The sequence below is a fragment of the Leptosomus discolor genome, chromosome 2, assembly GCF_034619465.1.
Source record: "Leptosomus discolor isolate bLepDis1 chromosome 2, bLepDis1.hap2, whole genome shotgun sequence".
Lineage (NCBI taxonomy): Eukaryota > Metazoa > Chordata > Aves > Leptosomiformes > Leptosomidae > Leptosomus > Leptosomus discolor.
In genome coordinates this window covers 127258636-127396055 of record NC_141392.1, presented here as the reverse complement: position 1 = coordinate 127396055, position 137420 = coordinate 127258636, and the positions used below count along the sequence as shown (strand labels likewise).

At 59.7% G+C, this 137420-nt stretch overlaps 5 protein-coding genes across 7 annotated transcripts in view; 1 reads left to right on the top strand and 4 right to left on the bottom strand.

Moving 5' to 3' along the window:
• Nucleotides 1–7178, bottom strand: part of SELENOI (selenoprotein I) — a 10209-nt gene extending 3031 nt beyond the window's left edge. The window contains exons 1-7 of the mRNA XM_086461760.1: nt 7116–7178; nt 6681–6789; nt 4868–4942; nt 4146–4408; nt 2567–2675; nt 693–741; nt 90–270 (exon numbers count right to left, since the gene is read on the bottom strand). Of these exons, the coding sequence (XP_086317886.1) occupies nt 90–270; nt 693–741; nt 2567–2675; nt 4146–4408; nt 4868–4942; nt 6681–6789; nt 7116–7145 (816 nt within the window). The 5' untranslated portion in view covers nt 7146–7178. The remainder of the gene's footprint in view (nt 1–89; nt 271–692; nt 742–2566; nt 2676–4145; nt 4409–4867; nt 4943–6680; nt 6790–7115) is intronic.
• Nucleotides 7179–27497: 20319 nt separating this feature from the next.
• Nucleotides 27498–34808, bottom strand: LOC104349856 (interferon-induced very large GTPase 1-like). The gene has a single exon (XM_009955518.2). It carries the CDS (start codon nt 34806–34808, stop codon nt 27498–27500), a length of 7311 nt encoding a protein of 2436 aa, XP_009953820.2.
• Nucleotides 34809–48199: 13391 nt separating this feature from the next.
• On the bottom strand, nt 48200–61410 carry HADHB (hydroxyacyl-CoA dehydrogenase trifunctional multienzyme complex subunit beta). 2 transcript variants are annotated; one of them, XM_086461758.1, is made up of 15 exons: nt 61307–61410; nt 60869–60910; nt 58517–58613; nt 57805–57849; nt 56483–56582; nt 55305–55392; nt 54562–54749; nt 53160–53340; nt 51945–52066; nt 50751–50830; nt 50612–50659; nt 50160–50247; nt 49595–49669; nt 49013–49177; nt 48200–48265 (listed from the first exon to the last, which is right to left on the bottom strand). In XM_086461758.1, the coding sequence occupies exons 1-15, from the start codon at nt 61371–61373 to the stop codon at nt 48230–48232; spliced, it is 1422 nt and encodes a 473-aa protein (XP_086317884.1). In that variant the 5' UTR covers nt 61374–61410; the 3' UTR covers nt 48200–48229. The 2 variants fall into 2 exon arrangements, with proteins under 2 accessions (XP_086317884.1, XP_086317885.1); XM_086461759.1 differs by lacking the exon at nt 61307–61410 and having other exon boundaries at nt 58517–58668; nt 60869–60897.
• A 2076-nt stretch (nt 61411–63486) lies between these two features.
• On the top strand, nt 63487–92263 carry HADHA (hydroxyacyl-CoA dehydrogenase trifunctional multienzyme complex subunit alpha). The gene is made up of 20 exons (XM_086461757.1): nt 63487–63574; nt 68136–68177; nt 68266–68336; nt 70447–70580; nt 71774–71912; nt 73041–73160; nt 73246–73348; nt 76781–76903; nt 77555–77673; nt 78496–78552; nt 82682–82791; nt 83064–83198; nt 83825–83996; nt 84705–84791; nt 87176–87316; nt 88514–88582; nt 89004–89199; nt 90041–90155; nt 90714–90859; nt 91985–92263. Exons 1-20 carry the CDS (start codon nt 63487–63489, stop codon nt 92128–92130), a joined length of 2313 nt encoding a protein of 770 aa, XP_086317883.1. The 3' UTR covers nt 92131–92263.
• A 1640-nt stretch (nt 92264–93903) lies between these two features.
• GAREM2 (GRB2 associated regulator of MAPK1 subtype 2) lies at nt 93904–101342 on the bottom strand. Of its 2 annotated transcripts, none has more exons than XM_086461755.1 (6): nt 101231–101342; nt 99372–99527; nt 97501–97631; nt 95841–96956; nt 94941–95104; nt 93904–94783 (listed from the first exon to the last, which is right to left on the bottom strand). In XM_086461755.1, exons 1-6 carry the CDS (start codon nt 101340–101342, stop codon nt 93904–93906), a joined length of 2559 nt encoding a protein of 852 aa, XP_086317881.1. The 2 variants fall into 2 exon arrangements, with proteins under 2 accessions (XP_086317881.1, XP_086317882.1); XM_086461756.1 differs by having other exon boundaries at nt 99372–99512.
• Between the last annotated feature and the right edge of the window lie 36078 nt (nt 101343–137420).

Sequence of the window (137420 nt, the reverse complement as noted above, 5' to 3'; positions counted from 1 at the left end):
TGAGCGGGTCGTTTTCTTCCTGCCCCCTAAGCGCCCTCGCAGGCTCCGCACCCCCCAGGGGGTGAGCTGGAGCCTGAAGAGCAGCTTACGGAAATGTTAGCGAAGGCTGTTCCAACCATGAAGTAGAAGAGCCTGGGGTGGACCTCCAGGATGTCTGTCGGGGACACAAAGATCCACGTGGTGCAGAGCAGGAAGAGCAGCACTGGGGACACCAGGGGCAGCAGGATTTCGTACACCGAGCGGTGCTTCAAGGTGTTGTTTTTATAGGCCCTGAAAGGCAAAGACATGAGAACCCCCGGAGCCACAGCTCGGACACCCCTGGCCCTGCCTCCCGGGGAGGCCTGCGGGACCCCCGGGGCCATTCCGCCGCCCGCAGCCGCTGGGGTCAGGCAAGGCAGACTCACACCTTCGGCCTTAACCCAGCCCCCCCCCCGAAGCCCCGAAGCACCCACCGGCCTGGCTCCGCGGGTTGTGAGCGCCAGGACCAGCCCAGAGAAGCCGGGGCCCCTGCTGAGCGGGGCTGCCTGCCCACTCCTCCCAGCGCACCCGCAAACTGGGACGCTCTGGCGCGTCAGAGCCGCTTTGTCACGTTGACACCGGTCGTGTGAAGGCTGCTAGGGAAACCGAGTCCCGAGGGGCTCTGGGGGCTCTGGCGAAGGGAGGGAGGGAGACGCGAGGGCAGAGGAACTCACTTGTGGAAGTTGTAGAGGCTCATGGGCAGCGTCACAGTGAGGGCGCAGGCTGGAAGAGAAAGAGCCGCGTCACCGCCCCGCCACGGAGGGAGACCGCCGCGAAGGGGCAGGGGGCTGTGCTCCGGCTCGGGCTGCTCCACCGAACCCGCTCGGAGGCAGCGAGAGCAGCTCGGCACGCTTCAACGTAGCTGCTCGTCATCCGCTCCGAGAGCTGTAATTGCAGCCTAAGGTCTGCTCTAAATTAAAGACGTTTCCATTTTCAAAAGGTGCATTAGTGAGCCCAGTATTATGCTTTAAACAAAATTTAATTACAATACTGTCTTTAATGAGACACAAGGTAAGCTCAAACCCCCCAAGTGACATGGCTGTGCACTACGAGAGTTTTCAGTCTTCCCAAAAAAGCCAATTTGCTGTTTCTCCCACTGCAAGCAAACATTTCGAGTTCCCATTGTGCAAAAAAGTTCTTGTCATTTAACCTGACACACGACACGAAGAGTCTAAATAACTTTGAAAGAACGTAGACCTCAATACATCACCCACCCCACTCAAACCCCTGAGAGTCTATCACGGCTCTTTCCGTGTTCATCCGGCAGTAGGTATTGTAACAGAGCTGTGAACGTTCCTGCTTTTAGTCACCCAACTCCTATCCCAGCGCACAAGTCCAGCCCAGGTAGGCACCGCGCTCTGCTTTTCCCGCAGGAAAGGTGCTTTCCTCATTCTCATGCTAAGTCACACGGCTGGCAAAGGAAAGCTCAGAATATCCCCCCGGTTAAGAAAAGCGCAAGCACTGGATTCAACACAACAATTCAAGACATACTGGCGTGAAATTAAGCAGCTGAAATTAACACCTAAAGAAAGACTAAGAAGAGTTAAACTAAGAAAGAACTTCCAAACTTCACTCAGCACAGACAGCTCTCCCCTGCTCAGCTGCACCCGCGTTGCTGCCCCCTTCGCAGCAGCTTGTTCCCACTGACCACCGGAGAGAAAGGCTGGGCTTTTCGTTAATTTTGTATGACTACCGATTTAATTTTCAGGTGGGTGGAGGGAGGGCAGGATCCCCAAAGAGCAGAGGGCTTTTCCCCACCTCTGTGGCTGTGACCTCCCTCCTGCAGCAGTCCCAGGCTCCCACACAGCGTTGGGGCTCTGGGTCCTGCCCCGGGTCCGCGCTGCGAGACGCAGCCCCTGGCAGCAGAACGAGCGGGCTCTGCAGACAGCCCCAGCACCGTTTGCTGGTGTTTACCCCCAAAAACCCCACGGCTCCCACCAAAAACCACCTGTGCTTCCCCTGGGCAAGGTGGAGCCCGCAGCCCCAGCGCTCGGGCAGTGCAGCGATGGGGAGGAGATGCATTTCCAGGCGCCCACAGCTCCCAGGCACTGGGAGTCTCCTATTCAGCACCCAGGGGCCGGTGCTCGGCTCCGGCTGCCTCCCCGCACCCCGGCACACCCCACAACCCTCAGCCGCTCTCCTCTGCCCACGGCACCGCTGCCAGCCAGGAACCATTCCGTGCCCGTCGGCACGAAGCCTCAGCCCCGGCCGGGCCGATCCCCCGAGCAGCGGCGTGTGCCGGTGCCCCCGGGATGGGCACACAACCCGCCCGAGGCGCAAGCGCGGCGCTCCCCTTCCCCGGGATTCTGGTCAGCGTGGAGCCGGGCACGCTGGAGTTAACGTCTCCAAAGAAACTACGCAGAAGGCAGCACCGCTGTGAAATCCTGGGAAAGGGCAGGCTGCGAGAACACCCTCAATTAGTCACTTCAATAACAGCCTACGGGAGCTTTCATTAAGCAAACAGAGCAGCGTTATCATGTAATTAAGACATTGGGTTTCATTAAGAAGGTGGAGTTTAAAAGACAGGCTTCAACATGGAGTTTCTTACCAATAATCATTGCAGTGAATAGGTCTCTATATAAGAAATTAAACAGGAAAGGTGCATACCAGGCCTCAACTCCCACAATGGCTGTCACTATGTAGACAATTGAAATGGTCTGAAAGAAAGCACAGGACAGGCAGCCGTGAGCGACCGGGCAGGCGAGTCCGGCAGCACCCGGCCCGGCAGCGCGGCGTGTGCCAGGCAGCCTGGGGAAAGGCGGCTCGAGGAGGACGCCCTGAGCTGCACCACGTTCGGTTCTCCCCACCGGCAGGGAGGAGAAAAATAAATTTAAAAAAAAAAAATAAAAAAATCCACAAACATCCCGTGTGACGAGACCAGGCGTGAGAAGGGTGGGAGCTGAGCTCCGACCACCATCACAGCCAGGAGCTGCTCCTGGCAGCCCGAGCGAAGGGGCCCTCGCGCAGCCCGAGCTCACGAGGCGCTCTGAGCGTGAGACAGGTTTTGTTCTACGAGCAGCAGCGACCTTGGAGCGTTTGCTCAAGGAGTCTTTCTTAGCCACCTGCTGAAGCAATTCCAGGGAAAACGCTTGTAAGGGATATTTCAGTTCGAACAGTAACCCCGAGGCTGGGTGAAGCACGCTGCAGGGCAGCTTAGCCCTCCACCCCCTGCCTTTCTGCAACTGGCAGAGCTCCGAAAACCTTAGGGTTAAGCAAGGCTTTCGGAGAAGGGGGCGAGGGCACGGTCAGAGGGCACCTGCTGCAGCCTCCCCTTCTAGCAGAGGTGATTACTGCAATCAAGGCGGCCGCGCTAATTGCACTCTCCTTCCAGCTCGCTGCGTTTCCCACCCAGCGTCTGACGAGGCAGAAGATAGAGGAGCGCTGCGCCCCGGCGGGGAAGGACAGCCGGCCGCAGGAAGGGCGAGGTCTGTCACCCGCAGCTCGCGCCCGGCTCCTGCAGAGAAGCCCTCGCTGAGGGGGGGACGTGCCAACACACCGAAGGGGCCACCGCCGCCCAGCTCAACACCCGCTGCCCCGTTACCACGGCACGGAGGGGCACCTCCCCAGGCACCCTCGCTGCAGGCACCGGGATTAACACGCCAATTAGTTCCTCTGCCACGTTTTGGCGCACGCCCTGCTAGTGCCAAAAGGCACCCCGAGCTTCTAGACCCACACTGGTGGAACGCGGGAAACTAACGAGCGCAACGACTTAGGCGGCCAAAACACGGATCTCAGGACAGCAGAAACCAGGGGTTGGAAGGCAGTATCCACCCCCCAAGCCTCGTTTTTTGGTGGAGAGCCCGTCTACAAAAGCCACTCGGAACCACACAAAAACGACACCACACAAACCTCTCGGGTTTAACGGCTCTGAGCCGTTCAGCTCCCGCGCCGCACGGCCCCGGCTCGTTAAAGCGGTTACAGGGCAAAGCTGTGGCAGCAGCCTGGAGAAGTCCTCCTCCTCCTCCTCCTCCTCCTCGATGCCTGGGGACACCCACCTCCAGCGAGCGCAGCAGCAACCCACTGACAAGGCCCTGGCCGCGTCGCAGAGCTGCAGGCCCCCCCCGCTGCACCCCAGCGGGTTCCTGAGCTGCTGCTGAAGCCGAGCGGCGGCTGCGGCGCAGACTTACCACCTGGCTGATGTCATATCCCCAGGGCAGGAAGAGAATCCCCGTGTTATACTTCTCCCAGTGGGAGAGGATGAATGAGAACAAGACCACCCATAAGAGGAGGTAGAGGACGAAGACACTGACACCCGTGGAGCCCCGTCCAAAGGTGGAGTAGACCGTCACGACAAAGTACACGCAGGCCCAGCTGTCCAGGCCGTGATCAAAGAGCTCTCCCAGGGGCGTGCTGGAGTTGGTCCGGCGAGCCTGCTTCCCATCCACACCATCTGGGGAGGGAAAAAGGAGAAACGGGGAGTTCTGCTGGACGTGCCCAGGCAGAGCAACGGGCCGGGCCGCAGCTGGCAAAGGGCGTGCGGCAGCTTCGGCTACCTCCATCCTCTAAGGGGAGTGTGCTCCCCACCCCCCGGCTCTGTGTGAGGCCGAAAAATGCAACAGCCTGACAAGCTGACATTTATTTACAGCAGACCAAAGGCAGCATTTCACAAGGTGTCTCAGAAGTCACTTCCAGCATCCTCCTTTCACAGCAGCTGCTCTGGGACAACTTCCTTCTACCTGCTTTGCGCAGCAGCTCCCACCAACTGCTCTGCAGACCCAGGGGCAGCTGGGTTAGCGCGTGGCAGAAGCCCAGAAGCAAACATTTCTCAGAAGGCTCGGAGATAAGACACGCAGGCACAGCGTGAAGAGACAGACACAACCCCCCCCCCGACAACTAGATAAAGTCTTACCTAACGTGTAGGCAATGAAGTTGAGGAGACCCACAACGACCCACACGCCGTTCGGGACGTGCTGGTGATCGGGAGCTGCAGAGATCACAAAGACCCACGTCAGGACAGCTCAGCACGTACTTCCAACGGGTTTATTTTGGCACAGGAGGCGCAGCCACAAGGACCGGCAGCTCACCGAGGCAGCACCTGAGCAACTCCAACAGTGAAACCAAGAAGTGAGCCTTCCAGGACGGGATGGCAGAGCTGTTCCACAACAGCACGGGAAACCAGGTCACCGAGGACTTGGCTTTCCGGGGCTTACTTGTCCTCTGTCCCCAGCTCCCCAAGGCCACGGGACCCAAGAACCGGGGCCGGCAGGCAGCGACCGTAGCCAAATGCGTGACATGGCAGCGTGCGCAGACCAGCGCCTCCTCGACCCCTGGCTCAGAGCATCAAGCAGAGCCTCTCCGAGACGGGGTGACACCTTGCCAGGACTCCCTGCCCAGTCTCCAGTCCCCACCCTGCCCCTTGGAACAGCCTTCCTCCTTAACAGCACCTCCGCCTCCTCCCGCACCGGCTCGGCAGAGGCCGGCTGAGCCGCCTGCAGCTCTGGGAGCTTCGGAAAAAAGTGGGAAGGGGCACGGCTTCTCGGCAGCAGCCTCGCAGGAGGGCGCGTGGAGGTCTCCTGGAGGGAACAACTGCTCCTTCGGGCAGCGTGACGGTGCCTTTCCCGCAGCAAGCGGAGGGCGTCACGCCCACAAAGCCATCAAACCAGGAGGGAAGGCACGAGCCTCCGGAGGCCTCGCAGGCAAAACGGGAAGGTGCCTTTCCAAGCAGGACGTGGATAACGTGTAGGTATAAAAGGGTCCCAAAAGCATGAGCTTCACCATCCTTTTGGCAGAGCCCGAGTTTCTGGACGTCTGATGTCCTGAGGATTCTCACATGGAGCTTCCTTCCCTAGTGTCAGCTTTTCTTCCCACAGCTCATGGACCAAAACACGGTCCAAACCTCAGCTAACAGCCACTGATGCCACCCGAGCTTTGGAGAGCCTGGCGTATCGAGAACAGTACTTGTCTACCTACCGAGAAACCAGTATTTTTCCCCACTTAACTGTGTTTTGATGACTGGCCCAGTTCTAGAAGAACTGGACGAGCTCCACTGAGCAACCTCAACCAAACCTGGCAGGGGCAAAGGGAGAGACAAACACAGAGGGGAAGCTGCTGGTAAGTGACTGGGAGTTACCGTGCTGGAGTCACCTTTTCCCTGGGACACCCTCGTCAGGAACGGGACACAACTGGACCCTGGGTCCATGAACAGACAAACACGGGCACTGTTAAAAAGCTTAAAGCTGCGCGTGCCCTGGCCTCGTGCAGAAGGGCGCAACTGAGAAAGAGGGTTTTGCCTTTGTTAGTCTGAACGGGGAGCTGGCGTGTCGGCAAGGGGGCAATTAGCTGGGGTGTAAAGAGCAAGGCTCTGCCTGCGGACTTCAGGGAAGCAGTTTCCCACGTTACCCCGTTAGATTTTAAAATAAAGGCACCTCTTGCTCTGTAGGAGAGACAATTCCCATTCCAGATTTTGGCTGCTTCCTCCTCCCTCGCCCGCACACTGCCAGCCAGGCTCACCTCCACCCAGCAGCCGGAGGGAGGGTCTCGTATTGAGACAAGTCCTCGTCACGAAGCCCAGCGAGTTCAACCCCTCTACTCCGTCCCTCCTCTGGCACAGCCAGCTGCCTCTGGGGAGGCCCAGACTAAGAGGCGTCACCCAGGAGCGCCAGGAGCCACGGCAGAGGAGGTGACAGATCTCACCGCTCCCCAACGGGAACACGCAGCCTTACCAGAAGCATAAAAGTCAGGGTCGAAGTATGCCATGAGGAAGAAGTTGAAGACAAGCAGCAGGAAGCCAGAAAACGTTATCAAATTTGGGGCCAGCCAGGTAGGGAAGATCTATGGGAAAGCAGCAAAAGAACACGTGAACTCACAAAACACGTAAAAAGGACCACGTGCTGCTCCCAGCCACGGAGCAGACCTGGTCCCAGTCGCCTGGGCGTTAGGGCAGCACCGCTCAGCCGCGTCTGGCGGACCGCGGGGCAGCGGGAAGCTTTAGGCTGCGACGCAGGGAGCTGGGGGCAGGCTGCAGGCGGGAAGGCAGCGCCCTTTGTCATTAGCGGCAGCACAAACGAAGCAGGGCTTTTCAGCTGGCAGCTTTACAGAGAAGGCTTCGGGGTGACGGGAGTTTTCGCTGTCCCAGCCGGGGCAGGACGAGGTCTCACCTTCACTATCGTGTTCCAGAAGGGATGCATGACGTACAGAGACAGGGGGTTGCTGTCCACGGCACTATACTGCGAACGACAAGGGGAAAATGGAAAACAACAGTGAGGGCTCCAACTGCAAAAAGCCAGAGATCCCGAACATCGGGCTTGCCGTGCGGTCACCCGCTACACGAGCCTTGGCACTGCAAGGACACGCGGCTCAGGGATGGGGTCTCACCAGGGACGGTGCTAAACCACCCAAAAAAGCACCCACCAGCTCCAGCGACGCTGGCCACGGACCCGCAGAGGCAGCTCTCGGGTGCCCATCTCCTGCCTGGCCCCCACCCCTCCCCTCCCCAGGGAGCAGCCCCACGAGAAGAGCGGGTACCAAGCCCCCTGCGGCAGTTTTTTGGGAGGTGGGGAGAGACCCGAGGACAACCCCCCCCCCCTCTTTTGTGGTCCTGCCAGAGCCCTGCGCCCCAATGGCCACACTGCGGGCCTGGTGGCACCCTTCACAAGCCAGGGAAGGGACAGTCCCACGGCCCCCAGCGCCCACACCACTGGGGACAGCTTGGTGTGGGCTTGTTCGAGCAACCCCGCAGAGGCCTGCCCCACAGGGCGAGCAGGACCCCTTTGGCCAAAGGCTGCAGGAGGACAGCGATGAGCACCCTTGGTGGGGTCCCCAAAACGGGAGACGGTTCTCTGACAGACTGGATATGACAGGGAGCTTCAAGGGACACGCTCCTGTGATGGCAGCTCCGAGCGACCCAGACACAACCAGTGCCTGACCCCAGAGGTCTGGCACCAGCGCTGGCATGCTTCAGTTGAGGACTAAGCCCATTGAGATGGCAGCCACCACCATCTCACCCATCTCCAGTCACCTGGAAGAGACCTTCTCCTCCACGAAAGAGAGCAGATATTCATAAGCAAGGCCTTCAGCGCCCTCCCTTGTCCTGCAGATACTCCAAAACACCACGTGCACCACCCAACCACCACCCATCCACAACTATCCCCAAATCCGGCACATCCCATCATGGTTTCAGGCACAGAGGGGCGTGTGGCCCTAGAGAGAGGCACAGAGGCACCGGCTTCCCAGTGCAGCCACGCTGGTTCGCGGGCACCACGGGACACGGCGCTCCCGGCCCCACGGCAAGCGGTGGGGACAGAGACTGCGGCCAGCAAGGGAGCAAAGCGATCGCAGCAGAGCGACAGGTTTCACTATTCAGAGGCAGGACCCACTTTTCCTCACTCAGCGAGGGCAGAGCAGTCCGAAGCAGCTGCCCACCGCCCCGGTGAAGGATCAGCATCGTGCTCCCCGCCCGCGTCCAGCTCGGTGAGCTGGAGTTGGTGTTGCCAACGGGGGAGCATTGGCGGCTGAACACGAGGAGGCCCGTGGGTGCCCCACGCAGGACGGGTCTCAGAGGGCTCCTCTCCGTTAAGGAGCCGAGATTTCTGCAGAGGCAGCCGCTGCCCCTGGGAAATGGGGAGGAAGAGCTCTTACCCCTCATCCCACTGCTTTTAGACCGTTTGAGGTGGTCAGGGTATGTATGTGGTGAGGAAAATAGAAATAAAAATCAAAGACCTAGACAAGCCACGAAACAGTTCCCGGTCAGACAGTTAAAATGTGACATCGCTTGGCTCTCAAGAGCACCACGAGCTGTTATCTGCTCTCCCAGCCCCTTCCCAGCAAAGGTTACCCCGTCTAAAGTCCTCTTCCCCACGTAACACTCTGATAAGGATTCCAAGAAAAATTTCACGGGCTACGAAACTCCCTGGCTCAGGTGCTCGGGGCCGAGCAGGGCAGCTCCTGGCACCCACCCGCCCCGGGTGCCCACGGCTGGGGCAACACCCCTGCAGCTCCCCAGCTTCGGTGCCTGCCGCCGGCCCACACGAGCCCAACCTCAAGGTCACAAGCAGCGTTAGGGGAAGCAAATCAAAGCCTCCACCCTCCCGCACCGCTGCAGACACAACCCGCGCTCCCCTCGAGATAAGGGGGGCTCGGTTGGCAGGAGGAGACCCGCCAGCAGAGAGCAGCTCCAGGTCCTCACCCTCCCCACGGCCTTGCACTAGCCACTCTCTCTGCACCCACGGCTCGTTCCTCCCTCTGTGCTCCTCTGCTGGAAAGCCCATTTCCCCTGGAAGCAGCCCGTCCGTTTCAAAAGCTGGGAGGAAAGCGGTGGGAAAGGGCGAAGTAACACCCCCCACAAGACAGATGCCAGCAGGAGGAAGGGGCACCAGGTCTCGCCGGGCTCTGAGCACGCAGGCGAGGAGCTCACAGTGTTTGCTCCCACCTGAGCCGCAGAGCAAACGGCAGCAGAACCCCGAGCCGGCACGGCACAGAGGCGAGGTTTAAGCCGCAAGGAATTTCCATCCCAGCTTAACGCCATTTCAGCGGACAGAATTCCAAACGCTTTACAAGGTAATAGGATTTGCACCGCTGGTTAGGGAAGGAGGAGGGCTGGAGACGGATTAGACCTCATTATCTCCAAAACAGCCTGGAACAAGAAAACAGATGCAACGCCTGGAGCAAGGGAGGGGAAGCGGCTCTGGAGCCTCTGTAAGGCACCTCAGGGCAGCTTCCCCCGGGAAGCTTTCCCCTCTGCCCCCAGACACGCGGGATAATGGTCAACAAGCAGCTTTTCCCCATGGTCACACACATTCCCGCCTCGCTTGCAGAACTCAAAGACCTGGAACAACCTGTTTCTCGGGGGAGAGGGCAGCAGACCAACAGACCCACGGGGCCCCGACAGACCCACGGGGCCGAGCTAGGGCTGGTTCTGGCACCAGCCTGCCTGCCACCCTCAGGGACAGTGCTCCCGGGCAGCCAGGACAGCCGCCTGCCAGAATACCAGGGTCCTGCCAGGCGCCTTCGGCCACAAAACTCAAAACCACCCGCCGTACCCAGCCTCCACCTTCTTATTTTTCCACACCAGCAAGCGGGGGTTCCCGACCCGCACGGCACACGAGCTCTCCGCTCCACAGCGGCCAGCCAGCCAGCCGCTGGGGACACCGGCAGCGGGCAAAGGAGGAGGGACCGACAAGGACCGGCAAAGCCGGCACGGCCATCGCCGCCTCTGGGCGCGGGACCTCGGCGCGGTCAGAGCTGGAAGCAGAGGCAGCCGCGGAGATGCTTCACTGGCAGCTCGCGCCCCTGTCCGCTCACCTCCCGGCCCGCGCCGTGGGGAGAGAGTGGGTCACGCCGTGCTGGTGACGGAGGCAGCAGCCTGCCAGGAAGGGAGCCCTCGGCCAGGCTCCTCGTCCCTGCGGCGGCCCTGCAGGGCCGGGGCCTTTAGAGACCGACGTTCCCTCTCTGGGAACACAGGCTCAGGGCATGTCCCTCCACCATACGCACTCGTGCCCTGGAGCGAAGCTGAGGAAGGGCCCGACAGCCCCCGGGAGCACCAGGCTGGGGCTCGTGCTGCCCCAGAGCTCATCTCCTGCCCTCGGCTGCTGCAGCTGCTCTGAGGAAACGCTCTGGCGTTCAAACACGGCGGTGTTTCAGCTCACCACGCACGGCACCGGCTCTGCCATTCACCCACCTCATCCTCACTGCCAATTAGCATCACCTCTTCCATTTGCAATCTGTACACACTGGTCTAGTGACTCACATGTGTGACGACTTCTCCAAGTCGTTTTTCCGCCACCGGCTAGGACTCTGCCACCGGCTAGGACTCCTATTTCTCCCTCCTTTTCAGGGAGAGAAAGTCAAGGGAAAAGCACAAGGGCACAGACGGAACGTCGTATGCCCCAGAGCCTCCTTCCCAGAGCAGGCAGCCATTGGGAACGGGCCCTGCTTTGAAAGCGCACCCCGCTGCAGACACCGCTGCTCCTTCGCCTGCGGGAAGGAGCCAACTCAGCCGCTCCCTCGGGTTTCGGTTTGAAACTCCTGAAGAAAAGGCAGAGCCAACTTTGCAGCGACGATCCCATCGCTTGCGCCGCGCAGCAGCGGCCTCCCCTGCGCCAGGACGGCCACGGGGTCGCTCGGCCCCCGCTTGCTCCGTCCAGCCACCCCGCAGGGTGCCACAGGGCTCCCCAACAGCCGGCAGATGGTCCCGGCTGCCACGGTGCCATCACGGGCGCAGCAGTGAGCTGCCTGGCGTCATTATGGGAGTGAGAGACACGAATGGCTCATACAGTCTAAAAACAACATTAATCATGCAACCAGGACATTTCTGGAAGATCCAATTATGCGTCCAAGGAGGAAAAAACATACAGATTTATAGCCCAGATTCTACTAATAGCCTTCCTGTCCAGAAAAACAATTCCACTTTTAAGTAATCTGGTTACCCAGAGCCAGCAGCAGAGCGAAGGCTGTCGCACGGGTGCCCTGGGTGCACCGGTGTCAGACACCCAACAGGTGCAGGGTGGGCTGGGGGAGGACAGCACCGGTGGCACGGGAACCTGTGCTGGGGACAGCAAGTAAAGATGGATTTGTACACCCCCCTCTGCTCACAGGAGCTCCAGCAAGGTCCACAGCAGCCTGCGCTGCCGGCCAGGAGCCCGCGTTTCACCGGCAGCAGGAGCAGGGCAGAGGGAGCCTTGGCAGAGCCGCTCCAGCAAGTCCACAGGGCCGTTTCCTACAAATCTCCTGAAGGGCAAAGGGAGCCCAAGGCTAAGGACCTTCTCCCATCAGGCTCGAGATAAGTTGGGAGGCAGCGAACTCGACAGCCCTGGGTGACCATAACCAAGCAGAGCCGTGACAGCGCAAACAGGTCACGGCCGCCCTACGCCCATAACCCGCTGAGGCAGGAGAAGCCACCTCGTGCTTCAATGGTACTTATTAACTCGAGTCCTGCTTATCTTTTCTAAGGTCGTTTCGCAGCTGGCAGAGGAGCGGAGCACGTTGGCAGCGGTGACCCCGCAACCGCCGCTCGGCAGGCCAAAGGCAGCGCGAAGGGCGCCCCGTGCGCCCGCGCCGCGGCGGGGAGGATAGCCCGAGCAGCCAGCCGCGGTGCCAGCATCGCCTCTGTAATAAAGAATGGCTGACTGGCTTCTAGAAAACTGGCTTTTAGAAAAGAACCGCTGCCCAGCCTTTAGAGATAGGGAGGGAGGCCGATTTGTACCAGCCCCCAGGCACAGACCCACGGCTGACTGACACACACCGCAAAGATCAGGAGGCAGCAGGACCCGCCCAGCGCAGGACACCCGGGGGGATCCTCCCGTCACACGGGGGGGCTCAAGGGACACCAAGGCCTGAGCAGGAGAGACAGGGAGGGCAGCGAGCCAGAGCTGGTTCTGGGAGCTGGGGAAGGCCCCGGGTGGGGCAGGGCAGGCGCCACAGGGCAAGTTCAACAGTTCCACCCCGAGGAAGACTCGGACCTTCATCCCCAACGACCACCAAGGACCCCCAACGGGGGGCGTAACTTGGGCAGACTGAGGCAGGACTATGGGAGGAACTTATGTTCATGAATTCCTGGAAACAATTAGAATAACCCAACCTTTTCTCGGAAATGTAGTGAATAAACATGAAAGCTGTAAATACAAGGCCAGAACCCTAACGCTTGGGCGCGCAGGGAGGGAAGGAGCCATCCCCTGTGCTGCCTGGCACCGCAATAAAGAATCCCTGCTGGATAACACTGAGCTGTTGTTGAGTTTTCTCGGCTTCACCTCCCTCCTCCCGCCTGCCCTTCGCCACGCAGGTTTCAGACCCCCAGCAGTCAAAGCTGCGAGCAGAGGCACTGCAGAGGGACGGGACAAGCACGCTGGGACGCAAAGCACCGGCAAGCGGCCCGGGCAGGGCTGACACACAGCACGCCTCCACCCGGCCTAACCCAGCCCCGGCCCTGCCACAGGCCAGACTCGCTCTCCAGCCCAGCAGCTCACTAAGGGACCTGCCTGGGGTCACCCCAGGAGCTCCCCTTGGAGCCCACACCCGAGTTGATCCTTGGCTCCGCGAGCTCCAGCCAGCTCATCCAGAGGGCTGCGGCTCCGTGCTGGCCCCGGGGTCGGATGGGATGGAGCAGGCAGCCAGCCCCACCACCCTGCTGCCAAGTGCTGACCCCCTCCCATCACCGTGCTGGGGCGGGGGTGAATGGTTTCCCCATGGGTACGTCACATGGAGCAACTCCCGATGTGGATGGCAGGCTGCAGCAAACAGCCTGCCCACTTCCACTGCATCCGGGAGCACTGAACACCCACGAACCTGGGTCACCACCGCTGCCCCTGCAGTGGGAGGTGAGCAGCTGCAGAAAGGAGGCACCGAGGGTGAGCACAGGAGTGGGGAAGACGAACCTTCAGGGGGCCGAGGCAGGGATGCGCTTAGAGGAGGATCAGCCAGCGACAAACCTCTGGAGTGGGAATTGAGGGATCAGAGCAGTGACTCTGGGGAGGAAAAACGGGGGGCGAGGGAGGAAGAAGAGGCAGAAGCAAAAATGCACCAACAGGAGACTCGTTACGGTAACACCGCAACAAGTACAAGAGACTTTTGTACTGCTGCCAGAGCTGGTTTGGACTTTGAAAGAGGGCCGAAGTACCCGAGACGGGGATCAGACTCGTTTTGCAAGCCTGCTCCTGGTGCCCAAGGAGAACAGACGGGACCAGGGCGAGCATGGCAGCGCAACCCAGGCAAGGGGGCAGGGGAGAAGGCAGCAGCCACTCTCCATCCCCAGGCACACTTCGACATCCACCCTGCGCCCTCCCGAGGGCATTCAGGCCCAGCAGAGCACCCCAAACCCTGTCTCCCGCTGGGTCAGTGAGGTGAATTGGCCCCTCCAGGCTGGGCTGCCCCTCGCAGAGGCCGTGGGCAAGCGGGGAGGGGCGGATGCTTGCAAGATCACAGCTTCAGTCTCCTCTCCAGAGGACCACCAGGCCACGGCAGAACTGGGACAAGCCCGGGAAAGAGCTGGGTTTGCTGCCAACCCACCAACGGGAGAATACACGAGCCAGCGCAAGGATAGAGGAGTCATTACAACCCCTAGAAAAGAAATCAAGTTGAACTTTTAAGTATACCTATCAAAGGAAAACGCAAGCCCACGCACATCAGGAGATGATTAGAGATGACACAAGGCACTGCATGGAAGGAGGGGGAAGACGACCTTCAAGTTCCAGCAGAGCCTATGGGAAAGGCACAAACAAACCATTTTTTTTTTTCCATAGCACATAACCCTCTGCTCTCCATATCCCTTCTCCCACCTCTCTGCAAAGAGAAAGTCTCCCCTAACAGACAAAAAGGAGGCGTTACTTCGCCAGCCCTGCCATCCCGCTTTGGGCAAGACCTGGAGCGCAGCAAGTCCGGCCAACCACGCAGGCCCCAGCATCGCGGCCGTTTTCCGAGCCAGCTATGGGAAGCGACACTTTAATTTCCACAAAGCACTCCGGTTCTCTTCCAAACAGTCCCAACAGCCACGGGCTGGCTGCTAATGAGCAGAGAGTGACTTTGGCGATGGGAGTTCACCGTCGCCAAGATTCCCCACGCACCAACAGACGCTGCAGTAACCTTTCGGCGCAAGCAGGGAGACCTGAGCTGGACTGACAAGCAGCCCACGCTATTCTCAAGCGCCGGCTGTGCACACCCTGCACCACGGGGCGAGCACTCCAGGCCAAGAGCCGCGGCTTGGCTCTCCTCTGCACACCCCCCACCCCCCCCGCCTCTCCAGCAGGGCCAGGGAGGGTCCTCCCGCGCGCGGGAAGGGGTCAAACAGCCAAACGCCCCAGCGCGCCCATCGCTGTCGCCCACCTCAACTCCTCCTTCCCTTCCACACGCCCTCGGAGGTTGATTTTGGGAGCAGCCCTGTGCTCACACCGACCCCAGGGGCGGGGGAGCGCAGCAGAGCTGGAGACGGAAGGGCACGGGGGATGCACACAACCGCCACGGCGACCCCAAGCAGGACAGCGAAGGAGAAAGGTGTGTGCAAAGAGCTATCAGACACCCAAAGTGAAAATGCAGAGAAATGCAGAGTAAATAACTGGGGGGTTCCTTTGGTTTTGGGTTTTTTTTTGTTGTTTTTTTTTGTTTTTTTTAAAAGGGGAACCTGAAGAGCAAGAGGCTGCTGTGCTCTGCTTCCTGCTCCTGCCCTGCACTCGCGGCCATGAGAAAGGCACCTGGTTTTAGCAGATGTCCCCAGCCGCCAGCTGAGGACAGCAATTCTCCGTTTCGGGGGGTGCACAGGATGCAGAGGGAGGCGGGCAGCCGTCAGCTGGGCAGAGCAGGAGTTTCACCCCTCACCTCCACGGCAAGAGAAGAGCTGGGAGGGCTCCCGCCGTGGGAGAGGACAAGGCATCCCCTACCTGCACCCATCGCACACACAGGCCGCCCAAATCACGCCTTTAAGGGGCAGGGACTGCAGCAAAGACCCCCCCCGCCAGACAGCAGTGCGGAGCCACAGACCGCTCCCCTCCCCAGGGGGAAAGGGCAGAGAAGCGGTTTGCGGCAGCACAAGCCTCACCCCACGAGCATCAACCAAACCACCCAGGGAAGAGCAGCCCTGGCCCGACGGTCCTGCCGATGCCCCAGCTGTCTGGCAGCCAAGGCAGCCAAGCTGCCTGTCCCTGGGCGAGGCGTCTTCCCACGCAAAAACCCACACAGGTTGGAAGTTCCTCCTGGGAAACCCTGCAGACCCACTGCGGACTGAAGCAGCAGGAGGTCCCCGACCACAAAGGGCTTCATCGCCGCCGCTGTGTCACTAAAACCAGAGAGCCGGGGAACCCCCTCCACCGAAACGTGGTTCAGCATCTTCGATACCCCGTGGAGCAAAGAAACCAGACCCGCGGCAGCAGCAAACAGCACCCCGAGCTGCCGGCAGCAGCTTCAGGACTGTTCAAGAGGGTGAGACGTAAACACATGCAGACCAGGCCCTGGGAGCGGAACTAGCTCATCCCTCACCGCCACCTTACAAGGCACGTCAGGAGTGTCTCTAGAAGGCAAGATAAATCCCTTACCCTCATCTCATTGCCTAGCTCGGAGCCAAAGCTCAGCCAAGGCTCACGAGCCAGGTCGTTTCCAGCCAGCCCCTAAGTGCTACTGCCATCTCCTCCAACCACAGCAGCTGGGGAGTCTTCAGACCACAAGAGCTGCAAGGGACACACTAAGCTGGGTGGAAGCTGAAAAGCCTGAATTTAACTGCAGAACAGGAAAAGAAAGAAGAAAACCACCTCTAACAGCTGCTCACGTTAGAAGTCACGCAGTCTAGGAGGACTTCTGGGCTTCCCTGCAGCATCCTCCGCACCACAGTGCGGCCGAGCAGCACTGTGGGAAGCTGCGTGCTGGTTAAAGGCACACACAGACAGAGCAATTCAAGGAGCCCTCGGGGAAGGAGTTAAGTGATTCAAGACCAGGGCTCAGAGGCTTCCCCTCCTTCATGCCCTTCCTGCTAAGGACCCTGCAGGAGGCAGCAAGCTGTCTGGCCTTTTAACCGCCACAGCCCCGAGCCTCACGTCCCCACCGCTGCCACCAAAAAGCTTTCCTCCCTGCTGCTCTCGATACCAGTCTTGTTGTTGTTCCACTGGCCTGAACCGCCACCAGCATGCACTGGTGCCTCTGCTTGGCAGAGGAAACCCTGCAGAGATCTCCTTAGGGCTCCTATTTCCAGAGCAGCCTGCAAAAGCCTGCCAGGGACAGCTTCCAGCCATCTGCTTCCTGCGGCGCAACACCTGCGGCCCCGCTCTGCCTGGCACTTGAAGCCTGAAGGCAAGAGGATTCCTCAAGGCTGGTTGAGGGAAGAGCACCCTCTTCTTCAGGGCAGAGAGGACACCACGTGCGACCGGCTTAAGGGACCTGCAGAAACTGTTCCATCAACAGCCAAAGCGCGATACACACACGACTCGTGGATCGGCAACGCCTGGCAGGTCCACTGCTGGTGCTGGCTCAGGCTGGTGAGATCAGGGATTCCCACCTGGAAGAAGGGTGCAGAGAAGGGAGAAGTGCACCCAGGAGGAGGGTACTTTTCACCACAAGAAGATCCTTTCAGCTAGCTGCCTAGCCCTTCAGTGCCTTTAGCACACCAGGTCTCTCTCCCAAGCTCAGCTCTCACCCGACGCCGCAGGACAACCACGCTCGGTACGCTGCGGCCCACCCTGCCGTGCCCCTCACCAGGAGGCCGTCGCATGCGAAGAAGCCGGCGACCCACGTCGCCGTCACCCTGCATGTGCCCAGGCCCGGGCTGTGCTGCACAGCTCCCTCGGCCAGGATAAACTCAGCCAGCGGAGGAGCCCGCGGACAGCTCCCGCTCGGCATCAGTGACTGGGCCACTTGCGCGTCCTCGCCTTTACGTAGGAGTGCAGCAAGGAGTTCTCATGTGAACATTCCCTCCATCTGACACTGGAAAGGAGGAATAGAGTCGTTTTCCTCTAAGAAAATCCTGTAATAGCTCAAGTGATCAAAATGTGGGAAATACCTTCTATGGAGGGGGTGTGCCCAGCACGCTGCACGTGGGTCAGAGGCCCATTCGATGCCAGACCGCCTGGGGCTCCCACCATCCAAGGGGGTGTTAGACCACCTACACTAGTCTCTCCTTAGCGTGAGCCCTAACAAACGGCATTTTAAATGGCACCTCACAGAGTCCGAGGGCCTTTCCTGTAGGGTCAACAGGCCAGCACCTCCTGGTGCAACACCTCTGCTACGCACGGACCCACCCCCGGGCTTCGGGTGCCTCCTCCACCCTCGGGAACAAGCAGTCGGAGCAGAGCCCTCCCTTCCCCAGGCAAAGGACGTCTCCCCTCGCTGCTGCGGCTGCCCTGGGCAGCTCTATGCCGAGCAAGGCTGGGAGCTGCCGAGGTCCTGCCCTCTGCACTGGGAGAACGGAGCCAGCTCCCAGCAGTCTGATGGCCGCAGCGAGGTGCAGGTCACTGCAGAGAGAAGCTGGGACGAGCAGCGAGTCTGGAAGCTTTTCCTTAGTGTCTGAGCGCTGCCGGCTGCTCCCGGGCCCCAGCCCAGCAGGCACGCGGCAGCAGACACCAAGAGGGCTTCATTTTACTGCCCACGCAGGTAACGAGACGCAGGACCTCTTCACAAGAGCCGCCAGCGAGCGGGCTGCCCCTGCCAGCCTCCCCCGTGCTGCCGCTGACTGCGTGCGCTGCCGCCACCAGCTCCTGCTCGGGAGGGAGGGCACAGCAGCGGAAGGGTTTTCGGGTGCGGGAGTTTTGCTCTAAAAGGCACTGGCCAAGCCCCAGTTCACTTTCCCGCTGGCTCCCAAAGCTCCTGGGGCGAGACACCAGCCTGTCCCACCTTTGGACCCAAACTCGACACGTGTCAGTGCCTTCCCGCTCGCGTCCCTCCCGTGACCAGGCGTCAGGAGCGGCACTGCCACGTCCCCCTTCGCTGGCGTTTCCCCCAGACCACAACTGCTGAGGACGGCACGTACCCTCCAGGAAAGCCCGAGGTCCAGGCAGCATCGCCGCAGGGGCTCGTGCCTGCGCTTCCACCCAGCGCGCACGGGGAGGAAAACACACCCACAGAGACCACTTCCACACACACAACACCCATCACTCGGGCCTTCCCCTGCTCCTGTGCCAGCGGGATGGAAGAGCCGTACAGCGACCACACATCTGCCTGCAAGACGTGCCCCTTCAGCGACTCCATCACACCAGAAGACAGCGGTACCGCACAGGACCCCACAGGGCAGGGCTGAATAAAGCAGAATCACAAGCAGCTCAGACAACAGCAGGCAAGGAAAGGCTCCAGGAAACGCAGGGCACACGACTGGAATACAGACAGACAGGGACAAACCACCGGAGCTGCCTGTAACTAACAGGACACGTGAAGTGGCAGCGCTCTGCCCTCGCTTCCAGTCGGTCTCACTTTCCGCAGCTGCTTTTTGGCACCGTGGCAGCCGCGAGCGCGGCCTCCCCAACCCACTGAAACGGGCCACAGGAGCCAAACACCGCAGAAAGCAACGGGCAGCTCACGGAGATGCGCGAGCACAAGTAACAGGAGGGCTGTATGCCACGCACGGAGCCGTCCTTCCCCTCTCCGCTGCGCTGGCGAGGCTCCAGCTCCGGGCACCACGCTCGGGAAAGGCAGAGACAACCTGCACGAGGGAGAGTTGTTCGGGTTGCTCTGGGAAAACAGGACTCGGAGGCAGCCTGGAGGGAAGAACGGGGTAGGTGTGTCTCCTGGAGAAAGCAAGTGGGAGCAGACACCTTTCTGAGCGTTCCACGTGGTCCCATTTTCCCCCTCTCACCAAAGGTTTATAGAAGGAGGTTGCCCAGAAGCCTGCCAGAAAGCGATCGCAGACAGGTTTTTAAGCAACAGATCATGACCTCTGGCATCCAGCTGCAAGGTTCACACCCCAAAACAGCAGTGCCCGGCTGCATCTTTCTTGGTAGAGGATGTTCAACACTCAACAGTCACCGAGCATCTGGTGTTGGCAGAGGATGTTCAGTCCTCGCCAACAGCAGAGCGTCTGGTTTGCTTCTCTTCGGAAGGTCAACACACGCCCCCTGCTCTAGAGCCCCAAAACAGGAGTTTTACTTTGGATATGAAGACCCCCGCCCTGCCAGAGGCACCGACCGCCTGCCCCAGGCCGCCAAGCGGGAGGAAGCGCTGGAGCAGACGCGCTCGGGGTTTGTGCGGCTCCCTGACCGCCGCGTACGGCGTCTCCTCGGGGGAAGCCCCGGCACGCTGCTGCCAGCCGGGCTGCCAGGCGCTGGCTACAAAGGACGGGGTTGTTCTGGCAGAGCAGCCTTTCCTTCCCATTTCAGGTTAGCTCAGCTTAAGCTGCCTCCAAAGGTACGCACGCTACGCCCAAACCACACAGCCTCCTCCTGAAGGAGGGTCAGGGGCACGAGTAAAAACCCTCCAACAATGCCGCGCTTTTTGCTGCACCACTTCCTCGGGCGGAGGAGCTCCTCGGTGCCCCTTCACGAGCAGCTAAAGGACGGTTCCCTCTACGCCCCTCGCACGCCCGGCACCGAGCCAGCCCGTGACAGAAGGAGCGTACACCTACCTCTCCCCCAGCCAGGAGAAATGTGCCCGCTGCAAAGCTCAAACCATCTGGGCTCCTGACTCGCCGCTTCCCATATGTGCTCCTGGCAGCGACGGGAGGAGAAAACCAGCCAGGGCTGCAGAATGCTGCGGATCATCTCGCAAGAAGCTCTCCTGCTCCTGCTGTATCAGCTCTGGCGACACGAGCTCCACTCCGAGGACACGTTCCCCCCCGCCTTGGACACATGTTGCCTCCTCCACATCCCCCCAGCCCTGCTTGCTCTTCGCCGAACCCCCCGCATGCAGGCTGAGAGCTGCTGCCAGGCACAGCTGAAAGGCTGCGGCAGAGCCAAAGGCTGCAGAGCCGTTTGCAGCAGGAGCTGGAGGTGCCTTCCTGCACAGGGCTCGGTTCTGACCACGCACCACCTTTTTTGGCCGGTCCCACCTAGGAGCCATCGCCTGTCCCAGCCGCCTGCCAGCCACGCTGGCTCCGGCTACACCAAGTTCAGGCTACACCACGCCAGCCACCCTCCCGGGTGACCTGCTGTGCTGCTGCCACGCACCCACCTCTCCCACCCAGGTTAAACCACAGGCCCACTTCGGGGACGAGGCAGAGAAAGCCACTCAGCCACAGATAAATCACTCTTCCGCTACGCCACGCTGCCATCCACACGCACCCCACGCTGCTCCTTCCTCGCTCCAGCTGCTTGGGACGGCAGCGGCAGAAGTTTTACGGGCAAGAACAGAGGGACCGGCGGGGGCTTCGTTACCCCCTACGGCAGCCCGGCATGCCGGCACCGACCGCTCTCCCCCGCACGGGCCGCTGTGACCTCCGGCACCTGCAGGGGCTGGCGCTGCCAAGCGCCCCGCGAGGCGGCATTGGCGTCAGGCAGAAATGATGCTCTTTGGGCGAAGCGTGAACCCGCCCGCTCTTCTCAAAGCCCCTGCTGGCTCAGTAAAACCACAAGCTCTCCGGCAAAGCTACTTCTGCCAGGAAGGCCACGCTCCAGCGTTACCGGCCTCTGCCTGCTGGCTCAGCCCTGCCAGGCTGGGAGCAACACCTCCGTCAGAGACCTGCTCACACGCTGCAGCCCGAGAACAGCCAAAACCGAGGCCAGTAAGCACGAGGCCAGCGCCTAACTGGTGACAGCAAGCGGCCGACACTGCCCACGCCGTGCTTGATGGGACTTTCCAGCCCGCCCCGCTCTGCAGTCAGGGTCCTGCTCACAGACTGAACCACAAGAGCATTCCCACCAGAGGCGTCTCCAGAAAGACCATGACCCGGGAGCAGGTCTTTGGTGCCTGCTACACAAAAGGTGGCTGCAGTCGTCTGGACGCTCCCAAGTTCACTGCCAGCACCACCTGCAGAGGGTGGAGACCCCCCTCCTCACCGCACAGGTACTGGGAGGGAAGGCAGCAGCACCACAAACCCCTCAGGCACTGCTGGAAACAGGCTGAACACAACGACAGTCTCCCTCTTTAAGCAAAAGCATTGTCTTCACAGGAGGAAAATGAAGTCGCTTTGGGAGGCCTGGCTCAAAGCTGAGTGCATTTTGCTTACCTGCTTCCAGCACCCACACAAACCCGCTATCTTCCACTGCCTTTGTCAACACGCTTCAAGTTTACTCACGAATCCCCACACAATCTGTCTTCCACAGGGAACCTCATGCAACCCGTGACGTTGGGCAAACTCGCTCTACCAAGTCCGTTTATCTCCACCTCATCAGCTCCAAGGGTGCAAAAGGAGAGCGTGAGCGAGCCCTGACCACTCCCGCCCCCGCAGGTTGCTGCGGGAGGAGGCCAGGCCCACAGAGCCAGCCTCACCCAGCTGTACGAGACAGCGCGGCACCCGCTTCGCTCCCTGAACGCACCAGGCCTGTCCTAACCACCCCGCATGCTTACACGGCACCCCACAAACCACCCTGGGAGGGTGACTGCAGCACGGCCCAATGCAATGGATCCTAGAACAAGAGCAAAGCAAAGGAGAAGGTGAGGTGAAACCTTTCAGCTTCGTTGCTGGTGTGGGAGGAAAAAAAAAAAAAAAGTCAAAACGTCCTCCCCTCCTTATAAACACACAATCCAGCGTTCCCTCGTGTTAAGGATGCCACATACTTTGTCCCAAAATCAGCCTCTAGGGATTTAAACTGCCACAGCAGAGCCTGTGAGCTCTTACAGAGGCTTCCTTCAAAGGTTTCCAGGGCTTTGAAGAGGACACGGGCTGGCACGCTCGCAGGAGGGGACGGGGATGATGGCTGGCACGTTCCCGTGGGTCTGACTGCGCAGGGAGCAGCCACCGGGCAGGAGCAATGTGGTCCTGAGCTAAACGCGTGGGGAGCCCCTGGGCTGGCTGTGCTCCTGCGGAGAGGCAGTCCTGCCCGCACCCAGAGCTCCCTCCTCCTCCTCCTCCTCCGCCCCGTCAGGGCTGACAAGGCGCCGTCCTCACTGCGTGCGGCGACACGCCACAGCCACCTCTCTTGACCACACCGCTGCCAGCCCACGAAGGGATGGGGGGGGGACAGGCGAGCTGCCAGAGAACCCCTCCCAATCACACCCACACGGTGCCCAGCAATGCCCCCCACTCCCAGGGACAGCCTGGTGGGGGGGGTGGGGGGGTGGGGTGGGCACACACTTCGAATGCGATCACACCGCACTCAGTAACGTCAGACTGAGCTGCGCCGTAGGACGCGAAGGTGTGTGTGTGCCTCCCCCCAGAAGCGTGGCTGGGGGAGCACAGCTGATGGGCGAACAAGCTGCCACCGCCCCCCGCCAGACCCCACCACAGGGCACGCAGCCTGACCTGCCCCGGGGCGGGGGGAAAACAGCCTGGGGGTGCCGGGGGGGGGGGGCACGCAGACCTGGTCGTTGCGCTGGACGTTGTACCCCGCAGCATCGCACAGAGCGATGTCCTTGTCCCCGCTGCATAACAGGGTGTGGGGGGGGGCGTGGGGGCACACCTTGACTGGCTGCGGGGCACACGACGGTCCCCCCCTCCCCTCCCGCAAGGAGGGGGGGGGGGGTCCCACCTCTCACACGGTCACGCCTTCGCTGCACCGGTCCTCACTGCATCCAGCGCCCCCCCCCCCCCCCCCGAAACAGCCGTGGAGTGCGGGGGAAGAAGGGAAAAGCGTGTCATACACCGCATCACGCTGCCCCCCCCGGGGGAACTCCGCGTGGGGTGGGGAGGGGGCCCTGCACCCACCGCGCTGCCCCCCGGACCTCACCGCACTCGCAGTGGGGCACAGAGCGGGGGGACCCGACGCACCCATTCACGTCACCACCCTGCCACCGCACGGCACCCCCCCGCCCGCCCTCCTCCGCGGCACCGGGCCCCACTGCGGCCGCCCCACGGCTCCGGGCCCCACCGGCTCCCCCTCCACGGGGCCAGGACCTACGGCAGCCCCCCCGCCCCCCCCCCCCGGCACCGGCCTCCACTGCAGCTCCCCCCCAAACCCCGGGTCCCACAGCATCCCCCCCCCAGCACCGGGTAACCCTCACACCCCCGGCACCGGGCCCCCCCGCAGCCCCCCCCCTCCCAAACGAAGAGCCCCCGCCCAGGCGCGGCGGCCCCCTCAGGCGCCAGGCCCCGAGGCGGCCCCCGAGCCCCCAGCCCCGCCGCCGCCCCCCGCGCCGGTACCTTGTACTTGCCGAAGCCGGCCAGCTGCTCGGCCGTCACGTACTCCATGGCGGCCCCGCCGCCCGCTCCGGCTCCCGGTGACCGGTCCCCGCGTCCCGCTCCGCGCCCGCCCGCCCAGGCCCCCGCCGGCCGCCGTAGCCCGCCTCCCGCCGCCGCATCGGCCCACCCGGCGTGGCCGTGACGTCACGGCGCCCCGCCCGCCGCACGGCCAGGCGGGGAAGGGGGGCGGGGGGGGGCTGGGGCGGCCGCGGGAGGGCGCCGCCTGCAGGGCGGGAGGGCCGTGCCGGCGGGCTGCGGGGGGACATCGGCCCTGAAAAGCGATTTTGGGGGGTGAAATAGAGAGGGGGGGAGGGGTGAGCCCCGCAGGCCTGCTTGGGGCACCCCCCCCTGGCGCGGAGGCGAGGAAGGCCGCGTCTCCCCGGGGAGGCCGCCTCCCCCCGGGGTGATGGCGGGCTGGCAGCCGGAACCCCGAGGGCTGGGGACCCCTCTGCCCAGGGGACCCCTCTGCCCAGGCGGCCCCTCTGCCCAGGGGACCCCTCTGCCCAGGGGACCCCTCTGCCCAGGGGACCCCTCTGCCCAGGCCTGCGGGCCTGGAGAAGGTGTTCGGCTCCAGAAAAACCGGTCCTCAGGGGACGGAGGAGGAGCAGGGGCTGCCAGAGGGAGCCGGGGCTCTGCTGCGGGGCCGGGCGGTGGCGGTGGGCTCAGCTGTGCCGTTGGGCATCTTAAAGGTCTTTCCCAACCCAAAACGGTTCTGCGTATCTTCCCCCACGCACCTCGTCATCCCGCATCACTGCTCGATGGGCAATTCCGGCATTTTGTGACTTGGTGCCCAAGGGAAAGAAAACCGAACATTTTCAGCTTCCTGTCTCACAGGAACGTCAGCCCAGGCCCAGCCCTGCTTATCCCACTTGGGCATTTTGCTGCAGCTTTATCATTTTTCCAGGAAAGGGAAAGGGAAAGGTGGCCCAAAGGGGCCAGAACAGGGGGACCTTCCCAGTGCAGCTTGGACTTGGAGCACCGCAGGCTCCACACACACCGAGGCCGGGACCAGCCAGAGCACGTAGGGCAGGGCTGGGGTTAAGGGAACCTGTGGGCTCCACGGGGAGCCTGTCCGTGTCCCACTGGCTCCAGGGAGGGATTTAGATTTGGGGTCCTCACAGGACGAATGAGGCGGGGTACACACAGGGAGAAGAGATGGGAAGGATAGAGCAAGGAGGGGGAGAAGGAGATAAAGCAAGGAAGGGGAGAAGAGAAAGGGAAAGCAAAGTTGGTACACTTGGATTTCCCCTTCTCCACTGCCAGCACCATCCCAGCCTCCTCCCAGCCCATCACCCCAGCCTCAGCCCTGACATCTACCTGCTCCAGCCCCCATCCTGCCCACCCTGTGCATCAGACAGACGCCCACCAGACAGTTCCTGGACAGCTTGACATCCACACCCCACCATCATCAGGTCTTTTGCCTTCCCTGACGACTTCTTTTGAGCGCGTCAGTGCCACTGAGAACCTCAGTTACAAGCCTGGCAGCCAGGGAGAGCTGCTGCATCCCCGTGTCACTGAAGGCACGTTTGCATTCCTTCCCACAGCTGTGTCTGCCAGGAAGGGCGCGCGAGACGTGGGACAAGGCGGACTGGCAGAGCCATGGAATGGTGTGGGCGTGGAGTGCTGGAGCAGGAGCTGGGAGTTCCTGGCACACAGGCCTTGAGGCATCCAAAAGATGAAGCTCACCTCAAGCTTGCAAGCAACGCACAGCGCACGTGGGAGAAAAAAGCCCCGAAGGAGTCTTCAGGCCCATGGCAAGGCGGCAGTACCAGCAGGGACCCTCCGCCCGCTGGTGCCCCAGCCCGGGCCCGAGGCCGCCCCGCTTGCCGGCTGGTCCAGCTTGAAGATTGCTGGTGAATTCACCCGCACGCCCCACGCACACCCGCTTTGGGGGGTACAGACACTCCCTCCCCGCCTCGCAGCCAGCGCTAGGCACGGGGCTGGGACCCACGGTCCTGCTCCAGCTGCTGGTGCCCGGCCCTTCACTCACCTCATTCACACCGGTGCCCCCAGGTAGTTCGTTTTCAGGACGCACACCCTTCCCACCCCGCTGGCTGTAGGTTAAAAACCCCCACTTGCTCCAGTAGTTGGCACTGAGAACCCCCTGTTCACTCCAATAGCTGCACTGGGACCCCACTCACTCTGGTATCAGACACACTATGGGCCGGAGGCACCTACACGCCCAGTTTGACTCCAGTAGCTGGCCCCAAACCCATTCATACACACAGAGGTCTCCCCAGTAACTGCACTTAGTCCTTGCAGCACGCTCACACTGGTGAGGTTTGTTTCCTGCCATTGTCTCCATCTCTATTTTGTCAGGTCTGTGTCTTGGTATATTTTGGGGTTGGTTCCCCTTTTTCCCTTAGTTGCTGACCAGCTCAGATAACCTCACTGGAATAAACCTCCTCACCCTCTCACTGATCAGTCAGTGTGACTGACCAGGCTTGGTTCTCACCGCTGCCTCCCTTATCATTTGTGGGTCAGATTTGTTTAACTGGATGTTTTTACGGCTTCCTCCCCTTCTTATTACCCCTCGAGATGCTGAAGAAGGTCCTTGACCAGCCCTCCTGAAGAGGCAGACACTCTCCTTCCACACACCCTTCCACGGACCATCACCCGGTTGCCTGAAGTCGCCCACAGCTGTGGCTCACCTGAAAATAGCGGATACAGAGACCAGCCCAGTCCAGCTCGATGAGTTTATTAGCAAAGACTACAAGCGAATACACGGAATCACCACTTTAGCCAGCTTGCCGGGAGGAGAGTGCTTGGCTTTCCAGCGGCGTGGCAGGAACCGTGCACCAAAACCCATCAACCACCTCGCTGGGGCAGCCCCAGCTGGTTCCACGTTCTCCAGACCATGGCTCCGTGGCCACCAGCCCTCCTTGATGGCGCCGACAGTAACGACGCGCGCACGCGCGCGCTGCCGACGGCTGCTGAGGGAGCTGCAAAGACACTTCTCTCTCCACGCTGGTGCTCCAAAGGCTTTTGCTCGACAGCTGAGCGAGCGGCAAGAGCAGTTGTGCCGGCGGCTGGGGGAGGGTCCTCCGGGCCCAGGCGCTGGTCGGAGTGGGAACACACGAGGCATCCCTAAGGAGCGCTGCGTGAAACCACGCCCCAAATGCATGGAGGCTGTTGTGTTAACTGCCTCAATGACGTTGGAGGCAGGAGAGCTGCCGACCCGAGCACAAGCTTGGTTTGTCGGTAAGGGATCGGTAAGGGAGCGACAATCCCCAGAAGCAAAATGGCACAGCTTGCGGCTGGTGCTGAGCTGCTCCCAGGTCCCGCAGCCCTCTCGTTAAGCGTGACAGGTACTTGCTGCAGGGACATTATTTTTTTTGCCAGTGTCACTTGTTTTCTCACAGCAGCTGGTGAAACTGGTGCTTTCTAACGCTGCCTTTGCTCTTGCTCTGGCACTTGGTCTTAATCTTGGCCACACGACTGCTCGCTGCCGAAGTGTTTTTCTTTTTTGCTCTAAGATGAGGCGGAGGTAAATGGATGCTCCATCCCTGGCAGTGTTCAAGGCCAGGTTGGACGCGGCTTGGAGCAACCTGGTCTAGTGGGAGGTGTCCCTGCCATGGCAGGGGGTTGGAACCAGATGATCTTTAAGGTCCCTTCCAACCCAAACCGTTCTGTGATTCCATGTTTAGGGCAAGAAGGGATGAGGATTCCAACTTTATCATGGAGCGAGGGAATTTCTGAGTGACGGCAGGAGCAGCACGCCTTATTTCACCCAACTTTGTGAGCAATTAGATACCTATTTCTTCACATGGCTTGAGGTCGTGGTCATTCTAACAATATTTTGCGGATAGATTTGTACTATGTTCTTCTAAAATGCAAAGCAGTTGCGGTTCTTCCTTCATATCGACTTGGCCTAAAACTTCTCCAGTTGGTCCAGTGCTTCCTGCTTTGTTATTTTCTGCCACTCAGCAGGGATTTCTCCTTTGCCATGAAATTTCCCGTTGTACAATCTTTCCAGATCTGTCCTGAAATGAGACACGAACCATTTCCAGTACGCTTGCATGGATGGATCAGGACGAATGTTCCACTTGGAATAAGGTGGTCCTGCAGACCGGTATTGCCTGTAGTAGATCCATGTGTCTGCCCCAATCCGGAATAAACAGTCACTTGCAACACTGCTAGAACAAATATCAATGACCAGATTGTCTGTTTTATGCCACCTCCTTCCCGTGAAACATTCCGGACGATGGAAGACGAGCTGGTGATCTCCGTCGTGATTCGGCATGGTGCTTGTGCAAATAGCCCCACAAAAGGGACACTGCTCCCAACACCCGGCAAACTGTTCCGCGAGGATCAGGTAGGGCTGCCTTTCAAACGAGCTCATATCAGCACTCGCAAGCTCTTCCTTGAGCTGATCCTTCAGGGGAGCCAGCGCTTCTGTCATGGCGTTGTTCAGGAACTCTATGTCGGTTATCTCCTGATGCTCAATGCCCTTCAGGTCCCTTCTGGGCAAGTTTATCACCTCTCCAAGCGTGCTGCAAAATTCATCCAGCCAAAGAGAGATTTTGTCGTTCCTGTCTTTCCTGTCTTTGACAGTTTGGGTTGACAGAGAAACGGCTCTCTGGATGCATTCGTAGAGGTGAGTAAGGGAGCAATCTAGAAACATCTCCAGCCGCCTGTTCTTGTCTAAACAGTACTCATCCACACGTGTCTTAATGTAATTCTCAAAAAAGCCTCGTGGGTTTTTAAGGTATTCCTTGAAATTCGCGAACTTTTCTTCTTGCGCCATGTATCTCAGTATGCAAACCTCCAGAGAGGATCTAGCGCCACGGAAATCTGTGGCTTTACCCTTCATGTCTCCAGCGATGTTAAGAGCTGTCTTCTCATAGACTGCGTGGCGGAGAGCTGGGGCAATCTTGTCACACAGGAAAACAGCAAATGTTGTAATAGAAGTGGCTCCTTGGCAGGAAATCTGGAAACATTTGAAGAAATCTTCTCGCTTGCTCTCCAGGTAGATGGCTGGATCATTTGCTTTTCTGAATGCTTCTTGCATGGCTTTAAACCTTTCTGCTGCCATTCTGCACAGATACAGTGATAAATCTATTCTGTAATCTTTATTAAAATTATATTTTGCAGTGCTAGGGACGGAGTTCGCACCTTTCTCTACTTCGTTTAGTATTTCATGAATAAAACTGCGACTGTAATCCCTTTTCTCCTTTTCCTTCTTATCGATGTTTGCCGTCACGCACTCTATGATGCTGTCTGTAATGCGGTGCATGGTCCTCACATCATCATCATCAAAATCGAAAAGGAAGCCCAAACGGGATTTCTTAGAGACATGTTTCTTCAAGTCAACAGAAAATCTTCTGTGTCTGGGAAACGTACTGATTCGTGTGTGTAACTTAGGCTCCCTAAAGTGCTCTAGAAGGACATCCTCTATTTCCACATCGATATCAGCCTGTTCCGGCGGGGGAGCAGCAGAGGAGACTTCAGTGATCCAGCCTGTCCAGAGCTCAATAAATCGGTCTCGCAGTTCTCTGTCACTTAGACTGCAGCCTTTTAGAGACAGAGCCAACTGCCTGCTGCGTGCCAGGAGCTTGTTCTCATAGTCTGACTTCCTTTCATCCAGTTTACGCTGGCTCTTCTGTAGTTCGATGAGATTCTCACACTTCTTTCTAGTTTCAAAGAGAAGAGACTCTTTTAGTTCTTTCAGCTTCAGTTCTGTGTTGCCTTTCCACTGGATCAGGATCTCACAGTCTCTGTCTTCACTGAAATACTTTTCCATGTCTTTCGTGATGGCATCACTCGTCCCTTGCACCAGTTTTTCAAGGTATCCTGTGGTGACACCCTGCAAGTCCCCGTTCCGGATTTTATTGTCCAGTTTCATTTGCAAGTCTAAGATGTGACTCCTCAGCTGCCAGGTCCACTGACCAAATGCGGTTTCCAGTTTCTTGAAGGCAGCAACCTCCACTGAATTCTTGAAGCTGAAAATGAAGTTTTCATTCAGCAAAGCATTCCAGAGGTCACAAATACGAACTTTCAAGCTCGAGAGTCTCAAAATTCTGCCCTGCGACTCCTTCTTGGCAGCCTGGAGAATTTTGCTCTTTAATTCCTGGACATTCTGGCTGTAGGTGGGGTTGGGTGGTGCCATTGGGGGGTTTCCTTCCCACAGGTGAGCAAAATAGTGAATGTGGGTGTTCACATCAAAGCGGATGACGTCACTGAAGCAGGAGACGTCACAGAATTCCTGCTGGGCAGCTGTCACGGTCATTTCATCCAGCTTTTCCTGCAGACGTCTTTGTCCTTCCATGTTCTGTTCCTTGGCAGTTATTTCTCCCACATTTTGGTGCACAAAGAGGCAGCTTGGGGAAAGATTGACTTGCTTCATCCTCAGAAAAGCCTGCACAGAAATCTGAAGGACATCTTGCATTTCTGAAGGGTTTTCTCCAAAGATATTGATCAGAGTCATGTTGCCGATGCCAATGACAAAGGTGGCCAGCTCGTTGTCATGATTAAGGGACTGTTTGTTGGCCATCTCTATGGCACGAAGTCCCTCTGTGTCAACAACTAGCATGTAGTCAAAGTCCAGATCTTGTTGCAGCTTCTCATCCACTTTAATTAGCTGCATAAACGCTCCCCGGGTGCATCTCCCTGCACTGACATTAAACTGAAGGCCAAACATGGCGTTCAAGAGGGTTGACTTCCCTGTGCTCTGGATGCCAAGCACTGACAGCACAAATACCCGCTTGTCCCCTAGCTTCTCAATTAATTTGTCAAAGATTGCGCCGACCCATTGCAACGGTACGTAAGAAGCATCGCCATCCATCAGCTCGACAGGATACCCTGAAACCATCAGATCAGCTGCAATTTCAGGTAGTTTGACAAAACAGTCATCCCTGGAGTTCATTGATTCCAGCGCCTCATAAATCTGCCCTACCTCTCTCAAAATGTGCTCAAGGCCAATGGACGAATCATTGATTTCGTTGGAGAGGGCATCTAAATTTTTCAGCAGATTGGGTTTCAGATTGTTTTTTTCATTGCTTTTCTTTATGGCCAGGATTTGAGACCATAGCTGGTGGTATTGCTTCTTCAGTTCGTCAAGGCGGTCAGAGGACAGGTCATCCATGAAGATCTTCATCCACTGCAGGAAGTACTTCTTGGTATCTGCTGGCTGTGACCGGAGAAAGCCAAGGACTGATTTCATCAGCTGATTGAGGGGGAACGCTTGCTGTAGTTGCTTCCTTCTTATTGCTGACTTCTCTGACTCAATTTGGCTCCGATGATGCTCTATGCTCTTGTTCCTCTTCTCCTGCAAGCGCGTGAGTTCTTTGTCCTTTTTGCACCACATGTACCACAGTTTGCCTTGAAGTGGCAGCAGCTGGGATTTGATCTCAGACAACTTCTCTTTCTTCAGAAGCTTCACCAGTGCTTTTGCCTTTTCCTTGGCCATCACACACACATCCGTATCTTCATCGACTAAGAAGCCGTGCTTGCGAGCTTTGTCCAGGCAGGCGTCAAGGCTGAAAAGTGTGTTAGACCCTTCCAGGAGATCCCTGATTGTTTTTGTCAGCTTGCCCATCAATTCTGCTTCGTTTCTGTTCTTGATACCTATTTTTATGTTTTGGCTAGACCGGCCAGCTGCAACATTCTCTTTTTCAGTGAAAAGACAAACCAAAGGCCTTTGCGACTGCCACAGGTCACGTAAAATTTTCATCCCTTTCTTGTCGCTCTGATCAGACTCAGACACGAGAACCACGTTCACAGCAGATATCTCCTGTAAAAACTGCAGCTGTTCTTCGTGGTGCTTCGCATCTCCGTGCAGGTTACAGAAAGCAATGCAGCGGTCGAAGCTGTCATCGTCGCTGCCCCGGGGACAGTACCAGGAGATCTCCACAACACCTTTCATCAGCAAGCAGTCTTTGCTGCTGCCTTTGCAATGTCGGTGGAAAAAAGTGTCATGCTTTTGTTTGCTCAGCAGAGCATTCATGATCTGAGACTTGGAAGAGGAGGGAGAGCTGCCAATCCGTATGAAGGACACGATGGGTGTCTCTGCCTGATAAATGAGTTTGTTTTTGTAACTGGTAATTCTGGTCTGCCCCCCGAGCTTCTCAGCCCCTTTCCAGCTCTTTTTTATTTGGCTGAGGGACCAGAGGGGGAACTCTATCCGTGAAGTGCATGGGTTTGGTACCAGGAGGGGTAGCGCAAATTGGCAGAAAGCAAGCTTTGTGGAAATGTACTGTCTCATGAAGTCATCAGCGCAATGAAAAATGGCCATCTGGAGGTCCATGGGGTGCACACAATGGGCCCTGGCTGCAGATTCAGGAGCTTCTTCCTCCAAATCGGTGAAAAAGTCATCAAAGGAATCTGAGGGTTCATGCTCTTGCTCTGTGGTTTTTAGCACGTGTGCGAGTCCTGGGTTGCTCTCGTCCTTGCAAGTCAGGTACCTCACCCGGTAATCCACAGTTAGTAGCTTTTGCAAGAAGTAAAATGGTAGTTCAGCGTCCTTGCTGGGCTGGCTGTCCTGTACAGATGTCTTGTATATGATGTGGAAAGCTTCTGTCCCCATTTTTCTTGGATAGTGATTTTCTAGTCCAAGGCGTTTAAGTAAGTGGAGGAACTCTTGGTTTGCAATGGCTTGATTTGCTTTGGATTCGCTGCCGTCTGGTTTGGATTTGGGCTGACTGGAAGGCTCTGTTCTTTGAAAAGTGTCTTCCATGTCTTTGATGATAGTGTGTTTCCTCAGATCGTCACACATGTCATCCAAGTGCCCGTTGATGAAGGATTGCAAGTCGGTTTCCAGCATCTCCCAGTCTTTCGATGCACTGTGCTTTTTGAGGAGAGTTTCTACCTCTGTGGACCATAGGTTTTTCATTTGATCTTCCATGAAAACTAAACGCTCACTCTTCTGCTCAGGGGACACCTCTTTACGTTTGGGTGTCACAGTTAGACCAGTCAGCAGCAGGAAGGCCTGGGCTCTGTAAACATCTTGCTCCTTCAGGCTCAGATACTCCTTATGTCCCGTTTGCATTTCATTTATCATGTAGTTAATTTCTGGACATCCGAGGAGGTACTGAAAAGTGCTGCTTTCCACCTGGTATCCCGTGCTGGTCGTAATTAAGAGCACCAGCAGTTCTATGTCTTTCTGTGCCCTTTCCTGGAGAAACTGGAGCAAGGAATAAACAGCTAGGCTTGCAGTCAAGGTGGCTTTTATCTTTGCTTCGTGAACGGCAGATGCAGAGGTTTTTGGTGCATAGGTGACGTCCTGGATGTGCTCCTTCATTTGCAGCAGTGTCTTGGTGAGATCTTCAAGCTCAGAAACATTGGGAGTTTCGGGAAGCATGTGCTCAGTATGGAAGACCCATTCCATAATGAAGGAAGACCTAGGGAAGTCCTTGACAGAGTAGACATAAGGATCCAGGAGGCACCTCAACAGAGACTTGATATAGATGGTGTTTTCTGGAGGTGACTTCTTGTAAAACAGAACGGTATTCACCAGGAACTCCTGCAGTGCTTTGTCCGACAGGCATACGTTGATCCAGACACTGTGGTTTTTGGTTTTTTCGTTCAGCTTCTGCTTGAAATCTATCAGCATGAGCAGTTTCTTTTCATCAACCGTCACCTCCCAGTCCTTCATGTGCTCCAGGAAAGCTCTGGCCTCTTCCACTGCGCTGACCAGTTCGTCTCCAAACATGGTGCCAACGTTGTGATTTGTTAGCGCTTCGTACACAGCCCTGAGGCCGCTGCTGATTTGATAGGTGGACTTAAAATCACTGCTGTGATTGGACAGGATTATATCCCACACTGGGATCAGCTGAAAGCCTCGGTCAATAACGCACCAGGTGGTGTTATTCGTTACAAGCCCCGATTTCCACTGAGGAAGAGAATCCGTCTCTGATGGGCCCCCCGTTTTGGTCACGTACAGCTGAACCGCTGTCTGGTCACTCTTTCCGTCTCTTCTCTGAAAAGAAGCCTGTGAGCTGGACTTCGAAACCTCCACGTTCGCTGCTACGCTGACGCCAAAGCCGCTGTAGCTGGCCCCGATGTAGCAGCTCAGCGCTTCGGATACTTGTCGCTTCATCTCTTCCCACTGCTCAGCTCTGAATCCTTCCGTAGATGCCTTCCACCAGAATATCCCCCCAAAATGGAGGGGACCCTGGTTTACATGGGACCCAAACCTGCCGAAGAAGCCCGTACACCTGCTCTTCAGCAAGTTGGGCCTGTCTGCTTCCTCAGTGACGCTCAGAAGCTCCTCGATGTCTTTCAGCTCCTGCAGGGCCGCATCCGAGAGGTAAAGCTGATGCTTTTGGAAGTAGCAGGAGGCCAGAGGGATGTACTGGTACTTGGTGGTGCAAAGGTAGCTCTGCTCAGAGCGGGACTGGTAGGTGTCCTCCGACTGTGAGGAGCTGCTGTAATCCACACCAGTTTCAACGTTAAACCCCCAGAACCCGGCTTTGGCAGAAACGCTGATGCTGAACCCCAGCTGCTCCATGGACTTGGTGAAAGTGGCTTCCGCTGCAGAGCAGGAGAACTCCTTCCTCTCAAGCAGTGACCCTTGCTCTGGACCAGTGAGCTTGAATCCGTCAGGAACCCTGATGAGCTGGTCTCGCTTTGCCAGCACATCCGCGAGGCTGCTAGTTCTGTAAATGCCCTGCAGGGCCAGTCCCCCCGACGCCCGCCTCAGGACCTCCACGTCGGAGACGTTCTCACCCCTGCCCACTGACGACTCCTGCTGCTCCAGACGCTTCTGGATGCTCTCCAGCACATCCACCAGTGACTCTCCCGGTGATGCCCAGTACTCTTTGGGAATCTCCAGTGCTTGCCACAGAGCCTCCTCTTTCTGCTTTACAGCGTCCCTGCTGTGGCTGCGGCTGTTTTGCGTTTCCTTCAGCTCCTTCAGGGCTAGCTTGGCTGCTTCTTGTCTCTGCTTTGCCATCTCCAAGCGCTGCTTCTGCAGCTGCTCGAGAGTTGCTTTGTTTTCTCTTAGTCCCAGGAGTTTTTGGAGCGCCTTTATTTCCCAGGGGTACCGTACTTCGCACTCCAGCTTAAGATAATCTTCATATTGCAGATGTTTCAGGGCTTCTCTAGACTTGACTCCCAGTATCACTGACAGTTTGGGGAGCCAGTATCCATCATCCAGTCCTTCTTTCTCACATGCTTCTGCCAGGAGTTTTTTAGCAAGATGCACCTTTTTGTCATCCTCTAGGTTGTCCTCCTGTGAACCCATGGCTGTAGAAGAAGAATAAAGACTTTCTTTAAGGTACATTGTAAGAGGCCCCGACCTCTTATAAGAGGCTCTCCAGCAGCTCCAGCCCTGGGGATTCCTCCTACCCAGCTGCTGGAGCCCAGCCTGGGATGCCCCAAGACCCAGGGGTCTCCAACCCAGGATGATCACAGCATCACAGGATTCTGTGATTCACGTTCAGTGGATATGCCTGCTGCTTCCCCATGTGCAAGTTCAACCCTGAAGCTGAGTGTGGATCCTGGAGACAACACACACACACTCTGACTTGGCCACACAACCTGCCACAGACAAGATGCTGCTTTCAACAGCGCCCACGTACACCCAACAGGACTCATAAATACCCAAGTACGGAGAGCCATGGGCATTCCTGGATCCCCCGAGCACCAGCACAGCCCCTCTGTCCATCCAACACCCCTGCCTGCATCCTGCACGCTCTTACCAGCCTCATGGGTCTCCTGCTCGCTGACTGGTCCCACTTGGTGCTCACCAGCAAACAGAGGTACGCACTCACACGCTCGTCTCATGGGCACCCCACGCTCGCAGGACACACTCACCCCAAATACCCAGTGCCGTGACCTGCGGTCCCGCTCCAGCTGCTGGTGCAGAGCCCCTCTCTCGTGCCCATTCACCCCAGGAGCTGGTTCTCAGGACACATAGAATCCCAGAATCCCAGAATGTGAGGGGTTGGAAGAGACCTCTGGAGATATCTAGTCCAACCCCCCTGCCAGAGCAGGACCACTCAGAGCAGGTCACCCAGGAACGCGTCCAGGCGGGGTTTGGATGTCTCCAGAGAAGGAGACTCCACAGCCTCCCTGGGCAGCCTGTTCCAGGGCTCTGTCACCCTCCCAGGGAAACAGTTTTTCCTTATGTTCATGTGGAACCTCCTGTGCTCCAGCTTGCACGCGTTGCCCCTTGTCCTGTCACTGGCCATCACCGAGAAGAGCCCGGCTCCACCCTCCTGACACTCGCTCGTTACTTATTTATCCCCACTGATGAGGTCATCCCTCAGCCTCCTCTGCCCCAAGCGGAACAGACCCAGCTCCCTCAGCCTTTCATCCCAAGGGAGATGTTCCACCCCCTCCATCCCCTCTGGGGCTCTGCGCTGGACTCTTCCCAGCAGTTCCCCGTCCTTCTGGACCCAAGGGGCCCAGCCCTGGACACACTGTTCCCGATGGGGTCTCACCAGGGCAGAGCAGAGGGGGAGGAGAACCTCTTTCAACCTACTAACCACCCCCTTCTCATACCCCCCCAGGATGCCATTGGCCTTGGCCACAAGGGCCCGTTGCTGGCTCATGGTCATCCTGCTGCCCACCAGGACCCCCAGGTCCCTTTCCCCTACGCTGCTCTCCAACAGCTCAGTCCCCAACCTGTACTGGGAAATGGGGTTGGTCTTTCCCAGACTCAAGACTCTACACTCACCCTCGCTGTTGTTCATCCAATGTCTCCCCCCCAGCTCTCCAGCCTGCCCAGGTCTCGCTGGATGGCAGCACAGCCCTCTGGGGTGTCAGCCACTCCTCCCAGTTGTGTGTCAGCAGCAAACTTGCTGACAGAGCTGTACCTGGAGCATCGCGTTGGCCCGACATAAGTGACTGGAGACTTTGGGTCTTTGGTGTTGTCTCCAGGACCCCCCGTCTATCCAGTTTGTGTCCCTGTGTGGTTTTATCATTCCCCCCTTCACTTATTATCCCATATGCGTTGGAAAGGTCCTTGACTGCTAACTTTAATGGAGCTGATGCTCCCACGTGTCTTTACACCTTTTTTTTTTCTAGACTGTCGTACAAACCTGATAAATGCCTTTGTCTCATTTCAGTTGGACACCACAGAGGTTTATTCAGCACACAAAACCTTCCCGTGCTTTCAGCTTTCGTCCCACCAACGACACAAGACTCTTACCAACATAGGTATTGATCTGAGGTGCTTGTGACTGGGCTCTTGGACCCTTTCATAGCCTTTAGTGCCAGCTTTTCCTTGAAAGTCGGTGAAGATTTAGGCAACATGCTTAATGGATGTGGGGTCTGATTCCTCTCACCTCACAGCAGATGCTCCTCTTGGTCAGACGCTTGACTTTCCAGAGGACACAGGCAGCCAAGGTGCCTAGCTCAGCTGAGACAGCACGCCATCACACGGCAGGCCTGGCAGACGAGGCCGGCGTGTTAAGGAGAAGATGGGGACCGCCTCAAGAATCCAGGAGGAAGAACACCAGGAAGGAAAGGCCCAGAATCCTAAAGGAGAACACCAAACAGTCAGGAGATGGCAGCCCATCAGCGCGGAGGATTCATTCCAGGGAGCAGTGGAGGCCATCCCTTCCTCACCAGTGGTGACTGCCCAGGCAGCAAAGACTCATCAGGGTCGTTTTGGGGTGGAGACCAGACTTGGGTTTCACCGAGGACCTAACCCCACATACCCATGGTGTACGTTAGCCCAGCGACAGTTTGCAGAGGACGTCTCTACTGCTCTACAAGCCCCTTCTGCACACAGCAGAAGGTGCCCGGGAGGTGCCTCTGGACAGGACCGTAGTGCCTGTCACCGTAACAACATCACAGGGAGGAGAATCCAAGCCTGGCTCAATCTGACTGTCGTTTTAAAAGGATCCCCCAGCAGAGGGATCCTCCCCGGTACCCAACCACCTGCTGACCTCTCAGGTGCTGGTCCTCCTGCCACCACCGTGCAGCCACCAGCAGGTGCCTGCTCTCTCGAGGGGAGAAGACATGGACGAATGGAGAGCGGGCTGAAGGATGGAGAGTAGGCTGGTCTGTGAGAGCAAGGCCTGGAGACCTGCGGAAAAGTCCCAGCTCCAGATACACCCGCTGTCCAGTTCCCGTCTGTGCTCTCCGGGCAGGCTCACCCAGCCCCAAGACAAAGTCTGGAGGCGGCAGAGCCTGGAGGAACAGCGCTGATAACGTGGCAGCACGTGCCCCGTTCCACCACTGGCCAGATCACGCGTCTGCTGCTGTGGATGAAGCTCAAGCCCCCGAAGACAGGGAGAGAAACACCACGAGGGCTGGCCCCCACCACCAACTACGCACCCACCAGCAGCTCGTGCGCTCCCGCCAGCGGGACGGGGGAGAGAAGTAGAAAAAAAAAAAAGCAATAAAAGCTCCTGGGTCGAAATGAGGAGAGTTTCTCAAGCGGAGGCAAGCTGTATGGGCCCGCAAAATGAAGTTGGGCATTTATTCGCGGCTTCCCGGCGGCGGGCAGAGGTCCAGCTGCTCCCTGGGAGGCAGAGCCTCAGTGTGCCTGACGGCTGCTGGGGAAGGCAAACGCCGCAGCCGCTAACACCTCCCCTTCCTCCTCCTTCCCCCCAGCCCTGAGTGCTGAGCACAACGCCGTGCAGCACAGTCTGCTCGGGCCACCAGTCCCGGCTCTGTCGCCTCCCGACTTCTCGCCTGCTGGCCCGTTAGCAAAGCTGTTCTGGTCTCAGATGCCCGAAACGGCACCACACGGCTGCGATGAAGAATCACAGAATCACACACAGAATCACAGACTGGTCGGGGTGGGAAAGGACCTCTGGAGATCATCTGGTCCAACTCCCTGCCAGTGCAGGTTCACCCAGAGCAGGTCACACAGGACTGCACCCAGGCAGGTTTTGAATGTCTCCAGAGAAGGAGACTCCACAACCTCCCTGGGCAGCCTGTGCCAGGGCTCTGCCACCCTCAGAGTAAAGAAGCTCCTCCTCATGTTCAGGCAGAACTGCCTGTGCCCCAGTTTGTGCCCGTTACCCCTTGTCCTGTCGCTGGGCACCGCTGAGAAGAGCCTGGCCCCATCCTCTTGACACCCACCCTTTAGATATTTATAAGCGTTGATAAGGCCCCCTCTCAGCCTTCTCTTCTCCAGGCTAAAGAGCCCCAGGTCCCTCAGCCTCTCCTCGTAACAGAGATGCTCCAGCCCCCTCATCATCCTCGTAGCCCTCATAGCTGACTGGCCTGTAGTTTCCCAGATCCTCCTTCTCACCCTTTCTGAAGACTGGAGTGACACTGGCTTTCCTCCAGTCCTCGGGAACCTCTCCTGTTCACCGTGACCTTTCAAAAGTGATGGAGAGCGGCTTGGCAATAGCACCTGCCAGCTCCCTCAGCACTCGTGGGAGCATCCCATGGATTTGTGGGTGTCCAGTTTGCCTAGATGATCTCTAACCCAATCCCCCCCCCCCCAGGAGGGACCCAGGCACACTTTGAATAATTCTTCAGGAATAAGGAAAAAGCCACATGCAGCTGGGCTGGTGCACGCAGAGGACCACTAAGCATCATTATGGAATACCTCGGGATCGCTTTCTTCCTTGGAAGCGAACAGGGGGAGCAGTAAGGCGGGCAGCACGGCCTGCCATGGCACTGCCTGCACCCCGTTTCAAGGGGAACAGCCCCCTCAAGGGTGTTTACCTGGGTCCTGCCCCGGGGGAACCGGGCTCTGGAAGTGCTGAGGGGCTGCCCAGGGACCAGAGCACTTCGGGTGGAGAAGCTTAGACTGCAGGAGAGGCTGGGAGAGGAGAATCCCACCACCGCTGCATAGAAAGGAGAAGGAAAAACTCTCCCCTGCAGGCTTGGGGACAGAGCAGGTTGTCCCACGAATGCCGCTCGCCACCCCAGTGCTGGCACGCTCTCTCCACGAGCGGCACGGGAGGCCGTCACCACCCCCCAAGCTGCCTGCGCCGCCAGCCTGAGGACCGTGCCCCAGCCCCCGTTGCTTCCGCACCCCCCTTGATGCCGACGGAGAGCACGCCACGGGAAAGGTTATTGTCAGTAACGGTCCCCAAACATTTCGGCTCCCGAGGCCGCGGGAGCGCCCGCAGGGCCGCCCCCCACCTCCCCTCTGACACGTCCCAGCCCCGTCCCCTGTCCCCTGTCCCCCGAGCAGGAAGCAAATGGCAGCAGGGCGCAGGAGCCCGCACAGCTCCGCAGCCGCCCCGGCTCCTGGCTGGGCTTCAGGCGAGCGCACCCATCCTGACCCACCGTGGGGCTGGGTCGTGCCGGCGGTGGGCAGGATCGGTGCTGGCCGGGGGAGCATCTGCCAGCCCGGGCAGGGGCTCTGCAAGGGGTCTGTCCCTAGAGCAGGCAGGGGGTCCCTCCCCATCCCACCCTGCTGCCAGCTCTTGAAGCCAGGCTTTGCACCCCTGCAGGCGTCCGTCTGCCCCGAATCCCCCCAGTGGTCCCCTCCTCCTCTGCCTGCTTCCGCTTTGACTCCCACTGCCTCCTTCCCACCCTCCCAGTTCAACCCCGGCAGCACACACACGTCCCCCGAGCTTCCTCAAACAGGCTGGAGAGCAAAGGCTGCTTCCTCCATCCCCCACTCCGAGCAGAGACCGTTCGCCCACCGCCCGAAAATGCCCTTTTCACCTTCCCTGGCATCTCCCGAGGGATGGGGAAATGCCCCAAGTACGGAGCAGCAGGCGAACGAGATCCCTGCTCCGTGCCCGTCCCTGGCTCCCAGCCCCAGAGCTCACCAGCAAGGTCCTACCGTCTCCCTCGGGTGCTCAGCACCTCCAGGCTGGTGCCAGCCCAGCCCAGCTCCTCTCTTTATAGAGCCCCAGTCCCTTGGTGGGGTGGCCGCCTCCTGCTCACGAAGGCAGCGGGGAGGGCTTTGCCTTCTGGGAAATGAAGCCGCTGCTGACAACAGACTGTGGAAGTGAAAACTGGGAGCGGCTGCCTGCCCTGGAGCTGAGCCAGGCGGCTCCAAAGGCAGCAGCAGCCCCAGACGCCCGCACCAGGCTCCCAGCTCAGGCCCTGGGCTCTGCACGGGGGTGCCCTGTTCGCCCGTCCGGCAAAGCTGCCATCGGGGCGACAGGCGGCAGGGGCTGGGCAGCGCTTGGGGCGCTTGGCTGGAAACCTCCCCCACCTGCTCCTCTTACCCCCGAATCGTCGAATCCCAGAACAGTTTGGGCTGGAAGGGACACGAAAGAGCATCTAGTCCCACCCCCCTGCCCTGGGCAGGGACACCTCCCACCAGCCCAGGTCGCTCCCAGCCCCATCCAGCCTGGCCTGGAGCCCTGCCAGGGAGGGGGCAGCCACAGCCCCTCTGGGCAACCTGGGCCAGGGTCTCACCGCCCTCACAGGGAAGAATTTCTTCCTAATCTCTAATCTAAATCTCCCCTCTTTCCGTTCCAAACTGTTGCCCCCTGCCCTATCTCTCCCCTCCCTGATCCAGAGTCCCTCCCCACCTCTCCTGCAGCCCCTTTCAGCCCTGCCAGGCTGCTCCAAGGTCTCCCCGGAGCCTTCTCCTCTCCAGGCTGAACACCCCCACCTCTCCCAGCCTGTCCTCACAGGGAGCTGCTCCAGCCCCTCAGCATCTTCGTGGCCTCCTCTGGACCCACTCAAGCAGGTCCGTGTCTGTCTTGTGCTGGTGCCCCCCGAGCTGGACGCAGCCCTGCAGGGGGGTCTCACCAGAGCGGAGCAGAGGGGCAGAATCCCCTCCCTCGACCTGCTGATCACAATTCTTTGGATGCAGCCCAGGATACGGTTGGATTTCTGGGCTGTGAGCGCCCGTTGCTGGGTCATGTCCAGCTTTTCACCCCCCAGCACCCCCAAGCCCGTCTCGGCAGGGCTGCTCTCCATCCCCTCACCCCCCAGCCTGTGCTGATACCGGGGGTTGCCCCGACCCGTGTGCAGGACCTTGCACTTGGCCTTGCTGAACCTTATGAGGTTCACACGGTCCCACTTTTCAAGCCCAGGTCCCTCTGGATGGCCTCCCTGCCCTCCAGCCTGCCCACCAACCACACTTGTCACGGATCGCCGCCCAGACACCGAGCCGTTGACCACTGCTCTCTGGATACAACCATCCAGCCAATTCCTTATCCACCAGGCAGTCCATCCATCAAACCCACCCCGAATCCTCCCTTCCCCACCCCTGCATCACTGGTGCCCTCTCCTCAGAGCCCACCTTTGCATCCCCCACTCCAAAAGCCTTGCAGGATCTCTCCATCCTCACCCCACCAGCCCGCGCCCCTCCGCTCCGTGTGTTTTGTGCCTGTTCTGCACCGCAGCCGCTCGGAGCTCAGCTCCTGCAGCAGAGAGGGATCCCTCTGCCTCGGCAGGAGATGCTCCAGCCCCGCAGGCACCAGTCCCAGAGGCTGCGAGAGCACTGGGAGCGCCGGGCTGGCTGGTCTCTCCTGGGAGCCCGGCCAAAGCGGCGCCTCTTGGCATCCACCATCCTTGGGAGGAGTTTACGGGGTCATCTTCAGACCCAATAAAGGAGAAATGGAAAATAGTGAGCCTGAGGAGCAGTTTCTGTTTCACAGGCTGCCCGACCCTCTCCAAGAAGGGCTCTGGTTTCCGAGAAACAGAGCAGCAGCCAGGCCAAGCACAAGCCAGGAGGAAGAAAAGATCAAAATGGCCTTTGAATCTGCCCCGGGCGCGTGCAAGGGGCAGCAGCCCGGGAGAGCAAAGTGCTGCTTGCCTGCGCCCGAGGTCCTCGGGAACGAACAGGGAGGGGGCTCGTTCCTGCGAACCTGCGGCGCCCTTTTCCCTGGCCCAGGGGAGGGTGGCCAACGCCCCGCTCTCTGGCGGGGGTTGCACAGGGGGAGCCCCACCAACCCCCCGAAGGAGGAGGCGGACGCGGGGGAGCTCGGAGGCCGCAGGTCCCGCAGAGGGGACGGAGATGCTGGGCGGCTCCTCAGGAGAGGGGTGTGGGGCAGCCAGACCGATAGCCCGGGCACAGGGGCTGGGGCTGGGGAGGGAAGGGGTGGGGAGGGCTGCTCGTCGGCCACGCTCCAGCCAGCAAGGTCCCGTGAACAAGCCAGGGACGTCGGTGACAAGCTCCAAAGCCGTCAGCCATCACCGTGGGGGCTGAGGAAAGCCCCTGGGCTGGAGCAAAAGCAGGCAGATGGGAAGCGGCGGCTCACAGCCCCCCCGGCAGCTTCCGCGGGCAGAGCCGCCCCAGCAAAACCGCCGGATGATCCATCTTCAGCCCCTCCGGGGATAATAAGGTGAGACGAAGCAGCCAGCGCGGCTTTGCCAAGCCCGAACGCCGCCACGCCAACCCCGTCTCCTTCCCCGAGAGGTCCCTTTGCTGTGGGGACGGGGAAGCGGCGGCGGGCGTCCTGCCCCTCGGCTCGGGGGGCTCCCACCCCGTTTTCCAGCACGGGAAGCGAATGCAAATGGTGCCAGCACCCAGGACCCGGGGTGCCAGGCTGCGGGGCAAGGCTGCTCCCAAAAACCGCCTCTCCTTTTGGGGTGGAAGAGCGAGGATGATGCGCTGGGGAGGTTTGTCCTCCTCCGCTCAGCACCGGCACGGCTGTGGGACCCACCCTGCGGCGGGGAGCTGCGGGGCGTGAGGGAACCCCAGGGGTTTTGGGGTGGGGGGCGGAGGGGAGGAAGGGAGAGGGCACGCCGCAGCCCCCCAGCAATGGGTCTGAGCACACGGGGGGTCTGAGGGCCCAGCAAGGAGCCTGCAGCAGGGCGGTGCACACCCCCCCCGTGCACGCAGACGGGAACACGTGCACGTGTGTAAATGCACACAGACTCATATGCACACGTACATGCATGTGCACATGCACACACATGCATGCGTGTACACACATGCACATGCACATACATGCACACACACACGTGTGCACGCACACACAACGGAGGGTCCCGTCGCCAGCCCGGGCAGGAGGGGGAAGGCTCCTGGGGGGCAGGAGAAGGGACCGACGCTGCTCCTCAGCCTCCTCCGGGATTTCCTGGTGTGGAAGACGTTGCTCCCAGCCCCTCATTGTGGCCTCTGGGCTGCTCTCCGTGAGCTGGGGCTTGTCACCTCCACGCGCGATGCTGCGCCCCCCAGCCATGCCTGCCCTACCCCCACCCCGGGCGGCAGGGAAGGGGCCAAGAGAGAAGCAACTGGTTTTAATGGAGTCATGCGCAGAGCCGAAGAGAAGCACGTGGATAGCAACAGGTTCCCGGCCCCTCGGTCCTAATTTGGTCTTTAGGGACTCTCCTTGAAACCCCCTGGGGCTGGGCAGAGCTGGCAGGGGGGTCGATGTCACCCAGAAGGCCACCGTCAGCTGGCACGGCGGCAGGACGGCGTCACCGACCTCGATGGCGCTGTGGGGGCTCAGCCTCGGTTTGGGGCAGGAGAGGAGGGATGCCACCATCCCGCAGCGAGGACGGGGGCTGTGGCTCCTCTCGTCCCCCACGTCGCCGTGCAGCAGCTCACAGCCCAGCCCACTCGGGCCCGCGGGGCTGGGAATCTCCCGCTGTGGCCAGTCGGCAGCAGGAGGGAGAAACCCCAAAACTCGGCTGGAGGCACCAGAGGGAGCGCCGCGCTCGAAGCGGGGCGACGCCACTCGCACCCCACCCCCGTGCCCCGCCAGGCCCTGCGGATCAGCCGCCCGCCTGCTGGGGACGGGCACGGCAGCCGCGAAGGGGTCTGTGCCCCTGCCAGGGCTGCGGAGAGCCCCTCCGCCGGCCGCCGCAGGGTGCCCCCCAAGGGCCTTTCCAGCCGCCCCCCTGCAGCCACCGTGTCCCTTCGGGGGGAGAAATCTGGCACAGGGGCGAAGCGCAGCGCGGCTCCGGCCCCTGGGGGTGATGCTGTGCTCCCAGACCCCCTCCCTCTTTGGAGGGGTTCACAGGATCCGGCCGGAGCCCCCTGACCTCTCGGACCACGCGAGCCTCGGGAGGGCACGGCGGGGGGAAGGAGCGCTCGCAGCGGTGCGGGGGGCTGGGGCTTTCAGCCTTTGTTGAAATTTGGGAGCAGGGACCCCTCTGTCATCACCAGGAGGGTGTTTATCGAGGCCGGCTGGCTCTGGGCTGCACCGAGCTCCTCCTGCCAGCCCCGGGCACCAAAGTGACCCCTTTCCCTAAGGCAGCGATTCGGGAACTTGTCCGCCGGCCCTTCTGCCCCACGGACAGACTGACAGCGCCCCATCGCTGGAGGGTCACTCCCGGGGCCAGGCTGCCCCATGGTTGCAGCAGGGTCCTGGGGGGCTGGTAGGGCTTGCCCCAGCTTGCGGTGGGACCCCACAGGAGGCAGCAGTGGTCCGGGGGGCAGCCACCCTCAACCTGTGCCACCCGGGGCCCAGCAGCCACCTCTCCCTGCCTCATTGGCCAGCACTGGCCAGGTTTGGGCTTCTTGGGTGGGGGATGTGGTGACCTCGAGGCTCTCCCTCCAGCACCACTCCTGCCTCTGGTGCTCAGTTCCAGCTGCTGCTTTGTCCTCCCGTGGTGTCACCTCTCCTCCCGCAGGCTCCGGGACATCCGCAGGGACGTCGCTGTCTTCACTCTGGGGAAAGAGGCGATGGCGACCACCATCCCCCTGGGGGGACCGGCCCGTGCAGCCCCCGCCATTGTCACGGCTGGTGCCCACCCTCAACCCACAGCCCTGGCGTGCGGGACGCTCACCCGCCACGATGCTCAGCAGCTCCTCCAACTCCTGCTGCAGCCGCAGCCGCAGCAGCTCCCGCAGCAGCTCCCGCCGGCGGCTCCGCGGGGTCACCCCCATGCGCCGCAGGGTCCCCTCGGTCAACCGCAGCAGGACCCGGCCTGAGATGGCGTGTTCCCCCGCCAGCTCCGCCAACGCCTCAGCCCCGCTCCGCGCAGCCAGCCAGGCACCCGCCTCTGCCACCGTCCACTGCCCCGCCGGGCGCTGCTCCCACCGGGCCCCCTCCGACACCTGCGTGGGGAGGAGAGGGGTGAGCTGGGCTGTCCCCTCGTCCCCCAGCCCCATGGAAGCTATGGGATCAAGCTGCTTCCTCCGTGCCACGGTGTCCCCCCCCTACCCAGCCTCTGAAAGCCAACCCTCGGTCCCAGCCCCACGCTGATGCTGGTGGCTGCACCCACGTCCCCACGCTTCGCCCGTGGAGGTCCCCCGGGACCCAGCCGTGGTTACCTGCGGGGTGTCTCCAGCCCCTGAGCCCCCGCCCCCGCTCACCTCTGCCGTCGGGCACCCCTCTGGCGGTGCCTCAGCCCCATCCTGCACCCGGGTGTCCATGCCGGGCAGCGGGGGCAGCTCGGGCTCCCTGCAAAAGGGGCTTCGTCAGCTGGGGGGGGGGGGGGGTCCTGCAACTTGCCCCCAGACCAGCCCGCCATGTCCTGCCAACCAAATAACCCCCCCAGCCCCTCGAAATGACAAAGCATCCCAACCCACGGTCCCTCCCTGGGGGGACATGGGTGGCCATCCTCCCTGATGCCACCTGGTCCATGAGGGGGCTGCTCACCGGTGCGCCAGGCCAGGGGCTGCGGCAAAGCCCCACGGCCCGTCCTGCCACGTGGGCGTGCAGAGCCCGGCACACCCAGGAGGCGAGATCAGCCCCGGCTCGCCTGCACCCGCCGCCTCCGTGAGCCGGGGGGGACACCGGCACGGCACGGCTGCCCCAGCCCAGCCGGGACCCCTTCCCCAGCCTGCCCTCCCCCTCCTCACCGCCCTCCACCTCGCACCTCCACCCCGGGTCGGTGTCGGACACCGGAGGAGCCAAACAAACCTTTGCCCGGGCCCTGCCTCCGCGGGCACAGCCCCGTGCACAGCCCGGCTTCCCCCTCGCCAGGCTGCGAGGGGGCTCCCCGCCATTTGGGGGGGCCGAGGGCCAGAGCCAGGCGGGGTCCGAGGAGAGCAGAGCCGGGCTCCATCCGTACCAAGCACCGGCGAAGGCTCCTCCACCTCCCCTCCGGTTCACCGCACCCAGCCCACCCCCAGCCCCCTCCCCGCACAGACCGGCCCGGGATGCACCAGAGCAGCTTCGACGGCGATGGTGCGGGCGAGGGTCCCGTCCCGGCGAGGACACGGGGGAGGCAGCGGCGGAGCAGGCGGGAGGAGCAGGATGAGCTTCGAGGATGAGTCACCCCCCGAAGGGCTGCAGCCCTGCCCTGCCGAGCGTGTAGGGACCCAGCCTGCCACGGCCCACGGCGCTGCTCTGCCCCCCGAGACGCTGGAGGGAGGGGGGTGCAATCCCCCAAATAGCTCCGTGGGAACGACCCACCGTGGGACAGGGCGGCCAGAACGGTCCCACGGGGCTGCAAGGGTCCTCACGTCCTGCGCAGAGCATCTTCCCAGCCCCGAGCGTACTCCAGTGCCCTTGGGTCCCCGCCGCAAGTCCCCTCCACAGCTTCGCCCCCCCAGCACAGCCCCCCCGGACCCCCGGGGCTGGTGCAGAGAGGCCCGTGCCCACGCCGGCAGGCCGAGGGGGCTCCCCCGCAGCGAGCAGCCACGCGCTTCGGTGGCGCAGTGCCACGTTCCCTCCAAAGACAACAATCGGAACCAACCAGCGGGGCCCTTCGCCCCCCCAGCCGGGCGGCGCCCACCCGCGCTCCCGGCCCCGCGGGGCAGCAGCAGCGTTGCACAAGGTTTCCAACCAGGAATAAACAAGAACCCCCTGCCCCGTCCCGCCGCGCCCGGCCCTTATCTCAGGTGTGCCTCCCGCCTGGCGGGGCTGGGCAGCAGCCGGGCACCTCCTGAGGCCGTTCTTTTCATAGGAAGGTTTGTGCAGGTGGTTTTAGAAGGATCTCCGTTTCCTGGGAAGGAACCCAAGCCAGCCCCAGCCACCAAAAGCGGAGATGAGCGAGGAAAATAATACAAAACACCAACCGTCTCGTCTTCCCAAAATCTTGGGAGAAAGACCCCGCGTGTGGGCACCCTAAGTTTATCACCGGCACGATCCCGCACGAGCATTACGCTGCCCCTGTTTCTGGGTTCTCAAAATGCCAGACACCCAGTGTGTAACCAAGGGGCCAAGAGAAGCAGGAGTTACAGTCTCCAAAGCAGGTATTTGGGTGGCTCACAGGGGCTCTGGAGCTCAGGGTGGGTTCTGGGCCCATTCCCCCATCAGCCACCTCCCATTTCAGCAAGCAGGTCCCTAGTGCCCCCTCAGAGCACACAGCCCCCACAGAAACCGGCCCCACCACATTTCAGGCGAGGGGAGGAAAAGAAACAAGCCTGAGAACTATTTTTTCCCGGTTTATTGTGGCTAACATCAGCGAGGCGCATCTGGCCGAAGTGATTCGCCCAGCCCAGTGCCGTGGGACACGCTGCAGCAACCTTCCTCCTCACAAACCAGCTCAACCGACTCGGTCTGAACCCGGTTCTGAGAACAGATGTTACTCCCTGCAAGGACACATCAACTCACGCCTCAGCCCACCGACCTCCAGTACTTTTAGCTCTCCTTATCTCCAAATTTACATCTCTGGAGGCAGCTTTGGAATCATTCTTCTCCAAGGGCAGAAAGCTGGCTCGTTGAAGGGTTACAGCAGAAGTCAGACGGGTTACAAGGACCCTGGAGAGACTAAGAGCCATCACCTAAGAGCCACGTGAACTTTTCCTCCCCTGGAAGTGGAATATTTCTTCAAGCATGTTCATTAGTTGAAAATTACCAAGTAGCTAAAAGGTATTTACAAAGGCCACCAAAGATCCTTCCCGAGAAGGACTGCGTGTACGTTTTTATTAGTGCATTGAAACGGCGTTGCCAGGCCCAGGACGGATGAACACCCGCTCAGCCGTCCGTTGTCCCGTCACTGAGGGTAAAGCTCCACGATCATCGCGTGCCCCTGCAAGGAGGGAGAAAGAGGGAGAGAGAACGGTCACCGCAGGGAGCGGCTCTCACAGACAGGGCTGACAGGAGGTGCCCATCTCTGCCGCAGAACAGAGCGGAGAGGAGGATCCAGAGCCGATTCACCACGAGGACCCTGGGGACGGGGGTTGGAGGGCTTGGGGACAGCCCAGCTGGGCTCCAGGCTGGCCCAGGCAGCAGAGCCCACCCTGCCCAGCGCCCCAGGCTCTCCCGAGGGTCAAACCAGGGACTGGGGTGCAGGCCCAGTCGGGAGCAGCGCCCTCGGGTTACAGAGGGCCAGCCCTGCCCGGGCCCCTCAGAACTGCCACCGGTCACTGCAGCCCCAGCCGGGGCTCCCAGAGCTGCTTGAAGGGTCTCGCCCCCATTTCTCTTGTCAAGATCTTTCTTCCCAAGAGAGAACAGTTTGGGAAGTCTTTTCCGAAACCCTCAGAACACGCAGGGATCTCCTCCCTTTGGGCCACAGGGGCGGGAGCGGCGGTCGCCAGCGCCCGGGGCTGACTCTGCAGTGGGCTGGAGGGTCCCTGCAGCGGATGGGGCGGCGGGAGCTCGCCAAGGAGGCAGCCAGCCGAGGGGGGGGGGGCACACATTGGGAGCGCCGGGTGCCAGGGGACTTGGGAGGCGCCCCCCACGTGGGGCAGCTGGACGGGGTTTCGCAGGACCGACCGGAGCAGGAGGGTAACGGCTGAACCAGAGGGAGGGGAGCCAGAGCCCGCAGCGCCATTACCTGCCCTCCCGCGGCACAGGCGGCCACCAGCCCGTACTGTCCCCCCTCCTTCTGCAGGCGGTGGGCGGCGGTGATCACCAGGCGGCAGCCGGTGGCACTGAAGGGGTGTCCCAGCGAGAGGGAGCCGCCCCAGTTGTTGAACTTCTCCAGAGGGGGGGCTCCGACCTGCGGGAGCACAGAGGGAACCGCGCTCACCCGTCTGGGGGCGGGGGGAGATGGCTTCTCGCCTCCCCACCGCACACCGCACCACCAAACCCACAGCGGCCGCCGGCGGCGTTCCTCGGCACGGCCAAGCGCCCGCCAGCAGGACACCGCCGCGCCGAAGGCCTCGCCCGCCAGCAGACAGGACCGCCCCGCAGGATCGAGCCCCCCGACCCGCTTCAAACCCCTCCTCTCCGAGCACGACCGCGACGGCTCAAGGTCTCTACCTCCCGCGGACCCGGGGAGCCCCAAAACGGCTCACGGCGGGATCTGCTGAGCCAGGGGCAGGCGGCTGCTCCCCGCAGGCGGCCACGGAAGCCCCGCGAGCCCCGCCGCAACGGGGGGGATTCGGAAGAGGAAAGCGTCCTGCCCGCGCCTCACCTTGGCCTTCCTGCCCATGTAGTTCTGCGCAAACCAGTCCGAATCCATCGCCTTCAGGTTGGCCAGGATCTGCCCCTGGGAGGGAGGGGAGGGCAGCGGTAGCCAGGGCGGTGGCAGAGGGCGAGGAGAGCCCGCAGACAGCGCTGGCAAACAGGAGATCTCCCGAGGGCAGCGCCGGCCCCACCGGAGGGGCGCATTTCCCAGGACTGGCCCCGCTCGCCAGCCTCGGCCAGGAAAAGGGGCCCTCCAGAGAACAGCCCCCTCGCCAGGGCGACGGGTGGCCCCAGCCCCATCCGCAGAGGGCGTGCAGAAGGGGTTTCTCTCACACGGGGGTCTTGGGAAAGTAAGATTATCTTTTTTTTTATATATATATTATTTTAGAGGCATCTGTGTTCCTTTGGGGACTGCAAGCGACACAAGCCACCCTTGGCACGGACTGTGTCCATGTAAAAACGTTTTATACTTAAATTACCGACAGGACTTGCACTTAGACACAAAGGTAGGATTACACCTGCCCAGAACAGCGGTTTACAGCCGGGGCACCCTCAGGGCTCGGAGGACTTACGGCAAAAGCCTCGTGGAACTCGAACACATCGATGTCGGCCATGGTGAGACCGGCCTTCTCCAGCACTTTGGGGGTGGCGTAGGTCGGCCTGCAGGAGTCAGGAAGCAGAAGTCTCACACGAGCACGTTTCCTCCCATCGCTGCCCCACGTCACGCCCCTCCTCTCGGGGGTGGTGGGGGGTGAGGGACAGCTCCCTGCCTGCCCCGCTCCCACCAAAACCCAACCCCAAGCGACCGCTGCTAGTGCCAACGCGCCGGGACAGCTCCCCGCCAGCCGGGGCGGGGATTTCAGCCGCGGCTGCTCTCCCACCGCCCCCTCCCGAGCCACACCTCAGCACCAGCTCTGGCGCCTTGGCGAAGGCCTGGAGAGGTGCAACACCCCACGAGGTGCTCCACAACACCCGGCTGAGTTGTGCTGGTGGTTAGGGGATGCTCTTGACCGCCACCACCTACCCCAGCAGCAGCTGGTCCTTTGGATCCTGGGACACGTACACGAAGTCCCTGCACAGGGGGAAACGCGATCAGTAACAGAGAGAGGGGAGAGAGGAGGCAGGAGCAGACTTCAGAGGCCGCTGCAGCAGTCCCTTTTTACCTCAGGTAGGCCTTGGGTTTGTATCCCATCGCCAGAGCCTTCTCCTCCGACATGAGCAGCATCGCCGAAGCCCCGTCCGTCTGAAAGAGGCAGCCAAAAGTGAGGCGGCCGCCCGAAGGCCGAGCGCTCCCCGCGCACAGCGAGCCCGACAGCGGAGCCCCGAACACCACCAGAGCTTGCCAGGACGCCCCCCGCCCCGTGCCGTGGGAGAAGGAACAAGCCTCCCAACGAGCTGATGGGCGGGTGGGTGGGTGGTCTCCCAACGGCGCTAGCGCAGACGCTGCTGAAGCATCTCCTTAAGGCCAGACCCGCCGCCGCCCCCGGTTTCCAACAGGGCAGAGGTGCCTATCAGCCCTGAGGACGCGCTGGTGACCCCAAACACTCCCCTCCACCCCGAAACGCATCATAACCCTGGGAGGACACAAGCCACCGGCTCAGCCCATCGCCAAGCCGAGCGCCGCAGCTTTGGCTCATTCCTGGGGCCACCGCCGGCGCTCCAGCCGCTCCCAAGGCAAGGCCGGGGGTGTTCCCGGGCTTCTGTAAGCGCCCAGGAATGCTCTGGAGAGAGCCCCAGCAGGAGGTACCTGCTCCCCACAGCCTGGGAAACAGCCTCTAAACACACCAGAGCCCTTTGGGGCTGCGTGCAGGAACCAGAGGGTCACCTCCAGCCCTCTGCGGAGGAGCTGGGCTCAGACACCCCTCACCCAATCGACACAACCACCTTGGGCTTCAGCGCCCAAAAAAGCCTCCTTTAAAAGCGCTAAAGAGAGAAAAAGGAGCACGGGCAGCAGAAAGCTCATTGTAGACGTGCTGGAGAAATCCCTCCTTAGGGGAAGATCACAGGGCGGGCCTTAAAGTGACCAGTTTAGACGAAAACTGCTGACTTCCAGACTGACCCACCCCGTGGACCGAACCGCTACCACTGCCTGTGAGCCGCCAGCCCTCGCCAGGCAGCTACAGAAAAGCCAACGGGGGAAACGGAGCAAAACTCGAGGGGTTTCGCTGTCGATCTGAAAACGAAGCCACCCAGTACCCCAGTTCACCGGCGTGGCTATCAGCCGGCCCAGAGTCACCCCTGGAAAAGCCAAAAGCCGGCGATGCCGACCGGGAGACGGCTCATTCCTGCCACTGACCCCTACGGAGGGTGAACCGGGCAGTTTCACTCCCGGCTCACGGCGACGGGCAGGGGGTTACCAGGAAGGAGGAGTTGGCAGCCGTGACGGTTCCGAACGGCTTGACGAACGCCGGCTTCAGCCTGCCCATCTGCTCCATGGAGGACGGACGGACCCCGTTGTCTTTGGTGACCGTGTCTTTGCCTGCGGAGGGGAAAGAAGCGGATTTAAACCACCGAGAGTCAGCAACACGCGTGGATTTGCACATCAGGAGTCTGGGGGTGGGGGGGAATAAAGCAGAAACCCTGCTTTTTGTGACAAGTGGGAGGAGGGGGAAAAAAAAAAAGGAAAATCCATTCGTGGTAGCAGGATGTTGAACGTGGCTCAAGAACAGCACCGAGAAACTGGAGCTACGTGACTTTCTCTTTGCGGACTGCAAGCTAGTTACTGCACGAGAAAATGACCTCATGGAAAACCTTGTTGGTAAAAGAATTTAAATTCAGATTCGAAAGCCCTGGATTGGGGAACGGGGCCTGACCCTGAATTGGAGAGCAGGGCCTGAACCAGCGCCCGTTTCTGTGCCAAGGGTTGAGGAAGAGCGAGCGCCGGCAAGAACCCAACGCATCTTCACCCCCACCCGCTGCTGACGCGAGCCAGGCAACAAAAAGCCCCGATTTCAGAGTAAAGACCACGGAGCTCCAGACGTGAGGGCTCTTGAGGAGTCCAAGTGCCCCACGGGAACGGGTACGACCCCAGGGCGTGCCCGCGGGGGGACGGGCGGGAGGGCAGGAGTCCGGCCACAGCCAGGACGGCTCCAGGTTTCTCCCCGGACCGTTCCACCCCCGAGGCTGGTGAGCTGGAGTCGACCCCGCCAGCACGCTCCAGTGCTTCTGCCCAGCCCCCGGCCCCTCAGAGCAGGGCTTGAGGAGGCCCCCTCCTTGCTGCGAACAGCCCGGGCTGTGAAGGCGGGCTCCCTGGCCTGACTGAGCGAGCCGGGGGATTCCTGGTCCCACCGTTCTGGTTTTCCTTGCTCTGCCGCCCCACCAGCGTGGGTACGAGGCGGGTACAGCAGCGTGCAGCCACCTACGGGTATGTTCACGGAGTCAGAGATGCAGGCTTAGAAACACGCTCCCCTGTCAGTGGATTTTCAGGAGAAAGACGGCATTTCAGAGAGGTCACACCTGTGCCAGACCCACGGAGCACGATGAACCTGCGCCCAGCGCCTCCCGCCTTTTCCAAACGAAGTATTTCTCCGCCGAGCCGGCGCGGGCCGGCAGCGCACCGCGTGCCCGCTCACCTGGCACTTTGAAGGGCACCACGTCGAGCAGCAAACCTCCGTCCTGGGCTCTCTTGGCCAGCGTGTGGGAGCGCAGGGCGTACTCGTCCTGCTCCGAGCGGGAAATGGCGAAGGCAGCGGCCAGCCGGTCGGCAGAGTGCCCCATGGTCTCGCTGGTGGAGAACTCGGCCACAGCTGGGAGCTGGGGGACAGGGAAACAAAGTCAGGGCACGGGAACACCTGCCCCCGGGGAGCTCAGCGGCGGGGGAGGCCCTGCCCTGTGCGAAGCAGAGCGGCCGGTATCAGAGCGAGGCAGCTGACGCACGGCAGCCCCACCAGAAGGCCCAGCCTGTGAGGAGAGCCATCACCTCCCACAGGTTTTAGAAAAACAAGGATAAAAACGAGGCCCAGGCTGCTGCCGACGCCAGGGCTTCAAGAACTGCGTGGCGTCTGCACGTGCCGAGAGAGGGCGGCTGCCCCCTGCGCCTCACGGGGGCTCCCCGGTGAAGGGACATCTCGGGCCAAGGTCAAACCCCACCTCCTGGGACCCCCAAACTCCGCCGAGCACCTCCTCAGGCAAACCCGGGGGGCGGGCAGCCTTGCTTTCATCCTTCAGCAGCAGGCGGGCAACCCCCGCACCCAGCCGAGGCGGCGACTCCCCCGGCTCGTTCGGCCTCCGGCTCTGCCCTCTGCCGCACGCACCCCCTGCGCTCGGCCGCGGCGGTTGGCTCGGGCAGAGCTCGGGGGCGCCGAGGAGGGAAGGGCTTTTCCTCCCCAGCTCCACCGCCCCGCAACCCACCGCTCTCACGCCCTCCCAGACACGGAAGCGTGGCTCCCCCCGCAGCAGACCCCAACGCTGGCCGGCAGACCCCCGATTCTCATCCGGGCCCAAACACGGGAGCTGAACACATCCAGCGCCCGGCAGGATTTGGCCGGGAACAGTAACCACAAGGTGTATTTGAGGTGCATTGATGCAACAACGACGACAGGAATACCCTGGGGATGCTCCCCTCTGGTATTCAGCGCGTTACTTGTGTTATCCAGGAACCAAGAACGGTTCTGACCCTTTAGGACCCTTGCATCGGGTTCGTATCGATGGGGAAAAGCTTCTGCTTTTGTAGCCTCCAGCACAGCCTGTCGGGGAGCTGCAGGAGGAGAGGGGGGTTTTGAAACGAGCTGGGTTTTCTGAAGATGTAGGAAGACAAAGCAGAGCCTCCCGAACGCTGAGGCGCGTTAGCCAGCTGCAGCTTTAGCCTAAAGCACAGGACAAGGGTCTGGGAAAGGCGAGCCACAGGAGCCACCGAGCCCTTCCAAAACCCTCTCCGTTGCACCTACACACTGCCCTGAGCCGACCTGGCTTGCACCTCCTCGTAAAGTGCTTCAGGCTAAATATCTAAACGCCTGCAACAACAAAAAAAGTTACCTCAGGAGTGAAGTAGTCGGGGCGAATTTTGGCAATGAGGGAGAGCTTCTGGCCCAGGGTCTTGGCTCGGTTAAAAGTCAGCATCGCCTTCCTCATCTTCCTGCTGTGGCGGATGGGAACGTCCGACATCAGCTCCACGCCCCCGGCGACGACGACGTCACACTGCCCGGCCGCGATCATCCCCACGCCTGCGGGAGGAGACAGGAGTGTCCCGTGGGAGCTGCGGGGAGAGGGGGCGCCGGGGCCCCGGGCCCGGCCGCCTTTTATCGCCTTCAGCCTCTGGCTTTGGCCGGGCCGTACAACACGGGCTTAGCAGCGGCCGAGCAGGCATTTTCTGAACCGCACTGGTTGCGTGACTTCGCTTCTGCTCCACCAGACACGGCCACTGGGAGCAGAAGATCCCCAGCAACGCCAGGCGGTGACCAGCTCTCCATTCCTGCGGCTCTGTTCAGGCTCAAAGGTGAAAGCAGCCCGAAAGGCAGCAGCTCCCTTATCAGAATGAGGTCTTCACCTCCCAACGGACTCTGAGCAGAGGCTGCTGCCGAAGGCAAAGGGTATGGAGCTGCTGGCCGGTCTCCACAGCAGACACTCGATTCGTATTGTATTTTGGTGCTTCAAAAACCTCCTTTCCCTTCCCGAATCTCTTCAGGTGCTTACTGCTGCTCCCTAAGCAGCGCAAGTCAGACAAGGGTGTAGAGGAGGTACTAAGCTTCAGTCTCAGCTTGTTCTCCCAGCCAACATACCTGTGGTCACAGCCTGGTTTGAAGAAATGCAAGCCATGGTGACTGTATGGGCCGGAGTTTTGTCAGAGAAACCCGCTCGCAGGGCAGCCTATGGGCAAAGAACGGCGGTGAAAACCCTCCACCTCCTGCTCCACGGGGCCAGAGCTACCTTCTGCCCAGCCACACACCTTGCCAGACTCAGCTGAGAGCAAGTACAGCGAGTTTTCCTGCGGGCAATTCCTGCGGCAGCAGCTCACCCCCTCCCCAGCCTCTGGGAGCAGGAGGAGCCGGCAGCAGCCGAGGCTCTCGGGCGCGTCATGCACCGTCACTGGCCCCCACCAGTAAAGGGACAAACCCATCACCCCCCTCATGATTTCAGAAGAGCTTCCCGCTGCTCAACATCATCCTTGCCTCGCCTGATTCGCAACGGCGACACGTGAAAGGCGTCCGAGCCCTCCGCACAGGGCACCGCGCCTGCCTCGGCTCGGCAAGCAGCCGCTCCCAGCGAGACCTTCCCTAGCGGAGACGCAGCCAAGTAGTGGAAAGGTCAGCAGTTGTTCCCCAGTTAAAATTACCCCGCAGCCTCAGCTGACCGGCAGGTGACTGCCGCGAGCGCTGGCACACGCCACGCGAAAGCCGCCGGCGCGACCGGAGCGCCTCGTCACCCCCGGCTACGCCACGGCTTTGCCCAAGAGCCGCAGAGGCTCCAGGCGACAGCTGACCACACGCTGCCCCTGGGGCGTCCCCCCTTTCTGCGCACCACAGGCGAGCTGTGGTTTCCCAGGGCAGCTCAGCGCCTCCATTTCGAGCCGTTCAAAGGCTGCAGCTGCTCAGCCAACTCCAGCCAACAAACACTGCAGCAGAGCAACCGAGCCCAGCATGCTCTGGGCTCTCAAGCCCTTCGGACCAGCCAGCGAAGAGCTGAGTGACCAGCAATCGCCAACAAGAGTCTCCCTTCCGGGGAAGAACCAAGCAGAGGCCTCACAGCGTTAAAACGCCCTCGACCTACGGCAGGTTTCAGCAGGAGGCAGAGCCCCGCACCATTATCTGACAGACAACGCCGCACAACTGGGTCATACTCTCAAACCATGTTTAAATGAACCGTAATACTGGAAATTTTGGGGGTTTTGCAAGTGCTTGTCACCTTCCCACGAGCTGCAGCAACGGGGCTCACGGGGGAAGCGCTGCAGGTCACCCACCTCTCTGGCCACGTTACTGGTTTTCACCTCCTGGATCACGGTGCCGTAAACGATGTAATCCACCACGTCCCGCGGGACGCTGGTCCGGTTCAGCAAGCCCCTAGGGAGAAGGGAAAACAAACGGGATTTGCACTCTGCAAGCAGCCACCTTGTCACAGAGCTCAAACACCCTCTTCCCACCAGCTGGGCTGGGGAGCAAGGCAACAGCAGGGCCACATCTGCCCCCAGCTCAGAGGAGACCTTGTGTGTGTGTGTACTGAAGGTGATGACCCCGGACTGCAAATAACCACGGTGGTGTCATCACCACCCACGACTACAAAACTTCAGCGGAGCAGCTGCCCTGCACCCTCCCCACACCCAGAAGCGGCTGTTTGTATCTCCCCCAGTTTGGAGCACTCTGACACCAAAGCTGAAGGCAGAGGGCCTCGAGAGACACCAAAGCCAACCGCCTTCGGCGTGGGAGCACGTCAAACGTCAGCAAAGCCACAGAAAACAGGCGGAGCGACGTCACGGTGCATCAGGAGACACGTCGCATCGTTTGCCCGGACACCTCCTCGCACACGCCCCACGGTGGCAGCGACTGAAGGTCACCGGGATTCAAACAGTAGCTACAAAGCCCCAAATAGAAACGGAACGAAAGGCACCTCTGTCCATAACTCCTCCTCCTCCTCCGCACGCTGAAACCCCCCGGAGCTGGGGGAGAGCCCTCACGCACGACCAACGCGCTGCCCCGCAGCCCCTTCGCCGCCTCGGCCGATCACGGCCTTCGGACCCGCCGTGCCCGCGCCCAACCTCGCGGTCCCTCCTCGGGCCTCGCAATCTCCTCCCCCCGCCCCGCAAAGCCTCCTCTCTTTTCGACAGCACCTCGCCCCGCTCCTCACCACCACGGACCCGCTGCCGCCGACCCACGGCTTTTGTCCGACCGCCGCAGGGCGGAAGGGACAGGCAAGGCGACAGAATCCCCCCGTTATTCTCGCCGCCGCCCAGTTTGCTCTGCGCTGCCCAGCATTGTCTCTCCCAGGAGCTGCAAGCACACCTCAGCAGTAGCTATGCTCGCTGTGTCTAGAAAACTACAGTCAGAATTCAAACTAACTCGGGTTTGTCAGGCAGGACAAGGCCATCTCTTTGTGACAACGCCCTTTAACACAAGCCCGTTGCACACCCGACAGCCAAGGCGGTGGCGGACCACGAAAAGTCGGATCGTATCGTCCAGAGCCAAAGCCAGAGCCTCGGCTTTCAAATCTGTTGAAGCCACCGTACCAACACCAGGACCCCAGCAGCTCAAGGGGTCTTCTGGGCTCTTCAGTATTCCCTTTACTTACTGCAGAGCTGCTCTCGCCAAGTCGTGTGGCATAAGATCCACGTACCTGGAAGGTAAAGGAGAGAGGCAGGAACTTAGGGGTGTCCCAAACCCACCCAGGTGTCCCCCGGGAGCGCACACCAGCAGCACAGGACTGGGGACGGACCAGAACTGCTCCACCGCTGCCTGCCCCGGGTTGGGCAGAGCGCCTGGGCACAGCCCAGCACGCAGCCCAGGGACTAAAACCGCTGGAAAGCTGCAGGAACGGAGCGAAGAAATCCCCCCCCGCCCTCGGGGTGAGGTCTGCTTCCAACTCAGCGGTGGAGCTGGTGCCCCCGGCCCGGCAAGAGGAGCCCCCGGCCCGGCAAGAGGAGCCCCCGGCCCGGCAAGAGGAGCCCCCGGCCCGGCAAGAGGAGCCCCCGGCCCGGCAAGAGGAGCCCCCGGCCGATCCTCTGCGCCAGCCCTGCCCGCTCAGTGCTGCCTGTGGCTCTGCCTGCTCCAGCTTCACCGACAGCTTCCTCCAGACGGGCGGCACAAATCCTCGTTCTCCTCTGAGCTCACGGACACACACAACCCCCTGCAAACCCCGCCTGTTCACCAGCTCGGCTGGCACACCTGCAGCAGCCTAACTCGCTGCCAGAACGACGCCAAAACGAGCGCGGGAGCCAGCTCTGTTCGCAGAAGGACCCTCCTCCCACCGGGCCAGCGGCATTTCCTGGCCGTTTCACACTTACGAGGTGCCAGACTGTAGAAACGGAATCCGGACGCCCTCCACCACCACAATATTCTTCACGCCGCTTTTGGCCAAGGTCTTCTTGCTCTTCGGCTGGGCTGCTGGGAGAGAAGCGACCATTGACACGGACGCCAGCAGGCGGGAAGCACGGCCCTGCGGAAACCACCAGGCAAACCGTTCTCTTTCGGGGCCCAGGTGGGACACCTGGGCTGGAATCGCGTCTCTGTTTGGCTAAGCGCGCGCCCTGCGAAGGATGATTTAACAGCTCAGCACGGCCCCCAGCAGCAGCGAGACTCAGCTACAGCCACACCGGGGCTACAGCTGAGAACGAAGGCGGGGGACCCCCAGTGTCCCCCACCGTCCCCCGCCCCCGGCAGGAATGCTGCAGGAAGAGGCACCTCGGAAACCGCCGCACGGCTTTGAAGGGGCGGCAGGGCAAAGGCACAGCCCGAGCGAGCTCTTCCCTGGGGAGCAGCAAGGACTGCGGGGAGCAGCGGCACCGCTCCCTGCGTGCTCCCGCCGCGCGGTGCAGGGGAGGGAACGCGGGGCGAGCCGAAACACGGCTCGAGCAGCCAACTTTGCTCCCAGAGGGAGGCAGCAGCCAGATAAGCGCGTAGAGGCGCTGCGGGCCACCTGTGACTCCTGCAGAAGGGGACTGAGCACCTCAAGCCGTGGCATGTCATCACACAGGTTCAACAGGCCGCTGTCAGGGCTCCTCCGGAGTGATGGTTAACAGAGTCCAACGAGACTTCCCCAACACCACCAAGCCTCCAAACCCTAACGAGCATACGTGGCAGCTCCTTTCACAAGCAGCAAAAGGGTAACTGCCCTGGTTTAGGCTAAACCAGAACGAATTCTGCTTTAGTGCTTTAACTTTTCAGCCCAGTCTCCTCCAACTAACGGCCCTGTCTGAGCCAGCAGCACGTTTCCCCAGGCAGCGGCTGCTCCCAGCAGTGCCAACCCCTGAGGGTCACAGCCAGCCCCAAGGGATGGGCTGCAGAGAGGCCCTGCCTGGGACTGGTTCTTACAGCGACCAAGGTCACTGCTGAGTCTTGTGCCCGTGTTGGGCTGCGGGAGGGAAAAGGGTCCCCAGCCCGAAAAAGGCCGCCCCTGCAGGGAGGAGCGAACTGGCCAGGGGACCCAAACCTGACCCACCGAGTGTTCCACCCCACGGACGGCACGGTCAGTGCAAAGCTGAGGGGGCACCAGGGTCAAGCTCTCTTCTTCAGTGGCGACACCTGAGGAGGGCTCTGTCTGTCCTTCTGTCGTCCATCCCGCCCCGTGCGTCCCTGAATCCAGGGCCTGAGCCCAGCTCCTGCCTCCCGTCCCTGTCTGCTGCCCAGTCCAGCCTGGGACTGCCCCAGTGCCAGCCCTGCAGCGTGGTGGGGACGTGTCGTCATCGGGGTGGGGGGAGCTGGGTTCAGTGTTGGGTTTGTATCTATTTGTACATATTGTAGAGATTTCATTATTTCCTTATTCTTATCTTTTCTTTGATTGTTACTGTTCCATTCAAGCTGTTTTAGTTTTCTTTTCCAAACCGTAAAGTCTCTCTCCCTTGTTCTCTCTCCTTTTCCCTTCTGGGAGGGGACAGGGGTTAACAGAGAGCCTCTGTCATGTGTTAGTGGCCGGCCCAGCCTCAATCCGTGACAGTACCGACACGCAGAAGCCGATTAATCCAGCTGAATGCCGCGCTGGAGCAGGGGCGAGCGCCGGGACGGGAGCCCAGTGCCGGGACGGGAGCCCAGCACCGCTCCCGCACGACGCCAGGCGCTGCGCAAAGCCGGGGCGACGCGGGGGAGCTGCTCCCCGGGCCCCTCTCCAAACTCCAGGCAGCTCCACGCGTTTGTCACCTGAGCAACCCCCCGCCACGGGACCCCAGGTCGCCCCACGCGCTCACCGGGGGCCGCCGCTGAACCCCCCGTAACTGCACGGGCTGAGCCGCTCCGCCCAGAGCCTCTTACTGGCCCCGCGGGATTTCAGAGCTAATTCCACCAGTTTGTGCTGGTCAGGGACAACCCCCTCCCCGCTGGGCAAGCGATCTGGTTACGGCCGGGCAGCTCACAACCCCCCAGCTCAGCCGCCTGGTTTGGGTTCCAGAAATAGCAGCCGCTCGGGTGCCGGGGGAGTGTGAGCTCCGGAGGGGGCCGGGCTGCGGGAGCGAGGGGCGCTGGGAGGCTGAGCACTCTCTGTGGCTCCACCTGGGGCATTATTGGTTTGGGACTTCCCTGAACCGAGGCTGTCTGCGCTGGGTTTCGGGGATTTACGTAGAACGAGCCTCTGGAAAAGGGAGGCAGCTCCAAAACCAGTCGCCTCCAGCACAGCCCCGCTGCGATTCCTGGCGTTTTGTCCTTACCTGCGGCTTGTAACTGTGGGGAGCAGCTGAGCGAGCGAGCCACTGGAAAACAAGAGGTGAAGAAACGGGGTCTGTCAAACTTGAAATGTTAAAAACGTTTCTACTTTCTCTAAGAACTGTTAAAAACCCCAAGATAACGTCACAGTAAGACACAGCGCCCGAACATCTGTGAGATACCCTTCAGTTTGCCATGCTCATGACAACGACACAGTTCGTGTGGCCCGTTAACGCGAGATTCCTCCCACGTCTGACGTGGGAAGGGACAAATCCAGCAACAATGGAGTGTGTTAATGGAAATTTTAAAAAACCCATTGTCATCCTTTTCAAGGTGACAACAGAACCGACATCCAGACCCCAGCGCCCCCTCCAAACCCGGCACTTAAACCAGCACTTCCCGACCCACCAGTTCAAGCTTTTGATAAACGTGAAGGTACTCACAGCCCCTGGCGGCCCACAGGGAGGCAGCAGGGAGGCTCCTGACGGCACGGGTCAGCACGGAACACATCGTGGTGCCTGGAGAGCTGGCAAACGCCTGGCCTCAGTCCGCTCCGGGCTGCAGGGGACAGTTTCAAGGTAAGCGACCCGCCTGCCTCACGCAGAGCCGGCAAAGCCAAGAGAGGGAAGAGACTTCAAGGGCAGCAGCACCGGGAATTACATCCCATTCCACTGTTTGAACAGCATCTAACACGTGAGAAGTCTGGCTCATGCCTGTAAACAAACACCCACCTCCCCAGCGCCCCAGCACTGGGCCAGCAGCAGCCGGTGGCAGTTTGCGATTCCCCTCCCACAACTGCTCCACCACTTCCCTGCCGGAACATCCCGTGCCCAGCAGCCTCGCTGCCAGCGTGACTCCCCTGGCACACGCTCCTCGGCACAGTTTCAGGCCGCTGCCCCTCGTTTGAACGGCTGCTGCCAACCCCAGTGGCTTCCGTCGCGTGTCCCCATGGGAAGCAGAACAAGGCGGCATCTGCTGCCCCAAAAACTTCCTCTGGAGCTTTCCCAAAGCTCATTCCAAAACAGGGTTTCCCCACAAATCCTCATCTGCCGTTTTTATTGCTTGGGGCGAAAACCCAGCCCCTCACAGCTCCAGTTCCGTGGCTGCTTCACAGCCACGCTCGCCTCGCTCTGTCTCGCTTCCAGCGCCCCAGCTCACAGCTCGCTCTCTCCCGACACACACGCTCTCCCTGCAGGGTCAGGGGGACACCTGCAGCCCCAAGCCCAGGTACTGCAGCTCTCTGCAGCTTCCCAAAACTCAACGCAAGCTGCCAGCCGCCCCCTCCCGCTTCTACATGTCACCCCCCCCGCCCCAGCTCGACCCCTGCCTCACGCCACGCAGCGCTCCTCCTTCCCCAGCCCGCTCCGGCTCCGCTGGCATCCCACACACCAAACCTTGGTCAGCAAAGCTCCAGAGAACAGACCTCCTCCCCAGCACCTTCTCTGGGTCGCCTCTCTACCAGGGCGCTCTTCCTCTCCCTGTGCCGAGCTCCCTGCCCACGCCCACCTGAAGCTTTTCCCCAAATCTTCCCTCTCCCTCTCCAGCTACCCAAACCAGCCCCGTGCCCTCCCCACCACACCCCCGCTGACCTCGCCACCCCCCCGCCCCGCACTATCCCCGGCGCTGCCGGGTCTCAGCTGCCCCCCCGGCGCCCCAACGAGCCGGCCCGAGGCGCCCGCACGAAGCGACGCGGCCAAAGCTCCTTCCCGAGCCCGCGGGATCCGCCCCGCGTCCCCAACAGCCCCCCCCCCCTCCCCCCCCGTACGGCAGCCCCCGCCCCCTGTCCCCACGCACACCGCCACCCTTCAGGCACACCCGCACACACCCGCACCCCCCCCGCTACACACCCGCTTCTCTCGCCCCCCCCGTACCCCACACCCGCTCCTCATCCCCCCCCAGCTCAGACCCACTGCGCGCCCACTCCTCCAACCCCACCCCACGTACACACTCACGGGGCCGCGCACAGCCCCCCCCAAATTAAGTAACCCTCCACCGCACTTACCTTACCCCACAGCTCACCCCCCCGCTTCACCCCTCCCCTAACCCCTCTCCATCCGGGGCCGACCCATAGACAACCCCCCCCCCAGCAACCCCCGCCGCCCCCCGGGCCCCCACCCCGGGCCCCCACCCCCAGCAGCCCCCGCCGCCCCCCGGGCCGCCCCACCGACCCCCCAGCAACCCCCGCCGCCCCCCGGGCCCCCCCACCGACCCCCCCCCCCCCAGCAGCCCCCGCCGCCCCCCGGGCCGCCCGCTCACCTCCACCACCGCCCCGCACTGCCGCCGCCACCGCCCGCCGCGCCGCCACTCAGGGAGGACCCCGCGCCCCCTTCCCCCCCCCCCAAACACCCTCCGGGCTGCCCTCTGCCTGCCTGAGGGACGCCGCCCATCCCGCAGCCCCTGCCCGCGCTTTCCCCGCTTCCCCCGCCCGCATGTCCCGCTTCGTACGGACCAGACACATCCGAGACCTCGCGGTGAGCGGAGAAGGTGGAGGGAGGCGGCAGGCGGCGTCGACGGAGCGGACAGGCAGAGCCGCCGACAGCCGCGGGAGGGGCGCGGCGGGCGGGGCCGGCGCGGGCAAGCCCCCGGGCGGCCTCTCCCTCATTCGACCTCGCGCGCAGCAAAGATGGCGGCCGCGGTGCGCGCGATCGGCAGCCTGGGGCGGTTCATGGCGGCCGCCAAGTACAGCCCGTCCCGCCGCCCACCGCCCGCGGGTGAGACGGAGCCGCCGGGGCGGCGGCTGCTGCTGCCTCCTGCGCCTGGGGGCGGGCGGGGGACGGGGGGCGGGCGCGGCGGCGGGGGAACGGGCGCGGTCTGTCGGGGGGGTCTCCCGGCGGGAGGGTGTTGGGGGGTGGGGTGGGGGGCGGGGGGGGGGCAGGGGTGGCCTCGGGGGTCAGCGCGGGGGCTGTGAGGACCGGGGTGTTACCGGGGAAGGGTCTCTGAGGAGCGGGGGGACGTTCCCGGGGGGCGTGTCGCCGGGGGAGCCGTGGGGTGTCCCGGCGTGTGTGTGTGTGTGTGTGTCCCACGTGAGGGTGTTGTCCCCACGGCCTGTGACTCGCTGGTGTGTCCTTAACCACCCCCCTCGAAGGTTTCCCCAAGGCAGGGGGCCGTGCCTCCGTGGTCTGGGGGCCAAGGGGGGTCGGGGGAGGTGGGGTGTTCCCCCGCGGGGGAGATGTTCCGACGCTGGTCCCCAAGGTGGACTGGCCTTTGTGTCCCAGTGTCCTTAACGTGGGCACATTTGGGGAAACCCTGTATGGCTCTGAGGGGGGTCCCTGTGACCCTGCACTGGGGGCAGGGGGGGACCCTCCACGCAGCGTTGTCCTTGGGATTGGAGCTGATCCCCAGGCAGAGAGTGTCCTTGTGTCCTCACACGTGTGCGTGTCCCCGTGTGCATGCCGGAGCAGGGGGGTGGAATGTCCCCGTGTCCTTGGCCGTCTGGATCCTGGGGCTGTCCTCCAGGCAGACAGGTGTGTCTGTGGGGAGGGGGTGTCCCCGTGTGGGTGGGGAGAATGCCCCCAGGCGCGCTAGCATCTCCAGGCACCCCATGGCCTGTCCTTTGTTTCCGTGTCCAGGCGTCTCAGCCCTTGCCTGATGTTCCTTTGCCATCTGCCGGCCCAGGCGGGGCCGTGGCACCCTCCTGCCTGTTTGCAGGGCCGGGTTGCGGCGCTTCTTTGCGGAGCTGCCGAAACAAGGGGGCACCAGGTGCCCCTAGGAAGGCTGAATTACAGACTGGGGGGGGTCAGAAGGGACCTCTGGAGATCATCTGGTCCAACCCCCTGCCAGCGCAGGTTCACCCAGAGCAGGTCACACAGGAACGCATCCGGGCGGGTTTTGAATGTCTCCAGAGGAGACTCCACAACCTCCCTGGGCAGCCTGTGCCAGGGCTCTGCCACCCTCAGAGTAAAGAAGTTCCTCCTCATGTTCAGGCAGAACTGACTGTGCCCCAGTTTGGGCCCGTTGCTCCTTGTCCTGTCACTGGGCACCACTGAGAAGAGCCTGGCCCCATCCTCTTGACACCCGCCCTTTAGATATTTATAAGGGTTGATAAGGTCCCCTCTCAGCCTTCTCTTCTCCAGGCTGAAGAGCCCCAGGTCCCTCAGCCTCTCCTCGTAGAAAATGCTCCAGCCCCCTCATCATCCTCGTAGCCCTCCCCTGGCCTCTCTCCAGTAGCTCCCTGTCCCTCTTGAACTGGGGGCCCCAGAGCTGCACGCAGCGCTCCAGAGGAGAGGCGTTGGGCGCTGACTCTGCACTTCGAATGGCCTCGGGCTCTGTTCCCGACGCCCCACCGCAGCCCGGCGGCGTTTCGCTGGAACCTGCTGCCGGCCTCAGCGCCGCGCCGGGGCGAGCCTGTGCGGGCGGCGGCCGCGGCGGGAGCAGGGAGCTGCGGGGACTCCAGCGAGCGCTCGGGCTGCCAGTGGTGGGACTGGTCACAACGAGCAAAAGTCTTTATCCCAAACGGTCCCGGAGCGGCTGCTGGCGTTAACAGCATCACCCTGCCCTGCCAAAGCGTGGGTGAAGCTGGAGGGAGCGCGGGGGCTGGCCCGACCTGCTGGGCCGCATGCCGGGGGCCGGCGGGTTCCCGGGGGGGACAGGGGAGCTCAGGTTGTTCCCGGGGGGGACAGGGGAGCTCAGGTTGTCGGGAGTTTCCCATCTCAGCGCTTTCGGGTGCGGGCTGGGAGCGTGGGCGGGCGTCCTGAGCTTCGGCTCGCTCTCTCTGCTGCTGCTCGGCTCGCTCCGGGGCTGCAGGAAGGCTTTTCCCCCAGAACCGCCCATGGATGCTGCTCCCAAGACAAGCGGTGTGTCGCGGCCGGGTGAGTGGCAGGGCGGGAAGGGAGAAGCGCTGGACGGGGAAGGAGCCGAGGAAAGAGAAAGTGGGAAGCAGCGAGTCCTGGCTGGGCTGTGTGAGGGGGGTGTTTTTGTTCTCTGCTGCACCCAAGCGCTGAGAGCCCCGCAGTGATGGTGTCCCCGTCTCTAGACGGTCTTTTAATTGGAGAGGGTGAAACAGTGAAAGTGGAATCGACACTCGGGGCCTTTGGTTCTGCAGTGAATGTCGGTGACACGGCGGGAGCGTGCCCCTGGCCTGCTGCTGCCTTCAGCAGCTTGGGGGAGGATTTTTCTGGCGCCGATCTTGGCACGTTGCTGCGGTCCTGCCGAATGAATTGATGCCTAAAGCAGATGTGCAGTGACTGCGACCAAGTGAACGTGCTTTTGGTTTTAGACGTGTTTTCCCACAAGTGTTCTGGGCTTTGAAATGCAGCCCTGTCAGGCTAGAGCAGCCTTGCTCAGATACTAAGCAGCTGTTACTCTAACGACCGTATCTTTCCCACGAGGGTTCACAGTAAAATGAGGTGAGATTTGTTCAGTTGTGCCCTTGATTTTATTTTTTTTTCCCTGCTCCGTATCTTCTGTTTTGCTGGAACTGAAAGGCAGGGTGGAATCCAGGGTGTAAGGTTTCCTGGCAGCGTCTGTTTGGGAGCTGGCGTGAGAGAGGAAAGCACGTGAGACCGCGGGAAGAGAAAAAAGTTCATTAATCCGTTCACTTTGAATTTGTAATTGAGATCGTGTGTCTTGCACGGGATGCGGTTTTTTCTACACAGTGCTTTGCTGTCGGGAGTGTCGGGGAGCGGCGTGCTGCCTGCCTCCCCCCAGCCCGGCCTGAGCAGGGAGGAAAACGCCGTCCCTTGGTCCCTTGCCTCGCAGCTGAGCTGTGTTGGGCCGGATTCTCCTCCCTGCCGTGCCTAGCGCCGTGCAGCCAGAGGGGGCTGAAGGGCAGGGATTCAGGCCTGGCCGCCTTAGAGTAGCGGGGCTGTGTGGCTCTCGTTGGGTTGAAATCCCGCCGCTAAAAGCCCATCCCGCTCCGCCGAGGAGCGCCTGCCAGCCCAGAAGGAGCTGGGTTTTGTGGGAAGCGAGCGCTGGTGCTTGATTTTTCAGGAGTACCTGGCCTGAGCGGGCGAAAATGTTGCGGGAGATGAAGGCTGGCGACAGCGGCCGCAACCTGGGTGTTGTCCTGGTCAAAAAAATACCTCAGAGCAGCCTCGGAGCAGAGAGCAGTTCACTTGGCTCATCAGATGGCCTCGTGGGCACGTGGCGGGCGCGCGGACACCCGGCCCCCTCTGCCGGGACGGCCTGACGCCGAGTTTCCATCCCCGCAGCGTCGCCCCGGGCTCGGGGAAGGGAGCGCAAAGGTCGGTCCCTGCTGCCAGCGCCGGAGGCGAGGTGGGGAGAGGGCCAAAGGGCGACGAGCCCCGGCCCTGAGCCCGGGTCACGGGGCTGTGGGGAGGGGGTGAGCTGCGGGCTGAGGGTTTCGGCGGCTTCTCTGCCTCCTGGCTGCCGGTGGTGGGAATGGCTCAGCCCGGCGCGTTTTACCGGCGTTGAGCATCGACCTCCCCCGGCGCCGCGGCCGTCCCAGCCGGTGGAGGTGCACATGGTGCTTGGGAAGGAACGTGCTTGCCACATTCCAGGCGGGATTCAGCCTAGGTCTGTGTTAGAGGGTCCTCTCGGCCAAGGTCAAGCCTGAATGGAAGTGAAATTCATTCATGTGCTGAGAGACCGTCAGGCCGAATGGGATTTCTGAGCAGGAGAAGGAGATCGGGGGTTGGTGAGTCGGAAAAGTGGCATTTCGTGTGTGGGCAGAACTGGGTCGTCCCGTGGGCTGAGTTCTGAGTTTGTCTGGGGGCTTCCTCGTGTCGTTAGCAGAGGTGGGTCCAGTGTTTTGCGGACAGATGGAGGCGAGAATGAATACTTGGCGCGCTCCTCCCGTGGCAGGCCAGGCGTACGGCCCGAGGGCTGCGAAGGGATGCCCGGGGTGGCACCCCTCAGCGGCACAAGGGTGTGTTTTTTGCAGAGAGAGCCCAGGGCAGTGGGTTTGCTCTGCCGAGCGGTTCCCTCCCGGGCTGGACACTCTCCGAAGGGCAGCGCGGTCTCTGGTTTAGCACGTGGAGGAGCGTCGGACTGCGCGCGCTGAGGGCGACCCCCCGGTGTCACCTGCTCCCTCTCTTGTCAGCGCTTTGGGCAGGAGGCTTTGGGGTTTGTTTTGCTGCCAGCTTGGCGGTGCTGGCGTTGGAAGCCGCGGTGTGAAGGTCACCTCGGCAGCGCGGCATCGGCTGAACTCTGGTGGCAGCACAGGTCAAGCCGCAAGCGAAGGAACCGGCTCGTACTCGGGATTTTCCGGAGCGCTGTGCTCAGCAGATGAGGGGAGGCGGGAGGATGCATTTGTGGAGAGCTAAGCCGAGACTGCTGGGGATTCCTTTAACATCTGCAACGTCTTTTCCTCAGGTTATGCGTGCCGTGACATCTCCACCTCCACCGCTCTTCAGAGTAAGTGTAAAGCTTTTCCGTGCGGGTTCATTTCCTTCCCTAGAACCCGCTGGGCGTAAGCTGATGGCACGTTTCTGTTTGTTTCCAGCCAGAACCCACGTTAGCTACGACATCAAGGGAGACGTCGCTGTTGTGCGCTTCAACTCGCCAAATTCCAAGGTAGGGTTTTAGCTGGCTGTGGTTGAGGGGCGCGGCAGCGGCAGGGATAGCAGTCGTACGGAGAGGGCGTAGAAAACTCTGATTTAAGACCTTTAAGTTCCCTGGGAAACTCCAGGCCTGTCAGTCTGACCTCCGTGCCAGGGAAGGCCGTGGAGCAGATCATCTCAAGGGCCATCCCAGAGCAATGTGGCGAGCAGGCCCGGTCAGCGTGCGTTTACGAGAGGCAGGTCCTGCTTGACGAACCTGACCTCTGACCAGCTGACCTGCCTGATGGGAGGGAAGGGCTGTGGGCAGTGTTTACCTCGACCTCCGTGAAGCCTTTGACACTGTTTCCCACGGCGTTCTGGTGAAGAGCCTGGCTGCTCCCGGCTTGGACGAGCCCACGCTCCGCTGGGCGCAGCCCTGGCTGGACGGCCGGGCCCAGGGGGCGGTGATCAGCGGGGTCGGCAGCTGGCCACCAGGGGTGTTCTGCAGGGGTCGGTGCTGGGGCCGCTTCTCTTTAACGTGTTTGTCAGTGATCTCCTCAGGGAGTTTGCAGGTGACACCAGGTTGGGTGGGAGTGTTGATCTGCTGGAGGGCAGGGAGGCTCTGCAGAGGGACCTGGATGGGCTGGAGCGATGGGCCGAGGCCAATGCCGTGAGGTTCAACCAGGCCAAGTGCCGGGTCCTGCCCTTGGGTCACACCAGCGCTGCAGGCTGGGGAGGAGCAGCTGGAAAGCTGCCTGGCGGGAAAGGAGCTGGTTGACAAGCAGCTGAAAATGAGCCGGCAGTGTGCCCAGGTGGGCAAGAAGGCCAACAGCCTCCTGGCCTGTGTCAGCCATGGGGTGGCCAGCAGGAGCAGGGAGGGGATCGTGCCCCTGGGCTCGGCACTGGTGAGGCCGCCCCTCGAATGCTATGGGCAGTTTTGGGTCCCTCCATACAGGAAAGACCTTGAGGTGCTGGAGAGAGTGCAGAGAAGGGCAATGAAGCTGGTGAAAGGCCTGGAGGATAAGTGAAGAGCGGCTGAGGGAGCTGGGGCTGTTTAGCCTTAAGCAAAGGAGGCTGAGGGGAGACCTTGGTGCTCTCTACAGCTGCCTGAGAGGAGGTTGTAGAGAGGTGGGTGCTGGTGTCTTCTCACGGGTAATCCATGACAGAACAAGAGGGAACGGCCTCGAGCTGCACCAGGATGGGTTCAGGCTGGACATTAGGAAGAATTTTTTCCCTGAAAGGGCTGTCAGGCATCGGAACAGGCTGCCAGGGAGGGGGTTGAGTCGCCGTCCCTTAGTGTGTGTGAAGGTTGTTTAGATGTGGTGCTTGGAGATGGGGTTTAGGGGTGTACTGGGTAGAGTGGGGTTGATGGGTGGGCTCCATGATCTCAGAGGTCTTTTCCAACCTGAATGGTTCTATGGTTGTGGGAACTTTCCTAACCTGCAGCCTTTCAAAGTTGTGAGCAAAGTAGAAACAGGAAAAGGAGCATTTGGGCATTTAATGAGACACCTGAAAATGCCTCGTGGAAATACTTTGTCTGTACTGAGCTAACTGGTCTCTGTCACTGACACAAGATACCACTAAATCACACAAGATACCGCTAAATCATAGTAAGTTCTTGGATTCAGGATGGTTAAGGAGAGTGTCTATTAGAGGGGAAAAAAAAAACAGCTGAGAAGCTCATAAAATCTGTGTTTGAGGTCACAAACCCACTGTTGGTGAGGTTGAGGAGGAACTCCTTAATAACAGGTTGCTTGATGACCTGCTGCAGGATTTCATCTTGGAGGGTTTTTTCCGTATCGTGACACAGGATGAACTAGCTTTCACAGCACATCTGGGCTCAGTTTGGGCGCCCCAGAAGCGTTATAGTTGTGCCAAGCAACGGTCTGGCTCTTGGGTGAATTCCTGCATGGTCTAGTCGTTTGGTTTGGTTTTCCGGAAGGCAGGTCTTGAAAAGCTGTGCGGCTGCTGCTCCTCCTGCCTTGGCAAATCCGTTCCGACCGACCGTTGGGCTTTGGCTTCCTGGTGTCAGCCTGTCGTCCGTGCGGGTTTTCTGATGCTGGGGTGACGGAGTCCCGTACTGGGAGGTCACACGCCGCTGTCTCCTGGGCTCCCTATTGACAGTCCTTATTCGCTGCTTCCAGGTGAACACTCTATCCAGGCAATTCAGCGCCGAGTTCACGGATGTAATGAATGAGATCTGGGCCAACGAAGCTGTCAAGAGCGCCGTCCTCATCTCGTCAAAGCCAGGCTCTTTCATTGCTGGAGCCGATATCGAGTGAGTACCGGGGTGACAGAGCTTCCTCCGGAGTCCCACGTCCAGGGCCAGGGGTCTGGTGGGTGCTGAAGTCCGAGGGCTTTGTCACTGACGTCCCCCCGGGGTGAGGCAGGGAAATCCCCGGCGCAGGACGCCTGCCGTGCTGCGGGGCGGCTGGGGCCGTGGTGAGGAGGAGCGTGGCCCGTCGTTAAACCCCCTTGGGCGGCAACGCTTGGTCCCCCCTTCCTGCGTGCCGGGGGGGCAGCCAGGGAAACCCGTCCCAGCTGCGGGGTGAGCATTGTCCCTTGGGCTGGGACACAACAGGAGCGGATCATTGACATGCAGGACCTCATCCGAGCTGGGCTGGCGTGCCCGGCAGCCCGCCAGCCTGGCCCCTCGGTTAGGCAGGGTTTGGCTCTGTGCCACCGGGAGCATCCGAGCGGCCTCCCGGGCGATTCGGCATGGGTAGCTCCTGCAGGGGGTGGGACGAGCCGTGGCGGGGGCTCTCCCTGGGACCCGGGGTGCCGTTGGCTCCTAGTCCTGACATTGGGCGGGACAGAGTGGTTGTCTGAAGACACGGAAAGCCACAAGGCTCTGAGGAAAGAAGGTCGCTTACAAATAGGCCCTTCGAAACCTCCTCGCCGTTCTGGCTGGCCTGGTGCAGGGGCAGAGATGTGATGTGTGTCGCGGTGGGGAGGAGGCAGGAGCTAGAGCCGGTGAGGGGAGCGAAGGGCCAGGCCGTGTTTCAGAGCTGCCTGCCGCTCTCCACGCCATGAGCCTCCTGGCAGATGCTGGGTAACCGGCCCAGGGAGGCTCGAGCTGGCGGAGCGCAACGTCAGGGCACCGGCCATCTGCTCCTCTACAGAGGGATCCCGGGCTCTCCCCTCCACCCTTCCTGGCAAGTGCTTTGAGGCTTCCCGTGGCCCTTCCTCCTCTCCCCCAGAGGCTTTCAGAGCTCTGACACAAGGAAACCCATTCAGGGCCTGCAGGCGCAGCCCGGTGTCAGCAGGCAGGGGCTGAACCCGCTGAATTTGTAGTCGCCCAGCGTTGTCTGCTCATCTGAGATGGGGGGGGGGCGTAAATGGCTCTTGCCTGTCTGCCGGGCGCTGGAGCTTTGTGGGAAAAAGAGGCACAGGCTCGTTGAAGCGCTCTCGTTTGACTGCTGTTTTCTCCGTGCTTTTCCGATTCTGATCAGCCTTTCTGCCTCACTGCAGCATGATTGACGCCTGCAAGACTTCTCAGGAAGTGACTCAGCTCTCTCAGGAAGGACAGAAGATGCTAGAAAAAATAGAGCAGTCTCCAAAGCCCATCGTTGCTGCCATCAGTGGCTCCTGCCTGGGAGGAGGACTGGAGGTATCCAACAATTCCGGCTCTGACGAGCAGGATTGGGAGCTGGTAGTGCCGGGTCTCTCAGCTTCCCAGACAGTGCCTGCAGGGCTGCTGTCTGTGAGAAGGATTGGAGACCTGACGGGGGTTCGTGACATCCATTCAAATGAGTTTGTGGCAAGTTAGTGGCTCGGTTGTGCTTCAGGGCTCTGCCACGCTCATTCTCCTGCTTCTGTTGAAAGGGAGCTCGTCAAGCACGAGTCCGTGTGGGCCAGGCTAATGTTTAGATTAGAGCGTCCCAGGGAAATCTGGCTGTTTCCGGCAGGCATTGGATCTGGATAAATGCTGCTGGCAGAGCCCAGGCTGGAAATCGCTACTTTTTGCATGAACTGAGTCTCTCGTATCCCAGTGACTTTGTTCTTTTAGAGGTGGTTGTGAGAGGGGTGAGCGTGGGGGACCTGGCCAGGCTGCGCCCTGGCCTGCACGCTCTGCTCCGTCGCCTGCCACTTCGGCCGGGTGCAGTGGTTGCTTCCTAATCTCCAGCTAGGATTTTGTAAGCTGAAAGACTCCGGTAATTCCTGGAGCAAAGCTGTTACTGGGACAGAGTGACCTTAGGGGAACAGAGTCTCCTCGGTTGCGCACTGATTGCTCAAGCAGTCACAGCTTTTTACAAGCGCCGGTGGCAGATCTTGGTGGTCCAGTGATGAACCAAGAGCTGTGGCTGATCTGTAAATCACAGAACGGCGGGGGTCGGAAGGGACCTTTGGGGATCCCCTGGTCCAACCCCCCGCTAAGGCAGGGTCACTACAGGAGGTGGCACAGGACGGCGTCCAGGACACTCCCCAGCCTCCCTGGGCACTGCGCTGAGACCATGTTCTCGGTGCGGTGAACAAATTTAGCCCGTGGTGGTCAGGTGAGATTTTAAAGTAGCTTGGCTGTTCGTGCGTGCCACAGCCGCTTGCTGTCAGCTGCCTGCGCTTCGCTGGCTGGAAGAAGCCATCAGTGAGCACAGAGGGAGTGTGGGCAGCTGAACTGGGGAGCTGGGGACGCACTGGGAGGAAAGCTGAGGCGAAGGGTGGAGACCTTTGTGATGGATGCCCGGTCCTTCTGCGGTCTCTCACAGGGAAACCTTTCGTTTTCTCTTCCTTTTTTAAGGTTGCCATTGCCTGCCACTACAGAATAGCAACGAAGGACAGGAAAACAGTCTTGGGAACACCTGAAGTGTTACTGGGTCTCCTGCCAGGGGCGGGGGGTACTCAGAGGCTGCCAAAGATGGTAAGTAAGAGGAAGAACCTGACTCGATAGCCCCTTCTGCTGCACGGCCTGCTCCCACTCTGAAATCCCCTTTCTGCCCTTCCAGGTGGGCCTTCCTGCTGCCTTCGATATGATGCTGACGGGAAGGAACATCCGTGCTGACAAAGCGAAGAAGATGGGTCTGGTTGACCAGCTGGTGGACCCACTAGGTCAGACACGATGCCTCTGAGTTTCTTGTCCCTCCACCTTACTGCTGTAGGTGGAGAAGCCCCCGGTGCAGCCAGCAGCCCGGTGGGGGCAAAGCCTGCGGCCTGCAAAGTGCTCACCCCGCTCTGCAGTGCCGCCTCCCTCCCCACCGTGGGGGGCAGGTCCACAGGGGCCTTGACCCGCCAGGCTCCCGCTGAAGCTGAGCGGAGAGGGAAAGGTTAGCACGGAGGGCAGGCCTGCTGGCGCTCTGGTGTACGGATGAGCACCTCCATTCCTCCTTTGTCGTGTCAGAGGGACTGAAAAGGGGAATAGATGACCTTGGTCTACGTTTCTGCAGCCTGCAGGTGTTTATCTCTGTGACAAAATGTGGAGAAGCAGGCAGCCCCCGTGGCGTAGGTGTTCTGAGTTGCAGCCGACTTTCAGTGGGATGGAGAAATCCCCTGCAAACTGCAGGCTTCCAAGCGCTGAGTGGGCTGGTGAATGATTTCTTGCCTCTGCTGTTCCTTCACTAGGGGGGCTGTCTTGGAAGGTGGCTAAAGGGAGGGGCAGACCCTCCACAGCCTCCTCTGAAAGGTCTGAGCGGCTGCAGGCAGGAGTTGGAAGGGAAATCCCTGCTCCAGCTTGGCTTCCCCAGGCAGAGCATGGCCCGAGCACCCAGGTGGGCCTCAGCTCCTGAAGCTGAAGGGGCTAAAACCAGAAGGCGCTGCTGCCTGCCCTGAGAAATGCCAGGGAAGCCCTTGTGGCTGTTGTGTCCCACACGCCAGCGTCCAGCTGGAGGAGGGATCCTGAGCTGTGTTCTCGCCGATAGAACGCACCAGTGGTACCCAGGCTCGAGTTAAAATTGACAGAATCCACTTCACCACCGTGTGCTTTCCTAAACATGAGCTGGTTTTTAAGAGCCAGCGAATGTGGCTTTTTATAGCCATGATCACGCTGGCTTGCTTAAAGGAAACCTGAACTTTCTGAAGAGCTGTTGGGGATCCTAGCTGAAACCAGACAAGCAGGTAGGAGGAACGCACAAAGCCAAATGACAGGCAAACGCCGGGGGCATTCCCTGTTTATTGCAACAGCAGCCGGTGCCAGAAGGCTTTCTGCTGGGTATTCTCTGTCTCTGGGGGAAAGCAGCTTTAACTGGGGTGATGCTTTAACCGATTACAGAAAGCTTTGAAGGAGAGAGACAGCGTTAGTCAGGAGGCGATTTCAGGGGCGCAATCAGTTCCCCTTCACTAGGGAGCTCTGCAGGGTTCTCTCGATGCATTACTGCTGGGCCCAGACCGAATTCTGGCATGTGCCGATTCTGTGAGAGCAGCTGCGAGTCGGCAGCTCGGTGCTCCCGGTGAGGGCACTACCAGACGGTGAGCAGTAACGCCGGGAGAGTGAACCCACAGGCGCGGTTCGATGGCCTTGCCTGAGTGGGTCTGGCAGCTCAGACTGACCAACAGCTCTTTCCTCCAGCTGTAGGATCCGAGTCCAGCGCTTGTTGGCGTTGAACGCCCAGGGTAGTGGGAAGGCGGAATCTGGTGCACTTCAGGTCACTAAAGCTGAAGGTCTCGGACATGCTGTCTTGGAGTGGGGGGAAGAGAATTTGGAAGCTGATACGGTTCGAGCTCGGAAATCCCAAATGCTCTCAAACTTCCAATAAATTCCCCAAAGTCCCCTGGGCATTGCTGAAGAGTAGATTATGCAGTAGCTCTGGGTTAAGGTTTCTGTGCTGCCTGTCCGATGAAATACATTGTTTTGGTTGGACTGTTCTCCCCTAGACTGGCTCTGACGTGCTGCCAGGGCGTGAGTGAGACTTCCTAACAGTGACTCTGCATGGTCTGGTCAAAACAGACGTGCTTCTTTATGAGGTTAACGGCTGGACTTGATGATCTTAAAGGTCTTTTCTGACCAAAACGATTCTGCTTGCTTCTTGCCAAGAGACCCTCCAGCAGGCAGCAGTGGCAGGGGTGGGCTGAGCATACGCTCTCAAGTTCTTATGCAGAGAGGTGAAACCTTGCTGTTGAAGCCCTTGGCTCTTGGGGGAGGGGGAGAGTAGTGGGAGGTGGAAGAGGAAGGGCTTTCTGCTTTGCTGTTGTCCTTTAACTGGGAGTAGGTGTCTGCTGCGGTGCTGCCTTAGCTCTGAGGACTCTGTGCAGCAGCTACGTGCAGTCAGAGCAGGTTATAGCGAAGTTAGTGGGGTTGCCCAGCTGTAAGGAGCCGGAGTTGTAGCCTCAGCAGGTTTGTGCTGTTGTTCAGAGGGAGCCCAAGGCCATGGGTTCAGCTGGTGGCCCTGGGCAGAATCGCTGGGCCTTGCTCTTTCGTTAACAACTCGCTGCATTTGCCTCCAGCAACTTGGCTCAGCCCTGTGCTCCGTCCGCCTGTACCGACGAGTCCTGTGCCTGGACGTTGGGCAGCCCACCCTCAGAGATGGCTAAAACTCGTCTTGTGGTGGCTTGCTTCCTTGTTTGTGGGACAGCCTTACGTTAGCACAGATGGGCCGCGAGGCTGGCTAGTGGTCCTGCGTGTTGCAGTCGCTAAAGCAAGTGAGAGATGTCTGTGCCTGAGACCAAAGGCTGAGGTTTCACTGGACATCAGCTCCAGTACAGGTCATTTTCGGGGACATCAGCTCCAGTACACGTCATTTTTGGGGACATCAGCTCCAGTACACGTCATTTTTGGGGACATCAGCTCCAGTACAGGTCATTTTCGGGGACATCAGCTCCAGTACAGGCCATTTTTGGGGATGTCAGCTCCAGCACAGGTCATTTTCAGGGACGCCAGCTCCAGCACAGGCTGTTTTCGGGGACACGGTGCTTTGTAGCTGTTGCCTGTGTGTTTCATGGCAGCAGCATTGGCGCAGCGTAGCTGTGCGGACTTGCTGTGCGGCATCGGGAGGGAGAGGCGCACCAGGAGGGCGGGCAGGCAGAAGGCTGCAGGCGTGTTGAGGTACAGGGGTGGTTATGCAAAGGAAAAGGTTGAGGAATAAAGGGCACAACTTGCCACAAGATGAAACAGAGATCCAGGGGGGTGACGGGAGCTCCGTCCTCGGCGCTGTTCAGCGACGGGCAGAGCGTGGCCCTGAGCGCCCTGCTCTAGTTCCGGACGTGGGTTTAACTTTGAGCAGGGGGTCAGAGCGGGTGCCCTCCCGTGTCCCCTCCCAGCCAAAGCTGTTCCTGTGAAAGCAGTGTTGCTGTGTAAGTGGCCTGCTGCTGTCTGCTGCCCCTGGGAGCTGGCGTTGCTGTGCCGTGGATATTAAATGCCGGGGGGCCTTCGTGTAGGTGCTGCTGCGCCTTTCCGTCACGGTGTGCAACGAAGAGAAGGCAAACGGGCGGGGGGATAGCGGTGGCAGTTCCAGGGAACACCCCGCTGCTGTCTCATCCTCGCTCCTCTGCAGCGTCACCCACCAGCCACAGCTCTTGCTGCGTTTCCTCACGACTCCTCTTTGTCCGCAGGGCCGGGTGTGAAGGCGCCGGAGGCACGGACGGTGGAGTACTTGGAGGAGGTAGCGATCGGCTTTGCCAGGGGGCTGGCGAACAGGACCGTGTCTGCCAAAAGGTCCAAAGGGCTGATCCAGAGTAAGTCTGTGGGTGTCACAGCCCCGTCCCAAGGGACTGCGCTGAGTACAGCCCGGCTCTGCGTCTCGGGGATGTGCTCGTGCTGCTGCTTAATTCCGTTTTCAAACTCCCTTCGTGCTGTAACCGTCTCTTGAGCCAGGCGGGTCGGTAGAGAAGACCGTGCTCTGCAGATCTGATGGTAAAGTGGCACTGCCAGAGCTGCCCGTGGCGCATCCCAAAGGGAGCCAGGCCTCGGGGAGGGAGCAGCAGCTACCCCCGGAGGACCATCTGTCTGCAAAGTTTCAGCAGCCAGTTCTGTACCAAGCTTGTGAGACCAAGCGGGAGGAGGCACGTGGGCCTGCTCTGCCCTCACCCTCTTTAGCAGCAGCCTTACGCAGCTAGCAGAGCCCAGAAGTGGTGGCGTCTCCGGGCGAGTGCTGCTCCCCAGAGCTCAGGCTGTCACCAGCCGCATTTGGGGGATACTTGAGCCCTAAGTGAGGCCGTAGAACCCCTCCTGAGCAGCCCCTGCTGCCTGTGGCTGCGTTGGGGGGGCGTGTGTCTGCTGCAGCGATGCCGCGCTCCCGTCTCTGCTCCTCAGCTGTCAGGTTGGTCACGTAAAGGCTGGCTGTGCCCGTCGCGCTGTGCTGAGCCGTGTCCCGCCCTGTCTTGCAGAGCTGACGGACTACGCCATGGCTCTCCCCTTCGTCAGGCAGCAAGTCTACAAGACGGTGGAGACCAAAGTTCAGAAGCAAACCAAAGGCCTCTACCCTGCTCCGCTGAAGATCATTGAGGTAACCCCCGCTGCCCGGCCCGGGAAGGTGGATCTGGGCGCTGACAGGGCGACAGAGGGACGGCGGTTCCTTCCTCTGAGTCGAGCCGCGGGCCCTGAGCTTCGCAGGTCAGCCCTGAGGAGGGCCAGCTCCTCGCTACTGTGGTGTGTCGAGCGAGCACGGTGAAATTCAGAATAGCTCCCAGGAGCAGGGTCACTGGTTTATGTGGCACCAGTAAGGGGTAGATCAAGAATCCCAGCAGAGGGAGGGCTCGGCTGGAAAGCTTTGTCCATGAAGCTTTCAGCTGCAGTTTTCCAGGTTTCCCACGCAGTTTCTAAGGAGTTGGGCCAGCCCGTTTGAAGCCAGGAAAATACAAATTGCTGTTTTCCTAGCACTAACCACACAGTGCTTTAAGTTAGTCCCCTGAGTGACACTTACAGACACTGTCCGTGGTTGAATCCTTACTTTAAAGTGACTTTTCGCTATTTAAGTTGTTGCCAAGCCTTCTCCAAAACCCGTGAATGCCCCCCTCCGAGAGCAGGGACGTTACAGGAGCACAGTCCTACTGAAAACAATTCCTGGAGCTGCAAGGCTCGTGTAAAAATGAACCCGATGGAAAACTCCTCGTGATCGTGGCTGTTCTGTGCGAGAAGGACAGGGTGGTTCTCAGATCTCTGCTTTGGACAGCCCGGGCAGGGCCAGAGAGCCTGCAGTGCTGCGCCTTGAGTGTCGGCGAGGGGTCTCTTGTGAAAAGGGGAGATGCAGCTACCCGAGTGATGTCGTTAGAGCGAGGCTGTTGGCAGACGTGACTTTACAGCATCGTCTCCGTTGTTCTTTGACCAGGTTGTAAAGACGGGGCTTGATCAGGGGCGGGACGCCGGGTACCTCACTGAGTCCCAGGTAAGGTCAGCGCCCTGGCGGTGTCAGCACATTGTGTGGTCGGGGGGGTTGCGTTGATCCACGCACAGGGGATAACATTTGTGACCGTGGTGCCTTGCCCCCTGCCCCTCCTGGCAGCGCGGCTGGCTGTCAGGGCTCTGCCGCTGGGAGAGCAGCGGGTGCCTCTCCTCCTTCCTCTCGGTCTGACCGCTTGAGTGGGCGGTAACCAGACAGAGTTCACTGGTCCGGGTCTCAGTAACAGGACTGGGATTTCTCGGTGTGTCTGAGCACTGGTTTTAGTGGCTGTCACCCGGGACAGGTGACCTCGAGGCGTGGGCACAGTGCTGTCGGCCTCCTCAGTGTTTCCAGGCAATTTGGTGCAAACAAATCATTTCTTTGAAGAATTCACTTCGGTTTTCACTTGTGTTCTGTTTACTCCATCACCCTTTTTTCACAACCATCTTTGTTCAGGGTGTTGATTCTCCGTTCCTCTTGTTTTGCTGTTCGTCCTGTTTCCCACCCCAGGTACTCTGCACTGGTCCTCTTTCACCCATTGATAATTTGGGGTGCACCTGAAGGTTGGGTGGTTTTCTTCAGTAGTGGTTGCTCACCCAGAATAGGACTTCCCTGTCCCTTGGTCAGACTTCCCTATTTAGTAGCCACTTCAGTCAGCGTCCTGGCTAGTGCTCGCCTTCCAGGGGGACCTCAAGAGAGCGGAGGACTGGGCAGGCAGGATCCTCATGAGGTTCAGCAAAGGGAGGTGCCAAGTGCTGCCCCTGGGGAGGAAGAACCCCGTGCAGGAGCACAGGCTGGCGGGCAGCCGACTGGAGAGAGTCCAGCGAAGGGCCACAGGGGTGATTGAAGGCCTGGAGCACCCAGCACACGAGGAGAGGCCGGGAGACCTGGGGCTGGAGAAGGGAAGGCTCGGGGGGATCCTACCGATGTGCGTAAACGCTGGGTAGGAAGCAGCAAAGGCGGCGTAGCTACGCACTTCTCAGTGGTATCCAGTGGCAGAATGGGAGGTAACGGGCACAAACTGGAGTGGGAAATTCCACTGAAATATGAAAACCAACTTTTTTTTGCTGCGAAGGTGATTGAATGCTGGAACAGGTTGCCCAGAGAGACTGTGGGGTCTCCCTCCATGGTGGTACTCAAAACCCATCCGGGAACAGTCCAAAGCAGCCTGCTCTAGTTGGCCATGCTTTGAGTGATGGGGTGGGACAAGACGATCTCCCCGGGTCTCTTCCAACCTCAGCTGTTCGGTGGTTCTGTGATTCTGTGAAATTGGCCTCGATTTCATTCTTCCTTTCCCTTCAGTTCTTGAGTTCCCCAGCACATCAGCTGAGCTCAGCACCAGTAACAGCCGTTAAGGGAAGTCAGGTCTTGCATTTTAAGGCCCAGCAGAGTTCCCCTCGTGCTCTGCTTGCCGTAGGCCCGGCCAGCGGTGAGGCTGAGCAGGGGTGGAGGCGCAGGAGAGGTGCCCCAGTGCGGAGGTATGGGTACACGCGCGCGTTCGTTCACAAACCCGGAGCGCGCGCGGGGCTGGCGGCACGGGCAGCGCCGTCACTGCCACCCCCGCATCCACCCAAACCGCGGGCTGGCACGGCCGGTGATCCGTGCTGGTCCTCCCAGTCGGCCGCTCAGAACTGAGGGGCACGCGTGCCCACACCCCCCTTTAGCCGCTGCCTGTAGGTGTTCGTCCGGCTGTCGGTTGGCTGCAGGGCCCGGCCTGACCAGCCGCTGGCCCGTGGCCTCTTGTCCCAAACACCATCCAGGCCTGCTCGAGCCTGGCTGGTGACGCCCTCAGGAAAACAGGGGTGAGTTCGGTGTGGAGGCAGGACGGGCTGTGGCGGGCCGGGCCGGGCCTCGAGCAGGCGAGCGCGCTCACGGCCCGTGGCTCACGCGTGACCCTGTTACTCCACGGGCACACGCAGTCTTTGGTTTCCCGTGCTTGGTCGTCCTCAGGCATCTTGGTCCCTCCTTTCCTCTGCCTCAATTAACAGCCTCCCCCTACTCAGTTTTTCCTCCCTGGCCCCCGTTTTGCGACGTCTGCGCTCGGATTTGCTGTTCCTGGTACCGAAGGGGTAGTTCTGCCTGTGCACGGTGTCGCTGCTGGGGTTGTCTGGGCGCTGCTGGCTCCACAAGACCTGACTCCCCAGAAGACCCTCAGCGCTCCCATCTGGTGATCTCTGCGTTTGGGGCATCTCCCACGCCCCCACCCCGTAACCCCCGGTGAAATCCACCCGTCCCCCCGCGGGGCTGTCTGTACCCTGCACCAGCCTCTCGCGCTGCTGTCCGTCACGTCCCGCCGTGCGTGGCAGCTCCCTTTGTTCTCTTCTGGTGACAAGGTCCTGGTCTGGGACGTGGCTGTCTGCCTCCTACCTTAGCAGTGACCTCCTGGGTACACCCCTTCTGTTCTGGTTACGCATTCCACCCACGTTTGGTCTGGTGCTGGATAAAGGGTTTGGGATACTCTGTTCCTCGCAGCAAAGAATGGATGTTTTTTCCCTGAGAACAGCAGCAGGATGGAGGCCTTCCCAGAACCCTCTAAAGAATTCAATAAGTGTCAGTGTCGTGTCTTTTTTAACGCCTCCCTCTTTCCCCTGGGGTAGGAGACTTGCAGATTCTCTTCCAGGCTTTGTGCTTCTGATATTTTAACGAGCCTCTAACTCACAGGGCAGCGGAGAAGGAAGATGCAGCCTGCTCTAAACTGCGTTGCATTGGCAGCTTTCCTGAGCTGACTTGGCTCAGACAGCGTTCGTTTTCTGTCGCCTTACGCTGTCCTTTGCCTTCCTGACCGCTTTCCTGTCCCGTGCTGAGCGCTGGGAGGTTACGCAGGCCTTAAATGTTGTGGCCTGGCTATGAGCCTCTGAAAATAGCATCGGGCTACTGCTGTGGGTGAGCGTTGGCCTGTTTGAAGATTTTTCTCAAAGCCTGAAGGCAAGGCCCTTTCACCTGGAAGCCAGCGGGGCAATGGCCCCAGCTAGTGCAGGATGCACCTGGGGGAGAAAGGGTCCCCTGCCACGGTGAAATACAGCCCTGCCACGGGGGAAGCGGGAGTGGCTCCTGCGTGGATCTCGTAGGACCCCGCAGCTGCTGACCGGCCGAGGCAGCCGGGTCGCACCAGTGAACTGCCAGGGAATGCTCCTCCCAAAGCTGTGCTGGGAGGGTGGAAATGAGCTGGGAGTGATTGAGTGGGAAGGAAGGAGATGGATGCTGAAATACTGTGGCTGCTCTTGCTGCCTGGCAGGACCCGTGCCCCTCCAGACACGGGTGTTAGAGGGCCACGCTCCTTCAGATGCTTTACATTATATTGCTTATGGGAAAGGACGTTGGACAAGCAGTTCCCTGCTGCTTTCTGGCAGCCCATCCAGAATCGTAGAGTGTGTTGGGTTGGAAGGGACCTCTAAAGGTCAACCAGTCTGACCCCCTACAGCAAGCAGGGACATCTCTAACCAGGTCAGCTTGCTCAGAGCCCCACCAAGCCTGACCTTGAATGTCCCCAAGGATGGGGCTTCCCCTGCCTCTCTGGGCAGCCTGTTCCAGTGATCCACCACCCTCATATTAAAGAATTTTTTCCTGACGTCCAACCTAGGTCTACCCTTTTCTAGCTTAAAAACATCACCCCTCGTCCTATCACTACAAACCCTTGTGAACAGTTCTTCCCCTGCTGCCTTATAGGCCCCTTTCAGCGCTGGGGGGCTGCTCTAAGGTCTCCCCGGAGCCTTCTCCTCTCCAGGCTGAACACCCCCACCTCTTTCAGCCCGTCCTCACAGGGAGCTGCTCCAGCCCCATGAGCACTTTTCTGGCCTCTTCTGGACCCGCTCCAACAGGTCCACGTCCTTCTTGTTCTGGGGGCTCCAGAGCTGGACGCAGCACGGCGGGGGGGGGGGGGGGGGGGGGGGGGTGTCTCCCCGGGGCAGAGCATGGGAGGCGGTGGTGCGAGGTGAGCTGTGCGTGGCACAGAAGGTGCCTCTGAGCAGTGGATACGTGAGCCCCGTCGGACCTTCCTTTTCTCTCCAGGTTACTCCTCCGTGCAGTCGTGTGGGTGGCTGAGCTCTCCCCTTGCCCTGCTTTCGATCTGTGCGTGCTGGGAGCGAGGCAGCCCTTAAATGCCAACCTCTCTGCTTCCCTCTTCCCTTTCTCCCAGAGCTTTGGCCAACTTGCGCTGACTAAGGAGTCCAAGGCGCTCATCGGCCTTTACCACGGGCAGGTGCGCTGCAAGAAGAACAAGTTCGGAACCCCTCAGCGAGAGGTGAAGTAAGTGCCAGCGTGGGGTGCCCGAGGAGGACCTCGGCTCCCCTTGGGACCGAGCGGCCCAGAGCCCTGAGCAGCAGCGTAGCAGAGCAGGGAGGTGTCCAGCCTCCCGAAGGCTGACCCTCTGTCCGCAAGTGGAACCTCCTTGTGTGACTGCACCAAAACCAGCGCCTGGGTGGGCAGGGTCTGTGCGGGTCTGGCGGCAGCAAGGGAGGTTCAGCTGTTCCTGGTGTTGACTGTGTGGCCCCCGCCTCACCCCGTCCCTTTCTGTGCAGGACCCTGGCGGTGCTGGGAGCGGGGCTCATGGGAGCTGGGATCGCCCAGGTTTCGGTGGATAAGGGACTGAAGACCATTCTGAAGGACACGGCCCAGCAAGGCTTGGACAGAGGGCAGCAGCAGATCTTCAAGGGGTGCGTGAGCCAAAAGGGATTTGCTCGGGGTGGGCTGGGGCTTCCTTTAGTCAAAATCCTCCTCTGCTTTCAGGCAGTCAGGAGCTCCTGGCCCCTCTGGAGCGCTCTGCCATCAGATGCCCCAGGAGTGCTTTCTTTTAAGGTTGCCCTATGAAGCCTGCTGGGTTATTGCTACGAAACAGGCCCAGCTTATTCAGCCTTAGCCCCTTAGGTAGGCAGAGGACCTGAGAGGTGACTGCTTCAGCTTTTAGGTTTAGCAGTAGCTCATAGAGCTAAGGGGGAAGGGAGTAATCCTGGCTGCCTAGAGGCCCGTGTCAGGGGAGGCACTGGGTGAGCCTGCTGAGGAGCTGCATTCCCCTCCCCTGTCCTCCTGGCTCAGCAGTAATAGTGCTCAGCCCTCCGTCGTCAGGAGTGTCAGCGACTGACCTTCAGCCCAAGGCACCAGCTGAGTTGTGTGAGCATGGCTCTCCTTTTTCCAGATGGAAGGAGGGGCCAGCACGCAGAGTGACAGTCCTGCTGGATGGAGGTGGTGGTTTGGGTCCCAGCTCCAGGAGGGTGTTTGTGGTGCACCCCTAGCAGTCTGGGCTGGCCTGCCCAGGAGCTGTGACAGAGCTGTCCTTCCCCAGGCTGGACGGCAAGGTGAAGAAGAAGAGCCTGACCTCGTTTGAGAGGGACTCCATTCTCAGCAACCTGACAAGCCAGCTGGACTACAAGGGCTTTGAGAAGGCGGACATGGTGATCGAGGCTGTGTTTGAGGACATTAACATCAAGCACAAAGTGCTGAAGGACGTGGAGGCCGTGAGTATCGGTTCTGAGCAGCTTGTGCTAGAGGTGGCCCCTGCGTGGCGGAGACTCCAGGTGTCCTGGGCCGCTGTGTTTGTCATCTCCTTTGTGCCGCAGTTCGGTGCTTGGTGCAAGTTATCTAGGCCAGTATGTGGGTGAGTGTCAAGGGCAGCTTTCCTGTCCCCTAGGGGTGCTCCCTGCTGGGTGAGGAGTCGGTAGTTCGTAGCTGAACGGGGCAGATCTGACATTCCCTGACTCCTGGGAGCAGCTCCAAAAAGCTTTGCCTGAGCGCACTGATAGGACAGCAGTGTCTTTTGGCATCTCCACCACCTGCAGCCCTTGACCTTCTCTCCAGCTTGCTGCCCCTGCGTCTGTCTGTTCAGGAGCACGCGTGGGGACGTAGCGGCGTGGTCAAGGAGCTGTGCTTCCCCCCTGGCCGAAGCCCCTCCCCGCAGTGTCTAACGTGGTTGCAGTGGTCTGACGGAGACACAGGGGCTCTGAGGCTGCTATTGCAGACCCAGGGGGGGAGAGTTCAGGGGAAGGCAGGTCTGGCTGACTTGGGCTGCTGCTTTAGGGCTCGTTTCTAATGCCGCGTGCTCCCCCAGAGAACACCGGGTTTGCCTGGTCTGTCAGGGTGAGCGGGGGCTGGCCCTCTTCTCTCGGGGCTCGGGGTCTGACTCTGGAGCCCCTGCATTCACACCATCTCCCCTCCCGGTGCCACAGGTGATCCCTGCTCACTGCATCTTCGCCAGTAACACGTCTGCCCTCCCCATCAGCCAGATCGCTGCTGTTAGCAAGAGGCCAGAGAAGGTGAGTACCCAGCGCCACGTGCCTGCCGGGAGCCTGCTCTGCGCCGAGCTGCCTGTCAGTGGCAGACTGGCTTTGCCGTAGGGGAGTGCTGGGATCTTCTGTTCCCTCCTCACCACGTGAAATGGCTCATCCTCTGCCCCCGGAGCAGGCTTTGAACAAAGAGCTTGTGGTCTTTGGCCGGGTAGGAAGGGGGTGAAGGTAACGAGTGTGATGTTGGCGGGACAAGGCGCAGGAGGGAGGTGAGAGTGCTTCAGGAGACGCTAGTGCACACAGGGTGGGGGGCAGAGAAGCTGTGGAAGGACTCAAGGTGAGAGAATTCCAGCCAGGAAGACTTCAGTTATATTGATAAACTTATTGGACATAGAAGTGACTTGCCATGATGGGAAAATGCTTTCTCCTTCTTGGAGAAGACAGTAACCTAGGAGCAAAAAAGGGAGAAAAGTCGGTGGCTGGAAGCTGAACTCGGAGGTGCTGAAACTGAAGCCTTGGTCAGCCGTGGGTCAGCTCCTGAGGGGCTGATGGGGGTTTCTCCCTGGCTCCAAATGATCCATCTGAGCGGGATACCAAGTGCAACGCAGCAGCTTGCAGCAGAGGTTTGACAGAACCACAGAGTTTTAGGGGTTGGAAGGGACCTCGAAAGATCATCTAGTCCAACCCCAGAGGTCCTCTTCATCCCTTTGCTTGAAGCCTGGGCAGCGTGTACAGTAGCTGCCTGCTCCTCCCGGAGCCCAGGCGAGCCCCGCTGAGCAGCAGCACTGCTTCATGCGGAGCCGCCCGCCCCGAGGGACGGCGTTACCGCCTCGGGGGGTGAGGACGGGTGGGGAGAAGGCGGCTGCGTGCCGTTTTTCGTGGCCCTCTGCGCCGGCCAGGGGTCCCTGTGACAGCTGCTGGCGTGGGGCTGGCGGATCTGCCGCAGGCCCGACGGGAGACCCGCACCCTGCAGGGAGCAGCAGCGGGAGACCAGGCATGTCACCGCGGTGCCTGAAGGGGCCTGAGGCATCGGCGTGACCAGGCGGAGTCACCTCCTGAGGACTAAGCGTTGGCCTAGGCTGGCCTGGATAAAAACGGGGGAAACACTTTCCCCGTATTTGCTTTGCCTGCCTGGGGCTGCAGGAAAGGCAGGGAGGAGCAAGCCGTTCCCGGCGAGCTAATCCCATCTCCCTCTCTAAGGCAGGGGGCTGGGGAGGCACTAGCAGCTTGGGGAGGAGGAGAGGGAAGCTCAGGAGCTCCAGATGGAAAGTGTTGCACAAATGCAAAACCACAGGTGCCCTTGGCTGGTTCCCTGAACTCCTACGAGGGTCTCAAGCCTGCCCAGGGCTGTGCGACGCCTCTGCTGCGTGTCTTCCTGAAGAGGTTCTGTGGACATCTGCGAGGGTGGACTAGGTGGTCATTGCAGGTCCCTTCCAGCTGAAGGAAGTACTCCTTTCTGAAGTCCCTGGAGTGAGAACGCGTGTCCCAACTGGAGGAGGTCCCTCTGACCTTTGTGAGCCTCTTTGGGGTTTGCTGCCGGACCTGAGTTGCACTGAAGTGCACGCTGAGCCTTGTTTGTTCAGACTTGCAAATGACCTCCTCTTGCCTTATGAATTGCCTGTGTGATGGCTCTTTGTGGAGAAACTAATAGGAAACCAGTTAACCAGTTAGTGTCTTTAATTAGTTTTGCAGTCTGCAACTCCCCTGCACGGTGCCTCTGACTTGTACAGATCTTAGAGCCGAGCGTAGCTTCCAGGAGGCATGGAGGTGACGTGCTGATTACCTGGTGGTGTCACAGTGAGGCACGCAGCCGAATAATCTCCACTTCACTGCTGCTCCCAGAGGAAGGCTGGCACTTCCCTCTGTCATTAGTTCCTGGAAACGTGCCCTTGTCCTTGGATTCACTTCGTCACCAAACCAAAACACTCTGAAGCAGAACACGGGGACTCCGCTCCACGTCTGTCTCTGTGGCTGCTGTCCCGCTCTCGGTGTCCAGGGGAAGCACTGCCCCGGTGTGTGGCTGCCCCGCCAGCTCAGCTGGGACCTGCGGATCACGCCGTGCCTGTCTTTTGCCTGAGGACTGAGCTGGGCTGAGATTCCCAGGCGGGTTTTGCTGCCAGACTGTTGGCAGGCACGGAGAGCTGAGCAGCACTCTCGGCCCTGTAGGCGTTATACCCAAATCCTCACTGAGGCGAGAGCTGCGGGGCAGGTGCTCCCTCCTTGGGAGGACCAGGGGGAGACAGGGAGCTGGAGAGCAGGCCTGGCGGGGAGGGATGCGGCTGAAGGGAGGGTGCGCCGTGGTGGTGGGTGCTGCAGCCCCTCCGCGGCTGGGCGCTTGGCTCGCCCGGCGGGTCGCTCTGGGAGCCAAAGTCTGTCCCAGCCCCGCGTAACCCAGGGCTCTCCCTCCTGCCCAGGTGATCGGGATGCACTACTTCTCCCCCGTCGACAGGATGCAGCTGCTGGAAATCATCACCACAGACAAAACGTCCCAGGACACGGCTGCGTCTGCCGTCGCCGTGGGCCTCAAACAGGGCAAGGTCGTCATCGTGGTGAAGGTGAGGGAGCGCTGCACCAGGGGGGAGCTGGGGGGGGCGAATAGGAGGGCCGGCTCGTGCCGTGAGAGGGGGCTGAAAACGTGGCTGTGAATACTCTAGCGTTAGCTACTCGCTCTGAGAAGGGAAACTGGAGGTTGGGAGGAGGCAGGGGATCTCTCAGGTGTCCTTTGGAGCAGCCGTGCAGGGCCAGAAGGTGCAGGAACACTGCCATGGGCCAGCACGAGCCAGGCAGTCCTGCTCCACGCAGCCTCCAGCCGGCTGAAGTCTGTAGTGGCATCTGAGGTGGAGCGGCGTCCGGGCAGGCGTCTCGCCACCTCTTCCTCCTGGCAGGCTGCAAGGGCAGGCGGTCAATAAGCAGTGACCCTCCTCTTTCTGGGTTTAAAAGGAAGAAATACCCATGGAGGTGCGGGGGAAGAGCCACACCGAGCAGAGGGAGGAGGCTGGGTGCAGCACAGCGAGGCAGCAGCCAGGAACAGGCTGCTGTGGTCTCTAGGAGGAGGCGGCAGAGCCGTGGGCGTTGAGGGGTCTGTCAGGCCGACGGCTGCCCTGGAGCACGCGGCCCTCCTGGCGGAGCTGCTCGTGCTGCTGGAGCTGCCGGGGCGGCTCAGGGGTAGGCTCGGGGCGGTTCGAGTGTGTTTCCAGGTTGGTCTTTTCGCTGGTGCGTGAGGTTGCCAGCAGTGCTGAGCAGCTCTCTCCTGTGGTGCTGGGAAAACCGGCTGGTCTAAAAGCGCTCTAGGCACCTCGGAAGGGCAGCGGAGATAGAGTGCTGCTTCTCCTACCCTTATCCCCACATCAGAGGCTTCCCAGGGGCTTGGTTTGCCACTCTTCTGTTGCCTCCTGACTTTGGGAGCAATACCAGAGGTGAAACAACTGGTTTATGCCTGTTCACTTGCGCTGAACACCCTTTCCCCCCGTCAGCCTGTTGGGCTCGGGGAAGCAAGGGGGCTTCTGCAGCCTGCTGGGTTCCTCCAGGCGCTATTTCAAGTAAAAACACCTGCCAGGGAGTAACTTCTTGGAAGTCTCCAAACGCTGCTGAGCCCTACAGGAAAAAAACCCTATTCCAGCAGTGGATGACATGGCGTTAGACATGGAGTTCGGTGGGTCTGCCCTGAACCACAGCCTGGGCTTTGGCTCTTGTGCTGCCGAGAGGGGCCGTGTTCGTGCTCACCGCCTTCCCGCTGCGCTCCTCTTCCCTAGGACGGGCCGGGCTTCTACACCACCAGGTGCCTGGGGCCGATGCTGGCAGAAGTGGTCCGAGTCCTCCAGGTCTGTATCCCGGTGGCTACCGAGCATCTGCCCAAGAGTTGCGTAAACTCTGCTTCCTCCTTGCCCCCGATCAGGCTGGCCCTGGCTGAGAAGGGAGGTGGGTCCCCAGCACCCCGTGGTTGTCCCCAGCACCCCGTGGTTGTCCCCAGCACCCCGTGGTTGTCCCCAGCACACTCTCGGCTGAGCTGTGGTCTGGTGAGACCCGGCACGGGCAGTGATGAGGCTCTTTCCTCCCCGCACGGCACCAGGGGAGGGTCGGGAGAGGCGCCAGCACGATTACCCCCCTCCTGGCTATTCGAGCGGCTGACAGGGCCTTGGAGCGGCTCTGTGGCCCCAGATGAGCAAGGGCTTTCTGCCCCCCACCCTGGTTTCCCAGGACCCTCCCCCAGAGATACCACTGCTTCCCCTTCCAATCCTGCAGGAGGGCGTTGAGCCAAAGAAAATAGATGCCATCTCTACGGCCTTCGGCTTTCCCGTGGGTGCTGCCACGCTGATCGACGAGGTGGGCGTGGATGTGGCCACGCACGTGGCCGAGGACCTCGGCAAGGCCTTTGGCGAGCGCTTTGGAGGAGGCAGCATCGAGGTGTTCAAGCTCATGGTGGAAAAAGGCTTCTTAGGTGAGGCACCAGGCTGTTTCGATCGAGCGTGTGGCCCCCTGGTTCGAGGAAAAGTACCGGCATCCGTCAGCCTCTTCCGCCTCGGGTGTAGGCAGCTGGAGAACAGCCCTGGGATGGGATGGGATGGGTGGGGAGCCCCTCCCAGCTGGGCCCTGGGTAGAGCTTTGGCTGCAGCCAGACCTTCCCTTGCAGGAACGGCAGCAGCAGGCAAAGCTGCTGCCCAGGGCAAAAGCAGCAGGCGAGACCTCATGAACCTCTGGCCCCTTCAAGCACTCCGGGACGTGGGGAAGCAAGTGGCTGGGAATAAATGTGCCCAAGTGAGACAAACCCTGAGCTGAGCTTCAGAAGCTCCGTGCAAGGAGAAAGGACATCTCTGCCCGTATGGCAGAAGCTGCGCCCTGGTGGCCCTGTCACCTCTGAGCGCACCAGGACGGAGCAGCGTCCATCCATGGGGCCTGCTCTTGGGCCAGGACTGCTCCAGCGGCCCTCGCTGTGCTGAGCAGACCCCTGGCAGTGGGGGTTGCTCAGGAGATCTTGTCGTCTCTGTCCCTTGCTCCCGAGGACCGTGTCTTTCTGCCGCTGTAGCCGTGGAAACGGTGGCGTTCTTTGACCGTCCTCTGGACCTAGCGAAGGCGTTAGCGCCCGGTGCGGCAGCAGGGTCTTGCCCAGGAGCCAGCTGGCCGTGGGCCCCCTTCCCTCCGCCCTTGGCGAGGCAGCTCTGACGTGCAGAGACGCTGCCTGCGCTGGGAGGGTCTGCTGGTGCCACCGGGAGCGGGGGTCACACGAAGGTGGGAAGCCGAGGGGATGCGTGGCTGGGTGTGACTGTCTCTATCCCCGGCAGGTCGCAAGGCAGGGAAAGGCTTTTACATTTACCAGGAGGGGGTGAAGAACAGGAACGTGAATTCCGGCATGGATGAGATCTTGGCGCGGTTCAAAGTGCCGGCCAGGCCTGAAGTGTAAGTAGCCGGTGCGGTGGGGTGGGCTGGCTCTCGCCCCGGCTGCTCCTGCCTTGGAGCAGCAGCCCGAGGGCTGCCCCCAGCCGCGCTGGGGGACATTGCCACACACGGAGTCACCCCAGAGGGCGTTTGGCTGTTCCCAGCCTGGCGTGGAGGGGTCAGCCTGTTGGCTCCGGAGAGCCTGTGCTCGCAGGAACGGGGCGTCCTCAAATTTCTCGGTGTTTGCTTGGGACCCCTTGCAGAAAGCTTTCCCGGGGGGGGCGGTTTGCCAGGGCTGGCGGGTCGGTGTCAGACCTGTCGTACAGCCTGGGACCGGGGCCCCCCCCAGGGCCGTCCCCGTGTGGGCTGGTTGAGCCTTTGCCGTTCTTACGTGGCTGCTTCGGGGCACGGCACAGAACTTAGTCCTTATCCTCATGCAGATTGGGACAGTCTCGGTAGCGAAACCATCCTCCCCGCTGCCCCCGGCCTGGCTTTGTCCCCGGGCTGTGCTGCCTTCGCCTGCTCCCCCATCCAGCTGCCGCCCTGCCCGCGCACCCCTCACAGCCCCTTTCCCCGCAGCTGCACGGACGAGGACATCCAGATGCGCTTGGTGACGAGGTTTGTGAACGAGGCAGCCATGTGCCTGCAGGAGGGGATCCTCAGCAACCCCGTGGAGGGGGATATCGGTGCTGTGTTCGGCTTGGGCTTCCCGCCGTGCCTGGGAGGTAAGGGTTTGGGCTTGGCTGCGCGCCGTGGCTCAGGAGCTTCGCGGTGGGCTTGCCTCGTGGGCTCTAGCCACCAGAGGAGAGCCAGCCCTTAAGGCCAGCCTTGAGCCGCAGTCTGATGAGCCCGAGTGTCCTTTTCCCACGTAAAACCTGAGCCAGAGAGGTCGCTCCAGCATTCCCGCCCCACGAGAGGTGGTGGCGAGCCCGAGAGCAGCTGTGAGACATTCCTGCTGGGACCCTGCGGCGTTCCTCCGCGGGGACAGCTGTTCCACAGGGCTGTGGCTGGCAAGGACCGAGGGACTCTTAACCAGGCCCTTTGCTGCGTCTTCAGGTTTGAATAAGAAGGCAGAGCCGGGCTGACCCCAGCCCCATCAGTGCTCCCCATGAGACCCTCCAAGGAAGAGCTCTTGCCGTGCCCGATAGCCGGAGGGGGCTAGGTGGGATGGGAGACTCGCAAAGTCCCTACGAGTTTTTATGGAATTCCCAGCTTGCTCTTCTGCAGCCGGGTGGCACTCGGTGAGAAACGAGGCTTTGGTGTCTCCTCTCCTGCCGCTGCCGCTGCCCCTTGCCTGGGCGGGCAGGCAGGCATCCTGCAGCGCCTCTGGAAAGCTGGTCCTGCGTGGCCTGCAGGGCTGAGGAAGGGTGCCCAGGGACCCCCCATTCTGCCCGTGGCACAGGGAAGGCTGAGCTGATAACCTCAGCCCTGGCGCCCAGCGCTTTGCAGGCCACTGTACTAGCCAAAAGCATGGGCAGAGTTGGCCTGGACCCCTCTGTCGCCTGGCTGGGTGGCCGTGGCCGTGGCCTGGGCAGTGGCTGAGGCTCGAGCTGCGGTTTGGGTCACAGCTGAAGGAAACCGAGGGCTCTTGGGCACGAGGTGGTGCTTCCCGCGAGCACCCAGCGCTCTCCTGCCTCGCGGCACGCTCCGGCAAGGGGAGCAGTCCCCGTGATCCGTGCTCCAGCCTGGCCCCCGCTTGGCGCAGGCAGGGAGCAGGGTCCTGCCGAGAAGCTGGGGGGGTCTCTTTTGGAGCAGGACGGACCAGCCGCCCCCAGCGCTCTCCCCCTTTCCCAGCGCCCTGGTGCCTGCCGCTTCCTCGGCACAGCCCTGTCCCCCCGTGTCCCCGGCAGGTCCCTTCAGGTACGCGGACTCATACGGAGCCAAGCAGCTGGTGGACAAGCTGCGCAAGTACGAGGCCGTCTACGGCAGCCAGTTCACCCCCTGCCAGCTCCTGCTGGACTACGCCAACAGCCCCAGCAAGAAGTTCCACCAGTGAGCGTGGCCCGACACCCCCCACCCGTGACGCCCCGACGGCTCGAGCCGGGGCCACCGGCGCTCTCCGGTGACACCCCCTTTTCTAGGTTGATCTGCAAAGCGCCCAGGGGCGGCAGGAGGGTGGCAGCAGGTTGCCTCGGGGCTTCTTGTCCTTTCAAGTGCCTTACCGGCTACTGTGGGTTGGGCACGTCCGTCCCATGCCAGCGTGGGCCTGGGGGCTCTGTGCTGGGAGAGAGGAATTTTGTGTTCGCCTCCACCCCGTGCCCCCAGAGCTCCCGGACAGGCAGGCAGCGTCCAGCACGCCCCGAGGCCCTGCCTTTCCGTAAACCTCCAGAATAAATCCCCGTCTCCTGGGTTTGGACTCTATTCCTGCTTCTCTTCCCGCCCCGTGGGGCAGCAGCCTCTCGGCACAGGGGGGAAGGGAACCACTCGAGGCGCCAATAAAGAGCTCAGGCAATCCTCGGGGTTCCTCTCCGTGTTTGCCGGCTGGGAGACCCACGGAGGGGCTGCCGGCAGGTGGGGAAAGGCAGGGGCTGGTGGCAGGGCAGAACAAAGCCCGGCTCTGTCACCTCCGCCAGCCGTCAGGGTCGGTGAGGAGCTCTTTTCTCTGGCCCCGAGCGCTGCCGCCGGGGTTATCCTGGCAGATGGACCCGCCTGTAATTGCAAACCGAGCAGCCAAAGGCCAGACGGGTCCCCCCGCGGGGAGAGCTCTGCTTAAACTAAAAGGCTTTAAATCTCTGAGCACCTGCCTCTCATTTCAGAGCTGGCCTGGCCGCCCCCTCCCCAGTGGGCTCCGGCCCTTTTCCCGCACCCTGGCAGGGCTTGGGCCAGGAGCTGGTGATGCTGCTCCTGGCACGTCGCGTCTGCGCTTGTTTCTTAAAGCCACCGGGCCGAAACAGGGCTGAGATGTCACCTTGCCCTCTGGGAGAGGCCCCGGGCTGCCTGCGGAGCTGGTACCGGGCCTTCAGCCCTCCCTGGGGGGGGATGCAGCACCCCCCGGGGACCTGCCCCCAGCGCAGAGGGCTGTGCTGGTGGGGGGTGAGCCGCGGCCCGGGCAGCCCTGCGTCCCCGCCGGGGCTGGGGAGGTCGGGTGCCAGACCCTCCTGTTGCTGTGGCCTCATCGAGCTCTGTGCAGAGTGGGGTTTGTGGAGATTTTGGGGGTCTTTGGGGTTCCTCGCCTTGGTCCCTGGGAGAATGGGGTGGTGGGTGTTGGCCTGGTGTTGTCTGTCAGGCAGGGGAGCTTCCTTCCAGGGCCCTGGTGTCACCCTGGGGTGCAGAGCTGTGCTTTTCCTCGCAGAGAGGAGACTGGTCCCTTCCCCCGAGGTGCGAAGGGGGTGTGAGGACGGGAGCGACCCCCGGAGCCCCCATCCCTGCCCGGAGCCCCTTTTCCCCCTCCTCTCCCAGCAAGGGGCTTCTCTGGTGCCTCGTTTTTCTCCCATATGTTTATTACGCTAATCCACAAGGATTAAGTTAAACCAGTCGAGGCAAACTCCAGTGTTTTCCAGCCCATTTGGGCCAAAATGACCGTCCAGTGTTAAAACGGGGGGGGGGGGGGGGGGGGGCTGGGCTATAGGGCTGAGCTGCCGGGGAGGAGGAGACCCCGCAGCCGGTGGGCGCTGCCCCATCGGGGCACCCCTGGAGCGGGGCAGGGGGTGGGAGCCGGGAGAACCAGAGCCGCGGTCCATGCGGCTGGTGGGGTGAGGGGGGACGGGACACGGACACCACCCCCCCCTACCCCCCCCAAACCCCAGTCCAGGGGCTCCCCGGTGCGCGGCTAGATCTTGGGGCGCCAGCCCTTGATGAACTGCATGATCTTCTTCACCTGGAGCTTGGTGAGGCGAAAGTCGTCGGCCAGGATCTCCTCGCTGAGCTGCACGAAGATGCTGCCGTCGATGCGCTCGCGGGCGAAGAAGCTGACCACGTCCTCGGAGAGGCCGATGAAGCGCAGGCACTTGGAGACCTCCTCCAGCGAGAGGGCCGAGAGGTCGGCGGGGGGCAGCCAGGGCGAGCCGTCCCCGCTGGGGCGGGGGGCCGCCGGCGGGGCCCCCCCGTCGCCCCGCGCTGCCGCCGGCGGCACCTCGATGACGCCCTGCGCCAGGTAGAGGCGGGTGACGCCGCCCTCGGCCCCACGCAGGACGGCGGGCGAGAGCGGGGCCGCCCCGCGGATGACGAGGCCGTCCCCCTCGAAGCCCTTGGGCGGGCGAGGTGGGGGCGCCGCCGGCTCCTCGACGGGGGCGAAGGGCTCCGGCGAGGACGAGGAGGAAGGAGCGGCCGGGGCCGAAGGCGGCTTGGGCCACTCGGGGCTCTCCGGCCACTCGGCCGGGCCGGCGAAGGGGTTGAGCGCCCCGAAGGGAGCAAAGCGTTTTTGGGGGTGCGGGGGCTTGAGGCGGGGGCAGCTGCGGTAGGGCTTCAGGGGGGGCTCGGCCCCCGGCAGCGGGGTCGAGCAGCCGCTGCCCACCCCGGCGCTCGCCTCGGCGTACGCCCAGGGGTCCGACCAGGAGGTGGGGGCTGGCTGGGCGGCGGGGGGCAGCGTGGCGGGGGGCAGCGGGCGCCCGGTGGCCTCCCCGGCTTTGCAGTCGCCCCAGGTGCAGGGGTAGCAGTACAGGGAGTAGGCGTCGGGCGAGGGCGAGCCGCTGCCGCTCCGGGGCACCGACCTGCCGGAGGAAGGGGAGCATCGCCATCACCCCCGGGGCTGCGTGCCCCCCGCGCCGCCCCCAGCCCCACGCGGCGGGGACATCCCGCCCCGGCGTGCCCACCCACCCGCCCGTCTCCCCAACCCCAGCGCAGCGTCCCGCCGCCGGAGCCACTCACCCATCGTGGAGCCCCGAGGAGTAGTAGGAGAGGCTGGGGCTGGGCGAGGGCGCGGGGGCCAGCTTCAGGCAGCGCAGGGGGGCCGGGGGGCTGCCGGGGGCCGGGGGGCGGCTGCCCCGGGGCGGCACGGGGGGCGCGTTGAGCAGCCGGCACTCCTCCTTCACCTGGGAGGGGGGCGAGCGCCGTCAGGCCCCCGGTCACCGGTGTCGGGGCATCCACCCCTGGGACCCCGCGGCTGGAGGGGACGATGCGGGGCTCGGGGGGTAGCCAGCCGCGATCGAGCCACGAAGCTCCGGGTGCCAACGGGGAGCCCCAGGGAACTGCCTGCCCCGTGGTGCAGGGAGCCTGAAAAACTGGGGTACCCTATGGTGAAGGAGAGCCCGAAATTTTGGGGGAACCCCAGGGGAGCCCTGGCTTGGCAAGCCACGGTGCGGGGGGAGCCCGGAGGATTTGGGTACCCCAGGGTGTGGGGAAGCCCAAGAGATTCGGGTACCCCATGGTGCAGAGAGCCCTGGGGAAGCGGGGACCCCATGGCACAAGGGTGTCCCTGAGGGACCCCTTGGTGATGGGGAGCCCTGGGGAACCGGGGAGCCCTGGGGAACCGGGTACCCCGTGGTGCCGGGGAGCCCGAAGGCTTTGGGTGGCCGAACAGAGGTGAGGAGGGACCCCCCCCCCCCAAAGTCAGGAGACAGGCTGGCAGCCCAGAGCCCCGCCGCGGCCGGGGAGGGGGTCGGGCTGGCCGTGCCGGGGGGCTGCCAGCGTGGCCCCGGGCTGTGCACCCCCTGCCCCCGGCGCGGGGCTGCCAGCGGGGCTGTGCCGGCCATCGCCCCTGGCCGGGGCGGCGGGTGGGACCCCAGGGGCGTCACTCCCCATCCCTGGGGACAGGCCCGTGGCTCTTACCGCCTCCGACTTGGGTGGCACGGGGGGAGGGGTGTCCCCCCGGGGCTCGTCCCCGGGCACGACGGGACGGCGCGGAGAGCCCAGCGGCGTGACGGCCCCGAAGGAGACGAGGTCCTGGCGGCCGGCGCCGCCGCCCGGCTCGCAGCATCCCTCCGCGCCGGGGTTGCTCCAGAGCTCCTCGTAGGGGATCTCCAGCGGTTCCTGAGTCCTGAACTCGGGCTCGGCCCAGTCGGGCGTCATGTATTCCCGGTCGGGGTCGGGGAAGTCGGGCAGCGGCGGGCGCGGGGTACCCCCGGCGACGCCCCGCGGTCCCTGGCAGCGGGCGGTGGGCTCCCGGGCGCCCCCCGCGCTGCAGGCGCAGAGGGAGAGGCGCTGGAGGGGCCGGCTGAGCTCCTCGCGGGCGCCGGCGGGCAGGCAGAGCCGCAGGCGGCGGGGGCTGGCGCACTCCTCCGAAAAGTCGGGCTTGGCCTCCCGCACGGCCCGCGAGTACTCGTCGGGGTTGAAGCGGTCGTGGCAGTACGCGGCGCTGTCCCGCAGCAGCTTCTCGAGGTGGGGGTCCCCGGCGAGCAGCCCCTCGGGCAGCTGGAAGCGGGGCATGTCGGTCAGCAGGAGGAAGTGGAAGGGGACCAGCTCGTCGCGGCGCAGGATGCAGCAGAGCACCACCGTCTTGGAGATGATGCTGACCAGCTTGTAGCAGTGGCCCTCGCGGATGGCGTGCAGGTCGTAGGGGTTGCGCGCGGGGCGGCTGGGCACGGCCACGTTGACGGGCAGCCGGACCTTCTCGATGATGCTGCGGATGGTGTGCTCGCCCTCCTGCAGGCGCAGCTCCAGGGGGCTGCGGGTGCTGAAGCGGCCCTTGCACTGGAAGGGCAGGCTGAGGCTCTCGTTGGTGCGGTGGTTCATGCAGATCAGGCAGGGCATCTTGCCCTTCACCTGCCTGGCCCCCGCCGCCGGCGCCCCCTTGCCCAGCTTCCGCAGGATGGTGTTGAAGCGCGACTTCTCCTTCACCGTCTTGGCGCACAGGATCTCCGCTTGGCCCATCAGCGTCAGCTCGTCCCCCGCGTGCAGCGTGAAGTTGTACACCTCGCTGTCCTCGCTGAACTCCCCCGACACCACCTGCCCCAGGACAGCCCCGCCATGGGACCCGCTGCCCTGGCACTGTCCCCTGACGTCCCGCCACCAGCCTGTGGTGTCCCACCGCCATCCCCTGATGTCCCACCAGCAGCTCTTGATGTCCCACGGTCATCCCCTGATGTCCCACCACTGAGCCCCAGTGTCCCACCACCACCCCCTGATGTCCCACCGCTATCCCTGATGTCCCACCACCATCCCCTAATTCCCACCACCATACCCTGCTGTCCCACTGTCCTCTCCTGATGTCCCACCACCGACCCCTGCTTTCTCTCCACCCTCCCTTACTCCCACCACCATACCCTGATGTCCCACCACTACCCCTGATGTCCCACCACCAACCCTTGATGGATGTCACACCACTGCTGGCCCACTGTCCTGTCCTGGTGTCCCACCACCATCCCCTGCTGCCTGCCATCACTCCCTGACATTCACCTGCTGTCCCACCATTGTCCCCTGACATCCCACTACCGTTCCCTGCTCTGTCCCCTGCTGTCCCAGCACCGTCCCCTGCTCTCCCCATACGGACCTTCACGCTGAAGGTGATGGCCTCCATGACAAAGACGCGGTCTGGGAAGATGCTGGCCACCTCCTCCACACTGTTGAAGTACTGCACGGGCTCGCGGATGTCCCGGTCCTGGTCCAGCAGCTTGAATTTCCCTGATGGGACACCCAAACCCGTGAGGGTGAGAGGGGCCCGTCCCCAGCACCTGGCCCCAGGGACCTGCTGTGACCCACCTCGGGGCCAGCCAGGCCCTTCATGGGGGGCAGCCGCCTTTGAGGACAGCCTGGGGTCCCCATTACATTCTTGGGGCCATCTCTGTGGACTTCACCCAGTGTGTCCAAGCGCTGCAAGGGGACACCAGAGCACCCCCCCCAAACATGTACCCCACACGCAGCATCAGGGTTGGGAGGGTGGGAGCGGGGGGCCTTTTGGGTGGGACAAAGCACAAAGCCCCCAGCACATGGGATGTCTCATCAATGCCACTCCAGCACCGAGGGGGGCTGCAGGGACCCCCCCAAAGCGGCCACAGAAATGCCCCGCGGACAGAGGAACCCGCCTGGAGCAGGGCCAGAGGAGCGGCCAACATTGCAGGGACACACCCCCCCCCCGTCATTGCCCCCCAAAACCCAGCTCCAGCTTCACTAGGGCTCTGACCCCCCCCTCCTGCCTCCCGCCTCGGGTGGGAGAGCCACCGGGGAGGGGACTGGGGGGCTTCGCAGCGGGGACGGTGGCGGCGGTGAAGGCAGGAGCGGGGGCGGCTGCGGCCGGCAGCAGCGCTGCCACCATCGGCATCGCCTCGGCGGGGACGGACCTGAGGGGAATATTAATGCCCCGACGCGCCCGCCCGCGCCAGCCGGCCCCACCGCCGCCAGCCCTGCCCCGAGCGGTGCCGTCGTGGGGATGGGCGAGGCTGGAGCTGCTGCGGTGCCCGAGCCCAAATGCCGGCGCGGCCGGTTCAGGCAGGCCCGAGCCCCCCCAAGCTGGTTAACACACTGCCCGGCCCTCCCCTCCTCGGCGCCCCCCTTGGGACGGGCGATTGACCCTCCCCCGCTCCATTGCCCATTATTTATTTACGAGCAGGACTCATTACCGACATGGCGAGCACTTAGCGTGGCCATTAGGGCTCTGGCTACGGCAGCCGCCGGCATCGCAGCACCTTCGGCTGCACCCCCAGCTCCAACCCCATCCCCATCCTCATCCTCACCCTGTCCCATCCCCATCCTCATCCTCACTCTGTCCCATTCCATCCTCATCCTTCTCCCTCTCCCCATCCTACCCCATCCCCGTCCCAGTCCACTTATCCCTGTCTCCATCCCATCCTCATCCCTTTCTGCCCTCACCTGCATCCCATCCCATCCCTGTCCCCATCCCATCCCATCCCCATCCCTCTCCCATCCTCTCCCCCCATCCCCATCCCTGTCCCTCCCCATCCCTTCCCTGGCCCCACCCCATCCTCATGCCTCTCCCATCCCACCCTCATCCCACCCCATCCCCACTCCATCCTAGTGCCTGTCCGCATCCCATACTCATCCCCAGCCCATCCCCTCATCACTCTCCCTGTCCCCATCCCCATCCCCATCCCCACCCTCATCCCATCCCCATTCCTGTCCCATCCCCACCCCATCCCAAACCCATCCCCATCCCTCTCCCATCCCCACCCATGTCCCTGTCCTGATCCCATCCTTACTCACCCCCCCCAAACCCTGCCAGTCCCCCCAGTTTTGGGCAAGGTGGGAGGGGCAGAGCACAGCCCCCGGCCCAGAGCACCTCCTCCCCCAGACTGGACCATACTGGACCACCCCCAGTTCAGCTGCCAGAGGCGGGGGGGGGCTCTCACCTCCCCCCACCCAGGGGACACCAACACCCTTGTCCCCCGCCCCCCAGCTGCCCCCCACCTGGGTACTGGAGAGGGATGTCGATTTTGGGGCCGATGACGTAGTGCCCCTCCTCCAGGCTGTGGGCTGTCACCGTCGTCCACTGCCGGCACGAGTGGACCAGCAGCACGTCCTGGGCGCTCACCCCCTCCACGCGCTCGCCTGGCGGGGACGGGGCTGTCACCATCCCCACGGCACCCCCCGACCCGCCTCGCGGCACCTGGGGGTGGCCGCTCTGGAGCCCCCCGGGGGGACCGAGGGACCGAGGGACAGGGGGACAGAGGGACGGAGGGACAGAGGGATAGAGCGACAGAGGGACGGAGGGATGGAGGGATGGAGGGACGGAGGGATGGAGGGACTGAGGGATGGAGGGACAGAGGGACGGAGGGATGGAGGGACAGAGGCATGGGGGGATGGAGGGACAGAGGGATGGAGGGACAGAGGGACGGATGGACAGGGACAAAGGGCCGGAGAGACGGAGGTACAGAGGGACGGGGGGACGGAGGGACGAGCGGGTGCCGCTGCCAAGAGCCACCAGTTGCCCAGGAAACAATTTCTTTGTCCCCCCTGAAAAGCTGCAGCCGCCGCAAACAAGAAGTTTATTGAGCCGGGGCCGGGCCGGGGCCCCACCGCCGGGCACCCCCCCCCACCGCCGGGCACCCCCCCCACTGCCGGGCACCCCCCCCACGGCCGGGCATCCCCCCCCACCGCCGGGCACCCCCCCCACGGCCGGGCATCCCCCCCCACCGCCGGGCACCCCCCCCCACGGCCGGGCACCCCCCACCACCACCGGGCACCCCCCCCCCACCGCCGGGCACCCCCCCCACGGTCGGGCACCCCCCACCACCACCGGGCACCCCCCCCACCGCCGGGCACCCCCCCGACGGCCGGGCACTCCCGACAGCGCCGTCCCCGGGAGGGTGGCGAGGGGATGCGGTGGCTCCTGCCAGCCCGGTGCCACCACCGGGAGGGCCCGGGCCCCCGGGGAAGGGTCCGAAGAGCCGCAGCACCGACCTGGTCGGGTCTCACCGGGCCCTCCAGCCTTTCTCCCTCCAGCTTTCCTCCCTCCTCCTCCTCACTCCAGCCTTCCTCTCCCTCCCTTCTCCTGGTCCTTCTAGTCTTTCTCCTTCCACCTCATCATTCCTTCCTCCTCACCCTCTCCCTTCTCTTCCCTCCAGCCTTCCTCCCTCCTCTTCCCCATCCCTCTGGCCTCCCTCTAGCCTTTCTCCCTCCTCTCCACCCCACCAGCCTTCCTCCCCCCTCCTCTTCCTCCCTCCCTCCTCCTGGTCCCTCCAGCCTTCCTCCCTTCCTCCCTCCCTCCTTGTCCTCCCTATCATTCCAGCCTTCCTCCCTTCTCCTCCCTCCAGCCTTGCTTCCTCCTCCTCCTTGCTCCAGCCTTCCGCCCTCCTCCCCATCACTCCAGCCTTCCTCCTGCCTCGTCCTCATCACTCCAGCCTCCCGCCCTCCACCTCATCCTGGTCCCTCTATCCTCCTCCCTCCCTCCTCCTCCTCCCTCCAGCCTTCCTCCCTCCAGCCTTCCTCCTTCCTCCTCCTTCTCCCTGTAGCCTTCCTCTCTCCCTCCTCCCCATCCCTCCAGCCTTCCTCCCTTCCTCCAGCCTTCCTCCTGCCTTCTCCTCATCACTCCAGCCTCTCTCTCTCCTCCTCCTCCTCCCTCCAGCCTTCCTCCTGCCTTCTCCTCACCACTCCAGCCTCCCTCCCTCCTCCTCCTCCCTCCAGCCTTCCTCCTGCCTTCTCCTCACCACTCCAGCCTCCCTCCCTCCTCCTCCTCCCTCCAGCCTTCCTCCTGCCTTCTCCTCACCACTCCAGCCTCCCTCCCTCCTCCTCCTCCCCCCCCCCCCGCCGCCCCCGGCCCCGCTCACCCTGCCCCAGGCAGACCAGGGTGGGCAGCCGGCACTGGCTGACGATCGCGTCCAGGGGCAGCGCCGCGGGGCTCCAGCGGAGCCGGGCCAGCCCCGCCGCCAGCTTCTCCATCGCATCGCGGCTCAGCCCGGCCCCGGGCCGCGGCGGGGGGCGGCCGCTCCGGGCTCCAGCGCCGCCGCCGGGCCGGGGCAGCGGCGGGGCCGGGGCCGGGGGGGCGGCGGGGAGCGGGGCGGGGGGGAGCGGAGCGGAGCGGAGCGGGGCGGGGGGGAGCCGCCCCCCGCCCGCCCCCGGCCCCTCCTGCCCGCCCGCCCCGACAGGCGGGACCCCCCCCCGCGGCGCCGGGGGCGGGGGGAGGCGGCGGCGGCGGCGGGCGGGGACCCCCCCCCCCCTTGGCCGGGCATCCACTGGCGGGGACCCCCCGCGGCGGGGGTCGGTACCGGGGGGGGGAGGGGGCTCAGCCCCGCCGCCGCGCGTCCCTCCGGGGGTGCCGGGGGGGTTCGGCTCCCGGTGGGCGGCGAGGAAAGGGGGCGAAGGGCGGCCCCACTGGGGGTTCCCCACGGAGACGGCCGGGCTGGAGGGGCCGAGGGGTGGGGGCTGCGGGGGGCGAGGGGACACGGAGAAGCCGGGTGGGGCCAGGCGGAGGAGCCCAACGCCACCCCACAGCCCCATCCCCCCGCGGGGACCCCCCGAGCCAGCACCGCCGCGCACAGACCAAAGGCACGAGTGGCACCGGCACACGGAGCGGGGGGACACCCCCCGCCCCCCCATCCCCCCCCCCCCCCAGCAGGGACAGCACTGACACACCGAGCAGGGACCGCTGGCATGCATGACACCGGCAAATGCAGCGGGGGACAACAGCCCCCCCCCCCACCCCCCCCCCAGCAGGGATGGCATTGCCACACCGAGCGGAGACCCCCGGCAGGGATGGCGCCAGCGCACGGAGTGGGAGACCCCCGGCAGGGACAGCACTGTCACACTGAGTGGGACCCCCCCAGCAGGGATGGCATCAGTACACTGTGCAGGGACCTCCTCCAGCAGGGACAGCACTGTCACACGGAGTAGGGACCCCCCCGGCAGGGATGGCACTACCACACCGAGCGGGGACCCCCAGCAGGGCCGGAGCCCCCCAGCAGGGCCATCACCATCACGCCAAGCGGGGACACTGCAGCCGGGGGGCTCATGGCCACCCCTGAGCTGGGGACACCAGGCCCGGGGGGTCCCCGCACCCCTGGCGCTGGGGCCACGCTCACTCACAGCCGGGGAGGCTCCAAAGCCCCGGCCGAGCTCGGCACCGTCGGGCACCGGCCGCCGTTTTGGGGCCTCCCCCAGCCCCACAGCGGGGAGCAGAGGGCAACGGTGGGTTCGGGGGCACCGCGTCCCCCCCCAGCCACCACCCCAGGGTGCCCAGAGACCGGGGATGAGGAGGAGGAAGGAGCGGAGAAATCAGCAAGTGCCTGTGGGGCCAGTGCCCAGCCCTGGGGACATGTCGCCGTGCTCTGGGCCCTGCCACCCGGCTGTCCCTCCCCAAGCACCCCCAGGCAAAGCGCTGGGGCTACTGCCAAAGCCCCCCCGGCGATGGGTGCTGGAGAACCCGACCCTTCCTCCAGGTGCAGGGGTGGGGTCCTGGTGCGGGTGAGCGTGGGGGGTACGGATGGACACCCAAAGGTGCTGCTGGAGCAGCAGCAGGGTCCTCCAGGGCGAAGCTCAGAGGGGTTGGGACACACAAGGGACTTCCAGGATAAGCTGGGACGAGGATGGAGCAGGGACGGGGATGGAGAAGGGACGGGGATGGAGCAGGGATGGGGATGGAGAAGTGATGAGGACAGAGCAGGGATGGGGACAGGGCAGGGATAGGGACAGAGCAGGGATGGAGATGGAGCAGGGATGGGGATGGAGCAGGGATGGGGACAGGGCAGGGATGGGGATGGGGACAGGGCAGGCATGGGGATGGAGCAGGGACGGGGATGGAGCAGGGATGGGGATAGGTCAGGGATGGGGATAGAGCAGGGATGGGGACAGAGCAGGGACAGGGATGGAGCAGGGATGGGGATGGAGCAGGGATGGGGACGGAGCAGGGACGATACAGCAGCAGGAGGAGGACGGGAAAGACTCCAGGCTCACTGACGAGGATGGCAGCGACAAGCTGAGAGCTGCTGGACAGTGTCCGTGCGGGGAAGGTCCCCGCTGGGTCCCCTCTTCCCAAGCGCCCTGGGACAAACACCACCACAACGGCGATGGCTGCCCCGCCGTGAGCCCCCGGGCCCCGCCGCGGTGCAGAAGGCCCCTGCCAGGGACGAACCCTTCCCTCCCCACGGCACAGCGCTGGCGGGTCCCTGGGCACGGAGGGGATCTGGGACCACTGAGCTGCTCCCCGATGGCCTCGTCCCCCTGCGAGGGGGACCCAGGGGCTGCAGCCGCAGCCGTGGCAGCAGCACAAACCCACCCTCTCCCGGCTCCACGGCGGCGGGAGGGCGGCAGCAGAAGCGTGTCCTCTCTCTGCCATCCCTCGCCGAGCTTTCATGGGGCGATGGGGTGACATCCCCGACCCAGGGGTGCCCCAAGGCTGCGGGAGAGCCAGGGGGCACCCACTCCCCGTGGGCGCTGGTGGAGGGGGGACCGGCAGGGGCGAACGCAGGAGGGCATCGGCCCAGCTGCTGGCAGGGCAGCGGGGGCTCCCGGGGAGCCCCAAAACCCACCCATCCTCCGCCCCCACCCCCCCGGGACCTGCCGCTTTCCCTCAGCGCATTCGCCGAGGTCCCCTCCGGGGAGCCGCGGCAAGAGCTGGGGGTGCCCCCACCCAGGGGGGCTCCACGCCAGGACCAGGGAGATGCCGGCGGCCTCAGCGCTTGGCACCATCGCGCTTGGCACCGTCCTGGCCCCGAAACGTCGCGGCCTCGAGGTTTTTGGTAGGAAAGACAGAAAGGCAGAGCCCTGCCCGCCAGCCCAGCACCTCCCGCGAGCCCAGCTCCCGCCGCCCGGGCTCGGCCGGCACCCCCGAGGGGCCGCAGCCGCCCCAAGAGCAGCTGCTCTCCAGCCACAAAGCTGCTCCTCGGCCCAAAGGCTCGGGGGGGTCTTGTCGCACCTCCGAGGGGCAGCCGCAAGCGGGGCCGGTGCTCGGTCCTCTCCCCCCGGTGCCCCGGCCGAGGCTTGGCGAGAGGGAATTTAATGGGGCCGAGGAAGTAACCAGTGCAAGTTTATAAAAGCTTTTATTTGCTCTTGGTACGACCAAGAATGGGACAGTGATCTTTTATACAATTTGATACAGTAAGTGGTACAAAAGAATGTGTTTTAAATAAAAAGCCAGAGTGGAGTAGCAAAAATATTGAAAGATTAAGTAAAAAAAAAAAATTGTAGGCATGGGAATGAATCCTAGACCTTAAGTTGATGCTGTTTTTCCACCATCCGAGCCCGAGAGGACGAAGCTCTTGCCCCTGCCCCGCCACGGCAGCAACCCGGGGCAGCGCCGGAGCACGGGCCGGAAAGCGGCCGACACACGTGGAGGATCGGTTCGACCTCGGGTTTTAGTTTAAAGTGACCAATTTCATCAAGTTACGTTGTTTTTGCCGTGACAAAAAGGCAGCGCTGACTCTTCCTCCGCCGGCCGGGGCAGCGAAAGCCTCCCTGGGGCGGCGCCGGGTGGGGAAAGCGGCTTCTGCCCCCGCTGGGGGTGGCCTTGGGCTGGGGAGGGGTCACCAGCGGCGAGTACCCAGCGAGCGGGGAGTGAGAGATACCGGCAGAAATAAAGTTACTGCCAATTCTCCAACACGAGTATTATTATTACTTTTTTGTTTCCGCTTTCAGCGCTGGCATCGCCTCTCGCTGCTCGCTCCCCCGCGGCTGGGCGCTGCCCTCCCCGACACCCCGCGGTCAGAACTGATGGGTTTTTACACGAACAGAAGCAGACCGTCTAGAAAGATTTCAGTTTATTAACTGGGGAAGGAGAATACGAAACGGAGGTGGCAGCTAGTGGTACCAGCGAGTGGCCTGTTCTCTGCCTGTCGGCTTGCAACGAACACAGCGCCTACAAGGGACCCTGGGGGATTTACACAGAGGGAGCCGAGCCCCTGGAAGCAAATAAAAAGCTCACGTTTAAAACAAGGATTATACAAAAAAACCACCCAACCCCTCGATGTATATTTTCGCCGTTTTTCCCTTTTTGATCACGTCAGAAAGTGCAGGTTTCCCCAGAAGGCAGCCGTACGCTGCTCGCAACGCCGACCGGCGGGCGCGGGGAAGGCGGGGGTGCCGACCTCCCCGCCCGGCCCCGCGTCCTGCCCGACCCCGACAGCCCCTCGCCGGGGAAGGGTTGACACGCACCGGGACGGAACGCCAGGGCACAGAGGAACAGGGAGACACCTCGGCTGAGTATCGGCGCGGGAAGCCGTTCCGAAGGAGGAGTTCCAGGTTAAAACACCGCCATTCCGTTAAAATCGAATCAGCGTCATTTCCGAGGGCAATTATTGACCAGAGGCAGTCCAACGCCCAGGCGGGCAGGGCCGAGGCACGACTCGTCCAGCGTCCGAGGAGGAAGAGGCGGCTGGAGCGTCTCGTCGTCCTTGGCCGGAGCAGCTGCCCCGCGGCGGGGCGCGACGCGAGGCCACGAAGGCGGCAGGAGCGGGCGAGGGGCAGCGGGACAGTCCTCAGCCCCCTCCTCGGGGCAGGGAGGCAGCCTGGCCCGCGGGGACCCCGGCCCTCGGGCGAAGCGAGGAGCTGGCAGAGCAGGCTGAGCCCCGGGGGGGGGGTCACCCACCGCGTCCCCCCGGCACGGGGAGGGGAGCGAGGGCGGCCCCGGGAGCGAGGGCTCCGCTGGGAACGCTGGGAACTGGAAGGTTGTCAGGGAGGTAATAAATTAAACTGCCAACTTTCTCGTGGCTTGGTTTTCCTTCTCCTTTTTTGTTTGTTTTTTGTCTCGAATCGACTTTTCGCTCCGCCTGGGGCCAGGCTGCCGCTCGCCCGGGAGCGGCCAACGGGGGAGAGAAGGGGCAAGCTGCTGTGAGCTGCTGTCAGTTTGGGAGTCGCACGTTATATTCATACACATAGAGCAGACAACCACATCACCCTCCATGGGGAACTAGTGCATGCAAGTAACTCTTCCATATCATAAAACCCAAGGGCTATGCAGGAGGAGAGAGGAGATCTACTAGTGACTGACACTGCCTAGAGGGAAGTTAGTAGGTATCCTCAACATTTTTACCTTGAAAGCTAAATCAGTGCTTTGTATTAAGTTTTTGGCAAACACACCGCGTTGCCATCCTTTAATTAACACATCACACCATGAAGAAATGCAAATAAAAGCAGCATGCAGGCGAAAGGAAAGAGCTGCAAGTGAGGGGGGAAAAAAAAATGGCAGCAGGAACAGCTCTGACTGGCTAGATCACCAAAAAGGAGACACAGCAGATTAAATGTCATTAGTTTCTTTTTTTTTTAGGTTTTTTTTTTCTTTTTTTTTTGCACCACCCTTTGTCCTCGATGCATTACACCAACAATCACAGAAAGCAACCACAAAAGAGTTCAGTACTGTAAAATGGTCAAGTATGGATGGGACGTCTCCTGCACATGCTTCCACCAGAAGAAAAGGAAAAGAAAAGTGAACACAAAAGTTCCTTTCCACGTAAGGCACAGGACAAAATAAACCCCACTCACAGACTCAAGGCGAAAATGAGTGTTTTCCTGGCTCTTTTGCTGATGCATCTAGAGAATACGGTGACTCAAGCACATTATCCATGACAGAAAATTCCACTGTTGTACAAAATAAATTGTTAATTCTAACTTTTATTCTTATACAATTTGCAGAAGAGAGTTGAATATGATTGCTATATGTTTTAATGTCAGGAGGGACGGGACTATAATACAACCAAAACGTAGTGGTAAGTTGAGCAGGTACATTAAAAATAAAAAAAGGAAGTCACGGAGATGATTTTCCTATACATGTTGTTGAGAAAATTAGAGGAGGCAAGCCGTCCTAAACGGAAACCCAAGGGGAGACAGGAGCTGGTTAAGATGAGGAACAAAACATGGGTTTAAGGTTAAAAACGGGCAGAGTGGTTTGTTTTGCAGCGAGAAAAAAGGGGCGGTGGATGGCGATTGGCGATACAGGAGAACCTTCAGCAACACTTGCTCTTCCAGCCCGTCACCCCACCGCCACTGCTGATATCTACATTTTCACTGTTGGGCTCTTTTACAGGGGTCTGCAAGGAAACAAGTGAGAAGGGTTAGAGGGCTCCCGCGGCGGCCTGATGCCGCGCCCCGAGCCGGCAGCGGCTCACGGAACGGCAGGGGACAGCAGGAACAAGCACAGAGCTCCGCAGAAACGCGGGGAATCCTCCCCCCCTTCCAGCAAAAGCAGGCGAAAGCAGCTTAAGGGGGTTTTGTGTTGTTTTAAATAAACAACAGGAAACCTGGGGGGGGAAAAAACCCACCCCACTTCCGAACTGGGACCACCCCGAAGTAAACTTGAACCAGCTCTAGAGCCCGCTCTCGGAGCTGACACGGGGATGCCGGCAGAGTAGGTGAATCACAGCGTGCGACCAACACGAGCTGAAGTTCCGAGACGTGAGCCAACGACCCCGAGAAACCACGGAGTCGCTCCTGGGTGAAGAGGGGCTGTTCAAAAGCCCCCGCCTGCCCGTTAAGCAGGACGGCAGCTCCCGAGGCAGCGGGCAAGGCAGGCTCCCCCGCGCCACGTGATGAGCCCGTGCTGAGACCGAAGCAAACAGCAGAGCCGAGCGGTTTGGTCGGACACTGACATCCACTCAGCGGCTGCGGCTGACCTACCCAGCCCCCAGTCTGTTCCTCGCCCCAGTCTCGGCCGCAGCCTTGCAAAAGCAAACCCCCCCGTTCTGCAGAGACACGCGCTGAGGCCCAAAATAAAAGTTTCGAGGCCGAAGGGGACAGCAGAAGCCCCGCTAGCCTGACCTCCCGTTGGCCAAAGGCCGGGGTTTTCGCCCGGTTTCTCACCTCAAGCTGGTCAAAACCCGACTAAGAAACAACCGGGAACCACAGGGGCGAAGCGGACGCCGTTGAGCAAACGTGTGTTTAGAAGGGGCGTGAAAAGGTTCGGCATCGCCGCGGCACCGAGCTCCCAACCATGACCTAACCCGGGTGACGGCACCAGCAGCATCGGGCAGGAGCGCGGGGAAGACACGGACGGGGCAGCGGCGGCTCGGGGCAGCCCCCGCCGCCAGGTCGGGGCACAGAATGGAACCACGCGGGGCTGAGCGGGGAGGCTGCCCAGCCCACGGCTCCCGAGCCCCCCGGGGGGGCGGGTGGCGAGCGGGAACGTGCGAGCACAGGGGCTCCTGGGGAACCCCAGCCCTTGGCCACGGGGTACCCCAACCGACCGGCCCCAGCCCTGGAGCACCCACGCACCCGGCTCAGCTCAGGCCCGCAGCAGAGCAGCGGGAGCTGTGGGAAAGCGAAGCGTTTTCCACTCGGGAAAGGGACGAGGGGCACAAGGAGAGCAGCACCCTGGAGCTCTGGGCACGTGGAGATTTGGGAACAGGCCGCAGAAGAGTCAACCGCCTCTAGGGCACGGCGGCATGCCAGGAAGGGCAGCCCACCACCAGGATGAACTGGCGACCACCTCCTCCCAGTTGCAGTCTCACCGTCCCAGTTGCAATCTAACCACCCAGTAAAGCCTCCAAGGGAAGGCAGAGGCTGAGGGGGGGCTGACCATTGCAAACGAGGCGGGAGGCGGCCGAGCTTACGGGCTCCACCGCCCGCCCCGCAGCTCCTCCCAGCCGGCGCGGCAGGGTGTTCAGCCGGCGCTGCGGGCTGGCGGAGATGGCGGCAGGGAAAGGACAATTCTCCTCCGCCTCAACCGAAACTTTCAACTCCAAGCGCACGTAGGACACACCCACGAGTTCAAGGGCCAAACAACCACATGTTTAGGATCCTCGGCTCTTTGATGTACACTCCACCCCCTCCCTAGCACCCCTCCAACAACGAATCATCAAACCAGCGTTAGAAGCCCCGGGGGTACAACGCTGCTCCTCCCGGGGCTCCTTTCTCTTCGCACGCCCAAGTCAAAAGCTGCCACGCTTCAGGGAAACATCAAAGGCAACAGAGGCTGAGATTTTAGGGAATTTTGTTCATATGAATCTCGTAAGCACCTACCTTTCGGAGAATGTCTTCTGCTAACGTGAGGAATGCCTTCTCAATGTTTATATTTGCTTTTGCACTAGTTTCGAAAAACCTAATACCGTGCTCCCTAGCGATCTGAACCAAGAGAGAAAGGAGGAGGTTAGCGGTACCGCAGGGTTACGGGGGTGGTGCTGCTAGAGCTGGGGGGGTCTGTGGTGCTACAGCTGGGAGGGGGAAGGTTTGGTGGTGCTAGAACCTGGGGCGGGGGGGGGGGGTGTCAGAGCTGCTAGAACCCGGGGGGGGTCGGAGCTGCTAGAACCTGGGGGGGGGTTGGAGCTGCTAGAACCTGGGGGAGGGGGGGTGTCAGAGCTGCTAGAACCTGGGGTGGGGGACGACGACGACGATGACGTCAGAGCTGCTAGAACCAGGGGGGGGTCAGAGCTGCTAGAACCGTGGGTCACCTGACCCCTTCTAGTTACCCAAGCGAGCAGAAAGTGCAGGCGGCCCCAGCCCGTTCATGGCAGGTGTCTGCAACGCAGCTCCCGAGAGCAGCCCCGGAGTGACAAAGCGCCAGCACCCCCAGCCCCTCGGGCCCTCCCTGGCACAGCCCCCCGCGGCACCTCAACCCCCGGAGATGGCGGGAGGTCCTGGCACTGACTTGGGCACGTCGACACGGGAGGTGTTGTCCGGCACTCACCTGTTCGCCTCTTGCTTTCGGGACAACTCTTTTATCTTCCATGTCACACTTGTTTCCTAACAGCATCCTCTCCACATCTTCATTGGCGTGCTGAAGCGAGACAAGAGACGGGTTCACACGGCTTCCCCCAACGAGCAGTAAATATTTACTCCACTTTTTTATTTCCAGGCTGTTTGAAGTCCAGGCTCACGTTTCCAGGCCTCGGCGCCCGGCACCACCCCGAGCCGTAACAGACTGCTAGAAATCGTTCTGCAGCGAGCGCCTTCAGACTGCACTGCTCACGAAACCTGGCAGCGGCAGAACCCAACAGCTGCAGGGCTGACACAGCTCTGCCACCATCCCTGCGCCAGTTATCCTCCCCCTCCCTTTTTGTCGCTGTAGTTTAAGCGTGAAGTCTCCCCCGCTGAAAAAGGCCGAGTGCCGTTCTGCAACCCAGACCCTCCCAGTCGGCCGCACCAGCCTACCAAACCTTCCTTAGTGGCAACTATGCTTTATATTGGCAAAGCCGAATAACCCAAGTCAGTAAAAAACCCTTTCGCCTGCAATTTGTTTTTTTTTTTAGAGGAGTTACCAAGTTAACTAACAGAGGGCAATTACAGCTCCCTAGCATCGTGCTGCTCCTCTGGTGTGGCAACCAGAGCAAGGCTGCCTGTCAGCTCTGTGCTCTAGCCCTGCCTGCCAAGTCCTTCACGCGGCCGCTGAGAAACTCAGGTGGGGAAGCGGAGCGCAGGCCGCACACCACGCGCAGGCAAAGCGGCGCATCGCAGAGGGCAGGCTGAAGCGAGCGCCACGTAACGCTCGGGGATCCAAAGAGCAGCAGGATCACACACACGGGGCATCACCTTTGGAAGGCAAAACCGAGCGTTGACGCTTTCCCAAGGAACGCTGCATGAGCACTCAGTTCAGTGACTGAAGCACTGCCGGCGTCCATCGCAGCGCGGAAAGAACACGCCAAGGATCTCCACCCGGCCGGCAAGAACGTTCCAGCAGCCGCAGCACAAGGCATCCCTTAAGTGGATAACTGCAGCGCTTCGAAACCCGCCACGAAAAGCTTCTTGCAAAGTCTAAGCTGAATTTACTTTCACTCCAACAGTCTTAGCGCTGCTTTACGGTGGCCCTGCTAACAGAGCCGCAGGGGCGAGAGCGCCACGTACCCAGCGCTCCTGCTCACAGCGAGAGCCCGCCTCACACTCCCCAGGAGAATCACCCCCCGTTTCTCCCCTTGAGGTCACAAGGAGGAAGAGTGACCAGGATTAAGGTACCACGTAGAGCAAGACCCTGAAAGCGTCACCTCCTCCCGCAGCAGCAGGCTTGCACAGCCGGCCCCCGCACGCAGAACCCCGCACTCGAGGAGCTCGCTCCCTCCTGCAGCCCGGAGCAGAAGCGCGTGGCGCAGCACCGCCCTGCAGGACGAGCGGTCAGCGAGGGCGGAGGCGTGACGCCTCTCGGCTTCCCGGCCGCTCCTGAACCAAGGCTGAAGCGTCCCGCGGGAGAGCCTCCTCGCACGGAGCAGCAGCTCAGAGGAGCAGCTGGCTGACTGACGGCTCTCCTCCTCGAGAGACCATCCTTGGCCACATTAAGTCCTTGGAACACCACAGCCCTCGGTTACTTCATCCACAACCACCATTTGCGACAATCCTGTCTAACACCCGCCACACCGGGACCCTCAGAGGACGACTGCGCCCGTCACCTCTGCAAACAGGCCCCACCAGCAAGCTTCCTCCGTCACAACAAAAGGCTTCCCAAGGCGCCCAACACCCCTTCTAATGCAGCAGTAACCACGCCGCCTTCCCAACGCGCCCAAAAGCCGCTGCAGAGGTTCATGTGACACAGGTTTAAAAACAGGAGGTCAGCAAAACCGCCCGCCTCTCAGACACCACGGTATGAACGACGTCCGTCACTCAGCTTTTGGGACACCACTGCGTTTTTCCAACAAAGCAACTGCAGGGTCTAAAGGCCTTGGTTTAAGTTTAACTTGTTGCTGAGTCTCTCCCTGGGCGGCCTTACCTGTCCCCACTCCCCGTACCCACCACAACGCGTCCCTTTCCACAAACAGCACTTTCCCGTTTCTCGTGCTGGGGAACTAAAGGCCCGATATCACATTTTTGCTCTGGAAGAACCTTTCACCAGCTTCAGTGCTTCAACCAGCAGTGCCTCACAGCACCCGCCTGCTGACGCTCAGTTGGACAGGGCCTTCTTCGTGCTTTCTAGGAAAATAACAAAGCTGGAAAATCCAAATATTTATTCCATCTGGAACAGCACAACAAGAGCAAGAACTAACAGTTGGCTGCTCTCTAACAACTCAGAACTCCCGGAGAATGAACCCTTGAGGATCCAGGCACTGAATGCTTCCACATCGGTTTCTTCTGCTTCACTTGACCTCGCTGGAAACGTTACCAGCCTCCTGCTCTGGTGGCACCCCAGCCGGGACAGAGTCAGCTCTGCAGGGTCGAGTCGTTCGCCGCCGTCCAGCCCCAGCAGCCTGCCGTGCCGCCGCCGTCCGGCCCCAGCAGCCTGCCACACTACCTGCAACAGCCCCGATAAACTCGCCGATATCTCACGACGCCGACTTTGAGGGCGCGGAGGTGATCCTGTTTAATCCCCTCGGAGGATTTACGCGGTCGTCCTCACGAAGCAGGTTGGTCCTAGACGCGACTCATTCCACAGCCACTCCACAGCTCACGGCTTCGCGCTGCGCCTCCGCGCAGCGCCTTGCGGTGGCAGCTCCCCCCGAAAACTGCAGCTCCCGCTCACGACATGATGTGTTCCTGACCTCTAAGCATCCCCAGCACAGAAGCAAAGTTTGCTCATCTATAACCTCGACATTTCAGGACACCGCTAGCTCCAGCGCAGGGCTGCAACCCTTCACGCCATTGCTGAGGGGCAGGAGGGAACCCAGGACACGGGAGAGCCGGAGAAGGGAACCCGAAGCCCCCGGGCTGATTTACACCTTCTGCCAGGGCCGCGGCAGACGCTGAGTTCTGCAGGACTCATCACACGCTCTACGGGGCACAACCCACAGGTCAGTTCCGGGATCTTACACACGCTACTCACCTCATCTATGTTTCTGAGCCACTTGCTGATGTTTTCAAAGCTCTTGGCGTTGGTGATGTCATATACTAGCATGATCCCCATGGCACCTCTGTAATAGGAGGTGGTGATGGTGTGAAATCGTTCCTGCCCTGCTGTGTCCCTGCGGAAAACAGACAAGAGTACGTATCAGAGGCAAGCTCCAAGAAACCAGCACGGTGTATCGGCCAGGCCAGCGCGCACGGCCCGGCACCGCTGCCGAGGGACGCGCAGGGCTGCCCAGGAGCGGCAGGACACGCTCCAGTGGGCACCAGCACAGCCTCGAGGAAGGCCCAGCGCCTCCCTGAGGCAGCTGAACCCTCGGAGAGCAAAAAGGGCAAGCTTCAGTAAGCCAGGCTCAAGAGCGTACAGACACTTCGGGTTTGAAGTTTCTCTCTGGGGTTTTATTCTAAAGGGGATTTTTAAAAAAAATTCAGATTCAACTATGACAGAGACAAAAGACAGCGGACTACTTAACGGGGCTTACACGACGAGGGCGGCAGCAGACGAAGCTGTCTGTTGAACAGCAAAGCAGGAGGTTGCAGTAGGTCTTCTGGTACATCACCACAATAAACACACTCGGTATCAAAGTCACAGCAGAAATTTGTTAATTTTAATCTTTGTATTTTTATTGACAACTTGAAACTTTCTCCAGGAGAAGAAACTTTCGTTGCCAAGTCTCGTCCCTCAGGGGAGTGCCCCAAAGGCTCCTGAGCCTTGCTGGAAGCCAGCAGCAGCCAGCACGAAAACAGGAGCAAGAAACGCTCAACCAACACTCGGGCAGGGCTGTGAGCTCCAGCAGCGGCAGCATCTGAACCACCCCAGAAACGTCACTGTCCCAGACATGCTCTCCTGCTACTGACCAGTTCTTCCCAAATTAAGGTAAAAATAAGCCACTTTGAAGCTCCACCTACAATTTTAAAGCGATGTCCCATAACCACTGACCAGCCTGATCAGACCCAGCTGACTCACTATTCAAGGGTCTGTAGGATGTTTCCAAAGTGTGGCAGGTTGTTTGGCAGTGCTGCTGTCAGAGCCAGGGGAGACCGGAACTGTGACCAGCGATGACTTGACCCAACTTACCCAGTCAACACCGCCACGAAGCCTGAAAAGACCCCTTTACATTTCAGCAGCTGCTGAGCAGCCACGAAGACGATCACTCAACATTTTCTGCAACTCAAGACTCAACACGGAGAGGAATTTTGGTTTATAAAACCTTAACCTGATCTTACAAATCTATACTCCTGAAATTTTAGATCCAAGTGTATCAAAAATAAATCTAGGTGATGCAGAGCAACATGAAATTGCTGATTTCTATAAGCAATATGCTGAAAATTGATCATGCAGGATTAATGCAGCGTGTATTTCCCCACCTCATTCAGAGGCCTTTGATGGAATGCATGAGATTTGGATAAACAAACCCACATGCCATTAAGTTGAGAATCAGGAGTCAACTCTATATTCTACAGTGTCTTTCAGAAGACATAAACCTAACAGATCGCATGTTCATGGAGTTTTCTGTGACATTATTCACATAAAGACACGGACCTGCTCGAGTGGGTCCAGAGGAGGCCACGAAGATGCTGAGGGGGCTGGAGCAGCTCCCTGTGAGGACAGGCTGGGAGAGGTGGGGGTGTTCAGCCTGGAGAGGAGAAGGCTCCGGGGAGACCTTGGAGCGGCCTGGCAGGGCTGAAAGGGGCTGCAGGAGAGGTGGGGAGGGACTCTGGATCAGGGAGGGGAGTGACAGGGCGAGGAGTAACGGTTTTCAACTGAAAGAGGGTGGATTTAGATTAGATGTAATGAAGAAGTTCCTCACTGTGAGGGTGCTGAGGCACTGGCACAGGCTGCCCAGAGAGGTGGTAGGTGCCCCATCCCTGGAAATATTCCAGATCAGGCTGGACGGGGCTCTGAGCACCCTGATCTCCCTGAAGACTCACTGCAGGGGGTTGGACTAGATGGCCTCTGAAGGCCCCTTCCAACCCAAACCGTTCCGTGATTCTGCGACAAGGCAGAACCAAAGGTGTCTCCGAATTTAAACTGGTCTAAACGGAGATGACGCGTTCCCTACCTGCCGTCAGAAAGGCACAGCGCTCCCCCCCGACACACAGACCCACATTTCCTTGCTCACAAACCAGTAACCTCAGAAAAGATGACGGACTGCAGTTGAACCAGTTCGACTCCTTTCCCTCTCAACTGTTCCTGAGGTGACAGCAAATGCCTTGGCAGAACATGGACATCAACAGGCACCGAGTCCCAGGAAACCTCAGCTCTCCCACCGCCCCATCACCTACAGTCGAACCGACAAAGGCTGCCTGTAGTTGCCAAATCAATTTGTTTAAGCACATGTCAGATTTCTGGCCAAGTATCAGTTGGCAAATGGGGAGTAAATGCAAAACCTCAAAATCCGAAGATGCCGTGGAGGAACAGTTCCTGAGACGCCGGGGAAATGCTCTCCAAAGTTTCTTCTCAAAGAGTCTTATCGGCTCCTGTTTGGCTCAGACCCCAGATCACTGTTCTAGCACACACGATAGCCGGCTGGGAGGCTGGTTGCTCCCGATCTTTCACCTCCTCCTAGATGATGACAAACACCAGGAAGAGGGCAAAGAGCAGAGGAGGGGGAATAGGGGCAGGTCCTAAACCCGAGCACCACTTTGTTCAGAGATGTTCTAACAAGGCGTGCTGCACCGAGGTCTGGCTTGCTGGCAGTAGCCTCAGGAGACCATCTAGTCCATTCCCTGGATCTACAAAATGCCGAGGGATCACAGAATGGTAGGGGTTGGAAGGGACGCCCAGAGATCATCTAGTCCAAGCCACATTATTCCTGAAAGACGCCTGATGTTCTGCTGGAGACCTCTGGCGATCGCTGGCTGGAATCGCCCCCTTCTCATTTCACAGAATTACAGAATAGAATCCTAAGGGTTGGAAAAGACCTCGAAGATCATCAAGTCCAACCGTCAACCCAACACCACCATGCCCACTAAACCCTGTCCTGAAGGGCCACATCTATACGTTTGTTTTTAAACACCTCCAGGGACGGTGACTCCACCACCTCCCTGGGCAGCCTGGGCCAATGTTTGACCACTCTTTCAGTAGAGAAAGTTTTCTTAATGTCCAGTCTAAGCCTCCCCCAGCGTAAGTTGAGGCCATTTGCTCTCATCCTATTGCTAGATCCTTGGGACAAGTCCTTTCTGTCCTGTTTGGAAGCTTCTCCTGATGCTGCACTCGGGTTTTCCTTAGTGCAAATTAAGGCTGTCAATCCTCATCTCACCTTTCACGGGTAGCTAGAGGAGTTAACGTCCCTGCTTTCTACAGCCACGTTTGCATACTCAAACACAGCTCTTGCACCTTCTCTGAACTTTCTCAAGCCACCTGAGGTTCTTTAGACCTTACTCACCGGCCAAAGGTCTAAGATACGCTGCCTCTCCTATGGCTCTCTCTGGACTCCCTCCAATTCACCCAGGTCTAAGCAAAACCCAGGACACTACGGCAGCTGCAGTGTTACCAGCCTCATACAGGAACATCACCTAGAGGACCTGGGCATGCCTGTTTATGCATCCCCCCGCCTTTCCTCATGATTAAGCCGATTTTTCTGACATTTGAGTAACCGATTACACATGCTGAACGTGGTAACTTCGCATTTGTCTCTACTGACTTTCACAGGACTTTTTTCGATGACATTTCCCCGATCGGTCAAAAGCAAGCGGAATTACAAGCCAGTCCTCTCCACAACCTATGCTTTGCAACTTCACCTTTTCCTGCCCAGCCTAAATACAACCACCCTACCCCCTATTCCCTTAGCCCGGCCGTTAAGGGCAGGACAGACTCCAACAAAGTATCTCGACACAGCTCTTACTCATCATTTATTCTGTCTCACCGTGAGTTTAGTCTCCACTCGACAGCATCTTCACCCACGTCACTTCCCCCGACTTGCTCCTATCAAGCAGGACAGTGCCAGAAAAGCCTTACCAAAACCACCAAGACGTACAGCATCTGCAGTGCCTCCCCTCCTGACAAGGCCAGCAGCCGTCCCAGTAAGAATTCAGACTGATTTCACACAACTTGGCGTGGCCCCACGTAGCTGTTACTCGTGGCTCGTCACGTCCCACGCGCCTACAGCTAACTGGCTCCGTTAACTCCTCTGGGGTGCTTCTGGCAACCCAAGCTAAGCTAATGGGCGAAAAGCAAGCTGGGGAGGAAAAAAAAAAACCAAAAAAACTCAAACAACCTGGAGTGCTTCCCCCACCTCCCCCCCTTTTCTTTTTCTGACCAAGTACTACATCTGCCCTTTCCCCTCCTTAATGGATTCTCCATTCATTATTCAGAGATAACTCCTAATGGAGGCGAGATTAGAGAACTGACGGAGCAAACAGAGGAAGTGAGTTATGCTTTTCAAACTGCCTACGACTGATGAGCCCACCCTGAGCAAACGGCACCAGGCCATCGGAGACCGCGTGCCTTGTTTGCTGCCCGTTCTTTTGTTCAGACCTCTAGGACGTGACAACATGCTCCAAAGCTATGGGCACGCAATAAACCCTGGAGGTAGGCAAAACCATTTGTGGAAGGCAGCTAGCTCCCCCAGCTACAGTGAGTGTAGACCAGGGCTATTAAGATAGCCAAGGAAAGTAAAGCCCTGCTGCACAGGAGGAAACTGAGAGAACTTGGTTTGTTTCGCTGCAAAATGAAGACAAAGGCGGTCGTCCTGTGGGACTAGGGAAAGGAGAAGCACAAGGAAAGCGCAAAAATGTATTTAAATTATTCTCATGCCAACATTAAAGTATGCATAAGCTATATCACATTAGAGGTTTAACCAACAGAGAAAGGAATTTCTGGGACAGCTTTCCAGTTGACCTAGCAGAGACTAAAGAAACCTTAAAATGCACTATGTGTTTATGAAAGATTTACAGGGATGCAACAAGAACAGATTATATCTGATCATCTGTGAAGATCCTTCCAGTCCACGCAGCTTGAAATAAAGGTCTTCAAAGTATTAAACCAAGCAATTCCTAGCAAAATAATCCTAAGAATTTTATTGCTGCCCCACTGTTTCTTCTTGTGTTTTTAAAACTACTTGTTTTAAAGTGAGTGTTCCCAGCAAAGATGCGTGGCTAGAAAAATGTTACTTTATGGTCTTATACACAGTTAAGAGCTGCACACTGAAGAAAAATAAGGCTGTTTCTAAAATTTGGAATCAGTCAACAAGACTGTGGGAGAATAGGCTGACAGGCAAATTCTGTGTAAAGGCAGGAGGGTCAGTAGCAGCTAAGTAGGGGGAAAAAAAGAGAAAAAATTGAGATGTCTTCGAATCTTAAAGCGCTCTTCAGTTCACGACAGAAGCAATTTTGGCGTCGTACTGCTCTGTGCTAACACAGCACTACCCAGTGTGATTGTTCCACGCTCTGAAGAGAAACGGATCGTTTGTCCGACCCAGCTCTGGAAGCACTTCGGGATCCAGCCTTTCAGATGTCAACCTTCTGGCCGTGGCGATGCCAGTCACCGCCTCGCAACAAGCCTGCGGGGACACTCCCGCGGCAGCCGTTCTGCGACAGCCTGGCCCGGGCACGAGAAGAACCAAGTGCTTTGCTGACTGGGACCTGCTGCCTCACCTCAGCCTGTCGAGGGGAGCTCCTCACGCTGGCTCGACCAGGCTCGCCGCGCGCCGAGGCACTGCCGGGCCAGCCAGCCGCGAGGAAGCGTCACAAGCGAGGAATCGGCCACCGTCAGTCCCCACGAGCCCCCTCAGAACGAGCTCTTCGTACAGCTCTGCCCACGTATTGGGGTTGCTCCTTAAGATCAATGTAAGACTGTTCAAGCCTAGACATGAAAACACCGTGGTGGCTCTTTTAAGGGAACTCGGGATTACCCACTGCTCTGACTTGGAAAAGCTAATACGGACCTCCTGGAAAGGCCAGTCACTCCCCACGGCTCACAGAACCCCACTCCCTAGAAATTTAGGGAAAATCCCTAGAAACTGTAAACCCTAGAAACCCATTCCTAAACACTGCAGTTATTTCTTGAACAGCTTGCTGCCCTAGCTCACCCCCCGGCATCCCACAGTCAGCATAAGGGTCTTTGGGTTTGTTGTTGTTTTGGATCCACTCTCCCGATACCAACATCCTGTAAATCCACCCTCAGGATCAGCCCTCACAGTTCCTCCTTGTCTCCCCAGACTGCGGAGGCCGTGAACAGAGAGACCAGAAAGCGGCTGTATCTTCTGCAACCAATTTTCACAGAATGTTCTCGAATAAATGGAAAGAGGGCTCCTGGGGTAAGTGCTTCTGCAGCAGCAGGACAGGATAGATCACGATCCTCCCGTTTGTCAAGTTCTATTCTGAAATACCTGCCTGAGCTGGGGTTTCTTCCTCTCCATGTCCCCCCTTCTCCATTTCCATTACGCTGAACCAGAGCATTCTCCCAGAGCCTCCCACTCCTGCTGCTGGATTTCCAGCAGCTTTGCTTTCCACTGTCCTTAAGCTTAAAGAGTCCTTCCTTCTCTTCGTGTCTGCTCCCACTGTCTATTTTTTAAGATGACAGTAATATTTCCTTTTGGCCTTCGCTTCACCAGGATGCAAAGCCTAGGTCTGACTTCTGTGCGCTCCCACAAGCGTGCAAGAGCTGTACCTGGTCAGGCCAGAGGTTTTCCAGCCTCCCCCTCGGTGTAGCTCAAGGGCTTCTGGAGCCAGAGACCACATCTGTGTATCGAACAGTCCAACCCAGACCGCTCCTTCGGTGTGGCACCGTGTACCTTGCAGCTGCCACAGCACCTTATGAGGAGGCGTTTCACAGCTTAACTCCACTGCCTCGTGTTTTGCACGTGCCACCCCCTCGCCGCACACTAGCACTAACGTTCTGGTATTGGAAAAGGCAGTGAGTTGCATCAGTCCCTACCCACCTTTTCCAGGATACTCGTGATTTTAAAAACGTGCTTTGGTCACTTCTCTGATGTCCTGGAGAACCCTAATCTTTCCAGCTCTTCTTCCTAAAAGAGCTCCTCCATCCCTCTGACCATCCCGCTGGCCCTGCTCTCTCCAGGGCGTGCTACTCAAAACCGGGTACGCGTCAGACCGGGACACGCGCTTCCCTGCTCACTGGAAACCATTGCACCCACAGGATCAGAAAAATCACAGTTCACTTTTCCATTGCCACGTTACGCTAACAAGCTCAGTGAGCTACAGGATGCCTAAGCCTTTTGGTTTCCATTTCAAAGCAGTTCTGTGCAAGTTCCTGGGGTGTATGACACCTCACTCTTCCCAGATGCATTTCCAGCTCTGTTACTCTATTCCTCTAACGCATTTCATCGCTTCCACAATGGTAACATCATCTTCTCCTGGAGCACTAACCTCGCGTTTCGGTTCTTTTATTCTCCCTCCCTTCTCTGTACCATCAGCATTACCGTACTAATATTTTTCAAAGACATTGATCAGTGTCAACCCTCCCAGGTCCCACCCTTCGTAAGCATTCCTACTCCCAAATCTTTACTCCAATTCCTTTCCCCCAAATCCTGCACTAAGCCCACCACTGGTGACCTCCCAAACAGCATCGCATCACATACTGTCACGTCGACCACTTTTCTGAGCAGACAAGCATGCAACAACCTAGCCAAGAAGACACTCGATTCTTCTATGTGCTTCCACCCAAAATTCGACATACCAATACAGATGGATCTGCCCTGAACAAGCTCACTCCTGCAAAAGGCCAGTCCCGAGAGCTGTGCCCCATCCTCCTCCTCCTCGCAGCCCACGCACCACTCCGCCTTGCCCAGCGCAGCCGAGGCTCCTCCAGAAGCTCCGTGCACGCAGACACAGTCCCATTTCCCACCCAGTCCCACCATTCTCCACCTCCTCTTGTCCCAGCTGCCCCTCGGCCCATTTCAACAGCGTTTTGTGGCACATTTACACTTGGAGCGATACGAAAACGCTTCAACCCGAGCTTGACCGTCACTGAACAGCAGCCCCGCTTCTTAAGAGCTGTGCAGTGACGTTGCTTATCACCCCTGGCAAGGCTCAACTCGGCCTGACCTCACATTCTGCTTTACCCCTCTCTCTGTATTTTTAGAGGCCAAGGCATGACTAAGGCACCGCCACGGTGGCTCGTTCTCCACACCCAGGGAGAGCACCTATCCCGCTGCGCAGGAAAGGAGCGGAGCTATACTGGAAAGCACTGGGTTTATCTGGGTTTTGCCCCTCACCCCACGCAGTACAACGGCAGTGCCAGCCCCAGCACTGTGACACAGTGACACAGCTTTGCGGGCAGCCCGAGAGCAGCTCCGACACCAGGACAACAGCGTTAGGAAGATTTACCACGTGGGTGATGGAGGATTATAGGGATCAGCGAGAGGCAGGTCAATACAGTACTTTTAAACCGAGGCACAGTTTATTTCGATTGCCTTCTGTATGTGAAGATACACACACTTTTCACCTGTGTAAATAACAGCTGCTACAAAATCAAACGCTTCACCAGTCCCGCTGACGGGACAGGTTCGTTCAGCCACCGCTTTTGCCAGCGACGCCTCACTGAACACGGCTCCTTCACAAACAATGAGCAACTCAGGAGAAACTCAGTCTTATTTGGGAAACAGTTAACACAGACAAAGTTCTTTAAGGTCCAAAATTCTGTCACCATCTGTCATTTCACAACCAGCTGAATGCCACTAGCCTGAAAAAACCCAGAGGTTTCCATCTGAAGAAGCACCGATAATAACAGCAGTAACGACGATGATGATAGCAGCAGCAGCAACAATGACAAGACAAAACTGCCTTTGCTTCCAACAAGAAAAGGGACTGTCAGGAAGCAAGAAAACAGCATTACGGAAGGCTGGACAAAGACACGGTGGCGCTTTGGGGGGCCACGGCGGGACTTGCGCTGCTCACCGGAATGTCACAATGTCCCTGCACCCGGTCTCCCAGCTCTGCAAGGCACCAGCAGCCGCTCAGGTGTGCGCACCAGGAAGAGGCAAACTGACAGGCGACCTCATGGGGGGGATGATGGGGTTCACACAGGGGGAACCCGCAAAGGCAACAGCAGCCCTTCCTCCTCTAAGCTTGGAGCGTGGGTAAGCTCCACAGACAAGCACGCCCGCAAGGCCATGCCAACTGGAAGCCCACGAGCGCCCAGGGTCTCGTCTCCTGTCCTTAACTGAAAGCCTGTTTCTCCTCACCACCCATCTTGTGTCCCGTCCTGGGCAGCTCAAGCAAGCACGGAGCCGTGTCCCACTGGAAGCGCCACCTCCGGCTCGGAAGACACGTTCTGCCGCCTCAGCGGCATCAGCTCCTTCGGCAACAAAGGCACGACCCACGCGCTGGACGCAAGAAAAGCTGCAGGAGCAGCCGCAGGTTGGCGAGGGCGACGTTGCACCACACGCAGCCCTCGCTTCCCGAGCCGCTGCAGCGGGAACGATGTGCAATTCTGGAGGCGTGTTGCACAACTCCCGCAAGCGCGGGGCGAGTTTAAACACAGGAAGCGGAGGTTAAATATAGATGCATTGCACAAAGTGTCTTCACCAGGAGCCGCTGCTGTTCTAGCCACCAAACCACTGCTGGGCAAAACTCCTTGTGCAGGAAAAGCTGGAAACGACAAACTCTAGATTTCCTTTTTTTTTCCCCCATCGAAAGTGCCCGCCATCGGAACTTCATTTTCTGCTTTCCAAGTTTCATTTCAAAAGTGGAATTTTAAACCGTCAGGAACGAGAAGCAGATTCAGACGCGACTTCCCAACTTCACAACGTTCAGAAGTTGCAGCTTCTTAAAGCTCAGCTCACCCAAACCCCTCTTCACTTCCCTAAGCCTCCAAAACCCACAACGTGCACAGCTCCATTATGCCTTGCTGCTTTGCCTACGTACACGTCAAACATCCTCAGTATTCCATATTTTCAGCTTTTACGTTTCACGATGACTTTTTCCCAAGTTTAATCTAAGACCTCCTTTCAGTCATTCCAACGTTTTGTCCTACCTTTCTATCCCACAGTGATTCACAGCACCGCCCTGCTGGGGTGAAAACCACAACACACAGCAGTTGTTAGGGGTTATGGTTTGGTCCGGGTTGAGTCTCTGCACGTTAAGAGCCCGGCAAACTCAGGCAGCCAGAGCTGCCCAGCCAGCCAGCGAAGCTGCCTCACACCTGACGGCTCTTCACCTCATGCTCTCCGTTCCTTCCTCGTCGCTGCTCCACTTTGGGCTCCCAGTTGATCTACACCCACCCTTCCTCTGGCAGCTCCATCTGAAACACCGCCCTTACGAGGACGGTCACGCCTTGGGGCTCCCTGCTGGAGCATCCCAGCGCGCCCAGCTCCCCCCTCACCCAAGTGCTTCCTTATCGACCGGCCACGCGGCTTATACGACAAAATCAACTTCAGCAACTCCTTCCCTTGCAGGGCACGGAACAAAATAACCAAGTTGGCCAACTTCTGCTTGCAGGACCGGGGTACGAGAAACCACCGAGACACAAGGGGGGTGCTCAGAGCGATGGTAAGAATAATCGAGGACACATTCGTTAGGAAGGATAATCGTTCAGCCACTGTTCCTCAGACAGAGGAAGGCTGGTGCTTCCTTCTACCTGGAACTCATCCATCTGCATCTACAAACGTTGAAATTGTCAAGCCAAAGAAGATTTTTAGTAGCGGGGGACAAAATGGGCAAATTCCGAGTTCGAAACAAATTCAAGCCCTGACCTCTCAGCAAAGCCAGAGGACACACCGGCAGCACGTGCGCGTGGCTGAGGGGGGGGAGTCCAAACAAACCCACAGGCTCGGAAAAGCCGTCAGCTTTCCTGACCCGGCTTGTTACCGGGCCACTAAACCCGAAGAAAAATCCCTAGACAGACACGCACAGCCCCTTTTGCCCCAGGTCAGACCTCCTACGGAAAGCAGCCGTGCTTTCAGCCAGCTGAGAAACCCTCCTCAGCTCACCACGGGAAAACGTGAAGCGCGTGCAGGCGTGGAGGACGCTTCCTCGCTGACACAAAGCAAGGCTACGAGTCAGTTTATAGTCACAGATGTCAGGCAACTCCTAATTCAAAAACTCCAGTTTTAGAACGCTTCCCACTAAATCACAGCCTGCGGGGATCCTGTCCTCCCAACCAGGAGACCTGCCAGCAGCCCGGCCCCGGGAGCAGTCAGCGCACAGATCTCTTCCCCATTGCTTAAAAACAGTTCAGGGGAATCCACAGGGGGCTCTACCACTGCTGAAAATACAAAACACAGCCACAAAATTAGGTATCTGAACGTAATCTCAGAACGAGTAAACTCTTCTCACAAACACCTGCCTCCGAAAGAAGCCATCCTGAAGGACGCCACCACGTAGCTTCTTGGGTCTGTTACTCACCATATCTGTAGCTTGATCTTCTTTCCTTGTAATTCAACAGTTTTAATCTTGAAGTCTATCCCTAAAATAAAACACATAAATAAGTAATTAGTCTTCATTTACCAAACCCAGCAATTCCACATCAACTCAGAATTGCTGCAAACAGAAAAGCATCTTTTTTTCTTCTTTTACTGAATCGTCGGGTACACCAGGGACGTCCAAGTGAGCTGGAACGCAAGAGGAGCATGCTGACCAACGCAAACGGGGCCTCAAGGGGTCTACCATCGGTCAACGGACACTTTGAGGTAACGTTGTTAAGGTGATCTGGTTTGTAAAAGCTTTGGAGTTCCTTATTTATTTTGAAGAAAGAAAAATACCATTTTTCTGCGAGTTTTCTGGAGAACTTTCAAAAAGAAGTAGTTTGGGTATAAATTTAAACATCCTAAACAGAACAGCAGGCCACCGTCTCCTTGTTTAAAAAGATTCTTTCCCCAAAAATTAGTAAACCACAATGTTTTGCGTATGCTGAAAAACTATGTGAAACACTGTGCTGAATTTTTATTGTTTTACTCTCAGACCTCACCCCTGTGATACCCCCATTTCGGAAACACCTCCGAAAACAAAACGCCGCCTTTCCCCAAGATTCTCCTTTCCCTCCACCTCGTTCCAGTAACCCACCTGGAGGAGTTACACAAGCTACAGGAGTCTCAGCGCCTGTCCGTGTTCAACACCGCTCCGAGCGGGCAGCGCGGGAGCCGGACCACCCAAGCCAGCCCCCTCGCGGCCCCCTCCGCTGGGGCGAGCGGCAGAAGCCCTGAACTGTCTCTGGCGCAGCACCAGCTGGGACCCGACCACCACGTCCCTTCGGCCGGGTCCATCCCTGCTCCGGCCTCCGACGCGGCACGAGCGAAGCCAGGACCTGTGTGTCACCACGACCCACAGGTCAGAGTAAGCGCAGACCACCTTGGCAGAGCACGAGTCCGGCTTGCACTCGTAACGCCAACTAACACGAAATAATCCACGTGTTAAATTGTGGCAAAGCTGGAACGGTACCGCAAGGAAGTCCGGGAACTGCGGGATTTGCAAGGACCGAGGAGAAGACGGAGAGCTGTCCTGAGAAGCAGCTACCAAACTGAAGACAGATCATTAGCCAAGACCCAATACTGCAACCAGTATTTAACGTTTTCATTATGAATTCTGGGGTAATAAACTGTCCTATTGGAAGATGACTGCTGACACCAGCGAGAGGCATCGTACAAAGGACGATTAACGTAAGAAACCGATAATCTTGGAGACAGAACAAAACCAAGGGTCGGGTGCCAGCAGCGCAAAATGCAACATTACATGCCGGGTTCCCAAGAATTTCTTCTTTCAGCTGACTTCAGATGACAGAGACGATGGACCGAAGACTGAGAGAGCACCGCTTGACTGTGACCCGACGGAGAGGCAACCCTAGAACAAGCAAATACAATCTCGCAGGCACCTGGTGAGACATTTCCACCCGAGGCAGGGAAATAGGAACACCCTTGTGCAAGACCTTGGTGAAACCTCATTTGTGCAACGGGTACAAACCCATCGCTCCTCCCCAGGAGAGAGGGGCTCAGACCAGAACGGATGCCACGCAAGGCAAGCCGGGACGAGGACCTCCGCCACCAGCTCCTCCACAGCAGAAGAGGCTTGAGGACCACGTCTTGTTTCAACCTTCTCTTCCCAAAACTGCCTACAAGAACTACTAGCACAGACTGCATCAGAGGAGCAGGAGCACTAGAAGCCATCTCCTCAAAATGCTCTGACAGCAATTAGACGTCAGAGTCCTGACTCTCAATCCAAATCAGAGAAAACACGCTGATAATTTTTCATGCTTTCAAAAAACCTGTTTATATTTAGACTTTTTAAAAGGCAGCAGCTGCAATCACAAACTTGCCTCCTAAATCTACAAGGTCATTTCATACCAAGCAAGATTAAATAGAATTTATGAAACACGCTATTATGTAAGAAGTCTACATGGGAAGTCTGCTTGAAACTCCACCGAGCCCAGCTCCTTTTAGCTCTATACGCTGCACACAGGACTTCATTTTAACATTCAGATATTAACTTAGTAAAATCTTTTCACATAAAAGTCAGGATACCAGAGCTTCTCTGGGAAAGGCTACACAACTTTAGGTGGCAGGAGGAGAATCCCTCTCCCCCCAGGCCTGTGTCGTGCCGGGGCAGTGATGGCACTTGCTAGATGGACACCTACCACGTATGCAGCCAAAAAGGAAAATGGAGAATAACCCCGGAATGAACACCGAGAGCAGCTCCTCCCGGCGCCTCTTACGGGTACCAGGTATTTCATAAACAGGAACTGGACTGTAAAGGGGCAAAATTCCCAGTTTCTAAGGATCTAAAGCGGCACAGTGACTAAGGCTGAGGTTGTCCACCCATTCCAGGATGTCAGCTTGGGACCTTCAGACCTCAGTTTCAGGTCAGTGCTCCATTTTTTTCCAGTTAGCCAAAGCCGTACCTCATCACTCAAGTTAGATTTATGAATCAGTATCATCAGTATCCTACGTATGTGGTTTGAAAGACAAACCCACTGAGTGACCAACAGCCAACGTGCAAAATCGTCCCAAATCCCTGCAACTTCCCCTGTTTTGCTGTGTTTAGCCCAGTTGTTTGCTGTGTAGCTCCACAGCAACGCTATCGAACAAATGAACACAGTGCTTGCCAAAAGCTCAAACAAAAGTATTTTATACCGCGACACTCACTTCTAGGTTCTGCCCAGGTAAAGGAGGATGTTTGACAGCCACTTTTTATGCGTCAAGATAAAGTCAGCGATTAACCCAGCCCAGGAAATTAACTCTTCTCTGCACTGAGAGGGATTTAGCTAACTCTAGTGTTTGGGGATAAAATAAATCTCTAATCCCATGTTACACTCCGCTTCCATTCCAATTACAATATAATAGGAGTTCAGCCTTTGTAACAGAAAGGTTGTTATAAATAGCAACAACTATTTGCCTCTAAATACTTTCGAAGTAGTTTTAACAGACGGGAAAAACCAGACTTCTGCATCACCGTAACGGCTGCTCAGTCCCAAAGAACTCGCTGGTGCCACTACACTGGCAGAAACACAAAGGCTTCAGAGAGAAGAGATCACAGGTACGGGGAGCTTCCAGTGACATTAAGTTCAGGGAAGAGTTTAAGAGAGCAACGGGTATAAACACTGAATGGTGGGCAGAACGGACAGACTGCTGTCACTGGAGGACAACGACAGAACTAATGAATTAAAGAAAAGCATGAAGTTACTCCCTCTTTAAGTCTTGATAAGTTACTTGTCAGCTTCAACAGGGCAGACTGGAATTCACAGAAGAACCTGGAACTATACTGGCAGCTTACTAAACACCCCATATAAATCCCTACTTCCAAACAAAAATTTGGAAACGTTTATTACTCCCCAGCATAGCTCACACAGTTTAACAACGACGTTTCCATACAGGCAGATTGCCCTTGCCCCAGCTTTCTGCCTCACTTCTGGGTTTCCTTCCAACTTTGAGTCTTCTGCCCGTTGCTTACAGCAACATACGGGCCCAGGTCTGTCCAAACAGAGCTCACGGCTCCAGAAAAAGACGATATTGACGGATTCTTCAGGTCACTGGTCTTCGAGTACCAAGGCTTCTTAAGTACCATTAGTCGATCTCATGGGTTGTGCAAACAAGACCTGCCCTTACACAAAGCCACTTCTGGCTCGTCACTGCAAACACGCAGTCCAAGAGGAGTTTCAGGAGCCGGAAGGTCAGACTCGAGCATCAGGGCGCTGCAGCCAAGCTCTTCTGCCCCTACATCGGCAGAGGTTGTGGTCAGCGGCGCCCGACAAGCCATTCCGGCTTTCTTTGTGCGAGTTCCAGTATCTGAACTGGGTAAAGTCTCGGTGAACACCCAACCATCTGCTCAACGGTTCTGCATTCCCACTGCTCTCAGAGGAAAGGCATTAACGAAGACCCGGGACTTGCGTCAGCCGAGCAGCGCGTTTAACTCCGCCATCGCTGCATCCAAACCGCTGCAGATCACTCTCACCTTCTCCCGCTCCCGCCGGGGCCGTGCAAAGATCGCTCTTCTCTTGCTACACCACGGACCAACTGCTCTTGAAAAGTGAACGACAGAATGCCATCGGCACAAGAGGGAGGGAGAAAAAGTTATTTTCCAGCCCATTTCGGAGCCACGAATGATGAGCTAGCCCTTTTCAGGCAGCACGAATTCTGTTTGCATTCTTCCCAAACAAAGGCACCATTCAGCTCCGTGAGGACGCTGGCGGTAGGAAGCAGAATGTAGGGCAAGAGAGGGTGCTAGGAGCCCGGGAGTCAACCTGCACGGCGAACCGCCCTCAGCTGCAGGCCGTAAGCAGCACAAACAAGCGCATTTGGCGTTGCACTGGTTAGTCACGGCTCTGCAAATGCCCTTTAACAGCACCGCGTATTTCAGGGCAGGGAAGAAAAGCAACTGTGCCCAAATCCACACTCCAGTCTCGTGTCAAGACACATTTATTGTACTGGAAGTCCTTCTTCAGCTTAATACCTGAATGCAGAAGATGACTGACACAACAAACTCCTAAGCCAGATGCTGCTTTAGAAAGTTCATTAATGTCTAGAGCACAACATGAATAAAAAGGCGATTCCTCCGAGCCCCCCAGTAACAAACCTTCCAAATAGATCAAGCCCAGGACCATAAACTCTCCAGAGTCAACGCAAGTCTTGCAAACAAGCTTTAACACTTCAGAACGTCATTTTGCCAGGAATAAATGGACACTAACGTTTGTTCTCAGCGAAGCAGTTACGATCAACCATTTCATAAGAAAGCTGCAGATGCAAACAGACTTCCTCTTTCCCGAGAAAGCCCGACACAGGTATATCAGGCAGGAGATCAGAGTTCTGCTTTTAACTAAACTGTTAGGGACCTCAGTTACTACTTCGAGCTTTCAAAATACTTATTCTACAGGGTATTCACAGCTGCACAGTACGAATGTACGACCTTCCCAACCACACTGAACATTTCAAGCGCCAACACTACATTTCAGAGGCTTTATACGAAAGACTTCTGAAGTTTTGTCTCTTCTTCACACCTTCAGCACAGAACAGTCTCAGCAGTGGCTATTCCAGGTGTCGCACCCAACACTGGGATCGAGGACTCCGCCGAGCCAACGCTCTGCACGCGGTGTGAAAGCTGACCCAAGCACAAGACGCGGACAGAAGAGTTTATTTCGGAGGAGCAAGAGCAAGCCCCAGGCCAGGCGAGCATTTAGCACCTAGGCACGCTGGCACCACTTGATCCCAGCTCTTCAGAGACCCGTGCAAGTACGCAGGGATCACACAAACATACACGAAGCTGTTCTGAAGAACCTGAACTCCAGGTGTTATGAAAAAAAAAAAACAAACCAAACCAAAAAAAACCAAACTTGCTTCTTCGCAAACCTGAAATTGAACTTTGTTTTGATACCGCAGTGACTTACACGCAGTTTATTTATAGCTGGCAAACTTACAGATTAGATTACCCGGTAACAATCTCTGCTCCTGAGAAGAAAATCCAAGGGCTGCTTTCTCCCAGGCAGTCTCTCGCCCCGCCTGCAGCCGCGCTTCTCCCCCGTGCCAGGCAGGGTGCAATTCCTGCCCCCAGCAAGGGCTGCAGGGCTGCAGGAGCCGCCTCTCCGCAGCTCCCCGGGCCGTCCGCCTTCACTCGCCCATGAGAGGGGAGGGAGGAACAGGCACCCACCAAAGCACCACGTGTAAGGCGCCCAAGTTTCTGACAGTGTTTGGGAATACTCTGCAAGTCTGCAAACTAACGACTGTTCAGGCTGTCCTGGGAGAGAAACTCGAGCTCTTCACAGACTCACCCTTTGGCAAAAGCTTTTAGGAAAGCGTGTTTTATCAGAGAGAACGACCCAGCTGACGCAGTCAGGAACAGGAGGGAGCTCTAGGCTAGCCGGGACAAGCCTCTGCACTCATCGCCATTCCTTCTGAAACACAGATCTGCTACCTTCGGCAAAAAGCATGGCATTCAGCCACAGAGGAGAGAAAACTCTTCCAACTGGTCTCTAACTGGAGCTGGAAGCCACGCTGTCCTCCCCTCCTGCTTGTGGCTTACCTCTCACGTGAACTTCTCCAACAGGTGGATCTCAGTGGCTATTATTCCCTGTGAAGTCACCTTTCTCAGCAGGGAATTGCAATAAACCAATACGAGGAGTCACTAGACAAAGTCTCCAACTCTTGCTCACCGAGGCAAGTCCGAATGAGGTTTTCAGAGAGGTGGAGACAAGGAGGAAACCTGAAAACCTGGGCTACTCGGCTTCTTGTGAGCAGTACTGAGAAACCGCAGAGCCAGGGAAGGAACTGATACTTTAGGTCACAACTACGTCCTCTAAGGAGACATTTACTCATCAGGAGCGAGGGATTACACTGCATCTGACCTCCTCCTTGTCGTTAGCCCTGGTCACATGTGCCGCTCGGGAAGAGGGAAAGGCGGCGTGGCCGGCAACAAAACCCAAGCGACGGAACCAAAACCAGACGCCCACCCCTCTTTGGGGTCCAACAGGAGGCAGAGGCGCAGTGCTCCGAGCCGAAACCTATCGGGCAGCGCTGCTGCTGCTGATGCCTCCGGAGGAGGATGCACAACGGCTCCCCGCTCCTGGTGCGACAGCAGGGAACCCGCCTCCTCTCCAGCCTGCAAACACATTTAATCTCCAGAGCAAACTAGATAGCGACTAAGTAAATAAGACAGCGAGTCCTCCTCGTTCAGGAGGAAGCTCACTTCACACGCACGCTTATCTGTGATTTTCGCTCGGGTACGCGCACACTACGCACACACAGCGCAGCCCCAGCTCCGGCCTCCCCCGTACACCCCCTGGGACGTACGTCACTGCTTGTACCGCGCTGCTCTGCGGCAACGCATTCTTGGACGAAACAGAAAGAGCAGCATTGTTTAACCCAAGCTTCCACATCAAACGAACGGCTCCTCTCTTGCTTTGGGAAGGCGGACGCCCCGATGGCTGAACGCAAGTGCTGCCAAAATCACACGAGTCCTCGGGGCCCCCTCAGCGTCCCGGCCCCACCGACCCCAGTGCCAGCTCTCCTGGGGAGCTGCAGTCGGCCACGGATCACCCGCCACAGGAGGCAGACCAGGTCGGACAGCCCGTGGGGGCCACCGAGGTGCCTTTGGGCAGGTCGTTTCAGAGGCAGGTTCTGCCCCGGCGCTGGCCCCTACCGTGTTCTGCACCCGCAGGCGGGGAGCCGGGACGAGCGGGGTGACAGGCGGGAGCTGCACGGCCAGCAGCAGCGCTCTCCACGGACACACGAGCTACAGCTGCGATCCCAGCGGCAGTTCCCCCCCTCACAAAAGCCAGGGCAAGTCACTGACATCTCCGCAGGCACTTTTATGATCTTCACGTCAATAAAACCGGCTGAGACAGCAGCTCGCGCCTGACGCGTGGAGCAAGACTTTTCCTTTTGTCTCGTTTCTCTTGATCTCACACTAAAACCTGCAAGGAGACCAACGACTGCAGGCGAGTCCAAAAGCTGAGGGGACATTGTCCACGACAAGCAAACGCTGCTGTAAGATAAAGCAAAAACGAGGCACCTGTATGAAAATTAACAATAAATTTAATAATTAATAGATTAATAGAACTTTTTTTTTCCCCCCAAAAAAATAACAAGATGTTTCTGAACCTGCCTGTTCTGGTTAGCGGAGGGGATGAGGTGGGAGGGGAGAAACAACAGGAGAAGAAAACTGTACCAGGTAGCAAGCGTCAGTCAGCGACTGAGTTCTCGTCCTGCCCTCAAGGTCACGGCAGTTTCTCTGCAGACCCAGAACGGTGGATCCGGACGCAGCAAGAAGGTCGGAAGCTGCTTTGCAAACCCCCGAGCTGGGCAGGGCAATCCCACAGCACAGCCACAGGCGGCTGGGGAACAGGGGAGGCCAACGGGTGACTCCCACCGGCCCAATACTGGGAGCCAGGCGATCCGACCGCTGCTGTCAGCCCAAGGGAACTCCAGAGGCTGCTGGAAAACAAGGGGCGCTGTGAGTAACGCAGGGGCCCCGCTGCACACGGCGGACAGACCACGCCAAGCAGCTATGTTAGAGCAGGTCGCAGATTCCCATCCTTTTTAACCAAAGGCTACCACCTCACTGGCCAGTAATAATAAATGCATTAGAAAAATTAAAATACTACAATCGTTCACGACCCGAACTTCCATGAGAGCGTTTCCCACAGCCTCCCGAGTCACAGTGACTCAGGACTCAACTGCGGGCGAGGCAGCACCTACGTAACTTGTTCAGACACAGCAGCCCAGTGCGCCAGGACTGGGGAGCAGAGCCTCAGCCGCCGGTGCTTAGGGGCCCCAGAAAACAACCCGAGGCAGCGCAGGACTCCCAGAGCCCCCACCTGGACAAGGCTGCGGGGAGACCCAGCAGCAGCCCCCCAGGACCAGCACGGAGGGTGTTGGGAATCACAATCACGCTGTTTCAGGCCTCTTGGCTGTCTTTGCTGGCTGCTTCTAAACCTTGAATTTCATCGTTTTTGACATTCAGTGACCAGGAGCATCACTAAGTACTCGAGATACCAGCAGACTACGGATTTATGCCGTAGCAAACCAGAAATTCAATGGATTCAAGTGTTTCAGCGTTTTATCTTCTCCGCAGTAAGTTTTTCCTAGTGCAGTGTGCAAGCCAGAGCAGCGACCAGAACCGGCTCTGCAAGGTTTCACGTCGTGACAATTCAGCATTTACAGAGCACCAGAAGCTGCACCTACACAAAGTAACGCGTTCCTCACACGAAACCTTAGGAAAACGCACACTGAATTTAGCAGTCTAGGAAAGTTCCACACCAACTGGCTGAGGCAAGTGTCCTGTTTGAGCGAGGCATGGGAGGACAACGGTAGCAGGGACGAGGGATGCAATTACTTTAATCCCACCAGCCACGAAGGAGGTGATCAGTGCTACATGTTTTTTCCGCTCCTCTTCCCAGTGCCAATCCTCCCGTCTTCAGATGAGTCCATCACCTGGAGGCCTCTCCCTTCTGGAGGGACCTCCCCAAGCGCCCCACCAGTCACCCACTCACTAAACTCACTAAACAAGGCGCCATTTACTGACCCACCGCACCTTGGCTTAGCGCCTTCACGAACCCTCCCCGGGGTAAACGTTCACTCCTTCATCCCGAGGTAACCAGCCTCAATCCACGCACCTCGACAGCGACAGCTACACAGAACTTCGCAGCGTCCGTAGTAACGGGCACAGAAACTACCAGGGGAATGGCTGTATCTGACTGCCGGGGATCCATGGTACCTGGAGTATCCCGGAAACTGGTATTTTTGTGGAGCAGGTATGAAGAAAAGCAATTTTGACCTGACCTCTCTCTCTGTAAAGGTAAGTTAGAGAAGGTTAACCGGCGACACTTGCTAGCGTGATGGTGTGTATCTTAATAAACCACAGAATCCCAGAATGTGAGGGGTGGGAAGGGACCTCTGGAGATCTTCTAGTCCAACCCCCTGCCAGAGCAGGACCACCCAGAGCAGGTCACCCAGGAACGCGTCCGGGCGGGTTTTGAGTGTCTAGCATCTGGTTTGAGGAATGCAGCAGATTCTCAAAATCCAAACAATCCACTTACCTTTAGCTTTCAACACAAAATTTGCTAAAGTAGAGATTCTTTGAGATAAAAAAGTGTATTTCCTTTTCAGTAGGCTGATCAAGTCCCATCAGCCCCTCCTAGTGACCCCCACAGCTCTTTCCTGAACCCTCAGTTTTTCAGCACGATTTTATCGTATCTTTACAAAACGACAGCTCTATAAAGGCTGTTTCACTAATACCGTATCAATCAGATAAATTCCACCGTTGGTAATGTGAGGGAGAGTGCAGGACATCAGCAGCAGCACTGTTGCCAGATCATCTCCTACCAATTAATCTACTCCTAACGAAGCAGATGACAATCCTGTGAGACGGCAGCTTCTTAGCGTGACCTACATTCTTCCATTCTGGACGCCCGCATTTGTTGTGCTTTCAGATGCTGTCACACTCCACAAACAAGACCCAGCATCGCAGGGATATTTGATTTATGCAAATCAACACTGACTAACTGATACGGGGGACTCAGATGAATATTCATTTTGGTGACAAATACAGTACTCTGGCTTATATCCCCCCAAATATCGGGCTTAATCCCCCCCAAACAATAGACGGCCATTGTTATCCAGGCTGACCTCTTCTCTGGGAAAGGCCAAATACTGCAAATTCATTCACATCTTCATCCCCTGCAGAAACGGGGACCCTCCTGCTGCCCCGCCGTCCCCCCGGCCGCAGCTGCCTCACCGCAGCTCTCCGAGCAGCCTCCACCCGCGGCCACCAGTCCGCGCCGGGATGAACAACAGTGTTCAGAACGACAAGATTCAGGACTACCGGAGCGAAGGACACCTTCCTAGCTTCAAATTCTTTTTGAAGTGCTCCCGTTCCCCTTCAAAGCGGCAGACAAGTTGTAAGCATGCAAGCTTCCTTTGTGCATCAGCTCCTTTCAAGGATGCATATTAAATCTAGGTCAAGACTACAGCCTTCCAGTGCGCCAAAAATTTTCCCTCACTAGTAGCCTCACTTGAAACCTCCTCAACGATCATTCTTCAGAGAGTTACATTAAAATCACAAGTTAACGCCTACACGTTAGTTCTGGAGTACACCATCACAGAAGTCAACATAGCTACCAGAAATCCTTTAAGAGCACTTGGGGGCAGTATTAAAAAAAAAAAACTTCAAAAAACCCCCGTAATCAAGGAGACAGAGGTGCTGGGCATTGCTTGCTCTCCACGCACCAGGCTCCTGCACCTCCATAGTGACTGTGACCTTCCACCCCTCCACTATTCTTGTCATCTGTGCTTAAAAAATTAATCACCTTCAGAGACAAACCTTGGGATCTCTTTTGTTCCACTTTACTCCCCTCCAAGAGAGAGAAGTCCATTACCTTGCTGTTACGCACTGGATGCTTGCAGAGGTTAATCTTTTAGCTGGAACACAAGCAGCAAGACCTTGCTTTTCTTAAAAAACAAAACAAAACAAAACAAAACAAAACACAACCAAACCCAACAGATTACGTCCACAGATTCAGAAGCCACAACACTGTAAGGAAGCAAAGACTATCAATAGATCAAGAATTCCATGAAGCTGCTTCGGATTGTTTTTCGGATTGCAGCATTGTTCGGATGTTTACCAGATGGATTACAGTGTCAAGTGCTGTTCACCCCCATACCTGGAATCAGAACAGCAAACTCAAGCAATCAGAAGGTGAGAAAGGCACCAGCACCGTCCGGCACACGGCCGCAGCTGAGGTCCCACCACATGCAGCCACTTGGAAGGTATTTTAAAGCAACATGGAATATTACCCATACCCCTTGTCCCATCTACTGTGTTCATGTAAATACTGACCTGTAAACAAAAAGCTAGGAATGAAGTTTATTTGCAAAGAGCAGTACAAACCGCAACTCTTCTGTAGAATGAAGATAATGACTTCTCCAAGGGAGGAATGATGATATACGAGCTTGAAGACGTTAACTAGAGGTGCCTGCCTGGAGGTCAGCGGGGAAAGGTGCCTTAACGAACTAAAGCGAACTCCACAGGAGCTCAGAACAGCCTGGCTTCTAGCAACCTTTCCTGGAGAGGCATCACGTCCTCCTCCGTGTTCAGAGGGAGTGACAACGGCACACGCCTTCACGCCTCAGCAACTCAAGCCCCAGTTTTGGGCGATTACGGAGCACACCATGATTTAAACCGACGGCGCCGGCCGCGGCAGGACAAAACACCACCGCTGGTTTCTACCTCTGGCAAAGCAACAGGGCAGGGGGCTTTGGGCGGGCTCGAACTGCCGCAGCTGTGCCCGCCAGCCCGGCCGGGCCCCAAACGCCGAGCAGTGTGCCACGGCCCCGGCCAGGCCCCAAACGCCGAGCAGCGTGCCACGGCCCCAGCCGGGCCCCAAACGCCGAGCAGCGTGCCACGGCCCCGGCCGGCAGCACGGCAGCTGGTGGCCCGGGACACTCCGGAGCAGAGCTGCAGCCAGCGGGCTCAGTGCTCTGGCACCGCTTTCATTTGAGAGCCAGCACTGCCCGTACCAGGGCCTGGGCAGAGTTCAGGAGATAACCGGGGCAAGGACCCCGTCCCAGTAACGCGGATGTACCAGGGCAAGGACCCCGTCCCAGTAAAGCGGGCGCAGGCACTGGTTCTGGACGCCGAGGGACAGCCTTTTCCAGCACCACCAAGGTAAGCACCAGCCCAGCGGACGCGCTCAAAGCAGAGCTGCCGCGAACTCTGGGTGTAGCGACAACCTGACGCTCCCGCCAAGACGATTAAAACCAAGATCCCCGACAACGGCGAGGGCTCAGAGTCCCGCTTTGGTGCGAGCACCCCGTCAGGCACGACAGGGCCAGACGCCATTTCTCGGGCCAGAACCAACCACACAGCCCTCGCAGCCTCTCCTCCCCGGCGGCTTTCGTCTCATTTATAAGCACGAACGCAACTTTTGTCTAGTGAAGTCTAGATGTCTGTGCCACTCCTCCGTACAGCGTGCTGCACAGGAAGATCTGAGGTGGCCACAGCAGGCGAGCAGACCAACCAGACCAACCGGGGAGGGTCCCACAGGACCCCGCTCACTTAACCACGTTCCCTCCAGGGAAGGAGTTTCTGAAGTCCTGTGAAAGAACAGTTCAAATTTACATGTAAAAAAAAAAAAAAACACAACTCTGCTCAAAGAAAACGAAAGCTTCCTGTTGACACCACCTCCACTGCCACTTGGGTCTGTGAGACCACGCACAGTTTCAACACAAGCATTTACTTCTTCCAGAAAAAAAGAAACTTATTTTGTTATTCCAGCAGCTAAACCTTACACAAGGCTCCCACAACCGAAACAAAAGAAAATGAACAAAGGAACGATTTTACTGATGTTTTATGCATACCAAGAGACAAAAAAGACAATAAGGTTTTTATTCATAAGGTAGTAAGGGGGGGGGGGGGGGGAAGGAAATGAAGCTCTAGCAAGAAACAGTTCTTCCT

Coding starts and splice junctions, on each gene's coding strand:
- HADHA (XM_086461757.1), top strand. CDS start 63,487: ATGGCGGCCGCGGTGCGCGCGATCGGCAGCCTGGGGCGGTTCATGGCG. Junction 63,575..68,135: donor CCGCCGCCCACCGCCCGCGG/GTGAGACGGAGC, acceptor TCTTTTCCTCAG/GTTATGCGTGCCGTGACATC. Junction 70,581..71,773: donor ATTGCTGGAGCCGATATCGA/GTGAGTACCGGG, acceptor GCCTCACTGCAG/CATGATTGACGCCTGCAAGA.
- LOC104349856 (XM_009955518.2), bottom strand. CDS start 34,808: ATGGGTTCACAGGAGGACAACCTAGAGGATGACAAAAAGGTGCATCTT.
- GAREM2 (XM_086461755.1), bottom strand. CDS start 101,342: ATGGAGAAGCTGGCGGCGGGGCTGGCCCGGCTCCGCTGGAGCCCCGCG. Junction 97,632..99,371: donor CATCCCTCTCCAGTACCCAG/GTGGGGGGCAGC, acceptor GTGTCCCATCAG/GGAAATTCAAGCTGCTGGAC. Junction 96,957..97,500: donor CCATCACCTTCAGCGTGAAG/GTCCGTATGGGG, acceptor GTCCTGGGGCAG/GTGGTGTCGGGGGAGTTCAG.
- HADHB (XM_086461758.1), bottom strand. CDS start 61,373: ATGTGTTCCGTGCTGACCCGTGCCGTCAGGAGCCTCCCTGCTGCCTCC. Junction 50,831..51,944: donor CTGCCAACTCCTCCTTCCTG/GTAACCCCCTGC, acceptor TGCCTCTTTCAG/ACGGACGGGGCTTCGGCGAT. Junction 49,178..49,594: donor ACATGGGCAGGAAGGCCAAG/GTGAGGCGCGGG, acceptor GTGCTCCCGCAG/GTCGGAGCCCCCCCTCTGGA.